General features: G+C 57.5%; 1 protein-coding gene across 1 annotated transcript; it reads left to right on the top strand.

Annotated features, from left to right (window-relative positions):
• Window positions 1-22488: 22488 nt before the first annotated feature.
• Window positions 22489-124311, top strand: CACNA1I (calcium voltage-gated channel subunit alpha1 I; the record flags this gene model as incomplete). Its single annotated transcript, XM_080811364.1, has 36 exons — window positions 22489-22724; window positions 42362-42473; window positions 44287-44420; window positions 59621-59718; window positions 73538-73697; window positions 81226-81541; window positions 83659-83751; window positions 87075-87387; window positions 89816-90237; window positions 97306-97457; window positions 98129-98314; window positions 98642-98759; window positions 99152-99307; window positions 99749-99842; window positions 101057-101259; window positions 101902-102372; window positions 102638-102738; window positions 103437-103560; window positions 103830-103898; window positions 104372-104556; window positions 105014-105140; window positions 106810-106935; window positions 109325-109414; window positions 109994-110186; window positions 110804-110955; window positions 112402-112511; window positions 113148-113281; window positions 114393-114463; window positions 117119-117197; window positions 117889-118010; window positions 118434-118772; window positions 118990-119136; window positions 119534-119656; window positions 121127-121292; window positions 122507-122706; window positions 123670-124311. 36 exons carry the CDS (start codon window positions 22489-22491, stop codon window positions 124309-124311), a joined length of 6564 nt encoding a protein of 2187 aa, XP_080667490.1.
• Between the last annotated feature and the right edge of the window lie 15407 nt (window positions 124312-139718).

Here is a 139718-nt window from a genome sequence, read left to right as displayed (position 1 = left end):
TTTGGTGCCCATGCATTTACAGAGCAGTTTTCCAGTTAACATCTGGTCCTCACACTTGATCTGTGACACAGGTGTCAGACCCATTTGAGAAATGTGGAGAATGAAATACCCACCGACTCAGTGCAGTAGAGAGGCTGGGACTTGGAGGTCAGACCTGGCTGTGAGTTCAAGCCTGGTCCTTTCCTATGTGTCTTGGAGGGGTGTGCCCTCCCCTTTTTGATCTGTTTCCTGATCTTTAGAATCAGGGTTATAAGCCTTACTTTGCAGGATTTTGAGAACCTACCACTTCCTAGCTGCAGGACCTTTAGCCAGGTTATTTGCCCCTCAGTGCTTCAGTCTCCCCATCAGGAAAATGGGTCTAAAGCTGTTGAGAAAGTTAAGTGAGTTAATATGTGAAAGTGCTTAGAATAGTGCCTAGCACATAATAAAGACTCTGTGTTTGCTACGATTATTATGATTATTATTCATTGAGGGAATCTGCACATGAGCACAAGATGAGCACAAGATTTCCTAAGCATTTCCAGGAGGTTTATCCTGGAGTGTCAGCATCTTGGATTAGACACCCCGTGGGATTCCTTGTCAGAGATGTGTGTGTGTGTGTGTGTGTGTGTGTACGCGCGTGTGTTAGAGACCCCTGTGGGAATGGGGCTTGTGGGCAGGTACTTCAAACCAGGAAGCCAGGAAGACCACTGTTGAGTCCTGGTTATGCCTTTTACCTACCTTGTGGCCTTGGGCAAGTTACTTCCTCTCCTTTGAGCCCTTGCTTCCTCTTTTGCAAAAAAAAAAAGCAGATGGTAAAACTGTGAGGTTAAAGTTAAGTCAGATAAAGTGTCTGACAAAACCCTCAAAAAGTGATCACAGTAATTATGGTGGTCCAGTGCATTGCATGGCAATCTACAACCAATTCCTTGTCTATGTGGATGAGGACTGACTTTTAAAATTCCAGGAGGGGGCTTTCCCCTCTGCACCTTGGTTCCTCCTCCAGCTGCCTCCCTGACCTCTGCTTAGCATCCTGCTTGTCCCAAAACCCAAGCCTGGTGGAGGGATTCCATGCAGGGGAAGTAAGAGGCACACTCAATTTCAAAGGAAAATGGGACTCTGGCTTCTCCTTCTTCCTTCTCCAAAACAGGAAAGGAAATCCTCTCTCCCTCTTGGGAACTACTGAGCATTTCCTCAGACTCCAGCTCAAAGCTCCTCAGAGACCCAAATGAATTAAAGATGTAATTAAATTAGGAGTCATTCATTATTTGAAGGCTGGGAGCCTCTGGCAGGTGGAGTGGTGGAGAAGGGGAGGTGGGGCCATCTTTCTGCCAGGGCCCAAAGATTCTCTCCTGAGGGATGTGTGTGGCCAAGCTGGGGCCTGAGGGCCTGGATGAGAGAGCTAGCCTCTTCCCCACCCGTTCCCACTCAGAATGAGCTCCCCACAGTCTCAGGCAACTTCAGGGTGCCCATGATATCTTCGGACAACCTAGCACAGATCCCTCCCCACATTGTCTCATTTTGCAGCCTCAATTTTCTCATCTGTACAGTGAGGCAAATGGGAAGGGAAGATGGTATTAAATTGTCTTTAAGGTTACCTTAGGTAGTAAGTTTCTACTTAAGAAATTGGAGACCTCTCCCTTTGAACACTTATGACACACTCCTTGCTCATGGATTAACTGAAGCATGGCGGGGGGCAGGTGTGTGCCAGGGAACTAGGCTCCTGAGTCTGGCATGTGATGGGGAAAGAGAGGGTTAGAGCTCTTCTACATTCCCAGAGGAAAACAAAGATTTTGAAATTGTCAGAAATGTGATGAAGCTGTGAGGAGTCCACGAAACAGCTACGTACCCTGGGAAACGAGTCACGGCTGTTTGTTCTGACAGTGTGAAAACTCACAGCCTTTTCACCAAGATGGGTCATAAAAACACAGGAAAACTAGAAGTGCTTGGGTTCAACTCTGCTGAGGATGTTACTCCCAGCCTGCCCAGTTTCCGCCCTCTGGCCTGGATTTGTTTGTGCGTGTCAACACTTGCCCAGCTTTGCAGACATCTCACTCTGCTTTGGTTCCTCGACTTGTCAGCCATCTTCACTCCCAGTGTTCTTGGTCACTGTGGCTATTTGAGAATGACGTCAAAGAAGAAATTGCGCGCTCTCTCTCTCTCTCTGAAAACCTCTGGCTGGGGCCACCTCCATCACAGTCCCTCTCCTTAGTCTCCTTGTCCCCCCTCCTATCCCCCACCACCTCCCCCTCCAACCCTACTGGACTGCTGGGAGAGGACTGGGTGGGAGCCTACACTATCCAGTCTGGGGAGAGGCGATGGGAGGTTCAGCACCGCGGACAGCGACACAGGATCTGCTCAGTAGGAGGTGACTCTTTAGGCTTAAGGGCTGGGCGGCCTCTAATGCTACTGACTCAGGAGGTGGGGTGCAGGGAGCTTGGTTTGGGGGCTGATGTTGTCAGAATAGCTCTCTCCAGGGCCAGAGATTATTTTTCCAATGGAGCTCTCTCCTTTGTTCCCAAGACTCTTGACTGTCCCATTCCCCATCTTTCCCCAGCACACACACCCAGTTCCATTTCTTCTTGCTCAGGAGGCCTTGGCTATGCTCTGTCTCCCTCCCAGCCTCACTCTCTCATCTCCAGTCCTCTGCCTGCCCCTGGGCACTCAGCCCCACCACCCCAGGCCCACACCCCTGGCTCCTGGGGGAGTTCCTGGCCTGGCAGTCCCAGGAGGGTCTGGTGTGGCTCATCCACTTGCCTGCTGTGTGACCTTGGGCAAGCATTCCCGCCCCTCCCACCTGACCTCCTGCCTTCAGAAAGGGGGTGTTGAGACCATGTCATTTCTGAGCTTGCAGCCAAACCCCATGGTCAGCTCTCGGCAGCCACTGCCCTGGTGGAGAGAGCTGTAGGCAAGGGCAGGAAATGTGCTGGCTGCTGCAGGAGGACACAGACAGGGCCCAGTGGGCTGGATAGAGGGAGAGGCAGGGGCTCCAAGGGTGTTTGTGTGTGTGCCGGGGAGGGGAGGCGAGGGTGGAGGGAGAATGCAGAGGAGCTGCTGGACTAGAACAGAAGAACCCCTTAGCCTGTATATTTAGCTCATCGAGGTATATAAACAGAAACCTGGAGCGGACTCAATGCTCCCCCCCAAGCGTGAGTCATCAGTGCTGCTGCAGCTAAAGTTAGGCTCCAATCACAGGCTCCCTCCCCTCTCCCCTCTCCCCCTTCCCCTCTCCTCTCCCCACTCCCCTCTCCCTCCCCTTCCTCACATCATCCCCTTACTGCCTCCTGATCTCCTTATCTCTTCTCCCCATCTCTCCCTTCCCACCCTTCTCCCTAAATCTCTCCTCCTGGATGCTTTCAACTCCATCCCTCCCTGATCTGCCCTTCCCCTTGCATGCTTTCTCTCTTTTCCTTGACCCCCCCCCCCATTTTTAGTCTTCCCTTTTTCTTTTTACTCTCTCTCATACTTCAATATGTCTTTCCCTCTTCCTGAATGCATTTGGGAAAGGGTATTTTTGCTCTTGCCTTTGTCTTTGTTTGAACCGAGTAATAATAACATGCATGTGTCTGTGTGTACTTGAGAGGGGGTGTGCATGTGTCTGTGTGAATTTGTGTCTTGGTGAGAGGGTGTATTTAACAAAAATTATATCTGTTTGGGTGTACGTGTGAGGGTGTCTGTGGTGTTTGTGAGTCTGTGTGAATGTGTCAGTGTGTGTGTGTTAGTGCACACATGGGAGTGTGAGAATTGTGTGTCAGTGTCTCTGTGTGTTTCTTCCCTTTTGAGGGAAGGGCAGCTCTGTGTCCCAGAAGTAAATGCTCGGGGTTAAGCAGTGGAGAACCCCTCCCCCAGTTTCCTCTGGGGGTTTGTGGTGCTGGAGGATCTCTGGCCCTTACAGACTGAGAGCAAGGCAGCCTCAGGCTGTAGGCTATCTATGGACCCAGGCTTGGCTTTGGGGCCCTGCCACTTTCTGCTGTGTGACCTTGGGCCAGTCTCTTGGCCTCTCTGTGTCTTGCTTCTGTGTCTGCCAGAGGAAAGTGATGAGCCTGCTTACCTCGCCAGGCTGGGGGCAGGGAGCAAGGGCATTCATGGGTGTAGAGGTGCAAGAGGATGATGGGGAGGACAGGCTGGTCCCTGGGATACCCAAGGCCTCTGTGGTAGGTGTATGCTTTTCTGCCTCAGAGAGGCTCATGCTGCCTCTCCAGACATTCATGCAGAACTGGAGGCTGGATGCCCCCATTGGAAGTGTTCCCCCATTTTAATCAGTGGATGTCCACTCCCACCTTCGAGACACATCTTCAAAGCTGCTCTCTGCAGGAAACCTCCCCAGGTATCTGTCGAGGTGTGCATCTGCCTCCTCCTTGGGCCTCTCTTATACCCTCACCATGGTCCCTGTTCCTGGGTGCAGCAGGGGATTCCTGGAAAGGATTTACAAAAGGGAACAGTGCATGTACGTGAGTGTGTGTGCTACAGGGACGGTGTAGGAGAGGAAGGATGAGGGACGGACAGCAGAGGTGTGCTAAGGGCTGAGAGGTTTGGTCGGGCTCTTAGCCCGGGCTCTGCTCACCCAGAATGGAGAAGTGTCTGGGCCTCCAGCTGGGTCGCTTCGCTCAGACTTTGCTTCAGGGAGCAAGGAGTAGGCTGAGAAAGCTTCACTCCTTTGGCCCCAGGATGGGTGGGGACTGAAGAATATTGGCCCTCCCAGGGCAGTCTCTACCAGGCAGCCAGGGTGATCTGTCACCGCCTCAGATGACCCCATCATCCTCATTCCCCACCAATCTCCCTTGCTTTACTTTTCTCTATAGGTTGATCATCAACTGATATCCTGTATAGTTCATGTATTTATCTTCTGTATTTTCTGACTCACCTTCTCCTATATAAGCTCCATGCGGGCAAGGACTTAATTTTTTTTTTTATAAATTTACTTATTTATTTGACAGAGAGAGATAGATCACAAGTATGCAGAGAGGCAGGCAGAGAGAGAGAGAGGGAAGCAGGCTCCCCGCCGAGCAGAGAGCCCGATGTGGAACTCGATCCCAGGACCCCGAGATCATGACCCGAGCCGAAGGCAGCGGCTCAAACCACTGAGCCACCCAGGTGCCCCAAGGACTTCATTTTATTCACAGCTGTGCCCCCAGACACACGGTTGGGGCTCAAAAGGAGCTGCTGAACGGGCGCCTGGGTGGCTCAGTCGGTTAAGCGTCCGACTATGGATTTTGGCTCAGGTCATGATCTCGGGGTGTGAGATGGAGCCCCGTGCCAGGCTCCCCACACTCAGAGCAGCATCTGTTTGGGATTCTCTCTCCCTATGCCCCTCCCCCAGCTCGCACACATATGCAGTCTCTCTCAGTCAATAAATAAATAAATAAAATCTTTTTTTTAAAAAAAGGAGCTGTTGAAAGACAGAGATGCCTTGCCACACCCTCCTGTGTGATAATCATACATTCATTCACTCATTCATTCATTTATTCATTTGTTCATTTGTTCGTTCTTTCCTTCATTCACTCAGCAGACCTCTGATACCTACACTGTGCCCCCACTCTTTCCAGGGCTCCAAGCCTGGCAAGGGCAGGGGGCTGGAGTGAGGGACCCCTGACTTGACCTGCTGTGATCCCAGAGGAGATGTCTCTGCCGGGCTGGAGGATTTGAGGCTCTCTCTCTAGGTGGAGACAATCGATTATGGCTCTACCCCACCTCCCCTCCCCCGCCCCAAGACCACTGCCAAACAGAGGGCCGCTAAGGATTATTCTTTAAAACTCAGACTTGGCATTGGCACAGAGCAGGCCTCACAGCTGGAGAACTAGCTCCATGATCCTTAGCTCTGTGATCCTTCCTGGGGGTACGGGGTGTTGGGGGGAACTTCAGTTTTAATAAAGATCAAAATCTGAAAAGGGCGGCAGCCCTGATGGTGGGATTTCCGGCACTCTGGGAGGCTGAGGGGCTGCTCACCTGCCTCTGGGCCCAGCCAGCCTGCTCCCTAAGATGGCCATCCTGAGCCACCAGGGGTCAGAAGGTTGCAGGGCAGGGGCCAAGGCCAACCTGGGCCAGCTCCTCCAGCCCCAGAGCCGGCTCATGCCCGCACAAACCCACACTCACCTCTCCTTGATGGTGACATTGAATGAAGGTGGCTCCCTGAGGCTGGGCTGCTGGGGTGCCAGCCTTTGTCCAGCCCAAGATAAAAGGAAGAGTTGCCTGTTCTATTATTCTTTGTCCAAGCAGCGGGAGCAGCCGAGAGAGAGAGGGTGTGAGAGCACGCGCACGTGCGTGAGAGACGCACACGCACAGAGCCTGAGGACAGAGATCCAGACAGACAGACGACAGGGAGTTGCAGAGAGGGGGAAGTGAGAGAGAGGAGGAGGATGGAGAAAGAAAGATGGAGAGAGTCAGAGAAAGGAGGAGAGAGAGAAAGAGCCTGGGAGGAAGGGAGCGGCCTGGGCGAACTGAAGAAGGAGAAAGACACCCACGGAGGCAGAGGGGAGAAAGCAGCGGGCAGGGATGCGGACGGTCTTCCCGTCTCTTGCCCCTTGGGCTCCACCACTCCACTGTGCCGAGCTGGGCTCCTTCACTTCTCCTGTCCCCTGTTCTGTCTCACGCTTCCACGCCTCCCTGATTCGCTGTCTCTCTGTGCCCGGTTCACCCCCACCACAGTGGCTGCCTTTCCAGGCTGGGGAATTTTCTGGGAGCCAGGCTCGGGGAGACATCAGACGCCACCATCCACCCCGGGAAGGACGGGAAACCAGGGCCTTCCCTCCCTCCTTGGGGTTCCGAGTCCTGTTCCTCTGCCCTCTGAAACATGCCTCAAACCAGTCTCCTCCCTCCCGTCAGCAATAGAGCCCAGGCTAGTGCAGGCCTCGGCTGGCGGTCTGCAGTCAGCTCAACAAACCTGACCTTGCCACTCCCCGCCCACACTTCCCTCATTCAGACACTTGGCCTGGCCACGTGGGACTTCCTCTGGTTCCCACAACAAGCCTTGCTCCTTCATGCCACCGGGCCTTTGCTCCTGCTGTCCCCCCCTGCCTGGAATGACCTTCCTGTGATGCTTTGGCAGAAAAACTCTTACCTGCCCACCCCCATCCTCCTCCCAAGCCTTCGCGCTGCTGTGTGAAGTCTTTTCCGACCCTCCCACACCAGAAACAATGGTTTCCTCCTCCACTCCACTTAACCTGGGTTGTCTAAACATGGCTGCTCCCCACTGGGCTGGGTTTTGTCATTGCTGCATATCCAACACCTTGCACATAGTACATGGTCAGTAAAAGTCACTGAGCAATCACCCGGGGTGACCGAAGGCGTGCCGCGGCACCTCTCAGGACCTCAAGTTCCTCATCAGTAGAATGGACCTGGGAATGACGGCTCAGAGCCCTGGCACTCAAGAAATGCATTCGGCAAATATTGAGCACCTACTGGATCTCAGGTCATGCATGTGGATGTTGTGGGGCACCAAGGAGACGATGTGCCCCACAAACACCAGTCAAATGTGACAGGGGCTTCTGGGGTCTCCGTCTGGGGTGGGGGTTTGGGCAGTTCCCCACTGTGGGTCTTCTCCCCACCCTGGCCGACTGTAGACCGCTGGGGTATCCGCAGCCCTTCCCAGATGCACCCTGACCGGATGCTTCAAGCCCCATCCAGAAGTTTCTAGGGCATCAGTGGCCTTCTCTGGCTGAGAGTCAGGGACCTCCCATCCGCCAAGAACCTGAGGATCCTGTGATCTGTCCCTTTTCCCTGTCTCCAGCCTCCTTCCTGGGCAGAGGGGAGAAGGATCTCATGTCTCTGTCTCTGTCTCTCTCTCACACACACTCGGGCATGGGATCCTGCATCTGCCACTCATTAGCTGAGCGACCCTGGATAATTTACTTAATTTCTTGGGATTCGGGTTCTCCCATCTCTAAAATGAGCTTCGCATTACCTCTCACCCAGAACTGTTGCCAAGAGTGAGTGGGCTAATGGAGTAAGTAGGCCCCTGTCTGTGGGGAGGGAGGCTCCCCCAGCTTCTTATCTGCATAAGACACCACGACCTCCCCTTTCCTGCCTGGGCAGGCTTCCTGGGACCACAGCCACCCTGCGGGGAGGCTAATGTCCTCCCGGGTCTCTCTGCCTTTGACTTTGCTCCAGGCAGCTTGGTCTAGTTGGAGAATGGACTGGTTAGTCCCCAGGGCTGGTCACCCACGTCGGCTCCAATCTCGACATCCGCGCTAGACACCCACTTGCACTGAACCTGTGTGTGTGTGTTGTTGACTTTTCAGGGGGGTGGCAGAGGGAGGGGAACCAGCCCTCGAGCCATGCAAGCTCCTCACCCCAGAGTCTGCCATCTCTTTCTGTCCCCTGCCCCACCATGACCCTGCCTCCTCCATTTTGCAGTCCCTCCTCCCTTCTCCCTTCACTCTCCCTTTCCCTCTGAAACTTCCCTTATTCTCCCTCCACCAATTCAGCTACCACTCCTCGACTGGGCTCTTGGGCTCCTGGAACCCATCCTTCTGCATCCAAATTCCCTCCCTGTTTCACCCACAGTCGGCGTTTTGGGATTTTTCATCACATAATTGTCCTCTGGTCCTGGCACAGGCCGGGGACCCAGTAGATGCTTAATAAAGGCTTTCAGAACGTTGAAGTTCATTTTCTGCCATGGGTTTTCTCCCCACATGGGGCTGCTCCCGGGGCCCGGTCCTTGGGTGTTTAGGTTGCCGCTGGGCATGGAGAGGAGTCCCTTCCCGTGGCCCAGGGGGAGTGTGCTCTGAGTGGATACAGGGTGACTCATGTGAGGTTATCACTGGCTGGGTCCCTTTCTACTCTGAGAGGTTGGGCCACTCTGGACACTTTCACTCTTAGAATTTTTGAGACTTAGAATTCAGAATTCAAGTTTGGAGCACAGATTCTGGAGCCAGATGCCCTCACTTCAAATACCAGTTCTGCCATTGAAAAGCTGTGTGATCCTGAGCAAGTTACCTGACTTCTCTGTGCCAAACCCTCACCAATAAAAGAGGAGTGATGATTTACAAGATTTTGGAAAGGATTAAATGTGTTCATATTTGTTGAGGGCTTAAACCAGGGCCTGGCACAGATAAATGCTTTGTGTTTGAGAAATAAATCAGTGTGGGTTTCGAGGATATCGGCATCTTTGTCTCTGTGCATTTAAGACATTTGCTCCTGGAAGGGACCTCATCTCATGTCCCGAAACAGGAATTCTTCCCCAGTTTTCTTACACCCCAGCTTGTTTATCTCCCTTCATAGATTCTTCCGACCCTTTTAGCCACTTCAGTCGCTGGAAAGTTCTCCTGGAGACCGAAGTGAGCCTGTGCTGCTCTGGGAGTAGGGAGGGAGGCCCTGGTTGGCCTTTAGTCCCTGGGGGAGGGGACAGGGCGCCTGGCCCAGCTGTTAGCTCAGGTGGGTGCATGAAGGGACTCCAGGCTGTGGTCCACCTGCTGTCCTGGCAGGCCCCCCGCTCCCAGGGCAAGGCAGGGGTAATGAGTGTGTGCACTGCTGCAGTCTTCTGCAAATACCAGACACAGTATAAATAGCAATAATGAATAAATGAAGCTCCTGTCTCCAGTCGGGCCTCTGGGAGGGACTGTTGCAGCCTTGCCTATGGCCGAGACCTGGAGTGGCAATGCTGTCCTCTCATCCCCACTTCTTCTATGACCTTTGGTCCGTCTGTAGCTTCCCTGTGCCCAGCCCTATGCTGTGGGCAGAAGAACGGAGGAATGGACAATGAAGGCGTCAAATATTGTGGGTGGACATAAAGCAGAACTTCTTGCCCGAATGGAAGCCCGAATGGCTGCAGGGTATGGGGGGGTGTTGTTCCCTCCAGGACAGAGGAACGCACTAGAATCATGGAGGGAAGCAAATTTCTCCTTCAATATGAAAGAGAACTCTGAACGATCGGGGTGCTCAGGGAGCAAAGCGGCTGCCGGGGGCAGTGGGAAGCTCAGTGTCACCCCAGGTAGGCAGGCAGGGGCTGGGTGGTCGCTTTGGAAGGTTGGAGCTAAAGAGACCCAGTCCTGAGAATTCACTGTCTGGCAGCTTCTCAAGGTCCTGTCCAGTCTTTTGAGCTTTATGAAAATGTTGCCAGAGGACAATGGAGAGAAAGTGAGCAATGTTTGTTAGCTTCTCCCTGACTTGCTGTCCAATTGCTGTCTGCTGTCACTCTCCCGGGCCTGGAGCTTTCCACTGGGCACTCAGTGGGTCAGGGCCTGGCGTGTCTGCCCCTGCCACCTTATTTCTTACCTCCGTGCCTTTGCTTCTGTCCTTTCTTCCTCCTGGAATCCATTTCTCCACCCACCACCTCTCCTCTTATCTCAGTCAAAGGAGTGTCCCAGGCTCCGTGTGAGCCTTGTGCCTTTGGGGAGGTTGTCCCTTGAAGACTCCCCATCTGAAGCCCACTCCATTCTGAAATAAGTCCGCCCCACAAATGGACACCCTCTGGCCTGTTTACTCCGTATTATGAGACACCTCCTAGCCTAGGTGTGCCTACAACACCTTTCATTGTGGTCTGGTGGCACAGGTTTGTCTTGTCTCCCTGGACAGATTAAAGGGTAGGAAGGGTTGAATATTTGCTGAGCACCTACCAGGTGCCAGGAATAGTGCCAAGCCCTTTATAGACTGTTCTCATTCTGCAAAGTGTGAACTTTTCTCTCCATTTCACAAATGAGGAAACTGAGGCTCAGACACTTGAAGGGGCTTCCTCAGTCAGGAAGCCATGAGCTGGGATCAAAGCTGAGTGCTCCTTCCTCCACAACTCTGCCCATCTGCCAGGTGAAGTGGCCCCAAGGCAGGCCTCAGTATCATCAGTATCAACCCCCGCCCAGCACCAGCTCCATGCAGGACCCCCTTCCCCCCCAATTTTCCAAGGAGATGAGGTGGGAATGGAGAGAGTGCTGAGTGTCTCTTATATGCTTCAGGCTCCTATGGCCCAGGCTGCCCAGGGGAGGTGGAGGGGCTATGGACATTTGTAGCTGGAGAAAAAAAGCCTCTGTTCTACTTGGGAGACCTCTTGGAAGGCTTCCTGGAGGAGGTGACCTTTTAGCCAAGCCCCGAAGGTTGGGAAGAAGCACGGATGCAGATTAGGAGGAAGGAAGCTGCCTGGGCCGGTGAGTCGATTTGGAGACCAGTCGCAGCCTACTCCACCATTTACGAGCTGTGGCCTCAGCTGGGCAGCGCCTCTCTCGGGCAGTGTGGGACCCCTTCCCCCAATCTCACAGTACCTCAGTGAGAATCCAAAGTGTTACGTGGCCAAGGAGGGACCTGGGACACGAGGGTGGTCGGTCAGTAATGGGGGGGTCCCCTCCCTTTTTACGCATGACGCAGCCTCCTCGATAGGACCCTCCCCCGGGCACGACCCTCAATGATAAGGGGGTGGCCGCCAGGCTTGGGGCTTCTTGCCCTCTGGGGAGAAGTGGGGGCTCACCAGCCGCCGCCGTGAGTCTGTCTGTCGCCTCCACGCCTCCCCCCCCTCCAGCGTCCCGCGCCTGCAGCTTTCCCCGAAGACATTTGGTGTCAGTATAAGGACGGCTTTGCCTCGCACGCGGCGCGGCTCGGTCTCGCCGCCGCCGCACGTCCCCGCACCGCCGGGCGCTCCGGCTCCTCCGCAGCCCCCGCCGCGCGCAGACCCCGCGCCTCGAGCCCGCGGCCGGAGGCGCCAGCCGAGCCGAACCCGGCGAGGGACCAGCCCCGACCCCGCGCCGCCGCCGCGCAGTCCTCCCCGGCCACTTGCCGGCCGCTCGGTACCCGCAGCGCCCCCGCCCCCGGCCCCGGCCCCGGCCCCGGAGCGCCGCGCTCCCGCCCGCCCGCCGACCGCCGCCTGCCGCCCGCCGCGCGCTCCAACTCCGGCGCGGTCCGCCGCTCGTCCGCGCCGCCGGCTCCTCGCCGCCCGCCCCAGCCTTGCCGACCCTCCGGCCGCCCGCCGTCTCCTCCCGCCATGGCCCGGGCCCCGGGGCCCGCCGCCCACCGCCCGCCGCCCCGCGCGCCCCAGGGGCTCAGCTGATCCTGAATTGGCGGGGGGTGGGGGTGCGGCTAGCGGGGCCGGGGGTCCCCTCGATTTCCGGCTTCGGGGGGCACGCGGCGTCCCCGCGGCTCTGACCCGGACGACCCCCTGCTGCCCTGCCAAGTCCATGCCAAGGTAGGTGGGGGTGGGGGGGAGAGGAAGGGAGGGCTCCGCTCCGAGGCCAGTTTCTTAGCGCGTCGGGTGCTTTCTTTACCGAGGCGTTTATTTGTTTATTTCTGGGGACCGGTCCCCCCCCCGCCACCCCCACACGCGTGCCCATCGTGTTGGGCCCCCATCCCGTGCTTTTGGGCAGGTGCCTTGGGGGGAAGGACGGGAAACTTTGACCGGTCCCTTCTCCAAGGCCACGAAAGTTCTCTCGGTGCCAATGCTGAAGCCGGCTGAGCCAGCGCTGCAGAAATTTATTCAACAAGTCGGGCTGCCGGCCGGGGGGGCCCGGTGTGTGTCTGTCTGTCCCGCGGCCCCTCCATTGCTGCGGCTTTGTGGCCGGCTGGACCGGCGCTGGTGTCAGTGGCCAGAGGGCTGAGCTGGGAGTACTTGCACAGGGAGAGGAGCGGTAGGGGGATAGAATGGGGGAATCCCAGGCAGCGGTAACTTTGCGGGAGGCAGAGGTGGTAGTGGGCCCCCTCCTGGGCCGGTCCCCCCCCCACCCCCGGGGTACTCAAGGCTTCGCTGTATGAAGCCAGGCCAGGGGCTGGAGCTGGGACTCTGGGGGGTAAAAGGAATCCTCAGCAGGTTGGGCTGGTTATATAATGAGTGTTTATGATGATTGGGTTTTAATTGTCTGCTAGGTGGTGTGGGGGGGGGATGTGGGGGGCAAAAGGCCTTGGCAGGCAGTCGGAAGGCCTGGGGGGGGGCATGGTGCTGGGGGAGGGGGCTTTTTGGATGGGTTCAGGCTGAGGCAGCAGTCAGTCCGTCTGCTTGTGTCTTTCTCCTTTCTGGGGTCCTGGGGGCTCTGAGCCGGGGATGAGACTGGCATGTGGGGAGACCCCCGAGCTACACTGTGGCCGTGCGAGTCTGTGTTCTGGGTCCAGGGATGTATGTGTGTATGTGTGTGTGTGAGAGAGAGAGAGAGAGAAAGAGAGAGAGAGACAGAGAGGAAGCTTGCTTGCGTCTGTGCCCGTATGGTGTGATGGGGTCTGACACGCCATGTCAGGAACCCCCGAGGACTGGAGGGCTCAGGGTGGCCTGAGCCGGGAGCCCACCCATCCTTCTGTCTCTCACGCCCTGAGGATTCACCCAGCAGATCCCGGCACCACCCAGGAACTGGGGTGCTGGCCCATAGGGATGTGGGTCCATGGGCTGGGCCCGTGGGAAAGGGTCTGGCCGAGCACTTGGGGCCTGTTTCCCGAGGCTGCGATCCTCAGGCCCGGTCCACACCGTCAGGTCGCCTCTTGGATCAATATTTCCCCCTCGGCCCCACCGATTGGCTTTGGAAACTCTTGTCCACCCTTCAGGGCAAACTTTTTGTTCAGACTGTAGGACCTGGGCTGGCCTGGAGACAGGGTGGGGAGTCTAGCTACCTCCCTGTCCCCTTCCCGCCTCCACCATTAGGGCTGAGCCAGAGGGAGGGGACGCCAGTGGGTGACAGGGTAGGGCGACACAGAGTGGGGACCAATTCTGAGGCTGCGGTTGGGGGAGGAAGAGGAAGAGGGAGGAGCACATCCTGGGGCTTGGTGCTGAGCCAGTCTGGCACCGAATTCTCAAGCTCCAGGCACACACGCCCCAGAGGGCCTGGGCACCACACCGAGTCCCTGCGCGCTCTTCCTGGCCGCTCACAGCAGCCCGGCCTGCCCCTGGCACCCTGAGGGGCAGCCCTGGGGAAGGGCTACAGGCTTGGCAGAAGGCTCCTCCCGGTCCCTCCCCCCAACCCCCATTCCAGGTGCTTCTGAGAGGGCATCTTCTAGGCCCACCAGAGGGCACCAGGCAGCATTTCCCGAGTCCCTGAGCCCTGACTCCCCTTGACCTTGGGTGGGGAGGTAGGGACGGAGGTGGCTGTGAGAAGGGCTTCTCTCTCACCCTCTGTCACCAGCTTCAGACAGACTCCTCCGGAGAGCCCACAGCCAAGCTGGGAGCAGTTTGGAGGATGGCTGTGATTATAGCTCCTCTGTGCCCCGATGCAGAGCCACACGGAGTACAGGGCATCGCCACCTGTGACTCTCCCAGTCCCCTTCATCATGCCACCCCGCCCCCACTGCTGTCTCCACCACCCACACCCCATGTGGGACTCCCCTAGGCTTCAGCCCTCCCAGGAAAGGCGGTTTCTGGACGCCACTCGGTTCTCCCCCACCCTGGAAGAGCTCCCGCCCCCAGGCAGCTTCTGAGTTCTTTCCAAGGTAACAAAGAAGGCTCTCGTGGGGCTCCCGGATTCCTGTCTGTCTCCCTCTCCTCCAGCTTGTTCTCTGAGTTCCCCAGCTCCCAGCTCAGGGTGCTCAAACACTACGTCTAGAAAGATGGGGTGCCAGGCTGGGGGTGGGACATCCAGGGAGCCCCCCACCCCCACCCCCGCTGCAGGGAGAGCAGGGTCCTCCTTCCTTCTTCTCCATCCCTTTCTCTCCTCCCTGCTTCCTTTCTCGTCCCTTTCCCACTGCTCCTTTCTGACCCCTTCTCTCCCCCCAGCTCTTTTCTGCAGAATGTTTCCTTCAAATACATTCCCAGGATCTGCTCTTGCCTCGTGCCCTCCACCCCTGTGCCCACAGTGGAGGGAGCTATGGGTGTACAGGTGGTGTGTCTGTGCTCCATGCTGCGCGGTCTGTGGCTCTCCGGAACTGTGCGTGTGTGGGTCTGTGGGTCTGCAGGCGCGTGGGTCTGAGGATCTATAGGTCTGTGGCCGTACGTGTCTGTGGATCTGTGGACGTGTGGATATTGAGATCCACGGGCCAGTAGGTCCGTGGGCCCGTGGATCCTGATACCCAGGAAGATGTGGGCTGAGTCGCTCCCCCTCATGACTGCCAGCCTGGGGAAGGGAGGAAAACACATCTGATTTCCTTTTCTCTCTCTTATATTTATTAAGCACCTACTATGTGCCAAGCTCTATTCTGGTTACTGGGGGACACAGCGGTGAACAAAAGGGAGCAGACCAGTTCTGCCCTGTTGGGGCTTCTGTGCCCCTGAGAGGGGGCCTGGGGCTCCCTCCCCCCTGCCGGGGGCTGCGTGGGCTGCGTGGGCTGCGTGGGCATACGGCTACAAGGCCTTGTTTTTCCCTGTGCCCTTGCCGGGGAGAATGGAGCTCTGTTGGGTATGTGGGCGGTGCAGATTGTGGAGGGCTTAAAAGCACCAGGTGTTTGGATGTCCTTGAACAAGTGTGAGGGGTTTGGGGGCTCGTTGAGCAGGAGAGGATAAGAGGGAAGTGGTTTCTTCAGGATGGAGGCCATGGTCTTTCGGGGCTGGAAGTCAGCACAGACCCAGTCCTGCCTTCATCTCAGGGGCCCTGCCTCTGCCAGTTCCCGCTCTCCCTGGACTCTGGCCACGGTGGTCTCACTGGTCATGCATTTTGAGAACAGTGTCAGGCTTTTCTCTGTCCTCCTTACTGACCGCTGGCCCTGATGAACAGTGAGGGTCCCGGGCAGCTCTCTGCTGGTCCAGGGACTTACGCCTTCTCCCTGGACCACTCAACTCTTGTCCCCAGGTGGGAAAGACATGATCACGTTCACTATCATGGGCATGGGAGGGAGGGAGGACACTTATCCTCATGGGGGGACTCAGCTTCTTAAAGGATTTTTGTGAGGCTTAGACGTGTCTCTGCAGTGCCCAGCACGGGGCCTGGTACAGTGAATGGAAGCTGTTTCTCTTTCATGAAGGTACTTTCCAGTTCTTTCCCCCTGTCTGCTATCCCTTTGGTGAGGTAGCGAAGGGGTCCCATTCTGCATTTTATACAAGAGGACACGAAGCTTGGGGAGACTGTATGTTGCGGTGAGTGCGGGCTGGGACCTGAACCTGGGTCCCGAGACTCCCAATCCAGTGCTCTCCCTTCCTTGCACAACTTTTCTTCCTCTAGGGACCGCATCCACTCTCATTTTTTAGCTGAAGTAAGACCGAGGGCCCTCATTACTGCAGAATGAGCAAAAAATGATCACCAGCGTCGCCTGCTGGGAAATGTTCAAACACACTGATGGAGATTCAGATACAGTCTTGCTGGCTGGCACTAGTCATGAGGCTGAGAGCTGGCAAACAGCGACAATGTCTAGTGACAGGTATGTGGACAGGTACCGGGGCGCAGGTGGGCGGGCTGTAGTGTCCTGTCCACCGCCTGGATGGCCCTTCATATGGTAGCATGGATCAGGGCCTTCCAGAGCTGACCAGAAGCTCTTTCACCAAGCAGCTCTTGACCCTGGAAAAATCCCTTAGCCTCCCTGGGCCTCAGTTTCCTTACCTGTAAAGTGGAGAGAGCAAAAACACTTACGTTGCTGGGTTATAAGGAGGTGCCTGGCCCACAAGAAGCACTCCCCTATTAATGTTGGCTGTGACTCTTGGTAGCCATCGTGGGAAGGGGTTCTGATCCCCTTCATTGAACGCTGCAATGCTGGGAGGGCTGGCTGTTGGTTTTGGTGACAGAATCAAGATGCCTGCGGTGTATGCAGACCCGGCTGGGCAGACCCGAGCAAGCTTTGCCTCAGGTCATGCATCTGGGGCCATCCTTGAGCCACTCATCTTTAGGTTAGAGGAGACTTGCTTGGCTGCAGTTTCTCTGAAGAGGATCTGAGGGCACTAGTGGACCACATACACCCTAGATGCTGCAGTCTGACTGAGTTGCCAGCCAGGCGCTGGGGCTCCCAGGCTGCCTCAAGAGACGGCCCCACTGCAGAATTAGGCACGTGACCTCCTGCTCTACTCTGGGTTATTCGGTGCCATTCAGGTCCTATAGGCAAACTTGAGTATGACTGGGGACAGGTCCCAAGGAGTAGATGATCTGGAAATGTCACCCTGGGAGGGGTTGAGGGAGCTGGCAACAAGAGGCCCGGGGCAGACGAGGCTCCGGGGCGGGCGGGCTGTCGTCATGCGTCTGCAGGGCTGTCGTGCGGAAGAGGGAGCAGACAGAGGGTTCCAGGGGTTCTGGGATGCTGGCTGGAGGATTCTGGGAGGCACGTGTCCCCCAGCCTCACAAAGACTTTCCTGCAGTCTACCAGATGCAGGCTCTGCCTTGGCGTTGTGTGTTTGTGAGTGTGTGTCTATGCGAATCTGACGAGTATGTGAAGGGTGTGTTTGGGTTTGTGTGAGCAGACGTTGTGTGTGTGTGTGTGTGTGTGTGTGTGTGTGTGTGAGCAAACGCTGTGTGTGTCTGTGTGTGAGGGTCCATGCCCGGCTGTTTACATCTGTGAGTGTGTGAGTGTGTTGGTGTGGGTGGATGGGTGTGTGTGAGCGTGAGTATGCATGTGAGTGCATGATCTCTGGGCTGACGAGCGCATGGTGACCCACTATGCCCCTTTGGGGACCCCGTTCTCTTCAGAGACTCCCCGTGTGGAAATCTGGGGCCCATAGGAGTCGAAAACCAGGCACTGTGTCTCTGGGTCTCCAAAGTGGCGGGATTCTGGAATTCCACAGCCAATGGCACTCACGGGTGTGGGGGACAGTCACAGGCCCACTGTGCATTGGCCTGGTGTCTGGTGGTGTGGCTGGGGGCTGGTGGGTGTCACCCCACTCCATCCTCCCGGCAGTCCTGCCACAGCGCAGTCGTCACCCTCCCTTTATAGTCAGAGTCGCCGCGGGCCACCGCCGGGCTGCGTGGGGCGCCGGGGGTAGTGATGCAGAGCTGGGACGGCACCTCAGGGCTTGGCTCGCAGCCTGGGCTCTGAAATGCCATATTATGGAAGCCCGAGGTTATTGTAGCTAATATGTTGGGCCTCTAAAGTTCTGGGTGATTCTAAGATGCTCTGATTCTGAGATTCCTAGATTCTAGTATTCCCAGAATGAATTTGTTGCTTATTCTCCTAGCTGTGATGTTAGTGGATGTGTGGTTGTTGGTAAAGGAATAAGCAGGTTGTCTGCTTGTGTGTGCTGGTGAATACACGAATACACACATGTATGCATATGTGCACGTGCACACACACACACACACTCACGCACTCATGCAGGGCCTGGGATGACCAGGAGAGGCCTCATGTCTTTCTCCATCAACAAGGTTCTGAGCTCTGCAGACACAAGGCCTCTCCGCACCATACTCCAAGGGCTCTGGAAGATTCTGGGATGCAGATTTCCCCACAGACTCGCGGGGTCTTTGTCTACACTGGGGGTCTTGGCTGTACCAGCAGCTATGTCGGCACTGACTGGGGACCCAGCTTGGGAGGGAAGGCCCGGTTCCAGGGCACCTTTCCCTGTTCCAAGCTGGTGTCTGTGAAGGTTCAGTGCTTAGGCTCAGGAGTGGCAGGCCTGAACTGGGACCTTGGCTCTGTCCTATAACAGCAGAGTGACAATGGGCACTGCTGGACTTCTCTGGGCCCCAGTTTCTTTCTTCATAAAGTAGAAATAAGGATGGTTTGTACTTTAGGAGGCGGTGGTAGAAATTGACACAAGTGATGCCTAGAAAGCCCTTTGCTTGTTACCTGGCACAGTCAGACTCAGTCAGAGCCTCTGTGATGCTGTGATGATGATGATGATGGTGGTGGTGATGATGGTGGTGATGATGGTGATGATGGTGATGGTGGTAGTGATGATGGTCTTGATGGTGGTGGTGGTGATGATGGTGTTGACGGTGATGATGGTGGTGATGGTGGTAGTGGTGATCGTGATGATGGTGTTGATGGTGGTGATGGTGGTAGTGTTGATGGTGGTGATGGTGGTGATGGTGGTGATGATGGTGGTGGTGGTGATAATGGTGGTGATGGTGATGATGGTGGTGGTGGTGATAATGGTGTTGATGGTGATGATGGTGTTGATGGGGTTGATGGTAGTGATGGTGGCAGTGGTGATGGTGGTCATGGTGGTGATGATGGTGGTGATGATGATGATGATATTGGTGGTGGTGATGGTGGTGGTGGTAGTTATGGCAGAGAGAGGGCTGGGGTTCAGCCCCTGGGGTTGGCACAGCTGGCCTCATGCCTGCTTAGACATCTACCTTCATGAGTTTTAGAGAGCTTTCCCATCCACATCATGTGGGGCCTGCTGACACAGGCAGGAGGAAGCCTGAGCTTTATGGAGGGAAAGGCCGAGGCTCCAAGAGGCTGGTGGAGTCAGGAATGGGGGTGTGTGTTCCCAACACAGTGGAGTTCTGCTCCTGCCCCTGCACCTGCTCACAGAGGCCAGTCCAGTCACCACACCACTGCCTGGTGGCCCCATCCTGGGAGTACTTAGAGGGAGGAGGCTCCAGGACGTGGAGGCAGCTCAGAGTCTGGGGCCAGATGGACCTGAGTTTGAATCCATCAGTGCTATCACCTAAAGCAGACCTCTCATCTCTGTGAGGCTCCATTTGGAGACAGGTTGGAGCCCAAGGGGCCCAGCTGCCAACCCCTCAAGAGCTTCTAGCCCTAAGCAGCGGGGCAGCTGGGGACAGGAGCAGAGTTTTGGGCACTGGGCAGAGGGAATTTGGACTATGGGGAGCAGGTGAGAGGGTGGCATCCTGAGTGGGCACTGGGGAGCAAGTGAGAGGGTGGAGGCAGGGTGGGCACCAGAGAGCAGGTCGGAAGGTGGAGGCTGGGTGGGTACTGAGGAACAGGTCAGAGGGTGGAGGCTGGGTGGGAATGGGGAGTGGGTTGGGGGCGGTGGCCTTGGCAGTTGTGGTATCCAGGAGTCCCACAGTGAGGCAGGAAAGCTGTGAGGACAAAGGACTACAACCTTTTGACAGCCTTAAATGGGGCCAAGTGAGGCAAAAAGCAAGTTAGGACGGAGTGGGCAGAGCTGAGAGGGAGGAGATGGGTGGTCTCATGTGGCTCCAGGGGCCGTGTGGCAGCTCTTCGCACCCAGGCAGTTGCAGGAAGGGTTTTGGTGGCACCTGGCTGGGGTGCCATCGGGGCCAAGGCAGGGCCAGGCTTTTCCGCCCCTAAAACCTGTCTCAAGTCTACCCCACTCTTCCCGCCTCCACCGGTATCCCAGGCCAGGCCAGCCCATGCTTCCCACCTCCTTTTGGCCTTCCCAGCCCCAATCCTGCCCCACGACTCCCTCTCCCTTTAGTCCTTAGAGGACTGGCTTAAAAGCACAGACCAGAGCACACCACTTCCTGCCTAAAACCCTCCGGCGGATTCCTGTTGCACTTGGAATAAAAAGCAAACTCCCTCCCGGGCTCTCAGTGGGGCCTGCCAAGCACTCCACTCATCCCCTCCCTGCCCTCGGCTCGGCACACTGGCCTGGTTTCTCTTCCTTAAATGCACCGAGCTCGTTCCAGCCCCCCAGTCTCTACACATGCTGTTCCTTCTACCTGGAGAGCTCGTCCTACAGATCACGCATGGCTGGTGCCTTCTGCTTCCTATTTTTATCTTTGGTGTCTCTTTCCTTCCACTAGGTGCCTTTCCGCCTTTCTCCCTTGTTTGTTTACTTCCCAGCACATTTTATTAATTTATCCAATGTGGATTTGTTGAGCCCCTAGAATGTTGCAGGCGCTGTTCTAGGCACTGGTGGGGGGGGGGGATGCAGCGGTGAAAGGAGCGGACCACAGTCCCTGCTCTCCTGCAGCCTCCTTCCAGGTTGGGCAGACAGGCGCTAAATCATAAAGATATAAATACATAAATTATACGGTATGTGTGTTGGTGATAAGGGCTCTGGAACCCAGAGGGAGAGAAATTAATTGACTCGTGTGTCTCCCTCCCTTGCTGGAGCATCAGTCGAAATGAGGGCCAGTGCTAGGCCTGCCTTCTTCACTGGAGGAGCCGCCGTGCCAGCCCCGTGCCTGCACATAGTAGGTGCTCAGGAAGTAGTTCCTGGACAAATGAACGCATCATCAGGCCTGGGGACCAGGGTGTGCGGCTGGAGGAGAGGATGTTCCGGGGAGAGAGGAGGGTGTGAGCGCAGGTCTGGAGAAGGCAGCTGGAGCTCTAGGACTGAGGGAGGTCCAGAATGCCAGAAGCAAGGGGCTGGCAGAGGGACGGTGGGCTCAGAGGCTGGCCCTGTGGTGGGCAGGCCCGGAGCCACCCCAGGGAGGGTGTTTTCCAGCCCAGGGGTTGACACGTGGCAGGCTGAGGCACCTACAAGCTTATGTAAAGCCCATGGCTGTTTTTCTGGAACCAAGAGCGAAGCCTGGAGCTTGGGAGAAAACTCTGCCTCCCTGACCAGCCAGGTAAAGTGGCAGGAGGTGCCAACTCCCGCCTGTTGCCCCCGGGAGCCAGAGAAATGTCCAAATGCATCAGCTCCGGGCAGCTCGGCAGCGGCGGGCAGCAGTCCGCGGAGCCCCGGGAGCTCGGGTTATGCCTCCAACTCTCATTGCCCAGCCCAGCCCTGTCGGGGTCCTAAGCCCTGGGAGACCCCAGTGCGTGGCGATTCGGGGGCGGTGGCCTCTTGGATGAGGTGGGGAGGGGGCAAGGCCCTGACAAGTGGCTGTCCTTCCTCCTTCACCGTTGGCCATCTGTGCAGAGGGGGCCGGGCAAGGTCATGGCCAGCCATCGCTGAATCTGGAGGGCCGGGCCTGGGACTCTGGCATCGAAGTGTGCCCTAGCCTTGGTGCGCCACTTCCTTCGCTGGCTCTGTTTTTCCATGTGCATGGGAGCGCTCCTGGGGTTGCTGGAATCATCAGAGGAGACCGGAATGTGGACGTGCCCCCTGTGCTGAAGCCGGGAGCGGCAATGCAATTTTCAGAGCTTGCTGCCGAACGGAAACGTGGGGCCCCAGATCACAAATGATGAAGAATTTCAAGTGGGTGACAGCCGAGCATTAAACCCAGAGCAGGGCCCTTCTGAGTGTGGAGCCCTGGGTGGCCACGCTGGTCACACTCCCAAGAAGCCAGCCCTGGTGGCGTTCTCCCTCTGCTGTTGCTGGACTGTGTGTCTGTCCTGTCTGTTCTCTGGGCCTCAGTTTCTCCAGCTGCAAAGCAATGAGGTTGGTGTGTAAGGTCCCTGAGTTCTTACCTTTGTGAGGTGGTGGGGGAGGTCCCTGGGCTCACTGCCTCAGGGAAACCTGCCCGATTCCCTCCTGGCTTGCCCAGCTCCCTTGGTGTCCGGCTCCACAGTCCTCCAACGTCTCCTCTGTTAACGCCTGTCATCCTGGTGATGTCTGACTTGACAGCAACTTCCCTGTTTTCTCGCAAATTTTCTTGTCTTTGATGATGTAGTAAATATACAACCACAGTCTCATAAAAACAAAACAGAATCCAACTAATGTCACAGCTACATTCTAGGTAGGTCTTATTCTTCTCACTCTTCATGTCCCCAAACTGAACCTGTGTGGAATTGACCAGACTTGCCCCAGGACCCCTCCCTGGAAGTGGATTCTGACTCGGATGCATGGGGGGGCCCTCCGCTTGCTCCTAACCGTTGTGGCAGAGTGAGGGCGAGGGGCTATGGGCTGTCTGGGCTGTGTCCCCTTGTGGGGGCAGGTGGGCGCCAGGCAGTCCCAGCCACGTGCCACCCTTCTTCCTCCCCCAGAGCTCCTTGCTCGGCGCCGACATGGCTGAGAGCTCCCCGCCGCCCTCCTCCTCTGCCGCTGCCGCCCCAGCAGCCGAGCCCGGAGTCACAGAGCAGCCTGGGCCCCAGAGCCCACCTCCCTCCCCTCCAGGCCTGGAGGAGCCCCTGGATGGAGCTGATCCTGAAGTCCCTCACCCGGACCTGGCGCCCGTTGCCTTCTTCTGTCTGCGACAGACCACCAGCCCCCGGAACTGGTGCATCAAGATGGTGTGTAACCCATATCCTTTGCGTGGGGGGCAGGGGGCAAGCTGTTCCCTGAGTGAGCCCTGCCTGCCACACCGTCCTCTGGTTTGGAGGCCGTGGTGAGAGAGGTGGTGGCGGTCGAGCTCTGATGTGGGGTCTGGGGGAACATGGGGGCACGGAGAGCCGACTGATGAGGACCTGGTGTCCTGCTGATGTGAGTGTTCTGGAAGTTGTTGACGACTGTGGGGGTTGCCTCCTGCAGGATCCCGTCACGTGAGCAGGACATGGGCCGAGCCTGTCTCTGCTGCCGGACCCCAGCCACCCAGCACAAAGTCTGGCCATCCACGCATGCTCCCTCAGTGCTCGCTGGGCACATATTGGCCATGTCAGAGCTGAGCCTCCAGTAATGAGCGGTGTTGGGGAGGGGGTACATCAGGAGCAAAGGCCTGGGGAAGAGAGGAACCGAGGGCAGTTTGTTGTGGTTGGAGTGGAAGAGGGAGGGCCGGTGTGGGGCTGGAGGGGGAGAGGGAGGCTTGCGGGGCCACGTGAGGAGCTGGCCTGTGTTCTCAGGGAAGGCGACCAGGAGAAGTTTGCAGCTGGGATGTGATGTGCAGCCATCGGTGTTTTAGAAGGACCGACAGCTCAGTGCAGTGTGGAAATGGATCGTGGGCTGAGCTGAGGGCTGGGGGCTGGTGAGGAGGTGGCTTTGGGACCCAGACATGGTGGCCTCTGGGTTTGGGGGCTTTCCCAGAAGCACAGAGTCTCTGCCAGTGCTCAAGGCTACACAGGGTAGTGCCTGAGCCCGGCTCTGGACACCTGGGCTACCCGGGATGCTGGCTGGGGTGGCGAGGTGGCCCCCAGGAAGGCTGGGGGAGGCAACCATGTGGAGCCCAGGGTGCTGGTCTCCCTGCTGGGAAGGGGGCTGGGTGACGACCTTGGAAACCGGAGGGTCTCTGCTGGAATGGGTGGAGTGTGGGTCTGGGTGCCCTTAGCTGGGTGGAGGGCCAAAAGCCAGGTGTTCCTTCTGTAGGACGGCTGGTTAGAGGGTCTGTTCAATAACTCTGTTCACCCAGGTCTCCCCGGCATCAGTCCTGGAATTGTGGAGGACAGAGAAACGTAGCTAGCTGCCCCTCCCTGAGAAGCTGCCAGGAGTGGGGGGGCGCAGACACCATCCATGGGGACGGTTTTAGTACAGTATATTGGGGAAACCTTGGGAGACTGTAGCATGTGAGCTGGGAGGTGGGCAGGCCAGGAAAAGGGGGACCACAGGAGGTTTGAGGGAGAGAAAGGCTCACTGGAAGACCAGGGACTCAGTGGAACCACGTCATGGGTACCTTGCCTGCACGGGACTAGGATTGATTCTGGCTCCGACGTTTGGGGGCTGTGTGACCTTGGCAAAGTTACTTTACCTCTCTGAGCCTCATATGTCCAGACTGACAAGATCTGGGCTGGGCTGGAGCCTGAAGCATGGCTCAGATGGCCTTGGTCTGGGAGTGTGACTCAGCTTACTCTCTGACAGGCTCTGGCGTGTCTGGCTGGGCAGAAGCAGCCCTAGGCTGGTCCTGATGTCTTGGAAGCCCTTGGATAGAGAGCCGTCTAGGGTAGACTCCTGTCTACGGTAGAGTCCCATCTACCATAAACTAGATGTGTGACTTTGGGCAGCTCCTTCTCTCTGAGTCTCAGAGCCTCTACCTAAAAACAAGGGCCTGGATAAGGTGCCCTCACCCCTGACCTCAGGCACTGGGCCCTGGTCACTGAGCAGCCCATAGAGACCCTTCCAGTTTGCCACATTTCTGGTGTGTTGGGGAAACTGAGTCCCTGGGGTCCTCTGGCCTTAGTTCTCACCATCCCTCTGGGCTCCCCCCTCCAGCGCATGTGGGAGCCTGGGCTTGGGAGCAACCGTGGGGCTGGCCCCTGGAGGGGAGGGAAAGGGTTCTGCTCCTGGGCAGAGCTGGGCTTGGTCCTCCTCTGTCTCAGGGGGAGTCCTGCGTCCAAGCGTGTGGAAGCCGCCCAGGGGAGGAGGGCTGCCAAATTCAGCCCCAACACCGGGAGCCGCTCAGAGTGTGTTGGGCTCCCCGGACCCCGTGACAGAGGCTGGGGCGCAGGTCTCTGCCTGAACTGGCTGCCTCGCTTCCAAGATCCCTTCTAGACCAGAGATCCAGTGACTCCGGAGTGGAGCGGCTTCGAAAGTCAGGTCTGGGTTTCTCAGCCTAGAAGCTTTTGGGATTGAGTCTCAGGGTTCAGAGTTTTGATGTAAGGCTAACTGACAATCAAATTCCAAGTCTCTGTGATTCACAGCCTGTAAAGCTCGGTGTTTCAAAGAGGGCGTGAATCCAGGATCTGGCGGCCGCGATGGTATGTGTGTGGAAGTCCAGGGACCCGAGATTCTAGGATCTGTGAATAAAATGGTTCAGCGTTCGAATTCCATAGCCTGAGTCGGGCCCGTGGGAGAGAGGCCAAGGCAGGTTTCTGCAAATGCAGGCCCAGGTGACCTTGGCTGGTGTCAGCAGGGGCCCCGGATCAGAGACTTGACTGTGGGTACGCTCAGGCCCAGCTTTAGAGTCTTGCTGTGTGTGTGTGTGTGGGGGGGTGTCTTTGATCAGGTGCCGAGGGCTCTAGAATTCTTCCCTGGCCAGAAACCTCCCTTCCCCAACCTCCTCCATGGGAGGGAGGTCTGGGAAGGGGCAGTGCTCAAGCGAGTGCTCCTCCGTGGGGACACGGCTGGCATGTGGGGTGTGACAGTATGACAGTGTGGTCCAAACTGTGTTACATATTACATATTTGGTGTTCTCGGTCCCTAAATCTTAGAAGGTAGTGGCCCCTGATCTCTGTGGCAACCACAAATGACCTTTCTCATCTCTAGACTCTGCACCATTCCGCTTCCCATCAAGAGCCCAAAGGCATGGTGGACGTGTTGGCATCTGAGTCAGACTTGTGGGAGCAACTCTCAGGCCCAGCAGGCCCAGGGCTGGGGCTGGGCAGGATGGCAGGGTCTGCTCAGAAGGACTGTCCCGAGTGCTCGACTTCCTGGGGCATGAGGAGCCCTGGCTCGGAGCCACTTGTCCTTTGAAACCTGGTGCTCCCTGACTCGGCTCCTCACCCAGCCCGGAGCTCAACCCCGTGTCACCACCCGACTCCCCAACTCACCAGAGAGCTAGAAGAGGCTGCCCAGAACAAGCGGGGCTGGGGAGCTGGGAGGGAGGTCCGCACCACCTCCGGCCGGGCCTGGGCCTTGAGCAACGCACCGCCAGCCAAGGCTTCAGCTGGCAAGTCTCCGGGTCTGAAATGTCAGGGGACCGGTCGTGCAGTTTGACTCATGGGTAGGTGGCAAGTGGAAAATGCTGGGGCCCTGAGTCAGGCAGACCCAGGGGCTCATTCTGCTTTGTATTTGCTGTGTGATCATGGGCCAAGTTTTTTTTTTTTTTTTTAAGATTTTATTTATCTATTTGAGAAGAAAACAGAGAGGAGAAAAAGCGTATGAGAAGCGGGGAGGATCAGAGGGAGAGGGAGAGGGAGAAGCAGACTCCCCGATGAGCAGGGAACCCGATGTAGGGCTTGATCCCAGGATCCCAAGATCATGACCTGAGCCGAAGGCGGACACTTCCCCGTCTGAGCCACCAAGGCGCCCCCACGGGCCAGTTGTTTAAATCTCTCAGAGTCCCGTTCTCTTTGCTGTCAAATGGAGGTGGTAGTACCCCCCTCTCAGGAGGGCAGTGAAGACCAAGCAGCACACAGGGCGAGTGTGGACATGGGGTTCTGTAGATAGAGACCCCTGCGGTTCTCACACCTGCGCTCATGGGTGAACGGGGCCTCACGGATAACCGAGCCAACGCTCTGCTCTGGGAGATGCAATGAGACGGTAGGCATCAGGCCTTTAGAGAGTACATAACGCCCCCAGAGGACATTGTTTCCAGGGAAAATCAGATTCGATCTCCGTTACTTAGGGAAACCTGCGCCAGTTACGCTGCCGGTCGTCACGCCCCCATCCATGCGCACGTTGTTGCCAGGCGGCCGCAGCACGACCCATCGGCCGGAAACCTACCTATTTTCTCCCCTGGCTTCGATGCGGGAGCCTTTCTGGGGAGCCAGTGCGGCTGCGTGGGGGAGAAGGGCCCATGCTGGGCTGTCTGTGCCCTGGTTTTCCCGGCTCTGTAATGGACAATTACAGGTGATTGGAGATAACGACTTGGAAGCAGCCCGCAGTGCATCGGGCCCAGGGGAGGGGCTCGGGGTGACGATAAGGGCTGACACTCCTGGTGCTCAGCGCTCTGCTACCTTGACACCTGTAGCCCCCCCCTCCCCTGGGGCTGTCCCAGCCCCATTGCACCCACAGGAAAGCTGAGGCTCCGAGAGGCTGACTGATTTGTACCCCCGCGTCGCACAGCCAGGGTGTAGTAGAGCTGGGATGAAAGCCTCGATTCCTCTGAATCCCCAGCTTCAGCTTGTATCCAGGACACTGCGGACACCTGCCGAGTCTGGAGAAGTGCCACGCTCCACCCAGGGCGGGGAGATTTGCTCCACTGTTCCAGGAGGCCGTGGGGAGGGTCTCCCTGGGTTTCAGCATCTACATCGGACAGCCACCTCTGCGGCCCGCCTGGGGCCATCCCCCGAGGGGCGTGCAGCCCCTTCCCTTTGGGCTTGCTCCTCCAGGGCTGCTGCCTCCCCCGCGCCAGCCAGTGGGGAGCCAGCACTTATGCGGCGGGGAGAAGCAGCCACGCATGGAGGGAAGCCAGTGGGCTGTGAAGGCGGCCTCTCTGCTGGGCATGGCTGGGAGGAAGGAGACGCCAGCTGCCAGCGACCTTGGATAGGTCACTACCACCCCACCCCCTGACCCTCGGTCTCCCCGTCTGCTGGATGGGAGAGTTGGCCAATGAGGTTGGGAAGGGGCTGGTGGGGGACCCACTTCTGGCCCTCCTCGGAGTCATGTCAGTGGTGTCTTCGGGAAAGTCCCCCGGGCGCCGTGTTCCTTGTGGGTGGGCTCCCTTGCTCCATGCTTGTGGCTGTGGTCCTTGCTCTCATTTGTCCCTCTGGGCCCCTTCTGTCTGCTTCTGGTCCCCTACCTGGCTCCGGCCCTCTGCTTCCTCTTGCTCTGAGGTCCAGCTGGCCAATACCCCAGCCGTGCAGACCCTCTGACCTTGCCGGTCACCGGGGCCCACGGTCTCATCATAGCTCAAGCCTTGTGCTATTCAGTCTGGGGGATCAGCATGTTTGTTGGAGGTGAATGGGCCCTCGTTCATCTCTCAGCCATTCATGAGATCATTTGACCTGATCATTCGACAGCTATGACCATTTTGTGCAAGGGAAGGTGACTCTGACTCCCCGGGAGAGACATCCGTCGGAAGCCCCTCCAGAGAAGGCTCCTGTCGGGTGGTGATGAGGACTGATGAAGGCCCGGGGCACTGGCGGGGCCTGGAGATGGGGGTCCAGGTGCTGGTGTTGGTGCCTTGGGGGTGGTGTTGGGAGAGCGCTTTGGTGACCGCAGGGACTGTGGCTTGTGTGAGTGTGAGCGCAGACCTGCTCCTGGCTTCTCGGCCAAGAGGCCTTTGCCATTGCTGAGCCTCTGTTTGCTCATCTGAGAGGTGGGGACACAGCAACGACTGGTGGAAAGTGTCAGGGGTCAAGTGACAATTCCCTGGGCCAGCGCTGGCTGGGCTCCTAGGAGGGTTAAGTGGCGAGTGGCAGCTGTGGGCACACTGGGGCCAATGGGGGAGCTGTGGGGAGCCACCAAGGGTCCTGAAGGTGGCAGCAGCAGGGCCCCCAGTCTTTGATGATGGTTTGAGAAGCCCGTGGGCCAGGCTGCTTCTGGGGGAGGGAGGGCATGAAGGGTGGGCAGTGGGAGGAGAAGAAATCCTGGGGAGCCCCAGATGGATTGGAGGAGAAAAGGGGGTGTCGACTGCAGGAAGAAGACCCCCTCCCATCACCCTGTTATGCCCGATGCAATCACTTGGGCCACCCCACATCTCTAGACCTGCTCCCTCTCAGTCTTACCGCACCAGACAGGGCATCTGGCCCCCCAGATCAAGGCCTCTAGGACCTTTCCGAGGGTCTTTATCAGGAAGCCCTGCCTTAATCTAACCTCCACCCTTCCTGGGCTGAGCCCATCCCTGTGGCTGGGCTGTTTGGAACATCTGAGTTTTTCCATCTCCTTCTGTCTAAATGCACGGCTCCTGGATCTCACCTCAAATGCCTACTGACGAGGTGGGGTGCCCTCCCTCCCCAGCACAGTGAAGAGAGCACCCGGGAGCCTGGAGCTGTGCAACATGGGCGGTCTCCTCTGCCTTGGACCCCGTCTCCCCCCGCCTCCACCCTCCCCCGCAGGGGCTCCTGGGGCCCCCTTCGTGGAAGGAGTTTGTCACCCACAGAGTGCTGCGTGCCCAGGAGGGGCTGTTGTCTCCCTCCCTGCCTGCCTCCTTTCATTTGTTTACTCATTCTTTCCTCACTCAGAAACCTCCCATGGCTCCTTGTCACCCCCAGAATAGTCTCACTTGGCCTGGATTTGGGTCCCTCTATGGTTCCCGCAAACCGCACCCCCCCCCCCGGCTGTCCTCCAGCCACCTTCCTGCACTTTCCCTTCATGCTTTCTGTTCTGAAGCCCAAACAAGTGCTGATGTTTCTGGACATGCCCTCCTCCCCTGCCTTGGCTTCTGCTGGGTCTGCCCCCGCCCCCCGGAAGCCCTCTCCCCGCCTCCATGGCTACAAATCACCCCCCCCCCCCCGGTCCCCCAGGCCCAGCTGCCTGACCCCCACCTTCAGGGAGTGATCCTGGATCCCAGCTTCTTCCTCTCTTGACCCTGTGGCTCTTTATCTTACAACTTTCTTCCTGCTTCAGGGGACTTGTCCGTGGTTGGCTTTGTCTCCTCTATCCAGCTGACGCCCCAGAGGGCGCGGCGCTGCGGCTCTCGCTGGACTGTGTGGCCCAACCTGGGCCCGGCACTGAGGGGTTCCTGCCTGGCTTTCCAGTTCATTCAGTACTTCCCCGCCTGCCTTGGCCTCTCAGGTTCTCTCAGCACCTCCTGTGAGCTGGCAGGGCTGGGACTTTGGTAACCCCCATTCTACAGCTGGGGAGACTGAGGCCCAGGAAGGGGGCATGCGTTGCCCAGGGGCCCACGTTGAGTCATCAGAAAGCCAGGGCAGACTGGAGCCTAGCATTCTAGACTCCGAGGGCTGTGCTGATGGCCTGCCTGTGGCTGGGGAAGGGCTTGGCTCCTTAGGGAAGAGAGTATCCCCTCCTCCTTCGGCCCGGGGCTAATGGGAATGCCCAGATGGGTGGCCAGTGTTGCTGGAAGAAACGACACATGTCGGGGAAATTGTCTGTTTCCCTCCATCTGGTGGAGAGATTTGTTTTTCTCAGAAGTCAAAGTCAGCATTGAGCCGTGCCCTAGGGAGGCTTCTCGGGGCCAGAGTGGCTGTTGCACTCTCAACAGGTCAGCAGGGTGGGCTGGACAGCCAGTTGGAGGAGTCTGGCTGGGCCAGAGAGGGCCTGATCCTTAGGGCAACCTCTGGTACCATCACATGGAGATTCCTGTGTAAAGAGAGCTGTAGGTGAAGAAGCTGCCTCTGATCCAGCCTGGGAAAATTGGCGAATCCTGCCTGGAGGAGGAGGCATTTGGCTTGGGTCTTGCTGCGTGAGTAGGTGTTTTGCAGAAGCACAGTGGCAGGATAGTGTTCCAGGCAGAGAGACTCGTAGAGAGAACAGTGAGTTTAGTGTGTCTGGAACAGGGTGAGGCACATGCCGGATAGCAGGTGTCGAATGCCAGTTGAGGGCTTGTTCTTGACCTTGGGGGCTGTGGGGAGCCATTGAAGGGTGTCCAGCAGAGATGGGATATGAGTAAATTCCTTTGTTAGAAATGGTCACTCCTGGAGCAGAATGGAGGATGCTTGAGGGAGAGAGAGGCCTGGAGACCAAGCTGTGGACTTCTGAAGCAAATATTGATTGGCGATTATTGACTGATTGATGGATTGAACAAGTGTTAACTGAAGGGCAGCTTCGGAAGCGTTTTGGCCACTATTCCACACTGGAGTGCAGGTGCCCACCGGCTGTTTAGCTGTGGTGGGTGGAGCCTTGGAATACCAGGCCTGGATCCTCAGTCGTGACCCTGAGGAGGCCCTAGCCTGGTGGGCGAGGCAAGGCCAGACCCACATCACACACCTGTGAAGCAAAGTCAGGTACAGGCTGGGTGGAGCGACCCTAATGGGGGGGGCGTGGCCACCAGGAGGATGGAGGGGTCAGTCTGTCCTGACTGGGGATGCCGCAGGAGCCTTCCGATGAAGAAGGAGGCCTCCAAGCCAGGGCAGCAGAGTGTCTGATGGGTGAGAGGTGGGGGGAGAGGGGACGGCATCCCCATTGAGGTAAGTGCCTTTTCAAGGGCCCTGGGGTCACCCAGGATGCTGGTAATAGTCTGGCGTGGGGGCTGGGAGAGGAGCGGGGTGGGAGCTGAGTAGGGAAGGACAGTTGGGGTCTGGATTTAGAGGACAAAGCCGGAGACTGCACCGGAAGGGCACTGGTGTTCGCTAAGCACCACCTGTGCGCGGGGAGCGTTCCATCATCCCGCAGCTCCGACAGCTCTAGGGAGGCCCAGAGTAGTGGAGCGCTTGTCCAGGGCCGCAGTGGCCGAGCGGGTCTTGGGCAGGAGCCCAGGGCGTGCGCAGCCCCGGGAGAGCTGACCGCAGGGCTGGTTGTAATTGATAGTGAGCCGGAGAGTTAGGAAGAGGGCCGTCTGGCTAATGAAGTGTCAGCCCCCTCCTGGGGCGTTTAAAACATGATTGGATTTTTATTCGTCCATCCTGCCCGGGCTTCGGCGTCTGTGTCAGAAGTCAGCTTTGACCTGCCAACCTCCCTCGGACCTCCTCGCCATCCTGTTGGGAGACAAACCGCCCTATTTGTTTCTCTCCGAGAGAAATCGATCCGTCTTTTTAATCAGCCAGAATGTCTCCCTGCTAATCTCTCTCCAGCTCTCCTGTGGGGCTGCCTTCCGCACTTCTGGCCCCGTCTACCCTGTAGAGCTGTGCTCTGGTCTCCTTCTTCTCTCCCCAAGTTCAGATCCTGATGTGGGTACTTCCTGCTGTGTGGTGCTGAGCACACAGCTCAACCTCTCTGGACGACAGTTTCTGTCCGACTGAGAAAGCAGCAGGAGAAGGCTTGGCTAACTGTGAGGGGCTGTAGGAATTCGAGGGTTTGGGCCAGGGCGGAGGTGAGGAGAGCGGGTGCCCAAGGTCTGCACCTGGATTCCCCCTAGAGAGTGGCAAGAGAGGCTCTCCACCGCACCCCTCCTTTGAATGAGGAGGTGATTGGGGATTGACTGTCCCCCAGGGTCTGGTCTGCGCTCCGCTAAGTGCAAGCTCGTGAGCTCAGGCAGATCACTCCTCCTCTCTGGGTGTCAGCTGTCTCATCTATAAAATTGTGGCGTGGGGGAAGTTAGGCTGTATCAGTGATTTTCACTTGGGATGATTTTGCCCCTAGATTTGGCCATGTCTGGAGGCATTCTTGGTTGTCACGACTTGGGGAGGGTGTTCTATTGGTTTCTAGTGGATAAAGCCCAAATATCCTACAATGCAGGGGACAGGGTCCCGTGACAAAGAATTATCACGTCCTAAATGTCAATAGTGTTGAGGCCCAAAACCCCTGGCCTAGGTGGTTTCTGGGATCTCTTGAAGTTCTGAAAGTGTGAGCACAGCATGGAGCCCATTGGGGCGAGGAGGGTGGGGACCAAGAGGGGGGATCTCGGAGGCAGGAAGAGGAGACAGTGCTTAGTCCCAACCTGAAGGTTTCCTGTGGTCAAATAAATTTGGGTTTGAACGCTGGAGCCGCCATTTATAAGAGCATCACGTTTTCAGCGCCTTCCCGTACACCTACGCGTCCATCTCCCCATTCGCCTGTCCGTCTCTCCGTCCGTCCGTCCATCCATCCATCCTTCCATCCATCTTTCCGTCTCTTCATCCATTCATATGCCCATCAGCCCATCATCCATCTACCTAATCTTTACATTCATGCATTCATTCCCCTCTCCCTGACCATGAACCCATTCATTCGTCCATAGACCCAAGGCCCCACCCCCACACTCCTATCTATCCATCTATCAACCCATCCACTCATCCGTCCATTCACTTGTGTGGCAGATACTGGTTGATCAACACACCTGCCCCAGTCTCCCCTCCACCCTGCCACCCACCTGTTCAATGTCCACTCAAACCCTCTTCTTATACATTGTCGACAAGGCTTTTTGTACCTGACTTGTTCTCCTCCCCTTCTAGACTGTGGGCTCCATGTTCCATTCATGCCTGTCTCATCTTTAGGCCATGGCCCTCAGCCCTGCACATAGTAGGTGTGCAGCGAAGCTTTCAGTGAAGTGCACCCTAGCAAGCGAGGTGGGAGGTGGAGGGTGTGTGGACAGTGGTGAGGCTGACCGAGAGAACTTACACAAGGGGCCTTCAGTGTCAAGCCAAGGAGTTTGGAAACTCTCCGGAGGGCAGTGGGGAGCCACGGAAGGCTTTTGGTTCTGGAGGAACTCTCTGGCTGTGATTCAGATCAGGGGTGAGGGAGAACAGCCTGCCTGGGGCCGTGGAGGTGCAGAATTGCATCTGGAGGGGAGAGATTTAGGTAGTGAAATGGCCAGGTTTCTGAGAGGCACAAGGGGATGAGGGGGAGGGAGCCTTTGGAGGGTTCTCCTCTGGACAACGTCCGGCATTGGTGGTGGTTGGGGGACATCATTCATTGGGGTTGGGAGAGCAGAAAACTTGGTGATCTGGGGACAATAGGACCTACTCCATTATGATGAATTTGAGGGTCTCAGAGACATCCTAGAGGTGTCTGTGTTGCTTGGCAGTGAGTGGGCCCGGGGCTGGAACGGATTTTTGAACCCGGTCAGCTTGCCAACCCTCATACTGGCAGAGTTGGGGCTGAGGGAGTAGGTGTGTGGTCAAGGAGAGGAGAGGGGAGACCAGAGGGTGGGGAGCATTTGAGGGACACAGCCAAGAAGTAGGAGGAAGACCTGCTTAGGTCCTTGTAGTGTCCTTGGGGCCCAAGAGGGAGAGTTTCTAGAATAAGGATCTTCACCCGGGGTTCTTGAACTTGGATGGGGACAGGTTGCACGTTTGTTTTCATGGGTGTCTGAGTGAAATCGAGCCTTTCTGTTGTGACGGAGGTAAGAGACTGTGGGGTGACTATGGGCAGTTCCTGGGACTCACTAGTGGCGACCGCCTGTCCCGCTGGGGTGGTTGTGGACTTCCTTGGGGCTCTAAGCTCGCACATATCAGACCAGCTGCTGGCTCTGGCTCTTTGTGTCGATAATGGATCTCGTGTGGTGCTCCATCACCAGTTTTGTTTTGTTTTTTTAATGTTTTGACAACGATTTTAACATAACTGGCTTCCTTCCTTTCTAATTCTAGGCATTAAAAAAATGTATGCATTGAAAACGTGATTGTGAGTAGGGGCTCGTGAACTTCCCTGGGGGTCTGGAAAAGCCTCAGAACTGCTTTTGCAGGAGAGTGGGCTGGTCGTGCCCAGGACTGCTGGCCAGATGGATGAAGAGGAGGGTGCCCGAAGGGCTGTGGCGTTCCGTGGGAGTGCCTATGTGGGGCGTGCCCGTGTATGGTCACTGGCAGGCAGGGGAGACGTGTGGTGGAGGACAGGCCCTCAGGAGACCGAGCAAGAATGTCCGTGTCTCCACCAAGTGTCTGCTTGTGTTTCTGGAGGGCAGGGACTGTGTCTTCTTCATGTGGGGTTCCCAGAGCCACGGTGGGCCAGACTGGGGGGGCGTGGTCTCGGTGGGGGGATGCAGAGTAAAGGGACAGGGAGTGATGGATGTTAAAAGGGAGAAGAGGGGGGCACAGGGTGGGAAAGGAGGCTGCAAATCCCTCCAGCACAGAAACCCCTCCTCAGGCTCCTTGATACCTCCAGGTGATGGGGACCTCACTCCTTTCTGAGGCTGCTGTGCTCATGGGCAGCTGTTCCAGGTAGAGCTCTGGGCACAGAGAGGGATGGATACCCTCTGCCCTGAGACAGCACAGCCTGGTTGGTGATGAGAAACCAGGACAGACCACATTCAGTTCGATAGCTGATATAATGGGGAGGGTGACATCCGACACATTGTGAGGGCTCGGGGGAGGCATCTGTACGCCCTGCCCAGGGCTCCAGGAGGGTTTCTGGTGGCACGCCTTCTTTGCAGGTGGGCTCTTGAGGCCGGGTCAGCCCCCAGACTGTGGGACCCTGGGCCCCAGCGGTCTGCCCCGCCCTCCCCTTTTCATCAGCGGGGGCTGAAGCCTCCTTGGCTGGAGTTCCCATCCCATGGACCGTCCGCCCTGGGTTTTCTTCCAAACTGGCAGCCCCTGTTCCCTCGCCTCCCCCACTCCGGCTGTCTGCACTGGGCACCGAGGCCCGCTGGGCATCTGGGAATCAGAGACTTTGGCCAAATTCAATGCGTTCTCAAATTAAGGGGCCTCTAAGAAGTGGGCTTGGGGGCAGGGAAGGAAGGGAGTTCTCAGTCCCTCATCTCAACCCTGTAAGTGTTCTCAGCCCACCAAGACTCTAGCATATAAGCAGAACCAGTCCAGCCCAGGCAGGGCTGTGTGTCACGTGGGGAGCTCCCCACTGCTGGAGGCATGTAAGTAGAGAGGTCTAGGACCATCTGCCCAGCAAGCCTGTCCACTTCATGCAGAAGCTTTTTGTCCCAGCTCAACCAGTGTGTGACCTTGGTCAAACATCTGGACCTTCATTTTTGTGTCTGTGAAGTGGGTGTAACAATGTTTGCCATGCCGAGCTCTCGAGGTTGCTATGGGCATGGGAGGAATGAATTTTCTTTCTTTTTTTTTTTTTTTTGGAGAGGTAGAGAGAGAGTCCCAAGCAGGCTCCATGCCCAATAAGGAGCCTGAAGTGGGGCTCAATCTCGCAACTTTGATATCATGACCCGAGCCGAAATCAAAGTTGGACGCTCGGCGACCCAACTACCCAGGCGCCCCAGGAGGAACGAATCCTTAAAGGAGATAGGACGGTGGAAGGTTCAAATCCGTCACTAGCTTTGGCCTCGGCAAATCAGTCGCTCTCTCCCGTGCAGGGTTGTGATGAAGGTTGACATGGCGATGGGGGTGCGGTCTGTGACAGCGACCACCCCGGCAGGTGCTTGTGTGGTTTTCATTGTTGCATTTTATTTTTCCTTATAGCAATTGCCTTTCATCATGTTTTGTTGTCCCTACTCCCCTTCTTTTTTTTTTTTTAAAAAAGGATTTTATTTATTCATTTGACAGGATCACAAATAGGCAGAGAGGCAGGCAGAGAGAGAGAGAGGAGGAAGCAGGCTCCCTGCTGAGCAGAGAGCCCCATGCGGGGCTCGATCCCAGGACCTTGGGATCATGACTGGAGCCGAAGGCAGAGGCTTTAACCCACTGAGCCTCCAAGGCGACCCCCCCACTCCCCTTTTTAAGTAGGCTCCACACCCAGCCTGGAGCCCCACTTGGGGCTCAAACTCATGCCCCTGAGATCAAGACCTGAACTGAGATCAAGGTTGGAAGCTTAGCTGTTGAGCCACCCAGGCACCCCTTTGTTGCTCTTTTTAATCTTCGTGTCCAGCTCAGGGCATTTTCCTAGAGCAATATACTCCAGTGACCGCACTCAGGCCAACGAGAACTTCTCCAAAAGATGGAGAGCGCCCCGGAAGCTCCCTCACGCCCCACCCTGGAAGGGCGCTCCCCCGACATCACCACTGCTCTGAGCTCCATCACTGCCGGGTTTGCTTTGCCTGATTTTCCACATGCTCTTTGCCCTTGTCCAGCTTCGGCTCCCCAGCATTAGGCCTGTGAGCTCCGTCTCTGCCGTTGTGCCTGTCGGTGGTTTGCTCTTTGTCATTGCTGGGGGATGTTCGTGGAACAGCCTCGGCACTGCTGACCCGTGGGGCTGCAGAATTTTTCCTGTGCATCGTAGGATGTCCTTCAACGTCTCTGGTCTCCACCCATTAGATGCCAGTGCCCTGCCTCCCCCTACTGGGGTGATCAAAAATGTCTCTAGACGTGGCCACCTGTCCCCCAGGGGTCAGAATCATCCCTGGTTGAAATTTGCTGCCCGACTCATTCTCCCGATGACGCATACTTGGGCCATTACGGATGCTGGGAGCATTCTGCCACAGGCCTTTGTGTGGACTTCTGTCAGAATTTCTCTGGGCTGCGCACCCAGGAGTGGCCCGGCTGGCTCCTAACAGGGGCCTCTGCATCACTTCAGTAGATGCCGGACAGCTTTCCAGAGTGGTTTTTGCTCATAAGACAGGTTAAATGAATCAATTCACGAATCTAGAGCATAGTTGTCATTCAGAATGGTAGCCACACACCGCAGCCGGGCCCTAGGACAAGGACGTGCTCCGGGGACCTGGAGGGCGGGTGTCAGCCTGGTTCATCTCAGAGCCTGGACGCACAGGCCAGGATACAGCAGGTGCTCCATGGAGGCCTGTGGACCCGGCCTTGGAGAAGCCGTCCTAAGAACTGGGATCTGGAACCTCAGGCCCCAGACTTTGAGGACCGGACACCTGAGCTCCTATCCTGGGACACGCTGAGGACCAGTAAGTGTAGGACCCCCATGTCAGCGCTGGCTCACCTTCCCTTTCTCTCTGGTCCAGGATGATGCCACTTCCAGCCTTTCCTTCCACTTGATTTATTTAGACAACTGAGGTGCACCCTGGGAAATGGATTAGATTTCAGATTTGACAAAAATAAAAACAAATTTGGCTGTCTCAGCCAAACCCAGCGCTCATGCCCCCACCCCCCCTCCCAGAGCCCTCCGAATTACAGAAACTGTGACTGTCATCTGGGCCTACGGGATGGAGGGTGGTGGTCACCATGGTAACCGTGCTGGCCTCCGGCTCTGGCTCCTGGAGAGGACACTGCCCCGAGGGGCCTGCTGGGGCATCAGGCACTGTCCCTCCAGCCGGTCACTCTTCTCCCCAGGAAGTGGCAGGTTTGAGGAGGCCTTTGGCCTGGTGGGCTTCCCAGGTGACCCTGTCTCTCCAGTTTTCAAGACAGCGGCTTGGACGTGGAGTGGAGTGATGTCTCTGGTCCAGCTGGACTTCTCACTGACTGGGGACCCTGAGACCAGCACCCTCCCCTTACAGGCTTGCCCTCCCAGTAGCCCTGCCTCCCAGCCATACATGTCATCCTTCCTGACTCCCAGCTCACCTGTGACCCTGGTCCAATCGGGAGGAGACGATGTGGGTGAGAATTAAAAAGCAAATATTCCACTGAGCACATGCCAGTCGAGGGCCTCTCGTGTTCCAGGCTCCGTGTCTGGGGGGGGAGCAGGGCAAAGGGCTGGGATTAGGATTAGGAGTCAGCGCGGTGGGGGGGGGGGCGGGGGAGCAGATTCAAATCCCGCCGCTGTCACATGACAGCTATGTGAGCTTCAATGGCTGTGGCAGGAGCCCTTGGAGCCACAGCTCCTTCTCAACTTCCTCCTCTGTAAGATGGGGATAATGGTAGCACTTGCCAGTTCTAGGGGACTTTGCTGAAGTTTCGGGGGGCAGCTCAGTGTTGCCTGGCCTGGACTGATTGATTCTTTTTAGAAGGCTGTTAGTGAAGATTCGGCCCTTGGGCGGCAGACACGGGTCCGAAAGGCTGTGATAGCCTCTCTTCTTCTTCACTCAAGGTCATACTAGGTAGTCAGCAGGCAGGGAGAGCAGGGGATTTCAGTCCTCTGATGGTGACTTGGCTTCCCCCCCACCGCCAAACCAAAGGATGGGAGACCCTGGCCCCTGTTATGGGAGAGTCTGACAAAGAGACGGCTTTCCCTGCCGCCCATCGCGTGACGAGCCCTGGGCCCGAGCCCACGGCTGCACAGGCTCTCTGTTCTGCGTCATGTGCTTGTTGGAGGGTTTAAATGAGATAGTGCGAGCTGTTTGATTGGAAGGTGCTTTGGCAAACAGACATTGCAGCGCACTTGAGAAATGTTTCATCATCACTGCTGACCCGGGGCCAGCACGCAGCAGACGCTCAGTATGTGCTCATTGATTCGCTGCTGGGCTCTGAGGGCCAGGGGAGGCGTGGCCAGCAGAGCAGGGGGAACAGGGTGGGGGCTGGCTGTAGGGGGGGCTGAGGCTTCTGTCAGGGCCGGGGGTGGGATGGTGGTGCCTCTGCAGCCCCCAAGAACCCTTCATTTCTTTCGAAGGGCTGCGAAGGATGAGTAGGAGTTTGCCCCCAGCCCGGGGGTGGGGGTCTGGGAAGGTTTTGTCCACCAAGGAAGCTTCGTTGGGTGGCCATTGATCTGTCCCCCCATCCCTGTTCCTCTGAGGTGCCTGCGGCTGTCCGTCTTGGGTCAAATTCCCTGGCTGAGCTGAGCAGGTGTGACACCTGCGAGCCTGGACCTTTGGGGAAAACATGGGGTTTTGGTGTCTGTCTGAAATCCAGCCCTGGCTCAGGAACCCCTGTGGGCAGGGGGTCTGTTGTCTGAGGGTCCCATTTGCTCCTGGCTCGCTGTGTTGCAAGGAAGGCTCTCTGTCCCTCAGTTTCCCATCTGCGCAGTCGGAGATTGGAGCAGTTCCTTCCTGCAGACCTTGGTGGGACTGTTCTGTGACGAGGTACTCTGGCAGGGGTGAGGGCCTGGCCAACGAAGCAGAGCAGGTGATGGGGTCCCCGCTGCACGGTCTCAGGCGCTAGGTGGTGGCTTTGAGCCTCTCTGTGAGAGGCAGCGGGAGCCATGGAAGGCTCTTGGCCCTCGTGGAGCCAGCACTCAAGTCTTGGCCTGCCCTGTTACCTAGAAATCCTGACTGCCCTCTTGGGTCCTCCGTCCTCCCTCAGATGGCCCCGGAACCTCGGAGTTGTGCCAGTGTTATGTTCCTCACTGCTTATGACTAATGGTGGAAACATGAGGCATGGGGCCAGGCCACGGACTTCCGTAGCCTGGAGACCTTGACTCCCTTTGACAGTCCTCCTTCCCCACGCTGCGGGGTCTGGTTCGGCTGCAAGGAGGGCTGGTGCCTTTGATCCCTGAGCCAGTGGGGAGCATGTCAGGAACCGTGGGCACTAATGCCAGCTCTGACCTGACTTCTGAACCTCCCAGGCTCTTGGAAAGGGCCCAGGCTCCGCCATCTGGGATTTCCCCGAGTGCCTCGGGGCAGGGCTGGGACTGTCCACTTCTGAATGTCTGAGCTGAGCAAGCTAGAGGTGAAACCACTCTGTCTGCCTCCTCGAGGGACTCTGTGCAGTGGGCGGCAATAGAGGCAGCACCACACAGTAGCTCTGGGCACCACTGACTCAGGTCCTTTGGGCCACTTACTGGCTGTGTGACCTTGGGCAGGTCACTCCACCTCTCCAGGCCTGTTTCCCCATCTGCCCCCAGTGAGAAGTGATGAGAGCCGGGGCCATGTCCCTAGGGACTTGGCACACAGTAGTCGTGGTTACTGCCAAGTTCATTACTGTGGTACAGCTAGACCATGTGGATAGGGAGCACTTCCAGAGAGGAGGCTGAGCCACCACTTTGTGAATGGGGAAAAGGGTGCTTCAAGGGAAGTTTCAAGAAGAAGGGACAAATGAACAGGGCTGTGAAGGATGAGTAGGAGTTTGCCTGGTAGTGACAGTAGAAGGAAGTGCATGCAAAGGGTATGTTTGGGGACAGCAAGAAGTTCAGTGCATGCCAAGGCCAGTGGGTGGGAGGTAAGGCCAGAGGAACTCACTGAGTTCAGGGCGTAGGCAGCCTTGGGTGTCAGGCTAAGGAGAGCTCAGGAACCATGGAAGGTTTCGGAACCTCGGAAAGGCATAATCAGAGCTGGGCTTCAGGCAGATTAATCTGGCGGTGGCCCAATGGCCCGGGGACAAGCAAAGCAGGCCCTGGTTCTGAATCTCAGCTCTGTTCTTTTCCAGCGGGTGACCTTGGGCAAATCAGGTTCCCCTTTGTGTCTCAGTCTCCTCATTTCTCAGTGGGACTTCCAACAGCACTCTGAAAATTAACTGAGATGATGCTTGCAAAGTGCTCGGACAGTACTGGACACACAGCACTCGCCTGGTGACCGTGTGGGGCAGATTGGAGGGGCAGAGATCAGAGCTGGAGGCTGGGAGGTGCGGGGCAGGGTCCAGGCGAGAGACACTGGGGATGGTCTGAGACCTCAGGGGAGGGAGGGGGAAGTCACAGGCAGAGACAGACCATGAATCACAGAGGAGAGCCCTGCTTGGAGTCCAGCAGGTCTGGGGTGAATCTCAGCTCTGGTACTCCCCAGCTGTGAGACCTAGGTGAGGCCCTTAGTTTGTCTGAGCCTCATTTTCCTCATCTGTACAATGGGCCTGCTGACCTCCATTACTCAGGGCCCCGGTGAGTAAGAAGTGGGGGTTCTGGGCTCCTGGGAGATACCTGCTAAGAGTCCTTTGAACTTGAAGCTGGCAGGGAGGGCAGAGGGAGTCGAGGAGGCAGCTGGGAGGACAGAAAGTGTGGCAGGCAAGGGGAAAAGCAAGGGGGATGGCGTATGTTCACTGGTAATTAGAACGCTTGAACTTCAAAAAGTTAATTAATGACGAAGCTGCTGCTCAGAGCAGTCTCAGGCTAGAAGGGGGCCCTGGCAGGGACTGCGCTTAATTACAGGCTATGGCAGGAGAGTGGCGGTGGGGTGGGGGGTGGGGGTAGGAAGGAGCAGGGCTGGGCCGGGAAGGTCTGAAGGAGAGGTAGGAAGGAAGGCAACATCCCAAGGTGAGCGAGGGCCCAGGAGTGAGAGGGAGGCCGTTGCCATGGAAACCATGTCCACCTCCAGTGGGTGGGGTCTGGCTAGTGTGGCTACATCCCAGCTTAGAGCAAGGGGCCAGGGTTTTCACACAGAGACACACAAGAATCACAGGATATCAGAATGGGCAGGGCCCGTAGAGATTTACTTATTCATGCAACAGACGTTTACGGAGCTCCTACTAGATGCCTGTCGCTGTTAGAGGGATGAATGCAAAACCCTTGTCCCCTTGTAAGGGAGTTTCTGGTTGGAGTAAAGGCCACAAGCATGCCAACAAGACCACTTTAGACATTAAAGTGCCTTAGAGTCCCTGCCTAAAGCTGGTGGCTGCATGAGACTTTCTGCGTGGCCGGGCCTCTGGAGACGGAGTTCCATTCCTCTTGGTGCAGAAGCCGGTGAGGGCCTAGGCTCAGATATTCCAGAATCTAGTGATGAGTTCTAACCCCGGTCGTGGAAGAAGAGGGAAGGACAGGGGTGTCCAGCGCATCCCAGCCACACTGCACAGGCCATCTGTAGGCGCCAGCCCCGGCCCTGGGGCAGACACGGAGGAGGCATAGGTCAGGGGAGGGGAGAGGTGGTCAGAGAAGGGAGGCAATGATGGTCAGAAGGAGGTGGTCAGAGATGGACAGGCAGGGATAGCCCAGAGATGGCCTGCCAACTGGGCCTCTCTGGATTTCGCATTTCCTGGCCCCAAAGGGAACACTTAGGCTGGGGCAAGGACATGGGGGAGGGGTCCTCGAGAGCGGGGGCTTGGTAGGATTTGGGTCCTCTGGTGGGTCCCACGCCGGCAGCCATGTCTGTTGAGGGGTGGCTAGGCTGGGCTTGTCTCCAAGGGCTTTGAAAACTTGGGCATTGACCCATTCAGGGGAGGCATCTGGAGGGCACCGGGGTATATGCCTGCATTTGTGGTGGGCGGGGTATTATACTCCAGGGAGCATTCAGCCCTCCCTTGGCTACCGTCTTCCCGACTGTTTTGTCCTTGACTCGGTGTGTACATGGTTTGAATGTGTCAGCATGCTGGTGATCCTGCTGAACTGCGTGACACTTGGCATGTACCAGCCCTGCGACGACATGGACTGCCTGTCGGACCGCTGCAAGATCCTGCAGGTGAGGCGGCCCACTCGGCCGGGCTTGCTACGCCCCGCCCACGAGGCCCCGCCCCCCACCAGCCTTGCCCCGCCCGCCTGTCATACCTCGCGCATTAGCCCTGTGCACCACACCTCGCCTTACCTTCCATACCCCGCCCACCCGCCCCGCTCCGCTCCGCCCCGCCCCGCTCCGCTCCGCCCCGTGTGCCATACTCCGCCCCTTCTGCCAAACCCTGCCTACTTGCCCCTGCCCCGCCCTGCCTGCCGCGCTCCTGCCCACCACGCGGCCTGCTCTCGCTCAACTGGCAGTCCTCTTCATCGTTCCCAACTGGTCTTATCCATTCCCCTTCTTGATCCTTTCTCGCCTTCATCCCCTCTATATTTTGGAGCCTCTGCCCTAGTCTAGGCCCCCATCTTCCCAACCTATATGCCTCCCCAAGCCTTCTCCTGGTCTCCCCAATCCCAGACTAACCATACTGCCCCATGCCACCAGAGTGCCAGTGACCCTGACACTCCTCTGCTCAAAGCCTGCCCTTAGCTCCTGGTGCTCTTGGAATGAAGGCTAAGCTCTGTAATTTGCTGTCAGTTCCCGTCAGGAGCCAGCTTCCTGTATCTCTCATGTTCTCATCTCCCAGGTCCAGGTGGGGTCCTAAACCTGGGTACCTGCCATGACCCCATGCAGCACTCGTCTACCCATAGTGCAAGGTGTTAGGGTTATACCCATTTTACAGATGTGTATAAACATCCTCATCCCATGTCCTGTCCCTGGGAAAGCCAGATTCCTCCTGGGAGGAGTTGCCTTCTGCGTCTTGTGTGTCCATGGGACTCAGCAGTTCTGAGCAGCCTCCGAGCAGCCCAGGGTCTCAGAATCCCCCCGGGGCACTTGTTAAAGATGCAGACTTGGCCCATCTCAAATCTGCAGAATCAGAATCTCTGGGGTGGTAGTTCCTGGGTCTGAGAGGGTGACAAGCTCCTCGTCCAGCCCCAGGCCCCTGGGGGTAGTTAGAACCGATTAGCCTCAGTGGGTACCAGGCTGGCTTCCTAACCAGCTGGTGAATTCATCAAGGACTCCTTTCTATGTCAGTGACACCCAGCCTCCCTCCCGGCACACAGGAAGTGGGCCCGTTTGTCGAATTGAATTGACCACAGCCCTCGATGATCTGGAAAGAGGAATTCCACCCAGACCCTGTGCTCAGGAAATACCTACTCCCTTGAGCCCATACTTAGGGATGCTTTTGGGGCCTTCTTTCTAAACAGAGGAAGGCAGCCCTGAAACCTGCCCACAGGGGCGTCAGGTCTGTTTTGAGAAAGCTCCTTCCACGTGGGCTTTGGAATCAGATAGACCTGAGTGTCAGTTCTGATTCTGCCACTTGTGTTCTGCAATATGTTCTTATGTTCTGGGGCAAGTTGCTTGACCTCTCTGAGTCTGTTTCTGCCCCTAAAATGGGGCTATCCATGGGGTTGCTGTGGGAATTAGGAAAGAGAATGCAGGTCAGATATCTAGCCCAGTGCTTGGCCGCTGTTATCAGGGAGAGCCCTTTGCCCTGCCCCTATCAGGGGCCCTTGTCAGTAGGCCTGACTTTCGGGAACAAAAGAGTGAGCTGTATGACCTTAGGCCTGTTCATTCCCCTGTCTCTTCATTTGTGAAATGACTCCACTGGACCAGGGTCTCTGAGGTTCTCTTCCTGCCTGACAGGGGATGTTTCCAGGTCTTTTCCAGGCCTCTCATGTCCGTGCCTTTGTCCCCACCCCACACTGTGGCTCCAACCCTGTCCTTCTGCTCCAGAGCCTCATACTGTCCCTTGCTTCTTGCCTCCCTCCCGTCCCTGCAGGTCTTTGATGACTTCATCTTCGTCTTCTTTGCCATGGAGATGGTGCTCAAGATGGTGGCCCTGGGCATTTTTGGCAAGAAGTGCTACCTTGGGGACACATGGAATCGACTGGATTTCTTCATTGTCATGGCAGGGTAGGTAGTGTATATCCCACAGGTCTTAGCGTCTGGTGTACACCAGACATAATGTAATTAATCTGTGGGGCTTCTTGGTGTTTATGAGGAGGCTTCATTGGGTAGGGCCTTCCTGGACTCCTGGGGTGGGAGAAATGATGGCCCTTTGCTGAATGGCCTGGACAGACAGACCTTCCTCCCCTCTCTGGTAAGACATGTGTCCTCCTGCACTGTCTGCTGAAACTGGGTCTGTTTCACACTAACTGTAGGACCTTGAGAAAGAAACTTAACCGAGCCTCAGTTTCCTCATCTGTAAAATGGGGGTAAGTATGGCTCTATCAAAATGAGCACCCAATCAATGTTAACTATTATTTTATCACCCTAAATCGCTCAGCAGGTCAGAGACAGCCCAGACTCAGGCACTGTGTGACTCCAAACTGTGGTTATGTCTGTCAAGACACAAACTACAGTCAGAGAGAAGCCAGGTTGCAGGTTAGCCCATTTGGAGCCTCTTGGACCCTGCTTTGTGCCTTGTTCCTGCTTTCCTGGGTCAGACTGGGCTGGTGGCTACTCCTGCATTCATCTAACAGCCAGGGGTCGAATGAGCTCCTTCAAAGCACTGTCCTAGGTGTGGGGTAGGAAGAGCAGCAAACGCAGGCTTGTCCTTCCCAACTACTGTGCAGGGAGAGGCATCCACCAGCTATGGAGGTGAACGTGCTGCACACACAGAGACAAGGGCTCTGGGAGAAGCTCTGTGGTTTTCTGAGAGCATCTCTGAGACAACGTGGTGGCTTGGGGGTTTGAGGACTTTCCTGAGGAGTTGACACATGAGAGGGGGAGGACAAGCAGGTGTTCATTGTGTCCGGTAACGGGTCAACAGGGCAGAACCGAGAGAGGCGAGAGACAAAGGGGGAGAGGGAAAGGCTGGAGGCCTGCGGGTGTGTGCGTGAGTGTGCACGTGTGGGTGTCTGTGACAGTGTGAGTACTCACGTATGTGTGTCAGTGTGAGTGCGTGTGTGCATGTGTGCGTGCTTGTGTGCGAGGTGCCCCTGAGACGGGGCGAGGAGGGAGGACAGGCACCCAGCCGAGATGGGAAATCAGTACCACTAAGTGTATGCTGAAATCCACAGGGATGTTCTGAAATGAAAGGACTGGTCCACCAGCGTTTAAAAAAAAAAAAGTTAAACCTCTGCTAAGCGGGCTTTCCTGAGAACAGAGTTCAACTTCACCGCCACCCTGTCAATTACGTGGACCTTGCTGGAAGCTGTGCTGGGTTCATATGGTTTCTTGTGAACTGTGCCCCTCGCGTGGTCAACTCTTTCATTCTCCTTCTCATTTTGCTTTGGCTGGAGGCCATCCCTAAGTCGTTTGTTGTTGTTTTAGAGACAAGGTGTTTGGATAGTGTCATTTTTCAGTCTTGTCTCTCCAAACCTACATTCCTTTGATCTTCTTGTGCGAAGGACAGTTTTTGTCTGCCTCGCTCTGGAATCATAATTTCTCTCCTCAGAGCCCTGCATGTGGTCCCGTTGAAATCCACAAGCTCGAATTGCGGGTGAGTCCAGGACAGGTCTGACTCCTTTTCCTGACTGTTTCCCTGCCCGATGCTTGTAGGGTTTTCTCCTCACCTTCAGAATTCAGACGGTTCACTAGGGCAAGTTTAGGTATAGAACTGCTCCCCATGGAGCCTTTTAGAACTGGTATTTTCCTTCTCGTCAAAAAAAAATATATATATATTTCTTTTATTGGTTTTTTGGGTTTTGTCCATTCTTCTCTGCTGCCTCCTGGCAGTCCCGTGGAGTGGATGTTTCCCTCCTGTATCTGTTTTCTGCATTTACCCTCTTTTCCCTCAAAGGTTTCGTCTGTACTAGAGGAGAATTTGTTGACTTGTCTTCTGAATCGCCAACGATGTCCTTTCCTCTAGTTACTGCCCCTCCTGGAATCATTCGTCTTCCCTGTGTCTTGTTAATTCCCAAGATCATTTCTTGTTCCTGGGTTTCTCAGACCCGTTCTTGTTTTATGGGTGTGATATTCATTCGACTCTCATCTTATGGATACGAAGTAGGCTTCTTAACAGTCCTTTCCTGACCTTGAAGTCAAAGTATAATCTCCGAAGAGTTTAAAAAAAAAAAAAAGACTGCACACAAATCTTAAAAGGCACATGATTTAGCCCCCTTCTTGATGAGGAACTGGCAGGTTGGTAGTCGGCAGAGTTAGGAAAACAGGCATTGGAGAGAAAATGTGGGGATGAGAGAATTAGGTTGGAATCAAAACTGGTTAACGACCTACAGGGTCATAAAACGATAACTTGGGTTATCTTTTCTGTTGTGCAGAAATCACTTAGAAAACTGCAGGTTAATGTCATTCCGCAGCAGCCAGACTTTTAATTAACAGTCAATAGTGAACGAAACCAAGGGATATTCCCCCAGATAGTGAAATAATCTTTAGCTGGGTCTGTTAAGTAATGCTCCGGAATGACACGGTGAGAAATACTGCCCTCCCTGTGCCTTACTTCCAGGTTTTAGGATAATTGTTCTTGACTCCTGCTTGGGGGAAGGCATTTGCTTTGCCGGTTCCACTCAGTGCCTCCTACGAGCACCCCCACCTTGCCCTTTTGACTTGAAGAGTCTCTGTTGCTTACTGAGTTCCCCCTCTGCTCAATTAAGACACTGAAAAATCCAAGCTGAGCAGGGTGAGGACTGGCGAAGTCTCTGGTATCTTCTCTCGGTCCTTGGGTGGGGTCCAGAGGCCAGCATCCCGCTGGGCAGGTGCTGGGTCGGGGTTGGGGGCGGTGGGGGAGCAAGGGCTGCACGCATGCGCAGTCACGGGGCGGGGGGCGTGCCGGGTTTAATGCTCGGCTATGTTACCGTTTTGAAATTTCCAGGTTTTGAACGGGGGCCCTGCATTTACATTTAGCACTGGGCCCCACAAATTATGTAGCTGGTCCTGGTTGGGGGGAGGTTCAGTGGAGACTTTTTCACTAGAGTCATGAACACATTTGGGTGACCCAGACCTGTCTTATTCTCAAGGTCCTCCTTGTCCTTTGTGCCTAGGGATGGTGTGGGTGCCGAGGGCAGGATGGGAATCCACAACCCGAGGCTCCACAGCCCAGCTCCCCAGTCCCAGCCCTGCTTGGTGCTATAAATGTTAGGTTTCCTGAGTAACGGGCCTCACATCCCAAGGACGTTTTCTTCCTTCCTGCTCCTCCCCTTCCCCAAATTACTGGCTCCTTTTTCAAGCTGCGGAGGAGACAGTCTCCACGCTGGAAGGTTCCTTGGAGGTCAGAGCCTTCACCTCCACATCCAGTCAGCCCCTGCTCGCATGCTGTCGCTGTGGGGAGCTCACCGAGCAGCCGATACCAAATGGGGACAGCCCGATGGGCTAGAAAATTCTTTCTTTCGCTGAGCCAAAACGTCTTCCTGTAGCTCCCATCTGCTGGGAACATTCATTCACTCGTTTGTTTACAAAATCAGTATTTATTGAGCACCTACTACATGGCAGGCCTCGGGTTGAACAAGACAGATGCCGTTATGATCTCATGGTTTAGAAAACGGGTATAAAACAGAGAATATGATGCTAAGTAAATTCTACATTGGGATCGGTGCTATTGCAAGGAAGTGTCGAGGACCACGATGTTGTGGAACAGGCACCTGATTTACACAGGGCGGTGGTGCATAATCCCCTGAAGAAGGGAGGCCCGGCCGGGGAGTAAGAGCTGACTGGCCAGAGGTTGAGGGCAGAGTGTCTAAAGGGGAGGGGACGGCCTGCAGAGGGCCCCCAGGGCTGCTTGGGGAAGGTGTCTGAGGAGATTTGGGGGCCTAAGGATCCCTGGGGGTGGGCGGGTGCTCAAAGATGAGGACAGAGAGGGAGGCGGGGCCTGATGACAGAGGGGGCCCAGAACCCGCAGGGGAGGTCATCTCTGACAGACTCAGGACAGTCCTTCAGAATTTGGAAGGCGGGTCCTTTCCTCCTTGAGGCTCCCTCTCCTTTTCCTTTCCTTTCCTTTTTTTTAAAAGATTTTATTTATCTGAGAGAGAATGAGAGAAAGAGAGAGAGCACAAGTAGGGGGAGGGGGAGAAGGGGAGAGAGCGAGAGGAGCAGACACCCTTCTGGGCAAGGAGCCCAACGCAGGGCTCGATCCCAGGACCCTGAGATCATGACCTGAGCCGAAGGCAGAGGCTTAACTGACTGAGCCACCCAGGCGCCCTCCCTTTCTTCACATGAAATGTCCCCAACACCTGCCACCATTGGTCAGAGGACAGCCGAGGCCACCTCATCTGCTGGCCTCACTTGAGGCTGTCACGGTGCCTGGCCTGGGGTAGGTCCCCAAACTCCCAATGACAGCTCACGGGGCAGAGAGAATGGGCTGTCCTTGTCCCCGTGCCACGTGGTGACCTGTTGAGTGGCTGTGCTCCCTGCCATGCCCCTTGTGCTCACTTTCCAAGCCGGGTCTCTCCCACCCTGGAACTAGACACAATTGACCTTTTCTTAACCCGAGTACCAAACTTTGCATGTTTTGCCATTAATTTTCTCTTACAGTGATCCCCTGGAGTCCTGATTCAGTCACTCACCACACTTACTTCCTGTACTTGATCTGCTCAGGAGAGCGAGCCTTGGGGCACCTCGCTAGAGACTCTCTTTCAGTGTGGGACAAACCTCCAGTAAGCACGGGTTACGCTGGAACCCACCTCACTGTCTTCTCTGAACTACGCTTTTCTGCTCTTTTCTATTAGGAAGTCGTGAAATAGTCAATGGCATTACTGTTGAACTTGAGATATTCTTCGTGTCCGTATCTCTCTCCCTCCGTGCATTGTGCTGGTAATTCTACCTCCTCCCCCAACTTAACACCTGAATGGCCATTGCCATCTGTGGGGAGGGGCCTGGGCACTTCTGTTAAAAGCTTCCCCAGGAATTCCAGTGATGATTTTTTTAGGTGAACCAGTCCCCAGGGGGACTGGGCTGCAGGGACCTCTCCAGAATGAGGCTGAGGCAGAGTCTTGCCAAGGGCACGGCTGGTGAGGACTCCGCCTTGGATGAATGCAGGAAACAGGAGCTGCCTCGAGTCAGAAAACCCTGAAAACCTCCAACTGTGATGGCGTCCCAGAGAGGGCCTCCGTGTAGGAAAGTGACGAAGCTAAGGGATGAGCACGGGCAGACCAGGAATGGGCAACCAACCTCTCCGTTCCTCAGACACATGCTCAGCCTTGTCCCCCTTCTCAGTGCTCCTCAAAGTTCAAGGAGCCACAGGCTCTCCGGGGGGTCCGTGTTAAAATGCAGGTTCCCAGGCCTCCCACCCCAAGGATTCAGACCCAGCGATCTGGGTAGGGAGGGCCTAGGAATTTGCATTTTAACCAAGCGCCCGGGTGGCCCCAGTGCAGGTGCTGTCACTCATTTGACCCTCAAGATGCCCTTGACTGGGAGAGCTTCAAGTGGAGATGACGATTCCCAGTTCTGGGGAAGAAGCACGAGGAGGGCCCCGTCTCTGATCTGGGGCCGGGATCTGAGTATTATGACAGATCATGACAGGCAGACGTACCTTGTGAACAGAACTGTGGGGACTCCCCCTAAGAATTTCTTATCATCATTAAAAATATTAACACAGATAGCAGTAATGTCAGTAACTCAGCCCCTCAGCCGGGGAGCGAGAAGGAGGGGCTGGTCTGTGTCCATCAGACCCTGGGAACCTCTTTTCGGGCGCGAGTGAGCACACACAGGGAACAGCTTGCCCATCCTGACTTTTACGGGCTCTGGGGAAACAAAATGTCAATAAGAATTGTTCCTCAACCCCAGACTGGAGCTTTCTAAAAAGAGCAGGCAGGCACGTCCCCTCTGCAGTTGCTTGCTGGGAGGTCCTTTTGTCCGAAGTGCCCGTCCGTGGTTCTTTAGAAAGCAAAGGGAATTGAATCTTCCTCGGCTCCATCTGGGGTGTGATAAAAAGTAAGAACATCTACTGTTTGCTGAGTGCTCACTGCAGGCCCAAGCTGGGCATTTGCTGGTTTCTTCTTTAGACTGGCTCTGCGAGGGACGGACCGTGGTGAGTTGCATTTCACAGATGAGGCACGGTAGCAGGCAGAGACCTGCCCACGGTCATGGGCTGGTAAGGGAAAGGGCCAGGAGGTGAACCCAGGGAGCGAGGCTCCAGAGGCTGGGGTTGAGTCCTGGTTTTGTTTAACTTGCTGGGAAGCATTTGGCTGCAAGTAACAGAAGACTCAACCAGCGGTGGCTCGAGCAAATCCTGGGGTATTTTTTTCCAACATAACATCAAGTTCTGAAGTCGATGAGTGCTGATGATGGCTCTGTGATCTGGGGGCTAATGTCCGTGATTTTCCAGGCCTTCCTTTCATGGTCACAAGGTAGCTGCTGAAGCTGTGGGCTTCGTGCCTGCATTGAAGGAGGGAAGGACGAAAGGAAACAGGGCTATGCCAGTCGTGCCTGTCCACTTGGATCAGGAAGACATTTTCTTTCCTAGATCTTTCCTCCGTGCTAGCACACTTGGCCGGAACTGGGTCTTGTGGCCATGTTTAGCTTCAGGGATAGCCAGCAAAATAGAAAACATCATTGGATTTGGCTCCATCAGCCAAGAATTGTTCCCTGGGGCCAGGCAGGATTGAAAGAAGAGAGAGTGCACATTACGTGGGCAACTCTCAGCGTGTGCCACATTCCGTTCCTAGGGCCTGAGTTTCTCTGTCTGCTCTTGGCTAAAGCTGTGGCCCTGACATGTTACCAAGCCTCGTTGGAGCCTCTGGAGCTCTGCCTGGGCTGACAGGGCAAGGTGTGTGATCTGTTGAGAAGTCTAAAGTCGAATTCAACCCGTGCAGGCTGTGCAGAGGCCTGTCCCTGCTCACAGACTGGGCTGCGGTTATGGGAGTCAGAGTGTCATCATTGTGGCTGTTTCCAGGAGCCTTTGGAGCTGGCCTCCCTCCGGCATGACTCTGTATGCATCATCTGTGAGTCAGGGAAGCACTCCTTATGTCAACAAGACCTGGGCACCCTCCTGGTCTTCCCGTCTTTACATCCTGATTTATCCTGGACTCTACAGGTCTGTCTGCTCCAAGCACTGGGGCTCTGAGGGCAGGGCTGAGGCTGACTCATCATCCCAGAGTCCCCAGAGCTTGGCTCTGGGCCATGGAGGGGGCGTCTCCATGACTTGTTTGTTTGGAATCTGTTGTGACCAGGCACTGTGGAGCTGCAGGAGGGGGTATCTGGAGCCATTTTCTTCCTTTCCTTTCTTCTCTTCCCTCCCTCCCTTTCCTTCCCACCCTTTTCTCCCTCCCTCTCTCCATTCCTCCTGCCTTCCCTTCCTTCCTTCCTTCCAAGATTTTTTTTTTTTTTAATTCATTTGAGAGTGAGAGAGAGCATGGGAGTGAGAGTGTGAGCAGGGGGGAGGGTCAGAGGGAGAGGGAGAAGCAGACTTCCTGCTGAGCAGGGAGCCCAGCGCCGGGCTCAGTTCCAGGACCCCGGGCTCATGAGCTGAGCCCAAGGCAGGTGCTTAACCGACTGAGCCACCCATGTGTGGAGCCACTTTCTTTAAGCTGAACTGGCGCTGGGTGGGTGTGGACCTGGGAAGATTCCAGTGGGAACCTTGGGATGGATGTTTTTCTCATTTGCTGTGGAGTAGAGTGGATGAGAGCAATGATAACCACTCAGGTTTGTTTCCATGGAAACAAGATGCTACACGCTATGAGGGCTAAGGGGTAAGTCGCCGGAGATTCTCAGGCCACAGGCTGACAAGCCGGACACCAGTCAATCATGAATCAGGAAGGCCTCTCTCAGTTACACGGGATAGGAACCTGCCGATCCTGGTTTAGGGGAGTTTATCATTTCCTTTCCTGAAAGCCACGGGGTCTCTGGCTTCGGGGCCCATTTGATCCAGAATCCTGGAAGAGATCACTAGACACTGTGTCCTTCCATCTTACAGCTCTGCTCCTTGCTCTGTGCTGACATACATCCCGGCAGCTTTCCTGCCGGGGTGCGGGTGGCAGAGGGCAGCCCCGGCCTCAGAGCCCTCTCTTGGAGTCACTGGAAGGGGACCTTCCCTTTCACAGTCATTCCAAGGAGAGTGGGACGTAGCTTCCTTGACTTGGATTGGCCGGCGTGGGTCATGTGCTCATTCCTGAACCAATCACTGCGGCTGGGATGAGGCTGTGCTCTGATTGGCGATCGCGAGTCGGGGCCCCACCCATGCCACGTGGCCTGAGAGTGGGAAGCGTAGACTTTGCAAAATGCCAGGATTGTTCGCCCAAGACCTGGGAAGGGAGCTCTGGGTAGGCAGAAATCAGCAGGTTTATCAGAAGTGGTGTTTACTAACGGCGTTGCGCTCCCTTACGTCCTCACAATCCCGAGAACTTGGGAGAAGGGGTGCTTAAGGCCATGTTGCACATTTGGAAATGGAGGTTCAGAGAGAGAAGCAGCCTGCCCCAGGTCACACAGCTTATAGGGGCCAGATCTGGGATGTGCTCACATACGGCTGGCCCAGAGCCCATGCTGACTCACAGTACTAGGGGTTTTATCTTTTCAGAGGCCAAAATATTCCAGTCCACCTGCCCCGATCTTTCCTTGACTCTGAACTTGGCCCGAGTTGGTTTCAGATGGGCTTAAGAATCCCTGTTTTCTGGTTTCATAGGATTTGTGGGAGGGTATTTGGGTGGAAGTGACCGGCAAACCGGAAAGTGCTGGCCAAGGTCAAGGGTTAATGTGATTGCTCCCTAATTCTCTCTTTCCATTATTTCCTCTCTCCTTAACCTCCCTCAGCTGCACACCTACTATGCGCTAAGTGCGGGGTAGCAGTGTGCCTGGTGGTCTAGTCACCCGCTAGAGCATGCCTGAGTCATCACAGGGCTGCCTCCTGACAGATGATCTGCCATTTCCAGCATCTCAGCTTCCTTTCCATTAGCTACATCTTAAATTACATTTTAAGAAAGCCCCCGTGGGCCCCTTGCAAAGATTGAGGAAACACCCTATTTTTATCAGCAACACACAGAAATCATCTCCTGGGAGGGGTATTTCCTGGAAAGATGTTAAATCTCAGTCATTTTATGTTGCTTCTTGTCAGCTCCAGGCTTTTTTTTTTTTTTTTCCTGATCTTGTCCCTCAAGTTCTGTGTTTGACAAGTTGGCATGGAGAGCCCGCCCTGGGCTGGGGCACCGGGGACCTAGCTGGGACTCTGAGCCAGGCCCTGCCCTGAGAAACTGGGACATGACAGAGCACATGTCAGAGCCAGAGGTGCCCTCGTAGAGGACAGTGGGACACGGGGCAGGCGAGCTTAGTTCAGGGGTGGGCCCTGGGCCTTTCTGGGGTCCCTGGGTAGGTCTGGCAGATGCAAAGGCAGGTAGCCTGGAAAAAGCCCAGGGCACTGTGGGAATGTGGGGTGTGCGCGCGCTCCTGCAAGGCAGGGCACGTGGCAGACGGTGCTGGGGTCACGTCAGAGCTTCCGGAGGCCCTTCCTGCTGGGCTTTCTCAGGTAGGAGGTGGGACTCGGAGGGGTGTAGGCAGGCACGTGCGATTCGTGGGCAGGTGTGAGCTGAGGTGGGGAACGAGGCTGCAACAAAGGAAGGAACTGTGAGCGCTTCTTTGACTCCTCCTTGGGCCAGGCCCTGTTCTTTTTTTTCTTTTTTAAAAAGATTTATTTATTTGAGAGAGAGAGAGAGTGAGAGCGAGAGTGTGCGCAAGCAGGTGGAGGGGCAGAGAGTGAGGGAGAGAAACTCAAGCAGACACCCCGCTGAGCAGGAGCCCAATGCGGGACTTGATCTCAGGACCCTGAGATCATGACCTGAGCCGATATCAAGAGTCTGACGCTCAACCGACTGAGCCACCCAGGAACGTTGGGGCCAAGTCCTGTTCTAAGCACTGACTCCATATAGGAGCCCATATCATTTTCCCCACAGCCCTGGGAGGTCAATTCAGTGACTTGCCCAGGGTCACATGGTACTCTGGGGTTGGGATCCGGGCTCTATGCTCTAACCACTGGGGAAAGCTGCCCCCAGGGGTGCTTGCCCGATTCTAGGCATTGCCATGTGTGGGGGGCTTCCTGGCCACCTGACCAGCTGAGGCTTGGGAGCCAGAAGGCGGCTGGCCTGATGCCTGATGAAGGGGAGGGCGGGCCGCGCAGGGCTCTCGAATCCCACGCTCCCTGGCTGTGTGATCTGGCCTCTTTCTGAGTCTCCGCTTCCAAATCTGGCAGTGGGGGCCAGAGATCCCTCTACGGGAAGGTGTGTCAAGTGCCCGGCACATAGTGCTCAGGAAACCCTTGTGAACCAGCCAGGACCCTTGAGTCGTCAGTGGGAGAAACCAAAGGCAAGTGGGGCCCAAGCCTCAGAGGGAGTGTATTGGCTCACAACTGGAGAAAGCAGAGGGCAGATCTGGGATTTGGATGGAGGGAGTGCTCGAACCATATGGCCAGGCTCCTGCTTCTCTCCAGCTCTGGACTCAGCCTTCTTTTGAGTTGGCAGAATTCTTAGGCCACCATGGAGGCAAGATGGCTGTTAGCGCCTAAGGGTTTCCAGGCGGTAGCTTAGCCAGGGAAAGCCCCTCTTCCCTGTCACCCCAGCTCAGCGGCCGGGCTGCCTCTCACGGCCCACCTGGGGTCCCGTGCCCATCCTGAACTAGTCACGGTGGCTGGGGGTTGGTATCTGCCACGTGACCCGGCCTGGGCCTCTAGGGCTCTCTTGGGAGCCAGGGGATCTGGGGGTGGGGGAGGAAGGCCCCTCAGCAGGAACAGGTAGGGCTGTGCCCTGAAGACCCGGGGTCTCCTCCCCCAGCCCACTCCTGCACCTGAGCCCCTCTCCTCAAGGACAGCCCCGGAACTGGGTTCAGCTACTCTCCTCCTGGGGTGATGTCAGGACAGAAGTGTTCGCTTTAAAGCAAAATTACTTACCTAATTAGGTGCTTGGGAGCTGGCAGGAGGGAGCTGGTAGTGGGGGTTTTTGTTGATTTTTTTTTTAGACTTTTAGCACCGAAAGCTGTGTGATAAAGTAACTGTGTAATTAGGAATTAATTTCTCACTCCCCTAAGTGATGTCTGTCTTGGGGCCCGAGGGAAGTCAGCCCAGTGGTTATTTACCCATAGAGTGACCCCTCTTCACCCTCTCTTTTTTGGAAGGGGGGGTGTCTCCCATAGCTGTCATCCAGGGTGTGGAAGGAAGTAGCTTCTTTCATCACAGTGTTATTCATGCTAAGCAGATCCCTGAGTGCCTACTGAACGCTGTGTGGGGTTGGTGGGGGGGTATGTCTCAGAAGGAGGGGGTGACTGGCCAGCCCTGCCCCCCTCTGGTCCCATTCTGAGGCCCACTCCGCACAGTTTCTCAGGGGGTCCCGATTGTGCCCCCATTGTCCACATCAGTGACCTGCTCATGAACAGCCCCTCATTGGCTTTTCTCTGTTTCCTCATCCCCCTTGCCACACTCCTTGGGATCGCCTCCGGAGCTCTTGGCTCAGGGTGTGCTGTGGGGGAACCCACGCTAGACAGGAGGTATGAACAGAGCGTGGAATAAGCCAGAGCAGAGAGGGGCTTGGACTTTGTTTTGAGAACAATGGGGAGCCATTGAGAGTTTAAGTCAGGGAGCAATATAGCTAGATTGGAATTTTAGGAGGTTTTAGCTGACTAAAGAAGGGATTGGGGGGAGAAAGGAAGAGACAGGAGAATAGTCAGGAGGCTGCTGTGGCTGCCAGAAGAGAGGGATGGTGACCAGACTAGGGCAGGGGTCAGAGAGCTGTGAGTAGACTGTCCCAAGTTGGTGCACAGAGTCACCATCAAGACATCCTGGTTCCTGTGGGATAGACTTAAACCCGCATTTCCACCTTTCTAGCTACATGATCTGCCCATCTCTCCCCATCCTTGTCCAGTATCCCCCTTTCTGTCCTCTTCCCCTCAGAGAAGAATGAGAACTCCGGGATTCTTCACTGTTCACTTACTAGATGTTCTTTATCACTGAATGCATTTATACCCTGTCTGGGTATAAATAGGTGCAATGTAGGTGCAATGTAACACCCCCAAGTAGAAACATAGAAGAGAGGTATAGAACCTGGGAGAAATGTTTAGGCAAGTGGATTTCCTGGAAGGATCTTTCTTGCTGCTAAGAACTCAGTAACTCATCACCTTTGCTCTTTGACTGGACTGCCAGGAAACTCAGAGCTAAGATTCCTAACACTAAATTCTCCAAGAAATTTCTCATGGGAGCTCTTCAGTGGACCTCCTGAGGGCTGCAAGTGATGAGGTCTCAGGGACATTTCTGTAGTAGACTGTGAAGGTGTGTTCCCACACTGAAGCCCCGGAGGGCTGGGTCAGGGGGAAGGGCAGAGGCTGGGCTAGTGCCTCTCTCTGGGCCTGCCAGGCAGTGTGGCTGCTTCAGTCCACCTCAGAGACGGGCGTGAGTCTGATCAGCTTCCCACGAGCTGCTTGGGATCTGAGAGGTGCTCAGATCCTAAAACTTCCTGACACCGACTAATCACGGGCCTTGGTGACATTCACCTATACCCTGTGGCTCACTCAGAACCCAGGGGCCGGTCCCCTCCCTTTTTCAGAGAAACACAGAGGGAAACTTGAGCCTGATTTCTCACCCTGGGGCCGGGCCGGAATAGGCCAGGTATCTGTAGATGTTTCCAGTTCTTGGTCCCGGCCTGTCCCAGGGCGGGGCCGGGGGCGTGGTCTCAGTGGGCAGCCTTGCTTAATGAAGAACCAAGGGGGGGGGGACATGGAGCCCCTGGAGCAGTGCGAGGCAGGGCCAGGGGTCAGGCAGGGTTGGCCTGAGGGTGCCTGCCCTGGGGAGCCCCCAGTGGAGCGTGGGGAATGGTGTGGTGGGTTCCGAGGAATGGGGGGGCTCAAACGGGTTAACGCAGGTAAGGAATGAGAACTGGCGGCAGGCAGCAGGCCCTCTGACACCGTGTGCTGTTTCTGTCTAGCCCTCAGTCTGGGAAGCATCTATTTATTTTTGTTGCGAGACTTCGTGGGGATGGGAACAAATCCTGGGCTGTCACCTGCCAGAGCTCAGCAGGTGTGCCCTGGGGCTCCCGAAACAAAGGACCCTGGTGGGCTCAGTCTGGCAGAGGCTGGGCACCCCCACCCCGGCACCCCCAGCAAAGCCTACATGGAGCCTGGGGAGCCCAGCTGTGTCCAGGGCGTGGTGCTGCCCCTGCTGACAGGATGGAGGGAGCCAGGGCAGGAGGAAGAGGACAGGTGGGGGAGGGGCGTGGGGGAGGGGCGGGCTGGAGCTGGGGCAGCTCTCCCGGGCTGGCCCGGGTGTGTGTGTGTGTGTGTGTGCCTGTGTGTGTGCCCGAACCGGTGTGAGCGCCTGTTTGTGTGCCTGCGTGTGCCGCCCCCACAGTGCCTTCATCACACACGTCTCCCTGGCTGCCTGGAGAGCTCTTTCTACAAAATATGAAAATGACAGTTGGCTCACCCACGCACGGAATCCTCAGAGAGCTCCACTCCCTCCGTGCCCCGTCACACATCACCCTCTCTCCCCACCCACTGCCCCTGGGCCGGCCTCAGCCTGCAGCACCCTTTCTGCCTGGCAGCTGCCCCTACCGCCCCTCTCTCCTCCGCCTCCCCCCTTTCTCCTCCCCCTTCTGCCTCTTCCTCCCCTCCCCCTCCCCCTTCAGCCTCCTTCTCCTCCCCCTGCCTCCCTCCCTCCTCCTCCTCTACCTCCCCTCTTTGGTCCTCCAGGTCTCCATCTCTCCTTCTAATTCTCTGTCACTTTTTGGGTCACGCCCCCTCTTCTGAATTGGGGCTCTGGTAGGAGTGTGTGTGGATGAGGGTGTCCAAGGAGTGAGTGTGTGTGCGTGCACGGACGGTTGTGTGCAGGTGTGTGACTCTGCGTGCGAGAGAGGGCATGGGAGCCGGAGCCTGTGCCCCAGAAAGCTGGGGGATGGATGGAGGCATTTCAGGCAAAGAAGCTTTCACTCAATTATTCTTCAAGCAGCGGGAGGGGGCGGTGGCTTCCCAACAGTTGGACAGGTTTGCCTGGTGTGTGGGAAAAGCCTTCACTTCCCTGCTGATGGTAGTGATAGGTGGAGCTGGCGGCCGTGCTGGAGCCCCAGGGTGGAGGATGGGGTGGGGGGGAGAGGGTGGGAGGGTCTGCTGAGCCGCACCCCGGGTCAGGCTGAGGCTGTAGGCCTAGTAGGGGGAGAGCAGAGGCAGGTAGGAACTGAGCAGGCAGGATCTGATGGAAGCTGGGAAACCACAGAGGGGATCCCAGAGAGCTGCCTCCAGTGGAGATCTGGGAAGACTTCCTGGAGGAGACAAAATTCCTCCAAGGTGTTTCAGGGCCGGTTGCACATGGTGTGGAAGGGTGGACCTCTTGGCTGAGGTCCTGGAGGAGCGGCGAGGGCTCCAGTGTCATCTCTGCCTTTGGGTCTTTCCCTGGCTTGAGTGGCTACTCCTGAGGGCGGGGGCCAGCTCTGAGTCCTTCTTGGGCCTGTAGCACCCATACTGGCTTGGTTCATTGCAGACTCTGGTGTGGAAAAACTTCCAGGACTCTAGGGGGCATCACCGGATCCTTAAAGCATGGGAAAGGTTTCAGTGGACAGATGAGAGAGAGCATCGCAGGCAGAAGGGACAGAGGGCGCAGAGGCCTGGCATGACGGATGCAGTGAGCCCATGAGGCTGGAGCCTGGGCGCCTTGCAGGGAGCGTGCCTGGGAGAGCGTGGATTTTTCCTGCAAGCCAAGCACAGCGTGCCTGTTGCATCCCTGGAGATGACACCTGGACTGCTGGGAGCCCGTGGTTGGGCTCAGAGGACTGGAGAGCAGACAGGGAGGGGTGGTTGTGGTGTGACCCTGGCTGGGTGACCTGGGACATGCGATGTCACCTCTGGCTCCTCTCCTCGTCTGTGACTTTGGGCATCGAAGCCAGGCTTACTGGGGACCTGGGGGCTGGGGGAGATGTAAGGACTGGGGGCCTGGCTCTAGGCCTCTGCCGGCAGCCAGGACCTGACACTGCAGCTGTGATTTTGCCTTCTGGTCACTGCCTGGGGTCAGCCGCCCCCCCCCCCGCCCCCACCTTGGTTCTCCCCTGCTAGCCTTCCCTGCTTCGGAGGCTGCCGGGGAAGCATGGACAAGAGCCACCCAGCAAGTGCTGGGCCCCAGCCGGGATCCTGACCCCGTTCCTTCCTCTCCGCTCCAGGCAGCTATGGGCACGGATGGATGTGCGTGGGTGGCTTGATGGCTGTGGCTTGGTCCGTGGCCCTGTGTCCCTCCTGCTCCATCCCTCACTGTCCCCCTTTCTCTGCAGGATGGTCGAGTACTCCCTGGACCTCCAGAACATCAACCTGTCGGCCATCCGCACCGTGCGCGTCCTGAGGCCCCTCAAAGCCATCAACCGTGTGCCCAGTGAGTTGGCTCCCCCCGTTGCCCCCCCCCCCAGCAGCCATTCCTGCACTAAGACAAGACTGACCAGCACCTTCCAGCGCCTGTGCTGGGCATGGGGATCCCTCAGTGACTGGACAGATGTGGGTCCTGCTCCCATCAGGCTCCTGGGCCCGTTTTGGGGCCCAAAGACGCGGCAGGGCGGTCCTGGTAGCTCTGAGTCCTGTAAGAACTGGAGCAACAGGATTCTGGGGAGTCTAGTTTTTCGGGGACAAGGCTCCTTGTGGCGGGCGGCTGTCAAGCAGGACACGCGTGTGAAAAGAAGCTGATTAGTTTAAGGGAGAGCAGCCCCGGCTTTCGCAGGGGAGGGGATCCCCAGAGCCCTCACTGGTCTGTCCCCCAACCATGTGCCTGCGCACCCGCCCACATCAGGACCCAACCATCCGTCTGTCCACCCGCCCAGTGTTGAGAGGTTATGTTATGACAGGCCCTGGCGTCTGCCCATATTCATAATCGTCAGAGCGTTTCCATCTCCATGATTTTCGTGAGCTTATGATCCCTCCCTGAGGGAAGTGGGCTCTTCTCATGGAAAACCGAGGCGAAAAGACCGAGACTCAGAGACGCTAAGTAACTTGCTCAAGAGGCCTCCTGACTTCCCGAGCAGTGTTCTTTCCAGGACCCTGAGTTTAGAGTTTAGAGTAGGATGGGGGATGGGGAAGGAGAGAAGGAGGGAGCGCCCAGCTGGCTCCTGCCTGGGATTTAGCCCTGTCAGCAAAGGGCAGGAAGTTTCGTGAGCACCTACTCACCTCCTGTGTGGCATTTGACGTCCTGACGGCTGACTGAATCCTCTGACAACCCGGGTGAGGCTCAGGTTGGTGGCAAGTGCCCGTGGGGCTGGCCTGACTCTGGGCCGGTGGGGTAGGGCAGCGGAGGCCACACTTAAGGGTATTTGTGGAGCAAGCTGGGTGGCCCAACCGCAACTTCATTCTGAGATGGGCAGACAGGGCCAGGTACGGAGGGGGTCCCGGGGGTGCACGTACAGGGTCACGTCCCCACATGTGAATGTTGACATGGTAGGAACCCCCAGGGATCCCCGAGTGCTACTCTGAAGGTTCTGAGGGAAGGATGGGGAGGCTGGGGCGGGGTAGGGGTGAGTGATGAGGAGCAAAGCTGTGAGGGGAGTGGGGAGGAGAAGTTCATCACTGTGCCCTTGGTCCCCTCCCGCTGCTCTGGGGAGACTCCACTGGGGGTAGGGCGGGGGGGAGTTCCCAGCTTCTCTCTGTGCTTCCCACCCCCACCACCCCCACCAATCCTACAAGACTCCTTCTAGATCACCTAGTTGAAAACCGTCTTTAGCCCATTGAACAAATGAAGACAGTGAGGCGGGGAGAGGGCTGTGAGTCGTCCAAGGTCACAGAGCCGGCACCTTGGCACCCAGGCGTCCAACCAGTACCCTCGCCACAGTGCGCGCCCCCTCCCTGATGCCCCTCCGCCCTTTCCTGGGGTGCCGGCCACGGGATGGGCTTCCTTCATGGAGCGCCCGCAGCTGCCCTGGTACACGGAAGCCGCGTGAGAACTACGCATCAGGGACACAGAGCAAGTGTGTTGAGCAGCTGTCTGGTGCCAGGGCCACGGGGCCATCGGTGGTCAGACACACAGGTGTCCCGGCATCATGGAGCACGTGGGGCACAACGTGGGGAAGGCGGGGGCCTGGCGGTCCAAGACGGTGTCTGAATGGAGACCCTGTGCAGTCCAGGGACCAACCAGGCCACACGGAGTGTTTCAGAAATGCCTGGCAGGAGTGGGGAGCATGGGTGGGGCAAGCCGGCCTCAGGGTGGCTCCGGGTCTGCAGGTCAGTGATGGCCGTGACCGTGACCGGGTGGGGCGGGACTGAGGAAGCAGATGCCCGGAAGACCCAGGTCTCACCTTGGGGAGTGAGGGGGGAAGCCCAGTGTCTTGTCTGAGCCTCCTCAGAGGGAGGACATGGGAGGGGCCCCGTTTCTCCTGCCCACCCACCCCCCCGGCCCTGGCCTTCCCCATTCTTGTCCCAGGGCAAACAGGGTCTCAAGAGGCAGCTCTGAGGAGGCAGCCCCCCATGGCCACTGAGCCCATGGGCCGGGACCCCTTCCCAGTGGTGTGTGTGTCTCTGCCAGGGGTCACACGCAGGCGTTTGTGCATTGTCCTGCATTCTGAGCCTCCAGGTCTTGGGAACAGTGACATAAGGGGACGTTTGAGAAGAGAAGGTGTGGGGGGAGGGGACAGGGTGTGGGTCTCTCTCTCTGGGGGGTTTCTGTACATCTCTGTGTGGGTGCACGTGGGTCTGAGAGTCTACATGACCCCAGGAGACCACGTGTGTGTACATGCGTGTGCATGTGGCATGTGTGGCGCCTGTGTCTCTCCCTGCGCCCCCCCCTCCCCCAAGGACTGAATGAGGAGCTCATTAGGCGGCTCCTGGCTGTGGAGGTCACTTCAGTCCCCAGTGCCAGCCTGCCTGGTTCTCCAGAGAAGGGCAGCGATGGGCCCCGCGCTCCCGAAGCTTCCAATTTTGGAGGCCGCATGGCCCGGAGCGCCCGGGGAGGAGTCCGGGTCCTTCCTCAGGGGCCTCCCGCCTGCTAATAGGCGTGACTGGGAGGCCCAGGCAGCCAGAGCTGGGGGATGGATGCCTGCTCGGAGGGAGCTGACTGCCCCACTCCGCCGACAGAAAGAATCTCGCTGCCTCAGAACCTGGCTTGGGGGCGTGTTGGGAGCACAGACCCTCTGGGAGCCAAAATAGACCCAGGGCGTCCCCTCCCTCAACTGCGAAACCACCCTGTGCTCCCCTTGGAAAGAGACCGTAAGATCAACTCGTATTCATGAGGAATTCAGTTAATGGGAGCCTCAGGCTGTTAGAGCAGGTTGGTTGGTCCGACCCGGCCTTTGTGGGAGGGGCCGCTTTGGTCCCAGCCGCCACCTCCTCTGCCCAGAGTCACCGAGGAATGGTGGCATGGCGGGGGGCGGGGCACGAGTTCTTACAAGCGCCTCCTAGAGAGATTTGGTTGGTTCCCTCCTTTTTTTCTAGATGTTTCCCTAAAACATTCCAAGCCCTCCTGTTCGTCTTCAGAGTTCCTTCTGCCCTGGGACTCCCCCTCTCTTCAACAATAGCCTGTAGCTCTCAGTGTTGCCACTAGATGGCAGGCTAGAGACCCCGGAATGGTGAAAGGATGGGCTGTTAATTGCAAGACCTTGGAGAGTGGGCAGTTCTTGCACTGGAAAAATATAGCGATGGCTGCAAAGCCTTAGCACGATCAGTCCGGAAGACTTAGTTGGGTTGGCAGGGGACGCAAGGTCTGGTTGTTGGCTCTGCCAGGACCCCGATCTGTGATCCGGGAAGTCCCTTGGTGTCACTGGACCTCACTTTCTCTACTTGCACAAATCAAGAGGAGGACTGGATTCGATGTGTAGTTCTCAACTTTGTGCATGATGGATGGGGCACCTGGGAGTCACAGTGTTGTTTACAAACCTTATAAAATATGTCCCTCCACGCTACCACGCCGGGCTCTATCCTGGCCATTCAGCCTTTGATGGATAAAGGTAGCACAGCATGGAGGAGGAGGTTGGGGAGGGAGAGAGGAAGGCACCAGATTGTGAGTCAGGAGGCGGGGTTCTGGCTCCTTGCTGTGGCTTTCATAAGTCACTGTCCGTTTCTGGGCCTTGTTAAGATGAGGCCGATTACCTCTAAAAGTGCCCCATCCTGGCACCGGGCAACTATAGGCCTGCACCCCCAGTAAGCCCGTGGCAGTGCCTTCCAAAGCCCACTGGCCCCGTCATTTAAATGTGGAAAGTGCCCTTTGTTTCTCCAGTAAGAAACTAGGGAAGTCACCGCTAGGCTCTGAGCCAGCTGAGTCTGACCTGCGGGCCCACATCTCTAGCTCACTGACCATGACGCCCCTCAGCCCAGGCTGTGGAGGGGGGAGGGAGGGAGGTCTGGGGAGCTCAGGGGCAGCTGCTGGGGATGCTGGGCCTGGCCTGGGTCACTGCCCGCCCGCAGAGTCCTGTCCAGCTCACGGTCCCCTGTGCAGCGATCACCCGCTGCTGTGCAGGGGCGTTTGGGCTGGGCCTGGGGTGGGGGCGAGGCAGAGAGGTGGAGGCCATGCTCCCAGGGCAGGGAGGCAAAGCCGACAGAACTGTGGAGGAAGCCACTGTCAGGTCCCAGCTGTGGGACCCGGAACTGAGACTTCGCTCTACACAGACAGGCCCAGGTTCGAGTCCCAGGGCTCTACTTGCCTGCTGTGGGATCTTGGGCCTCCATGCTCTCCTCCCGGCCCCCATTTCCCCAACAATAAGATGGGGCTGATAAGACCAGTTTCTCTACGGTTTTGTAAGAACTAAATGCTATAACGTGCATAAAGGGCTTAGCACCGAGGTCGATGTGCTGTAGATGGTCGGTAGGTGTTACTGTTGTGAGGAAGGTGCTGGAATATTGAGGACAGAGGGCAGGGGCCTCGGGGCATCCTGGCAGAGGCTGAGGTGGGGAGACAGTCCCCAAGCTGGGGACTGGGCAGGGGGGCTGCGCGGCAGAGCAGGGCGGGAGCTGAACTCCGCTTATGCTCTGTGGACTGACCCAGAGTGATAAATAGCCAAAATCCATCAAGGGCTTTACGTGGCTGCTTTCTTTGGTTTCCTAACAGCCGCAGGATGGTGGAGCTGCTATGATGTCCACTTTACAGATGGGGAAACTGAGGCACAGAGTGGTTGAATAAACTGCCCCAGGCTGCCCTGCTGGCTAGGGGCAGAGGCAGGATTTGAACCTGCCCTCCCAAGACCCCAGGGCTTTGGGCTCCTTTCTACCACCTCTTCTTCTCCCCGGAACTTATAGGTGCCCCAGCCGGCCACCCCATCTGCAGGGCATCAGGAAAGCCCCTGCCCACATCCAGGGTCAAAGCAGAAGTGATGTTGTCAGGACCCTTCCTGAACACCTTTCACTGGCAAAGCACAGAGCTCCTGGGGTACCGGGTGCTGTGTGACCTGACAGGTACAAGTCAGGGCGGGAGGCAGGGAGGCACAGTCATTCCACACAGAGCATTGTTGCCAGGATTCAAAGCTTGGTCCTATGTTGATTAGCTTTGCAACCCCAGGAAAGGTTCCTCTCTTGCTCGGTCCCCTGCCTGCACAGTGAGGATGGCATGTAGCATCTCCCGTGGGTTTGTCTGCACCCCAGGCACAGAACAGGTGCCCAGTGACCAGCCCCTGCCCTGTCTCTCTCACGGAGGGAGGGCCCTGGTGTTGGGGCCTCAGAGGGTGGTGTCCAGAGCAGTGAGACTGGGGTTTGGACCTGGGATCATGGCCAGTGGCTCCACCTCTCAGGCCTCAGTTTCCCCATCCCTGAAATGGGGCTCCAGCCCTCCCTTGCTAGACTATGAGGCCGCAGATGTACGCACAGCATCCTCTCCTGACAGGTGCCGGTACCATACGTCGATTGCATGGGATGCTTATACTCTTGGGATCTTGGAATGAGCCTTGGGGAAAGTCACGGAGAATCTTAGACTCATCGAGCTTCAGAATCCCAGACTTTTGGTTTCAGGGGTTCTGAGGGGTTCTGGTCTCAGAAGAAGAAGTCTTCGAATGACCCGGTTTTGCAGGCACGTCTCCGATTGCCCATCAGGACGAGGGGCTCTGGGCTCATGGCCCTTATCCCAGACCTGCGCTGGCCCTTTCTGCCCAGGTTCATGCCCATCTGGGTCGTGGTTAGGCCAGCCATGCTGAGGATAGATGAAGAAGGCTCCAGGATTCCTTCTTGGATCCTGCCTTGCGAGGCATCTGTCGGACAGGAAGCTGGGAGACTCACCTTGAAACAGGAAGGCAAGTTTACTTGGGCTTTGGGGGCCGCTGCAGGAGGGTCCCACCCCAGGCCATAAATTGGACCTCGGGGCTGACAGTCTTCGGCGCCCACAGGGCCTCCCAGAGAAAGGACTGGCAGAGAGAGAGGAGGGGCTCAGTTTCCCCGGGGCTGCTGCCTTCTCAGAAGAGATGGTGGTGGGTGGGAAAACATCTGGGCCAGACATCTAGTGAGACCCTGACTTGGGAACAAGAGGAGAAGCCAAGTGTGTGGAAGGAGAAATGCCTGGGGGTGGGGCAGGGTGAAGGTGTTCTTCCCCTCCCCCACCACCAAGCTCAGGATGTCCTCTACAGATCCGGAGGGAGCAATTCCTGGAGGGGATACCAGGTCAAGGGAGGGCACTATGTATTCATTCATTCATTCATTCATTCGTTCTTCCGCAGTCGCGTCCACTAAGGGGCCATGGAGATTTGGACGCAGCCCCTTCTCAGGCAGATCCTCAAGCCAGGATCTGTGGGCCGGCGGGACCCGTGCTCTAATGGAGGCAGCAGGGGGGCTGAGCGGAAGGACACTAACATGTCCTTTGAGGAGGTTTTACAAAGAAGGGGTGCCAAGAATGAGTGGGAGTTCTTGGGGCCCTAGTGGGTTCAGGGACCTTCTGTGGGACTGGAGCTAGGACCGGCCTCTCGTGCGTGAACTCTCCTGGGATGGAGGGTATCGGGGTGCACACTTGTTGGCTGGCATTCGTTTCCCGGAGGCCCCCTCATCAGCCCGCAGGCCCCTCCCCCGCTGGGCTGCGGCCAGCAGCTGTGTCCCCGGCAGCACTGCCGTATGCCGCCTGGCCCGGCCTCCCGGGCGCCCACTGTGCCCCTGATTAGCTGGCGTTGGCAGCGGCAGGCATGGCAGACGGCTTCTCCCGCTTGCTCAGCACCCTCTGCTGACCTAGCCAGACCGCAGAGAGGAGGGGAGCCCCTGGGTCGGCCACAGCCTCGGCCCCTCCTGTCCGCAGCCCCGCACCCTTTCTCCCGGCTGTGGGCTGTGCGGTGGTCCGGCTCCTTCTGCTTGAGCTGGGCTGGCGGGGTGGCTGCCTAATCGGGGCTGACAGCTGCTGTCTGCAGACAGCTCCCCGGACCTCCAGGGGAGATGCCCATCAGGAAGCGTGGCCCTGTCCCTCCCTCTCCAGCTCCCCCCCTGCCACCAAGGTCCTCCGGTCCCACTGCCGCCCAGCTTCCTTAGAGCAGGGGGGCTGGTCGAGGGGTCCCTGGTGAAAGAGGGTGATTGGGTTGAACAGCTCCGACAGTTTGCCCCTCTGCCCTCTGTCTCCTGCCGGCACCCGAGTTTAAGTGCCATCTAGAGACTATCTGTACTACCTGACACTTCTAGGCCACACTCCTCTCCCCTAACTCCAGACCCCATGAGCTTATGAAATGCCTTCACATCGACTCCTCCTTCCTCCACCCCCCACCCCTCCCTCCCACCAATCACTTGACCTTCAGAAAGCTCCAGAATTTAGCCATGTCCCCAGCCTCCGCTGTCACTGTCATCTGGACCCAGCCAGATGTGGATTATCATCATGGCAGGTGAGCGATGGCCGGGTAGGTCGGGCTGGGGAGGAACAGACGGACGGGACTCTCTGTCCCCCTGAGAGTCACGCAGAAGCGTGGCGTCTGGCAGGGAGGACATGGGGAGGGCGAGAGCAGGGCCGCATCTCTCGTGGGCTCCCCTCAGCGCTCCCCGTTTCTGTCCCAGGGGAAGGCAGGGCTGGCCTCAGGAGGCAGCAACCACATGGCCACTGTCATGGCCCTGGCCTCGGAGCCTGCGGGCTAGGGCCCCTGTCCCAAGATGTGTGTGAGTGCCGGGGGCGACACACGGGCGATGGTACACTGTCCCGCAGGCTGAACGCTTCTACCTTGGCCCCCCAGAGTGCATGCTGCCCCCACAGCTGACGTGATCTTTCCAACCATCGTAGGACCGCATCTCCCTTCTGCCCATGACCCGCAGGGGAACAGAGGCCAGAGTCCTCGCCCCTGCGGGGCAGCCCGGTCTCCACACCCCCTCCTCCCCCCCACTTCCCTGCAGCCACACTGGCCTCCTGGCTGTTCCCGGCGCGGGCCTGCCTCACCCCCGCACCCCCCCCCCCCGGGTCCTGCTCTGTCTGCTCCATCTGCGGGGGGAAATCTTCCCCAGGTGTGCGCGCCTCAGACGCCCTCAGCTCCCGTGAGCCTGTGACCTGCGTCATCGTGCCGGCGAGGCCTTTCCTGGCCCCCGTTCATACCTTCATACCGACCATGTCCCTGGCCCAGCCTGGCGCTCCCCATCCCTTTCGCCTTATGAAAACTTATGAAAGTTTTCGTAACACTTTCATAACACTTGCACCCAATAAATAAGGAAACGGATTATTTATTATGTTTGTGGTTTTCTGTTTCCCCTTCCCCCATCTAGAATGTCCCACCTCCGGAGGGCAGGGGACTTGGTCTGCTTATCCATTTGTTTGTTTTAACTGATGCACCCCCTAGAGCCTGGAACGGTGCCGGGCACATAGTAGGTCCTCACTAAATATTGTTGAATGGCTCCATCCACCCATTCATCACTCCTTCCCGGCCATCCTTCGGGGGACCGCTCTGTGCCAGACCCTGGGCTGGATTGGAGGATGCAGAACACCCACTGGGGTCCTCGTGCTCAGGACACTGTCCATTTTGGGGGGCATGGGTGGAGCCAGGAGCTGATGAAGGCCAAGAGTGTGCAAAGTGCTGTGACAGAGGGAGGGCGGGGCAGCGGTGCTCACATGAGGGGGACCAGCCTGGCCTGGGGACCAGAAGAGACACCCACCCAGCTGTGGTCTAAGAAAGGAGGAGAGATGGCCTTGTGAGTGTGCGTGAGGGCTTTCCAGGAGCCGGCAGGGGATCGGCCTGGCTGTGTCACAACAGCCTGGAGCCCTGCGGCCCTGGGGAGGGGACCCCGCACGACTGACTGCCCAATGGTGGAGGAGGGCCACAGAGGTGGGGCAGAGTGTGCGCAAAGGTAAGGAGTAGGGATGCTGGGGGGGCGGGCATCTCCATTCTGGCTGGAACAGCAGGTGTATAGGTGTGGCCTGGGGGACACAGGGAGGTGTGGCTGGGGGAAAAGGCTGGGGGCCGTGAGTAGGAGCTGGCGGGTACTTTCCCTGTGGGGATGGAGGCACTGCTAGCAGCTTCTGCTTTTGTCCGCCTCAGAGGTATCCTGACCCTGTGTTTTTCTTGAGCAGCTGGCTGGACTGTCTTCTGTAGACGAGGCCTCTGGGACCCAAAGGGGGCAAGCTCTGTGTCAAGGCTGCCCGACCAGAACAGGCACCCGCATATCCTGTCCTGGGTTGGCGCTCTAGGCAAAGGAGAGACTGCACTGGATGTCCTGGGGACTCTGGGATCCTCGTTCCCTTCTTGGCTGGGGAAGCGGGGCCTTCAGCCACACTCATGGGTTGCCGGGAGCCTATTTCTGGACTCGACCCCAGGCCGAAGGCCTGAGAAGTCACACTAGAAGGCAGAATGAGATAAGCTCATCCAGAGAGATGGCGAGTGAGAGCCTGCGGGAAGTGGAGGCAGGATGCTTCATGACTAACTGGGGGTGGAAACCAGAGAAGACTGCCTGGATGCGGAGGGCTGGGTGGGGGATGGGTGTGGAGGAACAGGAGTAGGAAGGATGGTCTGAGGCAGGTGTCTCTGTCTCCATGTCTCTTGCTCCCCATCTCTGTCCTCTGTCCCCATTTCTTGTTCTCCCTCCCCTCCTTGCCTCCGCCTCCCTTGGCCAGTGCCAGGGGAACTGAGGGCAGAGAGGACCCGGCTGACTTGCCTTAGCTAATTACTTGACTGCGGGCATAAAAGGAGGATTAGCTGGGGTCTCTCGGGGTCCTCCCTGACTCCCTAATCCTGTGGCCCCTTTTCCCTGGCACGGAAACGATGGATTCGTTCTGAGTCCCTAATTAGCTAATTATGCCTTGGCTCAGTGGCCCTGGGACTCCCTGGGCCCAAGGGAGGGCAGTGGAGTGAGCTGGGGCCTGGCTTTGCAGAGGGAAGAGAGGAGGGGGGATTGGGCTGCCATTCAGGGAAGCCAGCCGAGCAGGTTCTGAGGAGCCTTTCAGAATTTCAATATCCTGGAGAACAAGGGAAATGTAATTAATTGAGCAACAAAGGCTGGGCCCCGGGGAGCAGCCAGGCTGGGATTGAGCAGAGCCACCTGCCTCCTCGCCCTCTTTCTGACCCAGCCTCTTCTCCCGTGGCCGCTGGCCGCCAGCGCTTGCCTCCTGCCTCTGTCCCTGCCCCCTCCAAGGGCTCAGCCTGCTTGGAATCTGCCCATGGGCCTCCCAGATCTGTCACCTAGCATAAAGCCCCACGCTCCTTGGACTCCGCTTTGCAGCCTTCCCCAAGCGTGGCCTCTCTGAATGGTCACATACCTTTGTGCCTTTGCCTTGGCTTTGCCTGGCTCAAGTCAGTCCCTCCAGGAAGGTTCCCAGAGCTGACACCACTCTCTAGGCTTGGTTGTGTTTCCCAACACTGTGTCCTCCCCAACCCCCACTAGACGGCAAGCTCTGAAGGGCTGAGATGTGGAATGTTCGCGTTTGGCTTCCTCCGTGCCCAGCACTGTGCCGGGCAGACAAGAGCATCTGGAAGTGTTTGATAGGCGAATGAATGATGGGGCCCCAGAAAGGCCTGCAACTGGCTAAGGTCACATTTGTGTGGTTTTGGATGGATGGCGTGGGTGCTTGACCTGTTTCCTTGCTTCCCTCCCCTGCACACCCTTGATTACCCTGTTGGGGGTGGGGTGGGGTATTGAGTCCTCACTCGCCCTGTCCTGCTCTTAGCTGGAGGTCCGCAGCCTACAAGGGAGCTCCCTGCCTTTCCCCGGAGGAGGCTGACCTAGTTTTGTGGGGAGGGAGGGTGGGGTAGGCATTAATTATTGATTGGAAATCACACCACATAGAGCTCATGATGCAAATCCCAAATTACCCTTGTTAACAACTACCTTACCATCACCCCTGGAATAAGCAAAAATCCGGATAGGGCCCTGCTGTCCTTGTCTCCAGCTTTTCATCCTCCCCTCTCCAATCTTCCATTCTTTCCTCATGACCTATCACATCATTCAGCAAATGTTGGCCAAATCTTTGTTCTGGGCTAGGGCCCGCTGGGTTCTGAGAATGCTGACGCAGACACAGGCCTTGCTCCCAGGAGCTAACAGTCCAATGGAAGAGGCAGGAGGGTAAACCTAATTATACAGTAGGGTTAGAAGATTGCCTAGTGAATGGGGCCTCCAAGGTTGTGCAGTATGCAACCTATACAACTGTCCAAGGCAGCTTAGGCCAGGTCAGAGGTGCTGAGATTGCTCAGAGCAGAAGAGAGAGGGATGAACTCCACCTGGGAAGGAGTGAGAAAGAGTAGGGGAAAGCTTTACAGACAGAAAGTAGAGCTTCAACTGGGCGGTGGTGGCTGAATAGGGATTTGCCAGGCATAAGAGACATGGAAGGCTGTTCCAGGAAGAATAGCAAGAGTAAAAGCGCGGAGGTGTGAAATCTTATAGTATATTTAGGAAACTTCAAATAACTTGGTATTGAGAGAGAAACAGGCAAAGGTAAAGGAGAGAGAGAGAGAGAGAGAAAGCTAGAGAGGTACATAGAGTCAGACCTCACAGGATCTTGGAAGGTATGCACTCAAGAATGATCTACCAGCTCCTGACCCATGTTGGGGCCACAGACATTTGTGTGGACCTTCCCCCAAGAAAAATTCATGTTGTCATACTCGCACATTTTGTAGCAATTTCATAAGGTTCATGGACCTCCCATGGCCCTTCCAGGCTATTATCAGGAATTGCCCCTGTTCTGTCCTGGGCTCTGTTTTCCCTCGGCTGGCTTCAGTCACAGGCAGGCGCTGCCCTGCTAAGGCAAGAGGGTCCCAGCAGCAGTCCCAGTAGTTCCAGGTGTAACTCTTCCCAGCTTCCAAGCTCTGCAGAAAGCGAGCATTTCCCTCCCCGGGTAGTTCCAGCACAAGTCTCAGGGCTGGCACTCATTGGTCCTGGATGGGGTCACATGCCCATCCTGGACCAACCCCTGGGGCTAGGGGAACAGAATGTGCCAATCTGCCCCTGGTTGGTCAGGCCCAGGTCATGTGATCTCATGTGATCTCCATGGCAGCCCAGCCAAACCACAGGGACTGGAGTGGGGGAATGGGGCTGTTTTTGTTTTGTTTTGTTTTTGTTTTGTTTTGTTTGTTTGTTTGTTTGTTTTAAGATTTATGTATTTATGTATTTATGTATTCATACATAAATAAAGATATATTGAGAGAGAGAGAGAGTGTGTGTGTGCACCAAACAGGGGGGAGAAGAGGGAGGGGGAGAAGCAGACTGCCCGCTGAGCAGGGAGCCTGATGTGGGACTCGATCCCAGGACCCGGAGATCATGACCTGAGCCAAAGATAGGTGCTTAATGGATTGAACCACCCCAGTGCCCCATGGGGCTGGGTTCACAGGGCTGGGAAAGGAGTCTGGGTCAAACCGAAGGCAGAGATGACCCATCTGCCTGGGGTTTGTACTCCTGTGGATTCTCCAATTACTGGGGTGGCTGGATCTTCCTTCGTAGAGTCAAGGGGGAGTGGGTGGCATACAGATGGGTAATGAGGTCGTAATGATGGATGACATCACCCAGACTTGGGAGAGCAGGTCAGTTTCACAGGCGGGGACTGGGGGGTGGGACGGAGCCTGTGGAAAGGAAGAGGGCATGGAGGGTGTGGACAGTGGTGTGGATCAGCCCAGGGCAGGAGGGGCAGAAGGGAAGGATAGGGATATAGATGGGCAGGGTGGTAAGTATGTGGGGGGTGGGGCTGCAAGCTGTGGGGTGGGAGCACCAGGGTTTGCTGTGATAGGGATGTGATCCTGGAGCTGGGGAACTTTTGCAGGCTGCTGTCTTCTTGGGCCCCTTTGCTGAAAGGCCTCATCTTCCAAGAGGGGAAGGGACTGGCTTGAGTTCCTATAGGAAGTAGGGCAGCATTTGAACCCGGATCTCTCTAAATCAGAGGTTGCATGCTTTCCACAGGCTTTCTTTTCCTACCTGCCGGGTTTCCGGATGTCAGGCCCCTCCAGGATGTAACCAACACATTCTGCTCCCCTTCCCATACTTGCCTGAAACCCCCCTCGTTCACCCTGATTCCCACCCTGCCTCCAGCACTCACACAAAGGGGCTTCTGTCTCCATTCCTCTTCTTTCCTCTGGGTTGGCTAGTTCTTTGTAGCTATTCCTTGGGAAGGAAAGTCCTCTTCTGCACTCCGGCCAGATCTGAGTCTGCTGCTGCTGGTATGGCTCTCCTGTAGGTTATCTGAGAGCTCTGCCTGGTTCTACCCTGCGGTGGGGTGGGTCAGCAGAGTGGTTCTGGCTGGAACCAGTGGCTGCCCCAGTGATGAAGGACATTTGGGACACATTCATTAGACACCTACTGTGTTCATCTGGGTGGGTTCTGCGCAGAGTGAGATGAGCCAGCCTCGGTCTCGGGCTGCCAGGTGATGGGGGGTTGTGGAGGGAAGGCCAGACTTGGTGTCAGGACCCCTGATTTAAATCCAGACCCTGCTGCTTCCCAGCTGTGTGACTTCAGGCAAGTAGCTTTAGTTTTATGGACCTCTAGATGCCCCTTCTATAAAATAAGGATAATATCACCAGCCTCACAGATTTGTCATGAAGGCTGAAGGAGATCATATTTGTGCATTACCCAGAAGAGAGTTTGGCACATAAATCGTGCTCCATAAATAAATAGCTGCTTATTCGTCCGGAATCTGGTGGAAGTGCGGAGGGGCCCAGAGCCATTTCCATGGCCTATGGGCGGAAGGGCAGACACCAAGGGGAACGTCTGTTTAATGGCTACTGAGCGGGCTGGGAGCAGTTAGGAGCCCCTGCCCATGTGTCCCCACCTCTCCTCCCTGGGCCCCTCTCACTGTTTCTCTGAGCCTGCTCTCCCTTTCTCCTCTGGGGCCCTCTGCTGCCAAGTCTGACGGTCTCTCCCCGCTTCCCCACTCACAGGTATGCGGATCCTGGTGAACCTGCTCCTGGACACGCTGCCCATGCTGGGAAATGTCCTCCTGCTCTGCTTCTTTGTCTTCTTCATCTTTGGCATCATCGGCGTACAGCTCTGGGCGGGCCTGCTGCGTAACCGTTGCTTCCTGGAGGAGAACTTCACCATGTGAGTCTAGCCCCCACCACCCTGATGGCCGCCAGCCATCTTTGCCTGGGGCGGCCGTGGTGCTGATGTTTGAGGGGTTGGTCTCCCCACTGAGCCCCTGGTCCCCATCCTTATTCCCAGTGGGGCAGAGAAGTCAAGAAATGTGCTTAGGTGAGTTGGTGGTGGGTCTCCTGTGAATGGCTGGGCCCTAAAAGGGGCACGAAAGGCGAGTGAGGCCTCAAAATGGGCATCACAAAGTCCTGGTCTAAAATAGGTCCTTAGATGCTAATTCAGCTCCCAGTGACTCTTACTTGACACACAGTTTGAACTTACTCGGTAACTGGGAATGGGGCCGAGTGGAAGGATGGACAGAGTGAAAGCTGCCTACCAGGAGGTCGAATAAGAGGGGAATGGACAATTAAGACCCAAGCAGACGTGATGCCAACAGGGAAAAGGGAGACAGAAAACCTCAAAAGCAGACACAGAACTTGGCCCAATGACAGACATTCCTCTCCATGACTCTGAGTCATCAAGGAAAGGTCATCTCTCAGTCGGCCAATGCCCTGATGAGCAGGTGGGCGGGCTACCCCTCAGGGAGGCGATTGTCAAAGCCAGCCAAACACAAGTCGAGCTTCGGCTCTTCCAGAAGCTGTGTTGAGTTGTCCGAGAGATCTGATATCTATGGAATGCCCGTGGTGAGGGGTGAGCCGTGTCTTGGAGTGTGTGTACCTACACAGATGCGTTTGGACAGGAGCCTACTACCACTTTACTGTGTGTTAGCGCGCTCCTGCCTGGTGCCAGGCCCCGGGGAGACAGAAATAGGGGAGTGTGTTCATTCAGCCTCTCACTCGACAAAAGCACTCAAGTGGCTGCTCTTGCCAAGCCCGTGCTTAGTGCAGAGGACCCAGCCGAAGATGGACTTCCTGCCCTAGGGGAGCCGGTCACAGATGTGTCTACTGAGTGACTCTTGTGGACCGAGGACGCTGCAGGAGGCATGGGGACACTGCCTGGAGTGGGCTGAGCTTTCTCCCTCGCAGTCTGTCAGTCGTGGAGATGAGGTTAAACCAGAGAGCCGGCCTGAGGACTGGGGAAGGGCCTGGCTCACCTGCCCATTGCTGGGGGGACCAGTGGGACACCTGGTAGACCAGAGAAGGGGCACCCTTGTGGGAAGGGCCCTGTGGGAGGGGTGGGGGTGTCTACTCTTGTGTCAATCACTCGGAAGAGGTGGGCCCTGAGGCAGCAGGAGAGGGGGGCACCTCCTTCTCCTGGTCTGGGCTTCAAAGATGGAGCTGTATAGGCATGAGCTCTCAGCTTTAGGCATTCAGGACATGTCCAGACCCCTCTGTCCCACGTGGATCTTCCCCTAGGTCATTCTGCGGCCACCCCATTCTCATTATCCCACTGCAGCCCCAGTGTCACACCCTGCTGGAGGCTTTCCCTCACCGTCCCCCACCGTCCCCCACTCCCAGACACCCTATTGCATTATCTGGTTTGATTTCCTCTTGGCACCATCTCTGTGTGAAGTCACACTTGTGAGTTTATTTAATTTGGTCATCGAGTGTCTCTAGACTGGTTTATTTACTTGGTTAAGGGTGATGAAGTGCCCCAGCGTAACAGGTGTGACTGAGGTGACGCTGAAATTTGACCCCATGTGGAGGCCCGGCGGTGGAGACTGAGCATGGTATTGAGCTCTAGGGCATGCCTGACAAAGCCAGAGCTGGAATTCGAACTCAGGTCCCCCCACCTGCAGAGCCCGCTGTGACTGCCCCCGGTGAGCGTGCTCCCAGCACGCAGAAGCCCCTGCGGAGACCCTAAATGGTCGGTCTGTGGGTTCTTGAGCACAGAATCAAGACAGTATCGCCCAGCTAGGAAGTGGCAGAGGCCAGAATGTGGAGCCCAGGACTGGTGTCCTCTGCAAAGCGTCTGGTCCCTTCTTCCAGATTCTGTCTAAGCATTAGCGTGCACGCACACGCCCGTTTCCGTCCCAGGCAGGTTTTCAAAACGTGGATCGCTCTGACAGGGTTGCTTGAGGGTGTTTTCACACCAGTGTTTCTTACTCTGAGGAGAAATGACGGTTCATCCAGCCAGTCCCTGTGGATGGACCTTGCATGGTTTCCAAGGTGTTGCTCTTACATACAAAAGTGCATCGTGCACACGCGTGATCCGTATGCACACAGTGATCGATGGCTAGGCTCATAATTACGAACAAAACGTATGTCTGTTTTTTAGATTTTATTTATTTGTTTATTTGACAGAGATCACAAGTAGGCAGAGAGGCAGGCAGAGAGAGAGAGAGAGAGAGGAGGAAGCAGGCTCCCCGCCAAGCAGAGAGCCCAACGCAGGGCTCGATCCCAGGACCCTGGGATCATGACCTGAGCCAAAGGCAGAGGCTTTAACCCACTGAGCCACCCAGGCGCCCCAAAGTATGTCTGTTATTATACTTTATTGGTTAAGATACAAATTGCATTCAGTCGTGGGCACGACGACTCAATATAAAGCTTAATGAAGTTTTCCCTGTAAGGAGGCTCCCTCCTGCCCCTGGCCGGTTCCTATCCCCGTCACCCCAAAGTAGCCGCTATTCTGACCTCTATCGCCATAGATTTGTGTTGCCTGTTTTTGAGGTTTCTCTCAGTGGAATCATACAGGAAGCCACCTTTTGTGTCTGCCTCTTCGGCGTAATGTGTCTTTGAGATTCACCCACGTGCTTGTGGGCGGCAGTCGCTTTCTTGTTTCTCGTTGCTGTGGGTAGATATTGAGCAAATATACAAGTATTTATCTTTTTCATGCCGCTGTTGATTTGGGCTGTTTCTGGGGGTTTTTTTTTGCTCTTACGACTCATGCATATTCTTGGACATATCTTCGGTGGATAGAGCCATCCTGTCTTTGGGGTAGATACCCAAGAGTGGAATCGTGAAGGGCGCACGTGCGTTCAGCTTGCGTAGATTTTGTTGCATGGGTTTCTGGATTGATTGCATTAAATGTCTGCTGGCAAAGTCGGAGAGTTCCAGGGGCCCGGCATCCTTGGCAACGTTTGGTATTGTCCTTCTTTTAATTTTGACTTTTCCAGTGAGAGGGCGGTGGTATCTTATTGTGGTTTTAATTTGTACGGTCCATATGTCTAGTGATTAGCACTTTTCATGTACTTATGGGCCATTCATGCGTCTTCTTCCACGGTGTCTGTTATGGTCTTTAGCTATTTTTAGATTGGGTTGTCCTTTTGTTATAAATTTGTAGCGGCCGGTTCTTTGTATGCAGGATTGTGTCTCCTTTGGTGGCAGATATATATATGTATATATTATGCATACAATCATACATATAATTGCAGATAATTTATGTGTATATATGATATATATAGAAATTATATATTTGGTATTTATATGTGTGTGTCTATATATATGTTACATATCTATCTATATATGTATATATAATATGTGTATTTATATATATATATTGCACATATTTTATTCTAGCCTGTTCCATTTTCACTCTCTCTTTTTTTTTTTTTTAAAGATTTTATTTATTTATTTGACAGAGAGAGATCACAAGTAGGCAGAGAGGCAGGCAGAGAGAGAGAGAGAGGGAAGCAGGCTCCCTGCTGAGCAGAGAGCCCGATGCGGGACTCGATCCCAGGACCCTGAGATCATAACCTGAGCTGAAGGCAGAAGCTTAACCCACTGAGCCACCCAGGCCCCCCCATTTTCACTCTCTTAATGGTGTTATTTGATTTGAAAAGAAGCTCTTAGTTGTAATGATCTGGATTACCACATTTTTTAAAAAGATTTTATTTATTTATTTGAAAGACAGAGATCACAAGTAGATAGAGAGGCAGGCAGGGGCGGGGTGGGAAGCAGGCTCCCTGCTGAGCAGACAGCTTGATGCGGGGCTCAATCCCAGGACCCTGAGATCATGACTTGAGCTGAAGGCAGAGGCTTAACCCACTGAGCCCCCCAATCATTTTTTAAGTATTGCTTTCGTGTCCAGTTTAATCTTTTCTTAAGCCAAGGTGATGAAAATATTCTCCGATGTCTTTTCTTAGAAGCTTCCCATTTTATCTTTCACATTTAGGTCTGTATTCCATCTCAGATAATTTTCAATAAGCTGTATGGTTGGGGTCAAGATTTCCGCTCTGTAGGGCATTTGATCATCCCAGCACCGTTGACTAAGAAGTCCATCCCCGCTCTGCGGAGTCGCAGTGCTGTCTCTCTGAACTGTCAGGTGGCCATTTGATGTGGGGTGGGTGTGTACATGTTAATTGTTGTTGGATGTTGCCAACTTGCCTTCTAAAAAGTTTGTATCAGCACACACTCCCACCCTCAGCCTGTGCGCATGTCTGTTTGTACTCACTCTTTTCCAAACTTAGTACTGTTAACACCGATACATTTCCATTTGGATGGGTATAAAGTGATCTCGATGTTATTTTTGTTTGCATTTTCCTATTATTAGCCAAGTGAGCATCTCTTCCTATATATTGATATATTGGTCCCCCCTCTTTTTTTCAAGTACATTGGCCATTTTTATTTCTTCTGTGAATTTTTTTTTAAAGATTTTATTTATTTATTGTCAGAGAGAGAGAGAGAGAGAGCACAGGCAGAGTGGCAGAGGGAGAAGCAGGCTCCCTGCGGAGCAAGGAGCCCGATGTGGGACTCGATCCCAGGACGCTGGGATCATGACCTGAGCTGAAGGCAGCTGCTTAACCAACTGAGCCACCCAGGCGTCCCGTTCTGTGAATTTTTTTTTAAAGATTTTATTTATTTATTTGACACAGAGAGAGAGATCACAAGTAGGCAGAGAGGCAGGCAGAGAGGAGGGGGGGAAGCAGGCTCCCTGCTGAGCAGAGAACCCGATGCGGGTCTCGATCCCAGGACCCTGGGATCACGACCTGAGCTGAAGGCAGAGGCCTAACCCACTGAGCCACCCAAGTGCCCCTCTTCTGTGAATTTTTTTCTTTGCATTTTTATGTCCTTCCTCCCCTAGTGGTTATTTTTCTTTTTCTTACTGAGTTATAGGTGATTTTAATATGCTGTAGTTATTTTTTAAGTTTATTTACCTATTATTATTATTATTATTATTATTATTATTATTATTTTTAGTAATTTCTACACCCAGTGTAGGGCTTGAACTCAAACTCCCGGAATCAAGAATCACCTACTCTTCCAACTGAGCCAGCCAGGCGCCCCTCTTTTATTTGTGTTGTATGTTGCCAGGATTCATCCCAGGGGAATGGCAATCGCTGGTTTGTTTTTGTAAATAAAGTTTTATTCGAACACAGTCATGCCACTTGTTTACCTATTTCCTATGACTGTTTCTCATTACAACGGTGCAGTTGAGTAATTGGCACAGAGACTATATGGTCTGCAAAAAATATTCTCTATCTGGCCCTTTACACAAAAAGCTTGCCTACCTCTGCTTTATCCCAGTTTGTTCCTTTTTACTTAGTATGCTCTCTCTTTGTCTCATAGAAATTTTACATTTGGGGGTGTTGTTGTGCCCGAGTTTTCGCGTCCAAGAGACCACCAAGGAGCCAAGGCCAATGCAATCACACGAGGGTTTATTTAACAAGCTTAAGCTTGGGCCCAAGAATACCCGACACAGCGGAGTAGGGACTTGGACCCCGAGCTTAGTTAAGGCAGGGGTATTTATGGGTGGGGGTCTCTGGAACCAAAGCAGGGTGGGGGTTCTTGTCGCTAAAGCAGGGTGGGGGTCCTTAGAACTAAAGTAAAGTAGGGGAAAGTTCAGCCCTTGGGCACAGGGGTCTGAGATGGCTGTCGGAGCTAAGACGGCTGTACTTATGCTAAGGCTAAACCTGAGGTGGGGTGGCCTTGATTTTTCTCGGCCTCCGCAGGTGCCTGGGTGGCTTAGTCACTTAAATGTCTGACACTTGCTTTTGGCTCAGGTTATGACCTCAGGGTTGTGAGATCGAGCCCTGTGTCAGATTCCATGTTGTGCATGGAGCCTGCTGAAGATTCTCTCTCTCCCTCTCTCTCTGTCTCTGCCCTACTGCCTCCTCTCCCTCTCTCTCTTAAAAAAAAAAGAAGAAGAAGAAGAAGAAAGAAAGAAATTTTACATTTGTATATAGGACCTTTTGACTTTTTCCTTTGTAGCATTTGGATTTTGTGTATTTTATCCAGAAGGCCTCATATATCTTGAGTTAACAAAAATGTTCCCTGTTCTCTTGTAATACTTCTGTGGTTATGTTTGTTACATTTATGATTTTTAATCCACCAGAAGTTTATTATTTTAAATTCTGTAATATATTTTACTTAACCTAATATATCCAAGAGATTATTATTATTATTATTTTAAGATTGATTTATTTATTTTAAACAGAGAGAGCAAGAGGTGCAAAGGGAGAAGGACAGAGAATCTCAAGCAGACTCCACACTCAGTAGAGTCTGACATGGGGCTTGATCCCAGGACCCTGAGATCATGGCCTGAGCCAAAATCAACAATCACACGTTTAACTGACTGCACCACCCAGGTGCCCAAAAGATGATTATTTTCAATGTGCAATCGAGATAAATAATTAATGACATTATTTACATTCTTTTTTTCTTTTGATACGAAGTCTTTAAGAAGTCTGTTTTTGTATATGGAGTGAGGTAGGGATCTAGCTTTATTATTTTCCAAACAGACAATGATTATCTCAACACCATTTATTGTGTAGTTCTTCCATCCCCCATGGACCCGAAAAGGTGTTTCTTTAATAGATTAAGTTCTGTTTTATGTATGGGTTTGTCCCTGTGCCCGGTGGTGTTCCCTGAATCTTTCTGTTCCTGTTGCAATATCACACTCTAGTAATAATTGTAGTTGTATTTTGCTCTCTTGTCGGGTTGGACTTCTCCTCCTCCTTTTAAAAAAGTGTTTTGACTCTTCTCCCGTCCAGATAAATCCTAGAACCATCGAGCCAGGTTCCACGGGAAAAAACAAGTTGGGATTTTGATTGGATTGCAATGGATCATTGTTTTGCCCCACGGGATGGGTAGGGCAGTGATTGTCGTCTCTGTCTTACAGATGAGGAAACTGAGGTCTGCGGAGAGAGGAAGTTAACAGTCCAAGGTCACATAGATGGGAAGGGGTGGGGCAGGCAGAGGATCAGCTTCTCAACTCTTGGATCAGTAAAAGTCGGCATCTGTGGATTAAACATGTCCCCTGAGCTGACCAAACAGTGTGTGGGGACTGGGGAGGCTGAGACCCTGTCCTTGCCCCAGCAGAGCTGCAGGCCCCCAGAGAAGTTGGGTGCTTATGGCCCAGGAGCAATATGGGGGTATATGCAGGGCACAGTCTGGCCACAGGGGACCAAGGACTAGCCCTTAGGGAAGGCTCCCGGGGGGAGGTACCCTGGTGCTGACCACAGTGGCTCAGTGGGAGATTTTTCAACCCTGGGGAAGGAAGGGTGTCCCAGGTGGGGGAACAACGTGGGCAAAGACCTGAAGGTAACGATAGGACCTGTTGGGACAGTTCCGACACACTGCATTGCCTCTCCCCTTTCTGCTACTCCTGGCGGTGACCCCATCCCTTCTCTCTTTTCCCCACCATCCCCTGTGCACAGACAAGGGGATGTGGCCCTGCCCCCCTACTACCAGCCGGAGGAGGACGACGAGATGCCTTTCATCTGCTCCCTTTCGGGGGACAATGGCATCATGGGCTGCCACGAGATCCCCCCGCTCAAGGAGCAGGGCCGCGAGTGCTGCCTGTCCAAGGATGATGTCTACGACTTTGGGGGAGGGCGCCAGGACCTCAACGCCAGCGGGCTCTGTGTCAACTGGAACCGCTACTACAACGTGTGCCGCACGGGCAGCGCCAACCCCCACAAGGGCGCCATCAATTTTGACAACATCGGCTACGCCTGGATCGTCATCTTCCAGGTGAGGCCGCTCAGGCCTGGCGCCTGCCCGCCTGCTGGGGGTCCAGGAGACCAGAGTGGGACCGAGGGGTGGAGTGAACAGCTTCCTCAGGCAGGTGGGGCTTGGCACTGGGGTTTAGTTGAAATCTGCCCATCTCGCTGGCACAGGGGGCATTATCAAGCCCGATCACAGACAGAGCAGCTGAGGTTGGAAAGAAAGGAAGCGAGCTATATGAGGGTCATGTGCTCTTTCGTGGAGACTCGGGACTTTAGTCCAGGTCTGGGTGACCCCAAAGCCTATGCTCTTTGTGGAATCCCAGGTGGCCCAGGGGTAGATGGACCCCAGCAGGGAGGTCTGTTCAGAGAGGGGAGAGGCCAGACTCGAGCCTTGTTTGAGGGGCTGACCAGGCAAGGCCCACACGTAGGACGTGGGAGCAGACACACTCCTGGTGGAGGTGAGCGCTGGAGCGAAGGCCGGGGTGCAGGAAAGCCCCGGGGTTGTACAGAGAGCACCGAGGAGCTGTTTGTGGGGTTGGGCAAGGTCTCTTGGACAGTTCTCTTGACCAGTCACTAAGAAATACATTTTACGGGACGCCTGGGTGGCTCAGTTGGTTGGGCGGCTGCCTTCGGCTCAGGTCATGATCCCAGCGTCCTGGGATCGAGTCCCACATCGGGCTCCTTGCTCTGCAGGGAGCCTGCTTCTCCCTCTGCCACTCTGTCTGCCTGTGCTCACTCTCTCTCTCTCTCTGACAGATGAATAAATAAAATCTTTAAAAAAAAAAAAAAAAGAAATACATTTTACTCAGCATATGCATATACACATATATACACACAAAGCAACCTTTTTTTTTTCTTTGTTTAAGAATTTATTTATCGGGGGCGGGGGAGGGAGAGAGTACAAGCAGGGGGACCGGCAGGCAGAGGGAGAAGCAGGCTCCCTGCTGAGCAAGGAGGCCGATGTGGAACTGGATCCCAGAACCCCGGGATCATGACCTGAGCCAAAGGCAGATGCTTAACAATTGAGCCACCCAGGCGCCCCTGCACGAAGCAGTGTTAATGTTACTGTGTGCAAAGGCTTGATGGCCTTGCGTGGCCCCCGTGCATTGCAGAGGACAGGGATGGGGTATGTTGAGGGAACTAGGGCTGTGGGGCCTTGGGTGTACTTCTTGATGTCTCTGAGCCTCAGATTCCCACCCCCCCACCCCGATGTCGGGGTAATAACAGCTCTCTTACCGTGAATGACTGGGAAGAAGAAACCAGATGATGTGAGCAGAGCAGTCAGCCTAGCGTGGAGCGAGGGCTCGGTCAGGGTCACCTGAGTGCTGCGGTCAGAGGGAAGAACAGGGCTAGAGCAGAGAAAGGGTGGTGGCTGAGAGGCCCCGAGGAGAAGGGAGGGCCCTACTGAGGTGGCTGCTTTGTGGCTTCGGTCTGGGGAGCAGTGAGATCACGGGATTCAGAGCTGCAAGCTATGATGTGATGTGATCACAGCCCAGCGGCTGCGTTTGGAGACCCTTGGCCCCGAGAGGGTGAGTGGGCTGCCCCGGGGCTCCCGCTCCAGAAGTGAACAGGAGGGCGACGCTGGGGAGGGCCCAGCATTTGTTGTGCCCAAGGCTGCTCTGCCTCGCTCTCTGGGAAGGAGAACGGGGACAACAGTCATACCGGCCTCATCACAGCCACGCTTCCGGGTTCAGCCGAACCGCACCCTAGCCCTGCCTACCAGGTGGCCTGCTAGCCCGTGTCCTAGAAGCAGCAGCAGCAGCTGAGGTTCAGAGAATGGCCCAGTTGGTGAGCTGGGGCCGGAGTCCAGGGCCCCCTGCTTCCAGCCCACCTGCCTTCATGTGGGAGACTGGAGGGGGCGCTCTGGAGCAGGTTTAAGTCTGGTTTCTCCCGCCTACTGGGCTGTGTGACAGCGGGCGAATACCGTAACCTCTCTGAGCTTCTGTTTCCTCACGTGTGTGCCGGGGGTGAGGATGGCTGGCCCGTCGAGACTTGTGAGGAGTCCGAGGGAGAATGTGTATAAAGCGGTCGGGTGCGCCGTAGGGCCTCTGCCTGGGACGCTGCATTTGCTGTGTGCCTTCCCCGGGGGTCCTGCCTGCCCTGTCTCAGGCTCGCTCCCACCCCACTCTGCTCTGGCTGCAGGTGATCACTCTGGAAGGCTGGGTGGAGATCATGTACTATGTCATGGACGCTCATTCCTTCTACAACTTCATCTATTTTATCCTGCTTATCATAGTAAGTGTCAGGGGAGCTGGGGCTTTCTGGGCCAGCTCAAGGACCCCTGGACGAGGGATGGGGTTGGGGGGGGTCCCCCGGGAACCCCGCAGAGCCAGGGGACCTGAGTGGGAGGGAGCAGGAGGGGCAATTTTTTAAGATGTCATAGTTGAGTAATCTCTACCCCCAGCGTGGGGCTCAAACTCACAACCCGGAGATCAGGAGTCTCGGGCTCTGATGCCTGAGCCAGCCGGGCTCCCCAGGAGGGGCGATTTTTAAATGCCTCCGAGCCGCGGGTGATGGAAGGGACTCGTCAAGGCGGCAGCGGGAAGCATTCATCATTTTCTATTGCTTTCATTTCTCATTTCTGGGCATTTAAGTCCATCTAGTCGCTTCTGCTCATGTTTCTCTGCCTCGTGGTCACGGGGAACGCATTCTCCTGACCTTAACCGGGGGCAGCCCCTGGACGGAAGCTTCTCTAGGGCTCTGGCTTACTCCTGTCTTCCTGGCGTGGGAAGAGGAGATGCCCTGAGATGAAAGCCCCCCCCCAGCTGCTTCTCCACGGGGCTCCCTGAATTTTCGGAGGGACCCCCACCTCTCAGGTGGCTCTGCCTTGTGGGGGTTGCTTTGGGGTGGAGGCGGGGCTCTGTCTCACAGAGCAGGGCCCTTCCCCAGCCAGCCGCCCCTCCTGCCTTCCCCCACAGCCTGCCCAATGTGAGCTCATCCACCTTGTCATGCCTGACTGCAGCCCCAGCCCCGGTACAATCCCCCAAATGTCAAGGTGATTCACTCCCGGGAGAGTCAGCGCTGGTGGCTCCCTGCTGCTTTGAGGCCGAGTTCTCTGGCGTGCTGGTGGTGGGAGAGAGCACGCTTGGCTCTCTGGGGGCAGCACCCCGTTCTGAGCTGGGGGGACCTTGACCTAAGGGTTCAGGACAAGCTGGCAAGTGACCTGAGACATCCCTGCTGTCAGCTTTGCTCTGATGCCTTCCTGGGGAGGCCTGGGCCGTGGACCCCTAAGGAGACAGCGGATAAAAGGAGAGGGGTCCGGGCTTTGATGAGCATTGTCGTTCACCCACTGGTCTGCCCCCTTCCCCAGCATAGCCAGGGAAGCCTGCACTGTTCGGGGGCCTGAGCCCGAGCACTGGGAACTGAGCAGTGAGGGGGACCCCCGCTCTGCTTTCCAGGAGCTTAGTCTGGGGGCCGGGGGCGGGGTGGGGGGCGGAGATGGGCTGTAGCTGACAGCGACCGGGCAGCGTGTTAGGACCCATGACAGAAGGAAGCCTGAGAGGCTAAGGGAACCCAAAGGATCTTTCGAATCTAGCTTGGAGGAGGGATGGGGGAGTGGGAAGCTTCCAGGAGGAGGTGATCGCAGAATTGAGCCTTAAAGGCTCAGGGCCGGCAGCTGCGGGGAGAGCCTTCTGGGCAGGGGGCTGAGCACAGAGACCTTGAAATGGGCAGAGTCCTGAGGGCGGGACCTCAAACACTGGGGTTGCTTAGAGGAGCCTTGAATTTCAGGGAGGGGCTGGAGAATGTGGTCTGCCCCTCCGGATGGAGTCAGGGGTGGGAATGTGGGACCGGCGACTCCCAGCGTGACCCAAGGCAGGCCCCTCAGCTCCCCCGACCCGCAGTAAAGTAGGGGACAGTGATGGCACCCAGGCTTCTGGGCTGGCATACCCCGTCAGTGTGCCCGCTGCTGTTACTGGGTCCCAGGTGGCCCTGTCTTAAGAGAAGGGGCACTGGCAGGGGGCGGACAGTGCTGAGTTTTTCCAGGCGCTGGGAAGGGCCCAGAGAGCAAAGTCTGAGTGACCTTGTTGTCATTTTGCCCTGTCAACCCTGGCCCCGCTGGGCCACCTGGCCACTCTGTTCCTCAGGTGAGGACCCAGCAAGGCGAGAGGTCCTCAGGGTTCCCCACGACTGGAAAAGTCTTAAGCTTGTCTCTCCTGAGCCTTCAGCCTTACAGATGGGGAAACGGAGGTCCAGAGGGATGGGGTGGGGGGGCCCCTGGGTAGAAGGCCCCCCCCTTCTACCCAGCAGCTGTGGAGGCAGACTGGGTAGAAGCCTGACAGCTGTGAGCTCCCAGAGGGAAGGGGCTGTGCCCTCTCCTTCCCGGTGACCCCTCCCACGGGCCTGGTGCTGGGCAGGGCCCTAGGAGATGCTCCTGGAAGACATGACCAAGAGAGCCAATGAAGGGCATCTTCTTACTGGGGAATTTTTCCAGAGTCTTCCAGCCAGAAAGCCCTCCCTCTGCCCCCCATAACCCCAGAAGCCCAAGGTCCCTATTTTTGGCCTGGGGGACAGGAGGGAAGGGTGAATCAGTGGCTGGGTCTGGGGTCTACAGGAAGGCAGCCTGGAGGAGGAGGCAAAGCCACTCCCCTTGCTGACGGGGCCTGCAGATCCCCTTCAAAGGCTTAGCTAAGACTAGGGTAGCAGCCTGCCCTCTGGAAACCAGGGCAGGAAGGGCTCTGCTCCCTGTGGTGGCCGCTGGAACTGGGCCCTGAGTCGGGAGGTGGCAGGATTCCTAGGACTAACCGGGCAGCCTCTCCCTGCCTCCTCCACCCAAGCAGGGGTAAAGCCACACAAGTAAACGCTTTCTGAAGGAACCTTCTCTTTTGTCTGGGTGCCCAACCAAGGCCAAAGTCAAGCCAGAGAGAGGGAAGGGCTGGAATGGGACTCAGGACCTGGATGGCCTGAGTGGGGCTGGGCCGCCCTCCCCGGTCTCCCTGCCCGGCCTCTGTGCTGGTGTCCCAGGTGGGAGGACAGCCGTGGCCCTGGGCCTGAGGGCCTGTGGGAGCGGGTTTGGAAGCAGGTCCCAGTGGGGCCTAGGGAGCTGCCCGGGCCACCGCTGTCCTGGGGCCCTGGCCTCCTGTCGGAGCAAGGCCTCAGCAATCTTTTCCTGTCCCTATCTGTGCCCGTGCCTCTCCGTCTCTCTGGGCCCTCCACTCTCCGCCCCTCTCTCTCCCTGCCTCCCCGTGTCCCGTCGCTCTGCATCTGCTGTGCCCTCTGCCCCTGTACTCTCTGAGCCTGTGTCACTCTCTCTCGGTGTTTCTCCTGTCGCCTCTCTGTCCTCCTGGCCATCTCTGGCTGTCTGCCTCCTGGCTCTGTCCCGTCCCCGTCTGGTGCCTCCGATCTGTCCCTTCTCCCCTTCCTGCCCTCCTTACTGCCTGTGGGTCCCTCTGCTTCTCCCCTGCCACTGTCACTCCGGCTCCATCTCTGCCCCCCCCCGCCCCCGCCCCCGTTTCTCTTTCTCTTTCTCTCCGTTTTCCCCTCCCCCATCTCTGCCTACCCCCCTCCACCAATCTGTCCCCTCTATTCCTGTCCCTGTCCTCTCCTCCCGTTGGTCACAGGTGGGCTCCTTCTTCATGATCAACCTGTGCCTCGTTGTCATAGCGACCCAGTTCTCGGAGACCAAGCAGCGGGAGCACCGGCTGATGCTGGAGCAGCGGCAGCGCTACCTGTCCTCCAGCACGGTGGCCAGCTACGCGGAGCCCGGCGACTGCTACGAGGAGATCTTTCAGTACGTCTGCCACATCCTGCGCAAGGCCAGGCGCCGAGCCCTGGGCCTCTACCAGGCCCTGCAGAGCCGGCGCCAGGCCCCGGGCCCGGGCGCGCCCACCAGCATCAAGCCCGGGGCCCACGCCAAGGAGCCCAGGCACTATAGTAAGTGGCCCACCCCCGCGGCCTCAGGGGGTGCCCCAGGGCCCCCTCCCACCCCCACGGCCTCCGGGGCACCCCACAGCCCCCCAGCTCCTCAGTGCCAGCAAAGCTGTCCGGCAGGGGGAGCCCAGGCGGAGCTCCAGTCCGTGCCCCTTGTTCCCTCCCTGCTTTCCTTTTCCTGACCTCCTGCTGGGGCCTGGCCTGGGCTGGCCTTGGGCTAGGGTGGTGGGAGCAGCACCCTGCCACCTGGAGGGGTTCCCTTGGGGTCCGGTGTGTGGTCTTGTGCACTCAAACTCCACCCTGGGCTTTACACTTGAGAGAAATGAACACTTGTCCGTCCTGTCTGGTAAAACCCTGAAGCTCCCGTCCGCTCAGCCCGCCTCACCCCCCGCACGGGTTCCTGCTGCCCCCATGTGCTTGCTAGCACACCAGAGCAGTGACGACCAGCCACCTGGAATAAAGGGGGTGTGCCCCCCCTGCAAAGGCATGGTGTGTAAGGGACACCTGTGCCATTTTGTGATCTCCTGTTTCCTGGCTATTAGGCTCAGAAAGGGCTCTCCATTCATTTTCTCATCTGTTCTAGAAAGTAGTCCTAAGAAGGGGGCCCAGCGAGTGACATGATCCCATTTTTGGGTGGGAAAACTAAGGTCCAGATAGATGAAGGGGGTCACTTAAGGTCACACGATGTGTCAGGGACAAAAACAGCATCAGAGACATCTAAGTTGGGTTTGCTGAGCCCGCCTCCAGGGGGTAATGAAAAATGAATGCTCCTGTTCCCACAGAAGGCAAATGCACCCTGGCAGATGGCCCCCCCAGCCAATCCAACACCCCCCCCCCCCTGCTTAGCCGCTGGTGTTATGGAAGTCCGCAGGGACTGGACCCCAGAGCAGCTGCACAGTGTGTGACCTTGGAGAGCCTGGGCCCCTCAGTGGGCCTCAGGCTCCTGCTCTGCAAAGTTGGGGGGGAGGCTCGATGAGCAGTGGGAGTCAGCCACCCCCAGGCCCTGCTCCCGCGGCTCTGACATCCTGGGAATCTGAGATTCTTGGGAAGCAAGCCGGAGAGCTGGTGCTCAGAGCTGCCGCCCACCCATCCCCGGGTGCCAGCCGTCCAGGCATGGTCTTGGAGGAGGCTCCAGGTGGCCCGTGGGCTGGCCCAGCACGTGGACGGGGGAGCTGGGGTCTGGAGAGGCCGGGAGATGTGGGGAGGGCTTCCTGCTGCTGTCCCGCTCCCCCAGGGAACCTGTGTGGACGAAGTTCAGGGGGCCATCTGGAGGGAGAACGTGCCCCCTGTCCTGGGGCTTCCGTGCCTTCCCCCTTCCCTTCCCCCTTCCCTGGAAAGCAAGTTTCAGGGGCCCAGCCCCACGTACAAGTGGGGCCGAGCAGGGCTTGGCTGAGATGGGACCGACCCCTGGGATTCTGGCTGTCCCCCTCCGGCTCCAGGGGATGAATGTGTCCGAGGGCCTCGTCCAGGCCGTTGGGAGATATTTGGAGGCAAAGTCTGGAAAGGAAGGGTAGGCATTACATGTTTTTCTTTCCCTTTAATGTTATTTATTTATTTATGGCTCACATAAGCAAAACACGTTTATTCTAGGAAAATATAGGAGGCAAACATGAAGAAACCAAACCACCCAGAAAGAAACTCCCTGACACCCGTTTGAAAGGGTTCACAGGTCACAGGGCTCTGGCCCACGACTGGCCCACGACTGGCCCAGGCTTCTGAAACTCTCCCTGGGGCGGCAAAGGGGATGGAAACTTCTGCGCCCCACTCCCTGCTGTGTCTTCTCCCCCAGGAGCCAGCCTGACTCTCAGCTTGTGAGGAGGGAGTTTGTCAGGCAGTTTCTAGAGCGAGGGTCTGTCCCTGCCCAGGGCTCCGGCCTCCTTCTCTCCCCAGGACACAAGCCCCACATAAGGGTGGGACAACGGACAATGGACAGGCCACCAGGGCTCCCCCTGAGGGGCGTCCATCTTCCATACCAGCTTGACTCTTCTAGAAGCTGTTCCTCAGCCATTTCCCTAGCTCCGATGTCAGCAAGCAGGAGGGTGGGAGGGCTGGGCCTCGGGCCAGAGAATGATGGAACAAGGCTGGGTAACAGGCACGTGCGCCCCAGGCGCGGTTCCAGACACACCACACGCAGCACTGTTGAACCCGCCCCACAGCCCTGCAAGGAGGCGCTCCGGGTCCTGGCTTTACACAGGGGCAGACAAATCCCAGAGAGCTGAAGCTGATCCCCCAGGAGCCACAGGCCCCTTGGTCTCCTGCTGGGCCCCGCGAGTCCCAGGCAGGGCCTGGAGCCCAGGAGCCTGAGGCGCACACACAGGGCTGTGTCCCGGGGTCAGGCTGGGGCCTGGTGTGGGCAGGGACTGTGCCTCTGAGACCCTCCGACTCGCGTGACCTGAGGCAACAACACCCCTGCCTTGTGTTTGCCTTGCAGAGCTGTGCCCTCAACACAGTCCGCTGGACCCGACGCCCCACGCGCTGGTGCAGCCCATCTCCGCCATGCTGGCCTCCGACCCCGCCAGCTGCCCCCGCTGCCAGCACGAGGCGAGCCGCCGGCCCTCGGGCCTGGGCAGCACCGACTCGGGCCAGGAGGGCTCGGGCTCTGGTGGCTCTGCTGGTGGCTCGGAGGAGGCCGATGGGGACGGAGCCCGGAGCAGTGAGGATGGGGCATCCTCAGGGCTGGGGAAGGAGGACGTGGAGGAACGGGCGGCCGGGGCCACCCGGCTGTGTGGGGATGTGTGGCGGGAGACTCGAGCCAAGCTCCGAGGCATCGTGGACAGCAAGTACTTCAACCGGGGCATCATGATGGCCATCCTGGTCAACACCGTCAGCATGGGCATCGAGCACCACGAGCAGGCCAGTGGGCGCCGGGTGCAGGGCTGGGCGCGGGTGGGGAGGGAGGGCCGGGGTGCCTGCGCCCAAGCTGGACCCATGCAGCCCGGGGTATGGAACATCCCCTGTGTGTCTGTCTCCCATCCTACAGGGACTAGGTCCAGGTCATCCCTGTGGCCTCAGTGCCGAGCCCCGGGCCCAGCCCAGAGGGAGGGAGAAGCTCTGGGGGTCTGCACAGTGGGTGAGCGAGTGAGCGAGGGGAGCCACGCGAGTCCCGGGACTGCGGGGCTCAGATCCAGCTCCTTTCTCCTGAGCAGCTCAGCCTGGACACCAGGCACCCACAGCCCTTCCTGTCAGTCTCTGCCAAACCTGACTTCCGGTTGTCAATTTCCTCGTGAGCCCTCCTGTCCATTCTCCACCAGACAGTTGGCATGATCTTTCCCAAGTCTGGGCTCTCCTCTGCCCCGAACTGCCATAGCTCCCCATTGCCCTTGGCACAAAATCCAGACCTTTCCTCTGACAGCCACGGCTCCTCTGTGGGCAGTGTCTTCGGCCGGTGGGGCATCCTCCTGTCCCCGATACCCCCTACTTAGTCCGCCGTCCACACCACCCCAAGGCACTGAGTGTGACCCCGATGTTGCCCTGCAAAGACTGTCCCCTGTCTCCCTCCTCTGCCAGCCCCCTGGTTTCTTCCGTCCTCAGCGCTGGGTGCAGAGAGGGCAGAGCGAGTGTTGGCCGAGTCAAATGGTGTGTCCCAGGCCCCTTGGGCCCTCGGGGATACTCCTGGGGCTTTGGGGGTGAGAGGAATTTGGAGACAGGATCCTAAGGGGGTAAAACACATGGAAGAGGTGGCAGGAGCTCAGGGAGGGTACGTTAAGAGGTAAGAGGCTACTTGTAGGGACACAGGATGGAAGGCTTAGCACATGTCTCCAGGACATAGGTCACACCCTGGGGTGACAGCCTTCATGACAAGTCCGGTCCTGGCCCTATTTGACAAAAAAAAAAAACCACCCAAAACCAACACCATTTTCTGGCTCCCCCAGCCCCTGGGTGGGTACCCTCCCTTGACCCGTGCGCTAGGCCTGTGAGGGCACCCCATGTATTAGCTAGTGACCCTGAGGCCTAGGGAGGGAATGTCACTGACCTGAGGTCCCACAGCCAGTGAGGGGTCATATCTGCACCCACATCTTTCTGTGGCAAGAACGACCCCCCCGCGGGCTTAGAACGAAGTCCCCCTTGGCTTCCGTGCCGCCCTCTTTCCGTGGCAGCCCCCCCCCCCCCCCCGCCCTCCATGCCCCGTGGTAGGCCACACTCTCATTTCCCTCTTCATTAGCTCGACAAGCCTTGGCTCCATTCAATTTACTGAAATGCGGCCCCTGGGGCTGCAGCGACACTCTGTTCGGAGCTGCCGGCTTGCCAGCCATTCTGGCTTAATTAAAAAGGTCTCTGGGGGGGGACTGGGCGGGGACGGCTCTCTGCAGGGTGAAGCTGGGTAGACAGGCGGCCCAGAGCACCCTTGCCTAGGGCTCAGACTTCTGGCCTTTCCTGACCTTGGCCTGCCAGGGGGGCGCAGGAGCCTGGCTGGGCCAGCGGTCCTAGAGGGGGGGCCCCGCGGGGGACCAGGTGACGTTGGGGCGCTGCCTCTCCTTTCTGAGCCGGTGGCACCGAGAGGGCTTGTCACGGCGCTGCTGCCGCAGGGGAGCCTGGGCCCCGTTCCCGCTGGGGCTTGGGAGAAGCAGCTTGCCAGAGCCAATTTTCTAACACTTAGGAATGTCGGAAGCTTGTTTTTAAACAGTCGGTAGCTTAAACTTGGCCGTGGTGAGAGTATTTACACCATAGAGATCGGCATGCGCTGCGGATCAGGGCACTTTGTCAGAGGCCCGTTGTCGGGTTCTCTGGGTCACAGCCTCGCCCCTACCCAGAGGCCTGGCTTCTACCCCACACCCCTCCCCTGCCACCTGCCCCTACTCCCCACCCCACCCGGCTCCTTCCCTGGTTCTGTGACTGGCCAGCTGGGGCCCTCAGGCAAGTCCCTTGGCCTCCCCCAGCCGGTGGCTCCATCTGGAAATGGGCACACGGACCCTTGTCACAGAGGGGCCGGGCGGGTTGACTAGGAAGCCCGGCACACAGTAGGTTCTCACTGATTTGCAATCATTTAGGAATCTTCTGTCTGAGCCTCCCATCAGTGCCCTTGGGGTGAGGTTACCTTCTGCTGTCTGGAGCCTGGAAAAGTTAATTAATTAATTAAATAAGAAGTGAGGGGGAGGGAGAATTTTTTAAAATGTTCTTTTTAAAGCTGCCCTGAGTGGCAGGCATTGTTTCCCCCAGCTCCGCGCGGGGTCTGCTGCAGGCCCGCTGGCGGGTTCGCTCCGCTCCCCTCGGCTCCCAGACGCCGCTTGGCGGGAAATGGTCCGCCCCCGTGTTTATTCTGAGCAACCCTGTCTGAGGTGGTGTCTGCAGAGAGAGGTGGCCCAGGGCCACTGGGAGGCGGGGAGCGCGGGCAGGAGCTGGAGAAAGCAGGCGAAGGCGCACAGCCCCTTTCCTGCAGGGGTGGTGACTGCGGCGGGGAGGCATCGCGGGGGCCTGGCAGGGAGGCTGGCAGGGTCGTGGGGGGTGCTGGGGAGTGAGAATGGGGCGAAGCCTGTGCGCCGCTCTCCTGCTCCGTCTGCCACCCCTGCCTCTGCAGTCACAGGTGCTCCCACGAGAGGTAAGATTGTGGGTGCCCCTGGCCTTTAGGTGGCCGTGTCTGCCCTAATCACAAGGGACACCGACATCCCCAGGTTCCTCATGGGCAAAGATGCTGTTCTTTGCAGGGACTGGCTTGGGAGGAGGTGACAGTTAAAAGGGGGTCATCCAGGGAGGGGCCTGCTTGTGACCCATGAGGTGGTCAGATAGAGCTCAAGTCTGCTCTCCCGAGTAGCCCAAGGGAAGAGAGGGGAGACCCCGAGTGGTCTATGACAGAGGTTACACGACGAGCAGGTGGGTGGGGTTAGCTGGGGGGCCCAGATCTCTCCATCATCACCTGCTGTCTTGTGTTGTCACATTCCTTGTGAGCCTCACGGCAGCCAAATGACAGGCAAGGCCAGTGTCTTAGATCCACTGGGCAGGTGGCGAAACTGAGGCTTGCCCGCTGACCTGGTAAGCAGCTGTCAGAGCAAGGCTCCAGGGTGCTCAGGCAGAGGCGGAGGCTCCGTGAAGAGGACGGGAGGTGCTAGGAGGCCTGGGTGGGGAGGCTGAGCTCTGGTGGCAACTTCTCCCTCTCCCGGCACTCACCTGCCCCGGTGCACGACTCTTCCCAAGCTGGGCAAGGCTGCTCTCAGCCCCATCCTGTCCGGGAACTGAAGGATAGTCATCGAGTTGGACAAGAAGAAACAGAGGGTTGCCCTGACCAGGCAGCAGGGCCGGGGTGCAGGCAACCTCCCGGGGCAGGTTAGGGTAGGTCCACTGACCCGTGCTCCCAGGGGATGCCATTCAAGGCCTCCAGATCAGTGGATGGCTCAAAGCAATCTTTATTTTCCCTCTTGCAGCCAATCTGGCATGACTCTGGGAAGAGGAGGACGGGCTGGCTTGGTGCCCAATATTCCAGCTCTGTGGGGACTTAAGGGAGAGAGCCTACATGGGCTGCAGTCATGGAAGGCTTCCCAGAGGCAGTGGCCCTGGAGATGGATCCTGAAGGTTGATGAGGAGTTCATCAGTGAGACAGAGGAGGGACAGGTACAGGGACCAGGAGCACAGGCATTCCCCCAAAGGGCCCTGAGCCCTCAAGGAGGATGTGCATGAAGGGCAGGAGACAGCCCAGGAGGCTGGGGTTTCTGTCCATTCATAAAGTGTCTTAAGGCAGGGTTTGTCCTCAAGGCAGTGGGGAGTCACAGAAGACTTGTGAGGAGGGCAGTGACATGTCTGTATACTGAGCTGGAGCCTCAAGTCAGAGAAGTGGGGGAGTTGAAGCTGTCAGGGCCAGGGGAGGGGACAGGCCAGAGGGAGAATTCCTCTGATTCAGATTAAGATCTGATTCCACCACTTCCTGGCCCTGGCCCTGAGTCGTCACTTCCCTCTGAGCCTTGGTGTTCCCGTCTATGAGATGGGGATACCATGGGGTAACGTTTGAGATCTAGATAATTTGAGGGAAGTGCTCGGCGCCAGCTGGGGGAGGGGAAACCCTTCATACCAGCTGCCATCATTACCATGGGGCGGCACCGGGCTCCAGGCTGCCTGTAGAGGGGCCCCTGCCCAGCAGGACCTTATTGACCCCTGCAGAAACGGCCAGAGGCTGGGTGGCCTCATGCCTCCATGGCGTTGGGCCAGGAGGAGTGAGGCCCCGGTCCCTCTCCCTCCAGTCTGCAGCTCCTCCTAACCTGCCCTCCACCCTCCTGCCTCCTGCCTAACATGGTTTCCGCCCTTTCTCGCCTCCCCCTTCCACTGGGTGGGTCTCTGCCGCCCCTGCCCCGCGGTCTGTCTGCGTCCTGTCGCTCCTGTTTCTGGCCCCCTCACCCACACCCACAAGGTCCTAATCTTGGGCCTTCCTTATGTTTTCACACGTGTTTTTCTTCCTGTCTCCACACCCCACCTTTGCCTCTCACTCCCCGTGTCCCTATTTGTCTGTCTGTCCATCTCCCTCACGGTTGCCCCCGTCCCCGTCCCCACGCCCTCCCCCCTCATCTCACCATACAGAAGAGTCCGTGTTCATCCATCTGTCTTCGCTCCCTGTCTCTCTCCCAGAAAAATGCTTGCGGGAGTGATGGATGGTCCATTAGGGAAAGATTAACAGGTGTGCGCTGGACTAGAGAAACAGCTGCTGTGATTGGGGGGGCGGGGGGCGAGCAGGCGACCTTTCGCCGAGCGCGGCGGTCCCACATCAGTTACGGGGCGGGCGTGTGTGGGGGGGGCGTTGTGGGGCCCAGAGCGGGCCGACCCTCATTACCGACTGTCGGACTGTCAGCGGCCCCGTTTTCCATCTCTGCTGCCACCGTCGATCTGGCAGGCTGGGAAATTGGTGTCTCCGAGAAGCAGCATCTGGGCCCAGCCCCTCCCCACCCAGGGCCCCTCTCTGGGTCCCACTCCTCTTTTGGGGCCATTTTGCGAGTCAGATGTAATTACAGTTGGAAGTGGGGCTTTCGCTTTTTCTCCGGGCTTGAGAGGACCTGGCAGTTTTATTAGTTTTCCCAAGCACTGGTTGCAGGTGGGCGGTTGTATGCGTTTTTTTTTTCCCCCTCTTCTCCTTTTAACCCAAATGGAATATCAGCGTCAGGCTAGAGAAGCGCCCTGTCACCCTGTCGCCTGGTGGAGGGACTGGGCCGGGGGCTGGGGACGCCAGTGGACGGCGCTCGCTCTCACATCCCACTCTCGCTCTGACCTTTCTCTCGGCCTGGAGCCCGTCTCTTCTCCTCCCTGTCACTGGGCTCCCCCTCTCAGCTTTGGGGTCTCTGCAGAGAGGTCCCTTCCTCCAGGAAGCTGCCCCTGACTGCAGGATCGCCACTGCCTCAAGGCACCCTCAGCTTTTCTCTGTTTGTCAGCTTGGGTGTTGGGCTTTGCTTGCTGGCGACAGGGACAATGTCCCCATGCATTCACCCCCTGGCCGCCCCGGAGAGCGCGCGCGCCTGGCCCGTTAGTGACCGCTCAGCGGACCTGTGGAGGGTGTGAACCATGGGGGCGTGTGAAGGCGCGGCTGGATGGGTTCTGGGGGGGCTCTGTGTGTCCGGGGAGAACAGTTTGGGGTGTGATTCCGTGGCTGTGGCGCGTCCCTGCTGGGGGGCTCAGAGCAAGGCAACGCACTCCTTGGAGCTTCCGTGTCCTTCTCTGTGAACTGGAGACGCGAGCAGTGGCCTTGCACGTTGTCGGAGGCGTCAGTAATTGTGTTGGGTGTCGGGCTCAGTGTGGGCACGTGGTCAGGCCTACGTGGTGGCCCTTCCCTTCTTTGTGGTTCAGGCGGGAGCATCGTGGCTTGGTGATGAGAAGAAACCAGACACTTCATGGTACTAGAGGGCTCGTGGAAGAGGGGCCTGAGCCCTGTGTGGCACTTAGCGGAGAGGGCCGGAGTGAATGTCATCTTATTTCATGCCGTTTTATGGATGAAGAAACTGAGGTGGGGGTGGGGCGGCGGAAACCCCTGGGACCCTGCCTCCTCCTAGTCACGGCCCAGAGGGCGGCCTGTTTTCTACACCAGCATTGCTCGCACCATTCCATTTGTCAGGTGTCACCTGCTGCTAAAAACCAGGAGGTAATCACGTCTGGGCTCAGAGGGTGGCTGTCCGGCCAGGGGTAATAGTCGCCTTCTGACCAGCTAGTGACTCTCACCCCTGACCTCCCCGGGTTCTAGTGTCTTCCGCTGAGAAGTCGTGAAGTACAGGAAAGAGCCGTCGTGGGACCCAGTAGGTGCCCGGTCTCTGTCTCTTCTTCACAGGGGTCACAGTGCTCTCCAGCCACCCACAGTCCTGAGCTGACCATTGCCGGGGAAGGGAAGCATGGGGAGGGCTCAGGAGGGAGGTCTGCACAGGCAGGGGTGAAGGGTGGGAGCCTTGGAGCCGGGCTGCCTGAGTTCGCATCTTGGCTCCCCTCCTTACCTGCCCCACCGCCCAAGGCAGGGGGCTCGGCCTTCTCTGAACCTGCTTCCTCCTCTGAGAAATGGGCTCTTGTGTGGGATTAAGTGACACGAGGCCTGTAAAGTTCAAAGGACAGGTGCTGCACATGGTAAGTGCTTCCTAAGTGGGGTCACGGGCAAATAGGGACTCTCTAAGCAATGACTGGCCTGTCTTCTTGCCTTGCTCTGCATCAAGCCATGTGACCTTGAGTCAGCTTCTGGGCCTGTTTCCTGATCTGTAAAATGGGTGTCACGATAGCTCCCTCAGTGCACACGGTACCGGCGTCATTTCCGAATGTGTGGAAGGTCAGCCCGGCGGTGTCCCGCCCTCTCGGTGGACTCTCAGGGCGGCAGCAGAGGGCCAGCCCCTCTGTAAGATTCTCAAGGCCACTGTGCTCCAGCAAGGATTCTGCCTGACCACCCTGGGGGTCCTGGGCCCCCGGGCATCCAGAGAGGATCCGTGGCTGTGCTCTGGCCTCACGGGGTCCCTGTCCTCTGTCTCAACGCCTCTACAGCCCGAGGAGCTGACCAATATCCTGGAGATCTGCAACGTGGTCTTCACCAGCATGTTCGCCCTGGAGATGCTCCTGAAGCTGGCTGCCTTCGGGCTCTTCGACTACCTGCGCAACCCTTACAACATTTTTGACAGCATCATTGTGATCATCAGGTGCTGCCCCCCTCCCCCCCCCACCGCAGGCTGCAGGCCCACAGGCCCAGAGTGGGGAGGAAGGGGATCTAAGGCACCCACCCCTGGCCGGGAAACAAAGCGTGTGAGAACACAAAGGAAATAAATTACACCCAAACACAGTTATCAAATATTTAAACATCTGTCATTGACTAATCTACGCGCTTCTAGATTAATGCATGAAATAGTAAAATCTAGCGGTGGATCTCGTGACTACCGTTGTTCCCAAGAAAGGATGAGTATCAGTAATATTTGGAGATATGTACATCAACGGTTATAAGATAGAAAATTATCAGCGATTTTGACCGGCCAGAAAATCAAAGGGACTGCTGGTTCTCTGTGGCTTGTTTACATTCATAACCAAAAGAATGTTAAATCTCAAAAAGAGGTGGGTGGGTAGACCTCCTGACTTCTCGCCCTAGACTTCTCGTGGGGGGTGTCCACGGACTCCAGGTCAAGAGCCCCTGACTTAGAGCATACCCCGCAGCAGCAGTGACCCGTGAGACGTGTTACTTGTGGGATGGATGAATGAATGAATGGAAGCTCTCCGTCTCTCCGTCCTCCCTCTGCCTTCCTCCCCACCCCCACCCGCCCTCTGCTGAACCCTCCTGCCTCTCTCCCTCCTCCCCCCCACCCCGCTCACCCCCTCCCAGCATCTGGGAGATCGTGGGGCAGGCGGATGGCGGGCTGTCGGTGCTGCGGACCTTTCGGCTGCTGCGGGTGTTGAAGCTGGTGCGCTTCATGCCGGCGCTGCGGCGCCAGCTGGTGGTGCTCATGAAGACCATGGACAACGTGGCCACCTTCTGCATGCTGCTCATGCTCTTCATCTTCATCTTCAGGTAAGCCCCGCCCACCTGTGCAGGTGCAGGAGGCTCGGGGAGCACCTTCAGGTGAGCCCCGCCCACCCCAGACCCCTCACGCGCAGGAGGCTGCGGGAGCACGGCTGGCCGAGCTTCTCCGGGCAGCACCCTGGACCTGGGAGTGAATCCTGACACCATTGCTTCATCTCTGATGGCTTGGGGCGAGTCCTTGCCCTCTGAGGCTCAGTGTTCGCCTCTGTAAAATGGAGCCAGTGCTGCCCTCCCCGCCCCCGCCATCTTCCCCGGGGGTTCTGAGAAATAAACAAGGTGGATGGGTCCCTTGAGCCACCTCCGCTCCTCCCCCAGTATCCTCGGGATGCACATCTTTGGCTGCAAATTCAGTCTCCGCACAGACACGGGAGACACTGTCCCCGACAGGAAGAACTTTGACTCCCTGCTCTGGGCCATCGTCACGGTGTTCCAGGTGAGCGACCGCATGTCTTCCTGTGTGTGTTGGTGGAAGGGGTTTCTCCCAGGACCGCCGCTTGGGTGTTTTTTTCAGAGGTGGCCCCTCGGACAATCCAGAGACGAAGGGTGACCCGCCAGGGAGGCCCCTCAGTTCTGGCCTCCAGCAGACAGGTCCTGGTGCCAGGTCGGGCTGGCATTGCATGGGCTCTGGGAGCTGGAGTGACCCACCGCCTGGGTTCGTCCCTGCCCCTCCACTCCTGCCTAAGACTTGGGCACCTTGGGATTCTCCTCTGAGACTGTTTCCTCACCCATGCAGCTCTGCCACCTGCTGGATTCCATCTGCGCCCCCAGCTGGGTTGGGGCTTGGGGGTGCCCTCGGGCTGAGCTGTCTTCCCACTTCCCCCACAGATCCTCACCCAGGAGGACTGGAACGTTGTCCTCTACAATGGCATGGCCTCCACCTCCCCCTGGGCCTCCCTCTACTTTGTCGCCCTCATGACCTTCGGCAACTATGTGCTCTTCAACCTCCTGGTGGCCATCCTGGTGGAGGGCTTCCAGGCAGAGGTGACTGCAGCCCTGGCAGAGGCAGCACCCCCTGGGGCCCGCACTGGGTGTGTGTGGGGGGGTCTGGATGGGGGAGGGCTGCAACTCAAACATCTAGCAAGTAACAAGGTCCCAAGGAGGGGGTTGCCAGTTAGGTGGTGAGCTTCCTATCGCAGGAAGCATGCAAATGGAGGTTGCCTCTCAGATCCCTGCCTTTCCCCTAGGGGTGTAGGACTAGGTCTCTCCATTTCTGAAATTCGAAAGCCCCTAAGGTCTGGATCCTGCCTCCTCCCTTCTCTGAGGGTCAGGGGATACCTGCAGTCAGGCAGATGTGCGTTTATGGCCTCTCACTTTCCTTTTCTGGGCCTCAGTTTCCCCTATCTGTAAAATGGGGATGAAGAATTCAGGAGGGAGGGATGGGCTGAGGCAGCCTGCATTCCAACAAGAGGGATGGTCTCCCAGGGTGATGCCAATCGCTCCTACTCGGACGAGGACCAGAGCTCATCCAACATGGAGGAGTTTGACAAGCTTCAGGAAGGACTGGATGGCGGCGCAGGTAAGCAGGTCTCCACTGGCACCTAGGGGACCAGGACCCTTCCCCAGTGATACAGGTGGGCGAAGGGCATGGCGTCGGGTTTCCCCTCGAGCCCAGGCTCCTGGACTCTAATTCTCTGTGGTCTATTCACATTCACAATGGAAAGAAACACACAAATGCCTCAAAAGAGGTCAGTGACATTCACAGCCCTCCTGAATTCTAGCCACGGAGGAAACTGCAGTTCACCCAAACCCATCCACAGCGTGCCTGTTAGGAAGAGACTCGGACCTCAGAACACCTGGGTTCTGGTCCTGTTGGTACCACTGGGCAGCTTGGAAGGAAGCCTCCCCCACCCTGAGCCAGTGTCCTCCTTGGTAATTGGGCTGGACCGTCTTTGCCTTGCTTCGTGAAGTGGGCCCAGGAGTGAGGCTCCCAGGCTGGGTGAAGCTTGGGGCTGGTGCTGAACACAGGAGACAAAGGATCTGCTCATCCAGAAAGAAAGCTGACATGGGGCGCCTGGGTGGCGCAGTGGTTAAGTGTCTGCCTTCGGCTCAGGTCATGATCCCAGGGTCCCGAGGTCCAGCCCCACACCGGGCTCCCTGCTCAGCGGGAGGCCTGCTTCTCCCTCTCCCACTCCCCCTGATTCTGTTCCCTCTCTTGCTATGTCTTTCTCTGTCAAATAAATAAAATCTTGGAAAAAAAAAAAGAAAATACAACTTAATAGAAAACAGGACTTAGAGTCCATTCCTTTAAAAAAAAAAAAAAAAAAGAAAGCTAGGGGTGCCCGGGTGGCTCAGTGGGTTAAACCCTCTGCCTTCGGCTCAGCTCATGATCCCAGGGTCCTGGGATCGAGCCCCACATTCAGGCTTTCTGCCCAGCAGGGAGCCTGCTTCCTGCTCTATCTCTGCCTGCCTCTCTGCCTACTTGTGATCTCTGTCTGTCAAATAAATAAATAAAATCTTTAAAAAAAAAAATAAGAAAGCTGACATGACAAGCTCTGAGAACAATGTATAGAATTATTGAGTCCCTTATATTATACACCTCAAACTAAGAAACACTGTATGTTAACTATACTTAATTAAAGAAAAAAAAGCAAGCTGACCGCTCTCCAGGACGGGTGGAGGAGAGGGACATGACTTGTGGTCCAACCCAGAAGGTGGAGGAGGTCTCCTCAGGAAGACTGTTTGCTCTTGTTCTTTGTTTGTCCCCCTTCTGTCTCCATCTCAATCCTCCAGATCCTAAGCTCTGCCCGATCCCCATGACCCCCAATGGGCACCTGGACCCCAGTCTCCCGCTGGGTGGACATCTGGGCCCCGCCGGAGCTGCAGCACCCGCCCCCCGCCTCTCGCTGCAGCCAGACCCCGTCCTGGTGGCCCTGGGCTCCCGCAAGAGCAGTGTCATGTCACTGGGCAGAATGAGCTATGACCAGCGCTCCCTGGTGAGTCCTTGTGAGGTGCTCTGGATGGGTGCTCCCTGCTGGGGCATGTGGTGAGGGACCGTGGGGAGAAGTGCCCATCAGTCCAGCCTCAGGCTGGTACCCAGGTTTAGGGGATCAGACTCTCTAGCTTGAACCAGGCAGGGACCATGTCTGTTGCATTCCTGGGTGCCCAGTGCCAGAGTAGGACTTGGCAACAAAGAATGAATGAATGAATGAATGAATGAGTAGTGCCAGTAGGTCCCTTAGGGAGAATTTTCGTCTTGGCTGCAATGTGTAGGGTAAAGAGCTGGGCTTTGGGGTCAGGCACATCAGAATTCAAATCTGGCCTCTGCCATTTTCAAGCTGTGTGACCACGAGCAAGTTACAGCCCTCTCTGAACCTTTTTCCTTACCTGTGCAATTAGAAGACCACCCTGAGGTGCTGTAGCTTCCTCGGGGGAAATGAGGGGGCAGGAGGAGATGTAGCCACATCCTAGAGGTGCCCACATGTCCAAGAGTGAGAGCCAGGCAGGGAGAGGACCCCTGGGGCCTAGCCTGTTCTGTCACCCACTAGCCAGGCCGGTGGCCCTCTTAGGGCCTCAGCGGGTGTGCGGGCTGCCTTCAGTCACCGCAGTGGCTTGTGTGCGTGGTGGCTTCCTTCCAGTCCAGCTCCCGGAGCTCCTACTACGGGCCGTGGGGCCGCAGCGGGGCCTGGGCCAGCCGCCGCTCCAGCTGGAACAGCCTCAAGCACAAGCCGCTGTCGGCCGAGCACGAGTCGCTGCTCTCGGCCGAGCGCGGCGGCGGGCCCCGGGCCTGCGAGGGCGCCAGGGACGAGGGGCCGCCGCGCGCCGCGCCGCCGCATGCCCCGCACGCCCACCACGCGCACCACGGCCCCCACCCGGCGCACCGGCACCGCCACCACCGCCGGACGCTGTCCCTCGACACCAGAGACTCGATGGACCTGGCCGAGCTGGTGCCTGCCGTGGGCGCCCACCCCCGGGCGGCCTGGCGGGCGGTGGGCCCGGCCCCCGGGCACGAAGACTGCAATGGCAGGATGCCCAGCATCGCCAAGGACGTCTTCACCAAGATGGACGACCGCCGGGATCGCGGGGAGGATGAAGAGGAGATCGACTACGTGAGTGGGGGCGGGGCGGCGGGGTCCCCCCCCACCCCCGGAGCCGAGGGGCGGGGCTAGCAGGCACCGGACTGCAGGAGAGCGCGCAGGGGGTGGGCTGGCACTGCTCCCCCCTCCCCCCGGCTGGTAGTGAGGCCCCCCTTGCCTGGTCTGGGACAGTTCGCAGGTCATCCAGGGGCCCCAGTCTAGTTTTTGGCTGGGGTGAGCGGCGATGGGCAGCTCGGCGCAGCGCTGACCCGTCTGCGCTCCGTCCTCGCCTTGCCAGACCCTGTGTTTCCGCGTCCGCAAGATGATCGACGTCTATAAGCCGAACTGGTGCGAGGTCCGCGAGGACTGGTCGGTCTACCTCTTCTCTCCCGAGAACAGGTGCGCAAGGCCAGGCTTGCTGTGAGGTTAGAGTAGGGGATTGGCATGTCTGGGAGGGAGAGATTTCTGCCAAGCCAGGCCAAGCTAGTGGTGGAGGGTCTTCCATATCTTAGAGGACCGTTGTGGTCCAGTGTGGAGGGTCTGCAGGGAAGGGGGAGGATCTAGGTGTCCTAGATCCCTAGTCTAGGCCATTCCTGTGCTGGCACCAGGTTGGACAAATCCTCAAGTCACCTGGGGTGCTCCCCAGGTGGGGGCATCAGTAGGCCTCCTGGAGGAGGAGGCCCGTGTGCTGGGTGTTGGAGGCAGCTAGCATTCCAGTAGGTGAAGCAGGGGTTGTGAAGACGTGAAGACTGGTCCAGGGAAAGGGAGCAGCCCAAGGGAAAGCCTGGGGGCAGAAGGGGAGGGTATCAGGCCATGTGTATCCAAGTGGCTGGGAGTTTGGGCTCAGAGATTTGCATCCATCTTTGGAGGGCCTGAGTGCCAGGGCAAGGGGGATGCCCTTTGTCCTGTGGTGCCAGTGTGCTCGAGGGAGGCAGCTTCGAGCGGGCACCCTGAGCATACACGGAGACCAGAGAAGAGAGATGTCAGCTTCTCTAGGCTGTCCTAGTCCTTGTGTGTGCCTGGGCCCGCTGCCTTTTTTCCTGGCTGGGGCGTGGGGCAAACTGACACTCTCGTGATGCCCTGCCCACCCCACCCAGGTTCCGGGTCCTGTGTCAGACCATCATCGCCCACAAGCTCTTCGACTATGTTGTCTTAGCTTTCATCTTTCTCAACTGCATCACCATCGCCCTGGAGAGGCCCCAGATCGAGGCTGGCAGCACCGTGAGTGGCTACAGCCTTCGGGCAGGGAAAGGGACAAGGCAGAGGGACAGGCCACCAGGGCCTGCCCTGGGACGTTGTGCCGGGCTCAGGGGGCTAGGAGAGCTCAGCCGGGCCCAACACCAAGCCCCATGGAGGGACATGTGGTAGGAGCTCACCTCTGGGGAGGGGGATGTCTCCAAGACGGTGGCCCTTGGCTGAAGGGAAGAGGCTGACCAGGTGGCGGGGCGGTTCTGAGAGCCCCTGGGCCCATGAGAGCTCTCTTCTTTCAGGAACGTATCTTCCTCACTGTGTCGAACTACATCTTCACAGCCATCTTTGTAGGCGAGATGACACTGAAGGTAGCTCCGGGCTTCACCTGGGACCCTCTCCCACCCCCGGCTTTGGACCCCTGGCTCTGGGCCAGCCTCTCCGAAAGCTTGTCACTCACCTGCCCCTCAGCCACATTCCACCCGAGGCCCCGGAGACCGGTCCCTGCTAGGTGCCAGCCCCTAGGTTGGGCTCCAGGGACTCAGAGGGGGTCAGCCACGTCCTTAACTCTCCAGGAGCTCACATCCCGGCTGCTTCCCAGAGCGCTCGGCTTTGAGTTGGGTTAGCCAGATGTGCGGGGAGCAGGGAACGGGGTGGCCCGCTGGGCCTGTTTCGGGGGCGGTGGGGCACGTGTCCTCTGTCAGACCATCCACCCTGCCCTCTGCGGGACTGGTCCCCACATGTCCCACCTGACCTCGCCCCGCCCCCTCCCAGAGGCTGGCCACACCCCGCCCCCCGTCCCCAATCGCCATCCGGCTGACTCCGCCCATCGCCCCGCCCCCAGGTGGTCTCCCTGGGCCTGTACTTTGGTGAGCAGGCGTACCTGCGCAGTAGCTGGAACGTGCTGGACGGCTTTCTCGTCTTCGTGTCCATCATCGACATTGTGGTTTCCGTGGCTTCAGCCGGGGGAGCCAAGATCCTAGGGGTCCTTCGGGTCCTACGGCTCCTGCGCACCCTACGCCCCCTGCGGTGAGGACTCCTCCCCTGCGGATGGGGGAATCCCTGCATGGTCTAGTGAGCTCCTGGGGTCTAAGTGGACCCCTCCCTCTGGCCCTCCTTAAGCACTCAGCCCTCTGATAGCCAGATTTGTGCGGACAGGGACCAGGCTGTTGATGCTGCTCCTGGGGGAGGAGTCTGGAGACCCTGGCAGGAGGGGGGTGCTGGAAAGGCGGGGCTGAAGGTGGCCCCCAGGACTGCTACCCACTTTCTGTGTGTCCCTGGGTGGCTCGCTGTCATCTCTGGCCTTCAGTCTCCAGATGATGGTGTGGTGTGGACCCCAAGGGGACGGGCTTAGGGCATAGCACACTGCTGTGCATATAGATCTGGGGTTTGGGGTTCTCTCCCCTGGTGACTCTGGGAAAAAGTGGGTGCTTTCTCCAGACATGGCTGTGGGCTTATGGTGCCCCCGGCCCCTGTCTGCCTCCAGGGTCATCAGCCGAGCACCTGGTCTGAAGCTGGTAGTGGAGACGCTTATCTCTTCCCTCAAGCCCATTGGCAACATTGTCCTCATCTGCTGTGCCTTCTTCATCATTTTCGGCATCCTGGGAGTGCAGGTGAGGGGTGCTCAGGCTGGGCAGGCACTGCGGTGAGCTTTGGGGTTGGGGAAGGGGCTCCGCATTCCTGTTCAACTCTCCCGACGTGTGTTGACCAACCTAGGGGCTCAGGTGGCCCTGCCAGAGCACCGACGTCCCTGCCAGCCGCAAGCTCCCAGTCTAGAGAGAGAGGCGGACACAGACCTAATGTCTGAGTGCAAAGAAGTCTGGGTAAATGGGATCACAGAAGTCCAAGCTACACAGAAACACAGGGCTGGGCTGGAGGCAAGAGGCAAAGCATCCTGGAGGAAGTGGCCTGGGCACTGGGCCTTGAAGGGGAAGTGATTCCACGGGTCATGGCTGGTGGAAGGTGTTTCAGGGGAGGGTGGGCACGTGTGTGGAGGTGAGCTCAGGAGCTAGGGCTGGCACAGAGCCAGGAGCCAGACGGTAGGCTGGGCCAAGGTGGGAGAGACTTGGAATGGCAGCTAAGAAGTTGGGGCCAGTTGGGGTGCGTCGGTGGCTCAGTCAGTTAAGCGGCTGCCTTTGGCTCAGGTCATGATCCCAGGGTCCTGGGATTGTGCCCCACATTGGGCTCCCTGCTCAGCAGAGAGCCTGCTTCTCCCTCTCCCTCTGTCTGCTGCTCTGCCTACTTGTGCTCTCTATCTTTCTAATAAATAAATAAAATCTTAAAAGAAAATAAAAGAAGTTGGGGCCAGTTTCTGTGGAGGTAGAGACCATGGAGAGGCTCTGACACAGGGAGGGGCTTGAGCTAACTCGAATTTTGGCTTGGAGCCCAGGAATAGGATGGGGCCATAGGGCTGGACAGGGAGAAGGAATGAGGCACATCATAAAAGTGTGCGGCACGGTGATGGCTAGAATGACCTGGGCCCTCTGGGGTCTGAGCTGCAGCTGAGAACTTCCTCTTTCTTGTCTGAGTCCTGAGCTGAGACCTCCAGGCTCCTCACCTGGTCCCGGGTTTGGGGCTGGAGCTGCAGAGAGGAAGGGCTTGATGCAGCCTCCATGTGGACAGTGGCCCTGCACCTTCCAGGCAGGGTGCTTGGGTCCCTAGAGAGGGTCCCTTTACCTCTCTCTCCCCCTTGGGGATATGCAGGCAACTTTCTCCTGTGGAGTCCCTGCCCATATTCTCAGGACTGAGGTCTGCGGAAGAGCCCAGAATCAGACAGACATTGGATCTGCCTCATCATTATTTTTTTTTTAAGATTTTATTTATTTGATAGAGAGAGAGAGAGCAAGAGAGAGAGACAGCGAGAGAGGGAACACAAGCAGGGGTAGTGGGAGAGGGAGAAGCAGGCTTCCTGCCAAGCAAGGAGCCCGATGCGGGGCTCGATCCCAGGACCCCAGGATCATGACCTGAGCTGAAGGCAGATGCTTAACCAATTGAGCCACCCAGGTGCCCTGACTCTGCCCCTTCCTAAACCTCATATGACTTTGGGAAAATTACCTAACACCACTGCGCCTCAGTCTCCTCATCGGTGAGATGGGCTGAGAGCAGCCGAACCCCATGTTGGGGGACTTGGTGAGATGCTGTGTTGAGCGCTTTGTCCAGGTTGTGCACAGAGGAAGTGCCCCCTGTGGGGCAGGTCCCTTTCCCGATTTGTATGCCCCCAACCCCCAGCCTGGGTAGACTGGTCCGCTAACCCTGTGGTCCTTCTTCCCCCCCACCCCCCAGCTCTTCAAGGGCAAGTTCTACCACTGTCTGGGCGTGGACACCCGAAACATCACCAACCGCTCTGACTGTGTGGCTGCCAACTACCGCTGGGTCCACCACAAGTACAACTTCGACAACCTGGGCCAGGTGAGCCCTGCCTGTGTACCCCTGTCCTGACCCCCCGCTCCCCAGTGGATGGGGGTACGAGCTCTTCGGTGCCAACATCCTAGGATCACAGATCAGGCTCTGGTCCAGCTCTGCAGGGACTGACCCTGTGACTTCTTTCTAGGGTTCAGTTTTTCTCTCCGGCAAAATGGGTAGGGGGGAGCTCACGTCACAGGCAGTGCGAGGCTTAGAGATCCCGAGTGCTTCATGTCTTGGGAGTGCGAGGTGTTTGGAGGGGCTTCAGTGAACACTGGTTCCTGGCCTCCACCTCCCTACCCCGGGGACCCGGACAGGAGTTTTAGAGACAACCAGACCTGGGTGTGAATCCTGGCTCTGTGCCAGTTACTGTGGGCTTTCTGAGCCTCCGTTTTCTCATCTGTAAAATGGGAATGTGACGGCCTAGCAGGCAGGCAATGGTAACAGAAAGTAGCAAGCCCCTGGTCCAGAGTGGGTTTCCTCTCCCAGCACCCATCTACTCTGCTCTCCACCTCAGTGGGCAGGCAGGCCCCCTGCCTAGTTCCTGCCTTGCCCGTGGCCCCCTGTCCTGGGGGCCTGCCGGGCGTGGCCCATCTGGTCGTGCCCCAGATGAGAAGAGCTTGAGGGCAGCTAAGTGTAGTCAGATGGGGAGGTCACACGAGGTCACTCCCCAGGTGACCTGGTCCCTCCCCAGGTCACATGAGGAGGGAACGAGATCTGGGTCTGTGGGACCCTGGGCCTGTGCCCCGCTCCTCTGCCAGGGACGCCCTGGCTGGATGCCACTGAAGCTGTCCCCTCACGTGACCAGAGATCCCACTCGCCGTGCCCCCTGGGAGCGGAGCCATGGCCCCAGGGCAGCAGCGAGTGGGCAGGGAAAGGGAGTCTGGAACTGGGACACAGGAGCTCCCCTAGCCCTTCCAGATTTTCTAGAAGCAGTGCCTTTCAAGGTGTTAATGACTCAGTGGATGATAAAACAAGAGGTTTGAAAAAAAAAAAAAAATGTTCCGGGAAGCCGAGGGAAAGCCTGTTGGAGGCATTCTATGAACTTGTTCCCGACTCCCTGAGCTGAGCGCCAGGCCCAGGGCCCGTTTCCAGGGAGCATCCCCAGCCCTTTCCCATTCTGGGCCTGCCTGATGCCAGGCTAACATCCTAGTAAGGTGTTCTCGAAGTCAGGTGTTCTCAGTGCCCATACGGGGGAGTTAGAGCGCGGCCCAGAGCCTTTGGCTGCTTGCCAGGCCGCTCAGGAAGGTTCCAGTGTCTGTGCTCCGGTGCCCTCCCCTGTAAAGGGGGAAGTGACAGCAGCTGTGTGTTTCCCAGGGCCCAGGTTCTGCACTTCAGGCCTCTGTGACCCCAGGGCCCCCAGGAACATTTGCCTCTTGGCATGTGAGGGCTTCGTGCCCTGGCCTGGCCACGAGGGCTCCCTCTGTGTCCCTAGCTCTGTCGTCCTCCTGGGCCTGAGTCTTTTCCAGGCAGCCCTCAGCACCGTTCCCAGCTGGAGGGGAAGAGGTGGAGTCTGTGCCCCCCGGGGTGGGAAGGAGGGGCCGCACCTGCGGGGCAGGAGACCCATCCCAGAACACCATGTCCCTGCCCGGGGTCCCTGGGCCACAACAAAGGAGCCAGTGCGAGCTTGAACCGGGGAGCTTCTGGATTGGGTGTGTGACCTCTGGTCAGCTGCTGGGGATTGGGGCTCTGCAAGGATGGCGCTGCTGCTGTCCACCTCTGAAAACCTTTATTGAGTACCTACTGTGTGCAGGGCGCTGTGCTAGTGCTGCAGGACCAGCCCGTCGACCTGTTGAGGGGACATGTGTGTGTTTTGGCCTGCCATCTGTGTGGGAGCCTTGGCTCGTGTCTCCTGGGCATTCCTTCCATTTAAAAAGTCTCACACTAGTGAAGGCAATTATTGCCATTCACAGACAAGGAAGCTGGGGCCCAGAGAAGTTGAGGAAATTGCTCTGCGTCACAGCCAGTGAGTGGCAGAGCTTGGGCGGTGCCCAGGGCTCCTGACTTCTCTCATAAGCTCCTGCTTTCAGGTGCTAGAGGCAAGCTTGGGTGATGGTGGCAGGGCCTCTCATGCTTGTCAGGAACCTTCCAGTTTAAAGTCTCAGCAGACCCAGCTGGCAGGCACTTAAGCATTAGCTCCATTCTGTGGGCGAGGGGACAAGAGCTCATGAATCTTCTCGAATTAATTTTCAGAGTCAAGCCCGGGACTCCTGGTTTAGTGCTCACTCACCCGCAAGTGTCTGTAGGGTTTATGGCAGGCACTTAGTAGGTTCTCAGAAACGGTTTGTTATCGTCCTCAGGGAAGGCCTCTTTGTCTTTCTGCCTCGTGAGGGCAGAAAAACGGAGAGCTGTCTACACCTACCACCCCAGGTCCTCTCCCTCCTGTGTCTTCCAGGCCCTGATGTCCCTCTTTGTCCTGGCCTCTAAGGACGGCTGGGTGAACATCATGTACAACGGACTGGACGCTGTCGCTGTGGACCAACAGGTGGGGGTGGGCTGGGGCCAGTGAAGAGGGCAGTGAGGGAGGGACAAGGTATCTCTGGGGCCCGGTTGTCTAAAACTGGCATCAGCAGGGTCCCCAGCCCGGGGGTCTCCCCCTGTCAGCCATGGCCCACCCCTCCCCGTCCTAGCCTGAATCTTCCACCGTTAAGCTGCCCTTAGGTAGCATAAGTCATTGTGCCATTTGCTTCACAAACTCCCTGCTATGCAGGAAGAAGATGCTAGGCTGGCTTCTGCATGGAGGGTCAGAGCCTTGTGCCTCTAGAACCAAGTGCAGGCAGAGGAGAGAGGGTGAGCCAGTTGGCAGAGGGACAGCAGGGGCAGGCCCGAGGTGAGAGAGCACCACGTTCACGTTCACGGAGTCGTGAGGGTAGGAGGTGCTGGAGGGGCTGGGCGGGGCTGAAAGGTCAGGAGGCGTCTGTGTGTGCCAGGGCGTAGGGCTGGAGTTTAGCTGAGGGCAGTGGGAGTCAGGGAGGGTGTTACAGCCCCCCCGGAGCTCCCGGAGGCTCATTATCGCGGTGCCCCATGGCCGGCCTGCCTCAGCCCCGTCTGCTGCTTCCCGCAGCCCGTGCCCAACCACAACCCCTGGATGCTGCTCTACTTCATCTCCTTCCTGCTCATCGTCAGCTTCTTCGTGCTCAACATGTTTGTGGGTGTCGTGGTGGAGAACTTCCACAAGTGCCGGCAGCACCAGGAGGCCGAGGAGGCTCGGCGGCGCGAGGAGAAGCGGCTGCGGCGCCTGGAGAAGAAGCGCAGGAGTGAGTGGGTGGCTGCGGAGGGTGGGGCCTCCCCGGCCTGGGCTGCCCTGCCTGTGCGCCCCATCCTGTGTGCGCCCTGCCTGCGTGCGCCCCATCTCTTCCTGGTGCAGCAACTGATTTTCCCCGTGTATCCTCTGGGCCTCGGGGGCTGGAAGGGAACAGAGGGTCGACTCTGGACCACTGGCCCTGCCCCCTCCTTCAGAATCTGCCTGTCCAGGTGACCCGATCCCCTATTGCTGTCCACCAACTCCACTGGTGGCCCCCTGCTGGCTCAGTTCCTGATGGCAAAGGCCTGGACGCCTAGCTATGAGCTGCGGGACCTCTTCCTTACCCCCGGCAGATCTGGAGCCTCTGCCATGGGCGTATTTGGAGGAGACGGGGACAGTCATTGTCCTGCCCTCCGCCACCTCCTACCCCTTTTCCTTGTGTCCCCACCATCAGCTGGGCAGAGGAGACCTAACTGACTCTCAGGGCCTGGGGTGTTCTGATGTCTCTCCCCTTGCTTCCTCCCTCCCCTGTGCTGTTCCCTCCATGTGCTCTGTTCCCTACCTGGGCCCCAACCCTCTGTGGTTTGTGCCATTCCCCTACCCCCCCACCCCCACCCCCACATCTTGCAGAGGCCCAGCGGCTGCCCTACTATGCCACCTATTGTCCCACCCGGCTGCTCATCCACTCCATGTGTACCAGCCACTACCTGGACATCTTCATCACCTTCATCATCTGCCTCAATGTGGTTACCATGTCCCTGGAGCACTATAATCAGCCCACGGTGAGCCCTGGCCCCAGCCCCAACCTGAGGTCACATGGTAGGGTAGGGTCCTCAGCTGGACCCAGGGACAGGGTGAGGCAGGAGGGTCTGAGCAGCACCCCCATTTGGGGCCCTGGGCCCAGGAAGCTCATGGCCTGGTAGGACAAATGAGAGAAAGGGAAATGTCGCTTGCTCTTGGTGAGTGGGGAGGTGACATTCGGGCCCAGCCTTGAACATGGGTGCCAGTGGCAGTGGTGTGTGCAGCGTGACTCCGCAAGAGAGGCTACAGATATTAACTTTAATGCTCACAGCAACCAAAGGTGGGGGAGGAGCCTTTCTACAGATTTTGTAGAGGAAGAAACTGAGGCTCAGAGGACATATGCTACCCAGATTACTTAGCCTATAAGTAGCAGAGCCAGAACTGGGACTCAGATTTGCATTCAAGGCCTACCATGTGGCCTCCGCTACTGCCCAGGCATATAGAGCCTGGGGGAGGGGCATTCCTGTGGCAGGACCATTGGAGGCAAACACTGGCCTGGAGGGAAATGACCAGTTGCCAGCAGCACTGGTGAGGGGCATGCAAGGAGCATATAGGGACAAGTGCATTCTAAAAGCCTCAACATTTTGGAGCTGGGGGGAACAAAGGGTGAAGCTGAGCCTCTAGGTGAGGTTTTGGTATCTTGTTTTAAATGACAGGAGAGGTATATTATAAATGCAGGGAAAAGGAAGACAACCATTGGCAGAATGAACAATAATTGTAGAACTTCCAAATTAACATGAAGAAGTAGGGTAACGATGCTGACTATTTCTTGTGTGTCCAGCACTGGACTATTACCTCACTTAATTTGTATAGCAACTCTTTGAGGTAGGTACTGTTATCATCCCCCATGCATAGATTTGGGAACTAAATCCTAGAGAGGTCAAGTGACTTGCCTAAGGTCACATAGTGAATAGGGAGTGTGTGCTGGGCCAGGATTTATATCTAAGCAGCCTTGTTCTTAATTGTGATCTTTAACCATTGCCTCATACTGCCTCCAGAGGGGTAACTAGACCAAACCAGTAGAAATAAGGAAGAAGAAACAGCAATGTAAAACAAATAGTGCACGTTAATTAAATTGGAGGGGGAAAAAAATCTGATATAGAAACCATTGCACTAAATGTGAATGGACTAAATTCTCCCCTTAAAAGGCAGAGATTTTCGGGGCACCTGGGTGGCTCAGTGGATTAAGCCTCTGCCTTTGGCTCGGGTCATGGTTTCAGGGTCCTGGGATGGAGCCCTGCGTCGGGCTCTCTGCTCAGTGGGGAGCCTGCTCCACCCTCCCTGCCTGCCTCTCTGCCTACTTGTGATCTCTGTCTAATAAATAGGTAAAATCTTAAAAAAAAAAAAAAAGGCAGAGACTTTCTGAGTGGAGGAAGGTAGCGGGTAGCCCCTGGGGTCTGGATCATGCTTCTCTCTGCCCTCCATAGTCCCTGGAAACAGCCCTCAAGTACTGCAACTACATGTTCACCACTGTGTTTGTGCTGGAGGCTGTGCTGAAGCTGGTGGCATTTGGGTTGAGGCGCTTCTTCAAGGATCGGTGAGCAGCTTGGCTAGGCTGGGGCAGCATGGAGGGGGCTGCTTGATGGGGAAGGGGTCCTGACCCCTGGGGAAGCCGGAACAGCCAGAGGAGGAGAACCAATAAGTGGGCACTGATGGCCAGGGTCCCCCAGCTGCTGCCTGCAGCTCTGAACAGGGAGTGATTATGGTCCCACCCGACAGATACAGGGCACTCTCTTACGCCTCTTCAGTTCATCTTTCATGGGTCCTCCGTAACCCACAGGCAGAACGGGGCGTCCCTCACGCCAGTCCTTCTTTTCAGAGGGATCAAGTGAGGTTAAGAGAAGTTGATGGACTAGCCCAAGGTCGCATGGAGGGAGCAGGCTCAGGATTCCAATCTAGAAGTCATAGCTCATTCCTCCTCCTCTTCAGGAGGCCAGAGATGTTTATTTAACATGGTCAGCCTCTCGCTTGAGGGATTGGAGGCTGTGGGGGTCAAAGAGGGAGTCAGACTCAGTGGGGTCTGGTGGGGCTGGTAGGGAGGGTGACCACACATAGCCATGGGCCTCAGCAGGAGGGTGGGGATCTGTGACACTCCTCCCAACCTAGGCATTTCTAAGCCAGAGCACTTCTCGCCCTGCCTCCCACTCTTGCCTTCCTCTGCCCGGCTGAGCAGGTGGAACCAGCTGGACCTGGCCATTGTGCTGCTGTCAGTCATGGGCATCACGCTGGAGGAGATTGAGATCAACGCAGCATTGCCCATCAACCCCACCATCATCCGAATCATGCGGGTTTTGCGCATCGCCCGGGGTGAGGGGCAAGGGGCATGGGGTGGGACTGGACAGGGGTTGGATGGGACTCCCAGGAGCGGGGTGGGGCGAGGCATAATGGGCATAATGGGCTTCCCGCTGAGCAGTGAGAACAACAGCCAGGAGGAACACACACCAGACATACACACTTGGCCCCTGTGTGTACACACTCTTGTGCCCTTGTCCACAGATGGCTCTGTACAGCATACTGTACCTCCACCTCCTTATTTTTTTTTTAAGATTTTATTTATTTATTTGGGGGGTGGGGAGACAAGCCAGAGGAGAGGCAGAGAGAGAGGGAGAAGCAGACACCCTACTGAACAAGGAGCCCAATGTGGGACTTGATCCCAGGATCCTGGGATCATGACCTGAGCCAAAGGCAGAAACTTAACCGACAGAGCCACCCAGGCATCCCATCCCATCTCCCTATAACACCATGACCCATGTGGATCAGCCTCAGGTTGGGATGAAAGGAACTCAGGGCAGCTGGGAAGGTACTGGGAACTCTAGTTCCTCGTGGGTGTGAGTCCAACACTGGCTAAGACGTGCAGTCCTCGATGCTTCTTACAACCTTTGCTTCCTCCAGAAGTTCCTCTCTCACCCTGAGGCTGGGCCTACACTCCCTTTACAAACCTCCCGCCTCTGGCCTGGTGCCTCCCCGTCTTTTGCTTCTCCACCTGCAACAGCTTGTCGCCTCCAGGCTCCCAGGTGGGGAGGGTGCGGAGGAATTCAGCGCAGAAGTCTGGAGCTTTCCTTAGCCTGAGGGAAGGGAGAGATGTGGGCACCCTGGCACGTTGGCCTCATCTCGGTGAACTGTGCTCACGGACACACGGTCCCACTGTGTGTGTGCCCGCCTTCTCTTGGACACATTCCCACCAACACCTGCACCTCGTGCATGCACCGTTGTGCACACCCTTGTTCAGGGACACCCACTTACTAACAGTGCGGCATCCCGGAGCTGTCCCCTTCGCTCACATGCTCCTCTGGCTTCTCCCTTCTCCACCTCACTTTCGCACACACGCACACACGCCCGTGCCCCACCCCCACCCCCGCCCGGCACACACGCTCTGCCTGCCCCGGGCTGAGTGGGCCGGGCTGGGTCTCGCCCGCAGTGCTGAAGCTGTTGAAGATGGCTACGGGGATGCGGGCCCTGCTGGACACGGTGGTGCAGGCTCTGCCCCAGGTAAGAGCGCCCCTTTTTGGCGGCCTGCCTGGCTGTCACTGGCGTCTCCCAGGTCCTGGGTTCCCTTCTCCAGCCTGCCCAGAGCCAGGGCAGAATCCTGTCTCCAGGGTGGAGGTTTGAGCCCGGGGCTGTGACAGAGGGAAAGGGCCCCCTGTGCCTCTTTCTTCCTGACTTCAAGTGCTCACAGTGCCTGCTCCATTCCAGTCCCTGAGCTGGGTTCTGACAACCCTGATGGGGCCCTCAGGAGTGTCCAGGCTAGTGGGAAGACAGATGGCTCTGGACAGTGTGGGGAGGAGAAGGAGGGGGTCCTGACACTCCCTGGGGAAATCAGGGTGGACATCAGGGGACTGTGAACTTGACCTTGTGGGGTGGCTTGGCAGAAGGAGGTGGTGATGTGGATGGGAGGTTCAGATAGGACCTGTTTGGTGGGGACAGCATGAGACGCTGACCTGGGTGGAAACCCTAAGAAGTAGGAAAGCGCACATCGCCTCATCCCATTGGCCAGTGGAAGGGAGAGAGGATCAGGGCCACACAGGATGTGAGTTTCATCTTCCTGGGGAATCCGAAATCCCAGTCCTCCCCTCCCCCTCTGTCCTGACTCCTTAGGACTCCCCTTCTCCCTCACCTCAGGGTGGCCTCTGCTCTGGGGAGAGCCTCATACACATTCATTTATTCATGATGACTCATCTAGTCTTCAGGAATTTTAGGCATCTTAAAATAAAGGGCACGATCCAGCATGATAAAAATGAGGATAAAAAATTAACAGCCCTGGGAAGGTGGAAGCAAAGCTAATTCTCTCAGGCACATGGGCCAAGGATGCTCGCGAGTTTGCTGTGAGTGTCCCCGCAGCCTCCTTACAAAGGGAAAGCGACACGGCTCTCATCAGGTCTGGAGGGAAAGCAAGCAGGGATATTCATTCAAACGGATGTGGTTTTTCCTAACATGCAATCCCTTCGGGGGAATTTGTCACATGGAGATGCCCGGGAGGTCCCAGCTTCAAGTAGGAAACATGATAGTAATGACAGTCACATCAGCACTTTTAAGAGACGTGCACATCAAGTACCACGTAGGATGGGGGACTTATCCTCAAAATCTTTTAGCTGTCATATGGACATCGGACATTTTCTCCGTTCTGTGTAAAGTGCTATGAAAATGACACTTCCACTAGTCTCCGCCCCCTGCAGAGAGAGGAGGAAACAAGGAAGGCTTCTCAGAGGAGGTGCCTCTTGACCTGGGCTTTGAGGGGTCGAGCAGAGGCACTTACCCGGCAAAGACAGAGAAAGGGTCTTCCCTACATGGGGAACAGAATATGCGAATGGAGTCTGGTTTCTGTGCGGCTGGAGTCTGCGGTGGGAAGATCAGGCCGGGGTGGAGGGTTGTCCACGGGGCTAGGTCACAAGGGGCTTCGATGCCAGGACAGCAAACTCGGGCTTTATCTTGTGGGCAGTGGGCATCACAAGAGGTTCTGGACAGGGGAGGCCTCAAGCAGGACGGCCTTTAAGGAGTGGGTTAAAGGAGAGGCTGGAGGCAAGGAGGCCAACGAGGAGGCTGCTGGGGCTGTGCAGTCTCTAGGAGATGCCGTGGGTGGAAGGAGGGACGGGACCGGGAAGGTGAGGTCCACCCTGGTTAGGAAGCGCCGCTCACCTGGGCCTGCAGAGGGCGGGAAGCTGACCAGAGGTCCAGGGCCACGCTCACTCCCTGGCTTTGGAGGTGAGCAGTAAGTGCCTGCACCGTTAACGAGCAGAGTGTCTTCTAATGAGTCAGACGCTACTGGTGTGGTTGTACAACAGCTCGGAAGGAAATCCTCCTGCAGAGCAGAGAAACATTAGGGGGCTGTGGTTAACATGGTTTACTTTTCAACAATTAATGCAAACCCTCTTCTGATTCTGTGCATGCAGGCCTTCTGAGGGTTCCGGGAGGTAGTCTGTTTCTAGGGCAGGAATATTCTCGAGCCTTATCTCATCCATAACATGCGTTAGAGGCCGTCTCCCGTGTATGGCTGGATTTGAAATAGCTTTATAATCGGGGACGTTTTGTTCCCACAGGAGCCATGGGACCGGGGTGGCTGGGTTTGCGGGAAGCTTCTGGGGCTCACGACCCCGCTTGATTCCTCTGCTCGCTTCCCTCGACGGCCAGGCCCTGCGCGGGCTGGAGGAGGCAGACCCAACCTAACCCAGCCCCATCCCGGCTCTCAAGGACTTCTCGGCCCTGCCGAGGCCGGTGGTGGGGACACGGGCAGCAGCGCTGTTGCTGAGACACCCCCCCCCTGCCCCGCTCTCTGCATTTGTTCGCGGGATGTGGCCTAGCACACGCGTGTGTGGCGGAGTGATTGTGCCTGCCTGGTTTGAATCCTAGTCCTCCCGATTACTAGCTGTGTGACCTCGGCAAGCCGCTTCCCCACTCAGTGCCTGTCTTTCTCGTCTCCAGAATGGGGTAACATGTAGCTCATAGATGGCTGTGTGGGGTAAGCGAGCTTACGAATCGGAGGTGTTTGAAACCGGCGCCTCGGGGGAAGGGCTCTACCCGCATTTTGTTTTTCTGTGTCCTTGTCGGACCTGGCCTCCCCCGCCCTGGGGGGGGCGGCTGCAGGGTGACAGCCCCCGGCACAGAGTCCGACCCTCAGGCTGGCCCCACCCCGCCTGCTCTCCCCGACAGGTGGGCAACCTGGGCCTTCTCTTCATGCTGCTTTTCTTCATCTACGCCGCGCTGGGCGTGGAGCTGTTCGGGAAGCTGGGTGAGTGCCCCCCGAAGCAGGCCCGGGCTGGTGAGGGGGCAGAACGGGCCCGGAGGAGGGCATTAGCAGGGTGGGGAGGCCGCAGACATGGCCGAGTGTCCCATCAGGGTCTTTGTAGTGGGGGGTGTCCCCACAGCTGGCTCGTGGGGGGACGGAGGGGTGACCCTCGGCCATCGACGCCCACCCCCGGGATAGGTGGTACTTTTGAGAGACGCCAGCCTGGATGCAGTGGCATACACGAGGCCTGCGCAGCAGAGCCCTGACTGGGAGTCCCCCGCTGTCTGAGCTCCCGAGGATGACCCTTTTGGCCACGTGCACCAGTGCCCATCCCGAGCCAGCGTGGCCCCAGCGAGTGGAGCGGGCGGGGCACAGGCCGAGGGCAACCCAGCCCATGCTGAGCCGGCCCTGCACGGGGTTGGTTTCAGAAAGCAGGGCTCCCTTGGGGGCTGGCCCTCACCCCTGCTTCCCTTCTCTCAGGACCTGATACACCAGTGAGGGTGTATCGCCAGAGTCTGGGTGCCAGCTGGTGTGCCCCTCCCTGAGCCTCAGTTTCTCCATCTGTGGGCTGAGCATTGTCCACACGCACCTCCAAGGATTGGGGACCCTGAGATGAGGCTGGGAGGCCCTGGTGCGGGGCGGGCCGGGCAGGGACTCTGCAGTGGGACAGGGCTGACCTCTTCTCGCTTTTCAGTCTGCAATGATGAGAACCCCTGTGAGGGCATGAGCCGGCATGCCACCTTCGAGAACTTCGGCATGGCCTTCCTCACGCTCTTCCAGGTCTCCACCGGCGACAACTGGAATGGGATCATGAAGGTACCCGGGGGCAGGCTGGGGAGGGAGCCAGCGGATTGGGGTCTGGGGGCAAGGGTCCTGACAGCTAGGGCTCCCGCCCGGCGTCCACTGCACATGGGAGGGGAGAGCAGGGCAGCAGGAAGCAGAGGGACCCGCCTGGGGCTCTGAGGCCCAGCGAGGTGGAGATGAGCCCAGAAATCATTCTCTGCGGACCTCTGCCTGCTGCTCTGGGATCAGGGCTCTGTCCAGGGCCAGAGGGGACTTGGGGCCCACAGCCCAGGGTCAGGGGCTGCAGGCACCGCTCCTCCTCGCCTGTCCACCCCGGGGAGGCTCCCTGGCTGTGGCCCAAGGCCCGGCCTGGGCAGGACGGGGCTCAGGGAGCGCAGAGCGGAGGCGCCCGGGCCCTCGCCGGGCCCTCACAGAGCCTCGCCGCCCCCGGGGCAGGACACGCTGCGCGACTGCACCCACGACGAGCGCAGCTGCCTGAGCAGCCTGCAGTTCGTGTCGCCGCTGTACTTCGTCAGCTTCGTGCTCACGGCCCAGTTCGTGCTCATCAACGTGGTGGTGGCCGTGCTCATGAAGCACCTGGACGACAGCAACAAGGAGGCCCAGGAGGACGCCGAGATGGACGCCGAGCTGGAGCTCGAGATGGCCCATGGCCTGGGTCCCAGCCCGCGGCCGCCCGCCAGCTCCCCGGGGGCCCCCGGCCGGGGCCCGGGCGGGGCGGGCGGCGGGGGCGACGCCGAGGGCCGCCTGTGCCGGCGCTGCTACTCTCCGGCCCAGGTGGGCAAGGGTGCAGAGGGCGGCACCGCGGGGCTGGAGGGGGCAGTTGGGCGTCTGAGGCCTCAGGCAGAGACCTGGGTCATTTTGAGCCCCGCCCTGCCCGGCTCCGTTGAAGGGGTGACCCTGTGACGAGGGGGTTGGGTCCCGCCCGCCCCACAGTTCCCCCCGGAGCCGGCCGATAATCCCGCCTGTCCCCACCCCGTCCCCGTCCGCCTAGGAGAACCTGTGGCTGGACAGCGTCTCTTTAATCATCAAGGACTCCTTGGAGGGGGAGCTGACCATCATCGACAACCTGTCCGGCTCCATCTTCCACCACTACTCCTCGCCGGCCGGCTGTGAGAAGCGTCCCCACGACAAGCAAGAGGTAATGGCAGCCTCGGTGGGGAGCTGGTGCCTCGTGGTGGCGGCAACATGACGTCTGGCAGAGGACAGCCCAAGGGAAGAGCCTGGGCCCCCCTGGCCAGCGCCGTTCAGCTTCCAGGGGTGCTGAGTCCGGGGGCACGTGGACCAGCGTTGGCGTTCACAGTCCGTGACAATGAGGCTGCCCTCGGGCCTAGCCCCGGCCTAGCACTGTGCTGGCCGTGATGCCATCGTGTGTCCCTCACCCCCTGCTCAGACTGGGTCCCCAGTGCGTGGTGGCATAGCTTCTGTGCTCAGCAAATCTCTGCTCCCTCTGACCACCTGCCTGTGTCTTTCTGGAGGACCATGCCTGCCCCCTCCCAGCCCCCAGGGTGACCTGAGGCGGCCACCTCTCCCTGCAGGTACAGCTGGCCGAGACGGAGGCCTTCTCCCTGAACTCAGACAAGTCCTCCTCCATCCTGCTGGGTGATGACCTGAGTCTCGAGGATCCCACAGCATGCCCGCTCGGCCCCAAGGACAGCAGGGTGAGTGGTCCCAGCGGGCTTCGGGGGGCGTCCCTGCCGACCGGCCTCCACCCGGCCAGCCAGGACACTGCTTCTTCCTGGTGCCCCCAAATCGAAGCGGCACCTGCTGTGTGATGGGCCCTCCTCTTTTGTTGGTCTGTTGAAGGCAGTGGGGCTCAGAGAGGTGCAGTGATGGACCTGAAGTCACACAGCAACAGGCCCAGCTAGGCCCCCAGGCATGGCATTCAGTGGCCTCAGCCACTCCTTGTTTCTTTGGATATTTTTAATCCATTTAATGGGGGTTGTTCCAAGCAGGACAAACTCACGGGTGGGGGTGGGGGTGGGGAAGGGGGCTCAAGGCTGAAGAGAACGGACGCACGCGCCTACCGTGTGCCAGCCACTTGCGCTCCAGTTTGCCCGTCTCCCGCTCCGGGTAGTAGGGACGACTCAGCCCCATTGAGCACCTGAGTAAACCCGGGCTCTGAGGAGCGAAGCGACTTGCTCCCCTCACACAGGAATGCCACTGTGTCCCTGTGGCCGACTTAGACAGGAGAGGTCTGCCGCTGGGCTTGGGCCCAGGGCACTGCCTGGCCCGAGGTAGGGATGCGGCGGCCCTGCCTTGAGAGCCTCTTTCCCCTAGACTGCAGGGCAGCCTGGGCCTGGCCCCACTCTCCCTCGGGGCCATCCTCCATCAGTCCCCTCACCGCACTCTGCATCCCTCCCTAATAGCTGGCAGATCCTGTACCCCCACCCCCAGCCCCTTCGTGCCTCTCCCTGCACCCCTGCACTGCTCTCCCACACAGGATGTCGGGTGTGCTCCGCTTGTGGGGCCTGACTGGGCCTCAGCAGGTGTAGTTGGGTTTATTCTGGGCTTAGGGAGCAAGTCATGGGGGTCCATCTGCCTTGAAAGGGTGCCCTGAGGCAGCTCTCGAGTCGCTGCTGGGCAGGGGTCACCTTGGGCTGCAGGGCTGAGGGAAGCCTGGGCCCAGAGAGGGCCACCAGGACTGCCCGGCAGCGTGTGGGGGCCAGACCCAGGAGGGAGGGCTTTTTCTCTCATTTATGGATGTGGCTGCTGGGGCTCGGTGAAGGGAAGGGACCTGCCCACCACCCTGCTCACAGGGAGGCCCCTGGGCCGCTCCACCTGTCTTCTGATACTTTCACCAACTTGGACTTGACTTTTGCACTGGGCCTGGGTCTTTACCAGGCACTTGGCTACAGGGACAAGGAAGACCCTTGGGATCTCAGGGCCAAGCCTGGAGTGAGCAGGAAACTGCAACCTGCCTGGGACGCCAGAGAGGGCTTCCTGGAGGTGGGGCCCTTTCACCTGGGTTTTGGAAGATGACCGTTGTTGGCCAGGTGGAAGAGGCAAGGAGAAGGCCGTCTCAGGCAATGAGAGTGGCCCGAGCAAAGGCTGTGGAGCATAAAGGCAGCTGGGCCAGGGTCTTCCTCTGTCCCCCTGTCACCACCCTAACCCGCCTCCCTTTCCTGCAGGGTGAGCCGGACACACCTGAGCCCGTGCCCGCAGGAGAGGTGGGCGAATGCTTCTTCCCCTTGCCCAACACAGCTGTCTCATCGGATCCGGAGAACTTCCTGTGGGAGAGAGAGGCGGTCCCGTCCAATCCCGTCCGGTCCTGGCTGAAGCAGGAGAGCAGCCGAGGTGAGGAGGGGGAGCCCTCACCAGCTCCCCACGGCCCCGATCTCTGGCAGCTGCTGGCCGAATGCTTTTCTTAGTGTCTCTGCCCAGACAATTCTACTGAGTCCAGAAAGAACCAGATGCTTAATGGACAATGAAAGATGGGACTCTCTGGTCTGATGTAACAATGATAAAAAGATCAAGATAGTACAGGGAGGTGAGATAATTATCTAGCAACCTGGTCTGATGGGAGATTCATGCTGAGCTCCTAGGAGCTGTGGTGAAAAGGGAAACGGGTCACATAGAGTTCTCATTAAGCGGAAGGAAAGCTGCCAAATTATTGCGGTATTTTTCTAGAGCTGAATTTGAGACGTGTTTATCCACATCTTCACATGAGGTGATTTTGAACAGAAAGCCCGTTGTAAAATGTTGGGACATTGATCCTTCGGCCCCACACTCAGCATCCTTCGTCTGTGCTCTGGGGCTTGTGGCTGGGCTTGTGGGCGGAGGACAGAGGACCTAGATCCCTTGTTCGTCACTTGGGCTCACCTTCACCTCAAGTCCTCTTGGAGTGTGATGGGAATCTGGTTCCACGGCACTGGCTGGGGAAGAGGGCAGGGAGATGAGCTCAGCAGCAAAGAGACCTCTCCAGACCCTGAGCCCACCCCAGGTACTTTCTGGAAGGCCTGGCATCGAGCTCCTTCCAGGAGCTGGGGGTGGAGTGACTTTTCTGAGGACTCTCCCTAAAGCCAGTGACCTTGGTGGCTGAGGTGCCAAGACCCCAGGCTTCCTGGACCAGAGTCAGGGCGCAGGATCCAAGAGTCACTCTGATTGAGTAAAAGCCTGTCCCCTTTAGTTAACTCTTCATCTGTGTAGTCCTTAAATAATAAGACGACACAGAACAGGAACCTCCCCTCCGCCCCACAGCCCCCCGCTGGAGACATTCAAGTTATCCAGCCTGGGGTCCCTCTTTCGAAGAGGAAGGAGCTCAAGGGTCCTTGAGCCTGGGTCTACTGGCTCCAAAAGCTTGTCTTTGCCCAGTGGCCAGGAATCAGAGCGGCTGGCTCAGTATTTCTTTCTGGCTTGCTCAACGGAGACATCGGCTCTCAGAGGGGGAGATTTACCCACAGTCCCACAGCCAGTTTGGTAGGAAGCCTCCTGCCTGCTGGTCTAGAAGGCATCCTCCAGGGGCCCACCAGCCCGAGCCTGCTCCCCAGCCCCCTCTCCTCCTTCCCCAGCTGTACCCCCGAGGCCCTTCTCCCCGGATGCCTCCAGCCCTCTCCTGCCCATGCCCGCCGAGTTCTTCCACCCTGCTGTGTCTGCTAGCCAGAAAGGGCAGGAGAAGGGCCCTGGCACTGGGACCCTCCCCAAGATCGCCCTGCAGGGCTCCTGGGCATCCCTACGGTCGCCGAGTGTCAACTGCAGCCTCCTCCGGCAGGTATGGGCACCTCCCCGTCTCCGTGAGCTTTCCTGCTGGGGGGGGGCCTTGATGTCCAGGTGGAGAAGGAGGGGCATGTCTGGGGGAAGGGAGGTCTGGCCTTCGAGGCCAACAGTACTGCACTGGCTGGAGCTGCCTCCTGGGCATGCAGAGGGCACGAAGCACAGAGCAGTAAGGCCACTCAGAGCCCTCAGCCCCAGGGCTCGGAGAAGCAGGAGCTGCCCCAGCTCCCATGTATATGGTGAAAGAAGAGCTGGTCCAGCTCTAGCCCAACTGCTGGTCCCAGCTAGGTGCCTGGCTGTGTGTGAGGCTCGGGGGCAGCAGAATACAAAATCCCTGTCCTGTGGCTTACGCTGTACTGTTCAGTGTATGTGTTGCAGGGGTGCGAGAGGAGAGGGTAAGCCAAAGTAAATGCCTGAAAATCATCATGTATTTGAGAGTGATACCTGGCCGGGAGAACATTGCCCCAGGAAGGGGCTATGGGGGAGGGGGCAGTTCTAGGCGCTGGGAAGGCAGTGAGGGGTGAGGTACATGGATGTCTGGGGAAGAGATTTCCAGGCAGCCTGGGGCCATGGCTGAGGGGTCCTGGGGGGAGGGGGAGATCGAGGGGAGGATGGTGAGAAGAAAGGTCCCAGAGGGCTGGAATGGGGTTCTCGGGCCACCGCGTGAGTGTGTATAAGTAAGCTGAGGCGGGGGGGTGGGGGGCGCAGGGATTGCAGCAGGAGGCCCCTCCCAGTGACCACCGACAAAGGCCACCCGGAAGCTGGGATGGGTGGTGATGTAGCGGAGGGGAGAAGCGGTGCGGTCCTGGGTGCATTCTGAAGGGAGCTCCTGAGGGATGGGAGGGGCTGCTGTGCCCGCGTCTCTGGGAGGGACAGCCTGCCCCAGCGGCGGAATGGGGGACACCTGCTGCGAGCCCTCAGCTGCCCCCCCCTTGCCGACCCCTCCCCCACCGCCCCCCAGGCCACAGGGAGCGACACGTCGTTGGAGGCCAGCCGCAGCAGCTCGGCGGGCAGCCTGCAGACCACGCTGGAGGACAGCCTGACCCTGAGCGACAGTCCCCGGCGCGCCCTGGGGCCCCCCGCCCCCGCGCCGGGGCCCCGCGCCGCCCTGTCGCCCGCCGCCCGCCGCCGGCTCAGCCTGCGGGGCCGGGGCCTGTTCAGCCTGCGCGGGCTGCGGGCGCACCAGCGCAGCCACAGCAGCGGCGGCTCCACCAGCCCGGGCTGCACCCACCACGACTCCATGGACCCCTCGGACGAGGAGGGCGCGGGCGGCCGCGGCGGCGCGGGCGGCGGGGGCGCGGGCAGCGAGCACTCGGAGACGCTCAGCAGCCTGTCGCTCACGTCGCTGTTCGGGCCGCCGCCGCCGCCGCCGGGGCTCCCGCCGGCCCGCAGGTTCAGCAGCACCAGCAGCCTGGCCGCCGGCCCCGGCCCCGGCCCCGGCCGCCCGCGCAACCCCGCCCGGCCCCGCGGCCTGGCCCGGAGCCCCTCCTGGGCGGCGGACCGCAGCAAGGACGCGGGCGGGGCCCCCTCGGCGCCCCCCGAGCCGCAGCCGGGCCCCGCGGAGCTGCAGCCGGCCGACGCGGCCAGCAAGCGGAAGAGATGAGGGCCGCGGGGGGCCCCGCCGGACGCCCCGTCCCACCGTCTTTTACCTCAGGAGCCAGGGGGCAGGCAGCAATACTTTGGCCACACCTGGGCGTCGCGCAGGGGCCAGCCAGCCAGCGCCGGGCCGCCGAGAGGGTGGGCTTGAGCCGGGTCTGGGTTCACCGAGGCCCGGCCGTGGCCCTGGCCGTGGACCCCAGCCGTGGTCCTTCCCGTGCATATACATATACATATATATATGCATATATATAGAGAGAGACAGACATATATATTTATTTATTTTTTTTACTGAGAGCTTATGATTTCCAGAAAGTGCTACAGTTGGAGGTGGGGGGATGCGGGCTGGTGCCCAGATATAGGGCTTTTGCCAGATGCTTCGGACCCAGGCCAGACCTACCCCAGGGCGGATGGTCCAGCTGGGGGGTCAGCAGCAGAGCTCTTTGGTATCTCCCCCCGCCCGGGGCTGGGAGTAGCTTGGGAGAAGCTCTCAGGCCTCTGAAGTTACCGTGGCGGGGGAGACAGGCTCAGAAGAAGAGGTGAAATTCAGGGTGCGTTCTTCTTTTTCTTTTAAAGAAGAAACGCCGCTAAGATCCTCCCCCCACGTATTGGGGTGTCTGTCTTGTTCCTGACTGTCTAGTTGTCGTGAACAGTCTTTTGTAGATGCCCCAGAGCACACTCTTAGTCAACCAGTTAGATGTCTTTCTTTAGGAAAACCAGGGGTGAATAGTTGTACTTTCTTAGGGCAGGGGTGGGGGGTGGAGGGTAGCTCCAAGGCTGGGCAGGGGCCTCAGCCAGTGGGCAGGGCACTTCCAGGGGTGGGGGGGAGTCTGCCATGGCTTTGTCCCCCAGGGAGGCCAAGGGCAGGCATGGAGGCAGCAGGAGAGAGGAAGGGTAAAGGGTATTGAGCAGGGCGTGCAGAAGCTTGGAAGTCAAGGGTACCAGCCTGGTCTGTGCCGGCCAGTCCCCCCTGCGGGCGCCCTGGGCTAAAACAGTCAGTGGTGGCCATTACGTGCCACCCTTTATCTATCCGCCAGGTGGGCTCTGAGCCATGGTCATTCCGGGAGGTCACGCTCCCCCGGGCCCCTGGACAGGTCTGCCCCCCTCCAGTGGAGTTCAGAGGAAAGCAGATTCAACAGGATTCTAAGCCCGGATGGGGGCACCTGCCTAGCCCTGGGACCAGCCTGGCTCTCCTCCCCCCACCACTTTCCCAGGCTGCAGATCAGGTTTTACTCTAGCTGTGTTTCCCAAATGGGTTCACAGATGGGTATTTTTTCCTTCGAATAGTTACGCATTTATTTCAGTATTTATTAGGAAATAAACTGTACGTCGAACCCATGATTTCACAGATACTGCTTAGGTCAAGGGGAAGTCTTCAGAAGTGAGTGGGTTTAAGGTCACTTTAAAGAAGTTGATTGGGAAGGTGAAGGTAGAGGCCATTGGTCTGCACACCCACACGTCCTGGGGTGGGAAAGGCTGCCAGTTCAGGAAATGCTACACTTCGAGCAATAACCCGGGTCCTTTGCCTTGGTGAGTTCCCCTAAGATGGCTTCAGCGGGGCCCTGCGGAGGGGCCCCTGTCCTCGTTCCCAAACCCTGACCTTAAAGAAACTTGCCTTCGGGCCGGGCTGGTGAGTGGTACTGGAGGACTGGCAGCTTGCATGGGTTCCGGGGACCTTCTGGGTGCTTGGGGCCTGGGCACGAGGCAGTGAGTGACTCAGCCTTTGTGGCCTGCAGAGCCCCGCCCTTCAGAGCTGGTGCAGGGAGTGGGGAAGGGTGGGCAGGCCCACTTCCCGCATGAGGAAACTGAGGCCTGGAGAGTTTGAAGTGGCCAGCTGGGGATACCTCAGTGTCCTGGAGTTCTGTAGGGGGCCAGCACCTGGGTGTGTGGGGTATGAAAAAGTGTGCCCCGTGGTCAGAAGGAGTGGGTTCAGAAGGCGAAACCTGCATGTGGGTCTCCGCTGGCCCCGTGGGGTTGGGCCAGCGTGGAGGTCAGACCTGCGTCAGCCCTTCAGCCTCCGGAGTTTGGCTCTCCTCCCCCCGAAGTGTGGATGGTGGGCCGCTGTGCGGACAGCAAGGAGATGCCCGAGCACTGAACCCCCTCCCAGGATGGCAGCCTCCAGCGGGAGAGCTGTCTGAGCCCTCCCTCTCAGGGAGCAACTGGACCTGGGGTCCTGTCCTCTTCAGCTCCTGGCAGCTCCTCAGCGGGGTTGGGGGAGGCTGGGCCCAAGTTCCAAGCTCCCTGCTCCCGCGAGCCTTGTGCTGCGTCCCTTGCCGTGCTGTTTTGGGACGGGGGGAGCTCCTCCAGGGAAGAAGAGGCCCCGGGTAGCTCGGCCTCACCCTCCCTCCCAGCCTGGCACTGGGCCCAAGCCCTCGTGGCTGGAGGGGGGCCACACGCACATTAGGTGTGCAAGTCAGCACGTTCCCGGAGGGACGTGTGTGCTAGAACTGGAAGAGGGACATGGGACCTAGAAAGACTGAGTAGAGGACTGATTGGGGTTCAAGGGTTTGGCTTCTGACACATATCAGCAGCGTCCATTTTCCGGGCCTGGGTGTTGTCTTTTTTAATCTGCACGGCAGCCCCTAGCGGTGTGCATGGCTGTACTAGGTACAGTCCAGGGAAGTGATGTTCCTGGCGTCACCAGGTGAGAGGTGCCTGGGCAGGGAACATGCCCTGGTGTGTCCGACACGAAGCCATCCTTTTACCTTCAGCCTTGTGGCCCCAGAATGAGCAGACGCATGGGGAGGGCGGTCTAGGCAAAGGGACTGGCCCTAATGAAGCCAGGCCGGACAGAACGGAGTGAGTCTAGAAGTGGGATCAGCTGAAGGTAGAACCTTGCTCTGGGGTGGGAGGGGCGGTAATTGTGGGAGAAGGGGCTTATTCCCCGGGGGGTCCAGGTACTGTTCCCAGGCACTGGGCTTTGTTTCTGGGAGCTGCAGGAGTTAGGGGGTCCGGGAAGCCGTGATCGGCTGGCTAGGACAAGCCAGAATGAATGAGGGTTGCCTGAATGGCCCCTCCGCCCTCCTGACCCTGTGACCCGTTCATCACAAAAGCACAAACGTACCCTAAATCCCACAGATCTGGCCCCAGGGAGAGAGGGGAACTTGGTGTTGGACACCCCAAGCCATCTGCTTGCAGGGCTGTGCTGAGTGGTGGCTGGCAGGCATCTGCACAGGTGGACCCGAGACCCGATAGGGCCGTGGCCCACCCTGGCCAAATGCTCTTACTGTCCCCTGCCCAACCTTCTTTGCACCTGGTAGCTCCCCAAAGGATGAAGCGTGCACAGTACCAGCCCACTGGCCTGTCTTCCCCCCAGATTCTTCCCTTAGAGCCTTCTGTTTCTAGGGCCACCTCCGGCCCTCTTTGCTGCGCTGTGTAAGGGCTTGGGGTCTTAGAAGCCGCTCTTTAGCCCAGATACACATACTCTTTTTGTCTTTGTGCAATAATCAGTGTTCCTGGTGGAGCCTGGCTTGGCTAGGGCCTGGGGAGGAGGCAGAGGCTGCCACCTCCAGGAAGCCCTCAGCCCGGGCCCGCCACCGTGACTATCACACTCCGAGTGGCTGTACAGTTTCTACGGTGTGAATGAACTTCCCTCCTAGTTGCTGACGGCGCTGGTCCCTGCTGGCCCAGATGGCCCAGGCGTAGAGAAACCAAGTGGCAGCTGCCACCATGTTGTTTTGAATAAAAACCCAGAAGCCTATTTCAGAAACTTTCCGTGTGCCTGTGCTATTCTTTCTTTCGTGGGGTGGGTGCTGAGCTGGGGGTTTCCCGGGGTGGGGTGGTGAGAGGTTCTCCATCAGGCTCCAGCTGCCGGGCTTAGGGTGTCTAGGACCTAGAAAACTACCCCATGGGAGGGTCCTCTCACGGCTGGGGTCTGCTGGGCTGGGGAGGAGGCGGAGCCTGGCTCTCACGCTCTGGTCCTGTAGCTGCAATGCTGGGCTTGTGTGGGAGGGTCACACAGGAGTAATTCATAGTTGACTCACTCTTGGCACTGTTAATGAAATTCATATTCTAGGTATTATTAGGATTCTCTTGGCTGCAAAAGACAAAAGCCCAGCTTGAATGAGCTTAACAATAAAAGAAAAAAAAAGAGCCAGAGAGAGTGAGAAAGAGAAGGAAGAGAGAAAAAAAAAAAAAAACAAGAAGAAAACAACTTAGTGGTTTGAGAGATGGTGTGGGCTTCAGGTATAGTCGGATCAAGCGCTCCAACTATGTTACTAGGACACAGTCTCTCTTCGCCTCTTGGATCTGCTTCCCTTTACATTTACTGCCCTTCTCTTCTAGTGGCCACCGGCAACCCAGGCTTAGGGCCTGTCTACTCATCCCCCAATGGATGAAAGCTTCCCTCCCTGACAGTCCAGCCAAGTCCATGGACTCTCATCGGTTGGCTTGGGTATGTGCCACGGAGATGCCACGCTCTGATTGGCCAGGCCTGAGCACGGGGATCCAGGGATGGGGGTGACACCTCTGCCTAAGAGCAGGAAAGGGACAAAGTGCCCGAGGAAGGTTGCCTTGCACTTGCTGGGAGGAGGGAATACACCAGGGCTGGAGTTTTGTCCCTGGAAAAGGCCGTTGTCATTGCTGCCCTCCTAGGTGAGGCAAGAGACCCAGAGAGGCCCGGAGAGCGGGCATCAAAGGGCTGTGAGAGCAGAACATCTTAGCTGGTGGCTGGAGGGCCTGCCCGTCCCCACCACCTCGTCTGGGCCTCTTGTTCCCCCTTCCCCCTTATGTGCCCTTTCTCTCCTGGGCAGGGACATGGGAACCTCGGGATGGGGTATGACCTCCAGTGCCGCACCTCCATCTCTGGGGCCCCGTCCACTCTGGAGAGTGGGGTGAGCTAAAGCTACCCTTTGTCCTCTCGCCCCTGTGCTCCCTGTTTTTGCCTTGTGATCCCTTTCTGGTGGCGGCTGCTGCTCTTGGAGCTAATCGAGAAATCACCATCCAGGTTCCAGAGGGACCCGGTACTCCGCTCCAGGCGACTGCCAGCCTGCTCAGAGCCTTGGTCTTTCCTGACTTGGGTGTCTCGGGGGAGGCCGTAGAGGCCTTTCTACCAGGATAAGGGGGCATCTGTCTCCCTGGAGACAAAGCGGCGGGACGCCAGGAGGGAGGGCAGAGCGGGAGCCCCTGAGCGTGGGCCCCTCACCTGTCGGGATGCCTGGGTCTGCGACAGCAGGCCTGGCCCGAGCTGCTGGGCTGCCTGCCCTCACCCAGACAGGGATCGTACCCCCATTTTCCCAGGAGGAAGCTGGGCAGGGCAGGCCCTCTACAGAGCAGGCCAGGGCCCGAGTCCGAGTGTGGCCCAGGCCTGTCTGAACCACGCGGCCGGGGGCAGCCTGCGGCCCACCCTGAACCTCATTCCTCAGCTGTGAGGCCTGGTTTCGCTGCCCAGCTGGCGATCTCGGGCCTAGAGGTCCCCCTGGAGCCCTGGCTCCTGGGGGAGCCCCCTGGTTCCAGCCCCTCCTCTCCCAGACCTTTGAGACAGAGCTGCTGGCCTCCCCCGCCTGGCACCTCAGACTCCACGTATCCCAAACGCTGGCTGGCGGCCAGGCCTGTCCTCGGCTGTCCTTCCCCGGGCCTTCGCCTCCCTCCGAGGGCCCCCTGTGTGCCGCCCAGCCCGCAGCTCTACCCACAGCCCACGCCTCTCTCTGCCTGTCACTGCGCCCTGCTGCGTGCACGGGGAGGGCCCAGGTCCGGGTCAGGAGAGGCAGGCGTGCAGGGTCCCGCTCAGCTGACGGACCAGAGGCCTCAGGCACGCTCTGGCTTTTTCCTCTCCACCAATCCCTGTGAGGATGACAAAGTGACTAACGGCAGCTCGTGGGTCCTGAGCCAGCTGGGGGCTGGGGCCACAGAGGAGATTCCGGCGTGGCCCTGCCTGTGGTTCCGTCCACATGGGCCCCACTGAGGCGGCCCGGGCTCCGCTGCTGGTGGGACCAGTGTTGGGGGACACAGCCCTCGTGGTGGTCGCCCCTTGACTAAGTGGGCACCTGTTTACGCTCTCTCTCCCAGCTCTGCCTAAACACTGCCATGGCCCTGAACACCTGAGCCTGTATCCAGGGTTCTGTAGGACCAGGCCCACCCACTATCCTCTCCTGTTCCCTTTCTCCCCTGCCCCTGGCTAACTCTCGATATCCCTTCAGGCCTCATCTCAAATGTCACTTCTTCCAGGAAGCCTCCCCTGCTGCGCCATGGCTTTGTCTGCTTCCTGACTGAGTCCCAGCTGCCGGGCAGCGCCCACAGCCCCTCCTCCCAGCCCAGAGCTTGGTGCCAGGCCGAGCCTCAGCAAATGTCAGCTGCGTGCTTGTGTTTTGGGAGCAGAAGAGACTTTGAAACCCAGCTAAACCCTCCCCTCATTTCTCTACCTGAGGCAACTGAGGTGCGGAGAGACAGAATGGTGTGCTCTGGGTCACACGGGGAGGCAGTGCAGGGGTGACCGTCACCTCCAGGGCCCCCGGGGGGCAGAGCGCTGCTTTGCTTTCCTCTCCCTTACCCGTTAATAATGGGATTAAAAGCAAGTTGCTGCCAAGGAGAGAGAACGACTTAAAAAAACAACCGCCCCAGAACTCTGGAAGGGAAGGACAAACTTCAGCCATCAGCACTTTTTACTTTGACCTGAATTCATGAATTTTAACCAAATAAGCACCGGCATGTTAGGCAGTAATGCATGTACCATTATGCAAAGCCACTATTATGGCTGTAATGAGAATCAGATTCTGACTCGGTGGTGGCCTTCCAGGAGGGAGGCCTCCTCCGGTTGCCTGCGCTGTGACCTCGGATTGCCGTTGCCATGGGAACGCGGCTGCCTCGGGACTGCGTGGACGGGAGGCTGGTCCTGTGGGGAAGGGCGCAGCCGACAAGGCTGTTTCCTGGACAGAGGCACCCCGAGGCCCAGAGGACAGTGGACAAGCCGCCAACCGGAGGCGGCAGGGTGGGCAGACACGGCAAAGCCACAGTGCCCGCAGGCCCCCCACATTCTCCACTTCCCCTTCTCAACTGCCCCTCCAGGAGACACCCCTTCCCCTGCAGAAGGCATTGGTTGAGCATCTACGTGCAGGGCTACGTAGGAGGCCTGTGTCAGGTGCTGGGATGTAGTGGCAGGTCCCGGCCCCCATGAGCCGGCATCTCAGCATGGGGGGATGTTTAATAAAGAGTGAACAGACACATGAGCGATTTCGCAGCCTGGGAGGGACTGGGGGAGGGGGAGGGTCCTTCCACCCGGGGGGTCAGGGATAGCCCCCCAGGAAAGAGTCCTGTGAGCCAAGGCCTGAAGGAGGAGAGGGACATAGCCGTGCAGAGGCGTCAGCGAACCTTCAGACAGTAGGGAGGACAGAGAACGCAGGACTCACGGTTAAATTTGAATTTCACAGTTACATTTTATTTTATTTTTAAGATTTTATTTATTTATTTGACAGACAGAGATCACAAGTAGGCAGAGAGGCAGGCAGAGAGAGAGGAGAAGCAGGCTCCCTGCCGAGCAGGGAGCCTGATGCGGGGCTGGATCCCAGGACCCTGAGACCATGACATGAGCCGAAGGCAGAGGCTTAACCCACTGAGCCACCCAGGTGCCCCTTCACAGTTAAATTTTAAAAGGCAAATAATTTTTTAGTGGAAGTGTGCAATATTGGGGACACATGGACACCGAAAAGTAATCTGTTGTTTATCTGAAATTTGAATTTTTGTTGGCTGAATCTGGCAAGCCCATCAGAGAGGGGAAGGAACCCGCCAGGGTTGTGGGCAGTAGAGGTGGGCTGCACCTCACGCACACGTCTGCCCTCATTGCCCTGGGAGGCTGCTCATGGTCTCCCTGCCAGTTTTGACCCTAGGTCCCCTTTGACTCTGTGCCTGGAAACGCCCACTGACCCTGTCCCTGCCTGCCCGACCCAGGCGAGGCTCCCTCGTGGATGCTCTGGGCTTCCCCCACCGCCCCTAACCATCAGCGCGGCTTCCTCTCTGTCCCCCTGATTCCTGCCTCCTTCACTGGGCTCTGTGGTCCTCAGCCTGCAAGCCCCACCTTTGCCACGTCGGGAAACATCCTGCCCCTCCAGGATGTCCTCACGTTCTGCTGACTCTCACTCAGCTCCTTACTGGGTTTTTGAATGAGCCCTGTATATTTTTGTATTGGGGTAAAATACACCTCAAACTTACCATCGTAACCATTTTTGAGTTTACACGCAAGAGGCATTCGTGCTCACGCCCCTGTGCAATGGGCACCAGCATCCATCTCCAAAATTGTTCATTTCTCCCAAGCTGGAACTGTCCACAGCAAACAGCAACCCCCCGTCCCCTCCCCCGCCCCATCCCACTTTCTGTCTCTGTGACCTTGATTCCTGGAAGTGAAATCACCTGGGGTTCGTCCGTTTGCCACTGGCTTACTTCACTGAGCATCAGATCCTCAAGGTGCACGCGCGTCGGACCGCGGACCGCATGTCCATTGCGTTCGGTCTTTCGGCTGCATGATCACTGGCCGCGGCCGGACCAGGTTCTGGTTCTTTGTTGAGGGAAGTGCCCGGGGAGTTTCCGCCTTCGGCTGCGAGGAGTCAGGCTGTCATGCTCACGGTGCACAGATGTGGGCTTGAGTCCCTGTGGGCAGGGTTTTGGGTGCGCGGCCTCGAGTCGGATCGCTGTACCACACGGTCAGTCCCCGTCCAGTCCCCGTCCAGTCACTGGAGGAGCCGCCCCGCTCTTTCCGCAGCTGCTGCACCATCCTCCAGCCCACGCAGCCCCTCCCTTCGATGCGATGGTGGGCAAATACTAGGCAAGCTCGTGGGGAGCTCATCGATGGGATATTTGGCCTCCTCCCCTTTCCATTCCCCTCCCTGTGTTTTTGACACTCTTGTGCCTCAGGGGAGGTGTGTGTGGTTTTCCCTGATGGTGCTCAACACCTCCTGGCTTTTATTTCCAAAAGCCCAAAGCGGAGCTTGCTGAGTTTCCGGGGAGGGAGGAAGACAGGCGGGAAGGGTGAGATATGCCCAGCCCCTCCAGCAGATGAGCCCTGATCTCCTCGCGGGTGGGGACTGGGTTGTGGTCTGACCCCACGGGGAGCATCCTCCTGGCCAAGAACCAGCAGTCTAGAAGGATCGGGCCATGGAGTTCCGCAGGCTCAAGGGGCCAGTGATCCGCCCAAGGCAAACCCTGGGTGGTGGGGACAGCCGCAGGAGTGACTGGGTTGACTCTGGGAGAATAGAGAAGTGGTTCTTTATGCTCTGAGCTCCCGGGCCGAGATGCCTCCCTCCACACCTGTTGCGTGGACGTGGCCATCCTGAGGTGGGTGCCGTACCCGCCGGGTTGTGCCCTCTTCTCAGGCGATCAGGTCTCCTTTCCTCCGGCGCAGCTGCCACGGGACCCAAGCCAGCTCCTGCTGCCAGTGGCAGGGCAGGGGGCCAGCTAACAGCTTCTGGGGTCTCCTTATCTTCGGCCTGGAGGATGTGGCGGCAGGGGTCCAGTGCCGGAGGGAGGCCCCCCTGGTGCTGCTGATGACGTTCTCTGTCGGCTCTGTTTCAGTCTCTTCCTTCCCTTGTCCCTCGGGCTCTCTTATGCTCACTCCTCCCTCTCTGTCTGGGTCTCGCTGTCCATCTGTCTCTCTGTCCGGTCCTTTGGTCCTCTGCTGCCTTCCCTGGCCATTTCCCTCCTATTTACAATAACAGAAAGCACACCTCAGACCGAACACCCAGTCCAGGCTCTCCAAGCTCGCAGTCCCCGGGAGGGAGCCTGCTCTCCTACCCAGCGAGGCCGGGGGCAAGTCACAGACTGCATCTGGTTCTGTGCTCTGTCCTCACATGGTGATTTGTGTCCTGCCTCCTGTGTCTCTTGTGAAGGTACGGACACTTGGGACAAGAGTCATCAGCCCACTGCCATCAGCCCACTGAGTGACCAGGGCCCAGAGTCACCCTCCCGGGGCCAGTGAGGGAACAGCCCGCTGTGCTGGTCCTGACAATGACAAGCAGTCTCCTGGACAAACAGAGCCACCAGGACTTGGCAGCTAATAGCAGGAGGAGGTGAGCGCCTCACCCCTGCCCCAGGGCACCCCACTGGGGTGTTCCCCATAAGCACTTCTTCCCGGGAGGAAGGCAGAGGCAAAGGTCAGGACATCAAGGCCCTGGTCAGCTTTGGGCGAGGGAGGAGCAACTTCCTGCGAGGCCGGTGAGGGACACAGACCCAGCTCGGGCACTGTGGTCTTTTCCCAGAGCTGGATGTGCGTTTAGAGAGAGCTGTCACGAGGGTCAGTCTGGCAGGTGATGGGCAGGCCACGGTGTCCCTCCTGAGAGTGCTGTAGGCAGCTTCTCGGCTGGTTCACAGCGATCGCCCCTCCTGGTCCCCAGGCCCCAGTGTCGTGCCCTCCCGTTACATGTGGGCTGGACCTGGTGACTTCTTCCCAACCAATAGCAAATGCAATGGGGGTCACGTCTTCCGCCAAATGAGGATCACTTCTCCCACCCGAGCTAGTTCAGCTCCGGGGATGTCATTCTGAGAATAGGCCACAAAAAACTTCTGGCTTTCACCAGACCGGTCCTCTCTTGTCCTATGTCACTTCCTCTAATGAGAGTTGGCTGCCGTGTTGTGAGCGGCCCTATGGAGAGGCCGCCTGACAAAGAATTGAAAGGTGCCTTCCTCTGGCCACCACCCTGGGGGATGAGGCCCCCAACAAGCCTCGGGAAACTGAGCCTGCCAACAGCCATTTGAGTGACCTTGGAAGCAGGTCTCCCCCCGTCAAACCCGGAAGCGACCCTGCAGCCCCAGCCACGAGCCGGGTGCAGCTGTAGGAACCCGAAGAGGACCAAGTCAGGCCTTCAGAAACAGTGAAATCAGAAATGTGTTGTTTCAGGCGGCTGAACTTTGCAGTGATTCATCTTGTAGCTGTTGGTAACAGATCTAGGTACACACTGTACTGTGTTATGGGGTCACGTCTTCTAGTATGTGAAATTCTACCGCAGACAAATTAATGTGGGAAAAAATCAGAACAGTGGTGGCCTCCTGGGAGTAGAGGTGCGACTGATTGACAAGGGTCATGAGGAATCTTTCCGGGATGATGGTAACATCTTCTGTTCTGACGGGGGCTTCTGCGACACGGGTATATGCCTTTGTCAAAATTCAAATGACTTTCAAGATTTGTGAATTTCATTGTCTGTAAATTTCACATCCAAAACAGCAAATGATAAAGGATTTAGGGGAAACTAGACTGACGTCTTCAGTTTGTTTTGAAGTGCATCAAAAAATAAGATGGCTCAATGATAAAGCAAGGATCATTCGAAGGGAGAATTCTACCCTTATAGTATATGGACGTTCACTAAAAATCCTTCCAACGTTGCTGCGTGTGTGACATTTTCATAGTAAAATGTTGGGGGAAAATCATTTATTTAACAAATACAGAGTGCTTCTTGGGAGAAAATTCAAGTAATAGCATTGTGGTTGGAGAGTAATTGTAATCAAGGTCGATTTTGTGTGAAACACCCTGTGGGGCTCTTTCACAGGCTTGACATCATTCTTAGAGCTGGTGCACAAGAAAGCAATGATGCATCTGAACTTACAGATGGGGAAACTGAGGCATGGGGGAGCCACTCCATCAGGGTCACGCAGTGAGCAAGCGGCGGAGCTGGGATTTCCCCGGCTCTGAGTCCTCAGAAAGGTTGAGCTGTGTCAGCCTGGGGGTGTCCTTTCTCTCTGTGCCTCAGTTTCCCAGTCTCTGATATAGAGATACAAATGGCCGGGAGGCACTGTTTGGCTCCGCCTGCCCTCCCTGAAAGGCCGGACTCCTTTCTTCCAGGTCAGTGGCTCAGACACCTGCCTGGGACTCCTGGGTGCCTCACTCCCACGCAGTGGGGTCCCGCACGTGGAGGTGAAGTTGCCTCACCATCCACTGGGTTCCACAGGGCCTCCCCTCCATCTTTCCTTTCACAAGGAAAGATTCGCAGCCCTGGCCCCAGAGGAAACCCTTGGGGCGCCTCCTCCTGAAGTATCAGGGAGGCCCTGGAAACACTTCCCGGCATGCACCGGTCCCCACAAATATGCATTTTCAGCCCATGTTTCGTCCAGTTCAGAGAAGCAGGAGAGGATAATAGCATGACCCATGACTCTGATGTTTCCCTCCACCCCACCACACCCCCAATGAATGAATAACATTCATTGTTATGTGTCCCATGTCCCCACAAGCTTCTCCAGGCAGGGACAGAGGGACAAGAGGCCCACCTGCAGGGGCTGACCCAGGGACCGGAAGCGGGTCATGCACTTCCCGTGTACCTGGGGCTTCTCGACCCTTCGCCCTCACGTCAGTCTGGAGAAGTGGGTGTCACCGTTTCCTCTCCTGTGGTCAAGGAAGTGGGAGCTCAGAGCGGCAGAGCGACATGCCCAGAGCCCTCCGCCAGGACTCCAGCCCTGATGAGCCAGTGCGGAGGGCTGGGCTCCTTCTGGCTGGTTCTGCGGATCGTAAGTAGACACAGGGGGAAAGAAACTATCCTTCCCAGGTGTCTGTGGCCTTCTGAGTACTCTTGACAGTGAGTTCATGGGCTAACCTGTGTTCACAGCTTTCCCACTGCTCTTTAATCCTAAAAACCCAGAGGCTCTGCTCCAAACTTGGGTAACCAGAGGAGGAGGAGGAGAAGTTTCTTTCTGGAACATAGGGTGGTGACCAGAGTAGGTCCCCATGACGTCAGAGGCTGGTCCAGGCTGTACAGGGAATCGGGTGATGGCAAGGACTCTGTGCGCTGATGGGCTGATGGGGTCTCCACACCCTGTGCCCCGGGGCTCCATCGGCAGCCATGGATGGAGCTGGGTCCATGATGCCCTCAGCTCAGGCTCCCTTCCCCCTCCGGGATTTACGTCCTGCAGAGCATGGGGCGAGGAGAGGCGGGGAGGAGAACACGATGGGTTTTGAAGTGGCCCTTTGTTTCCCCAGAACCTGGACTTCCCAGTGGGTAGCCGTGGAGTGAATGTGGAGCGGGCACAACCCCCCAGTGTCCTGAGGCCGTTTGCGATGCCGGGGACAGACGTGCACAACCTCTCTGCCCCTCTCCGCGGGGCTCTTCCCGGACAGAGGTCGGGCGGGCTGCCTCTGCCTTCAACTACCTTCCATTCCTGCGGTTCCCAGGGCTGCAGGGGCTGCTCGGATATTTAATTTTGGGTGGGTGGGAGTCAAGCTCAGAGTGGGGCGGGTGAGACGTTCCAGAACACAGTGCAGAATTCTCAGCCTCTATCCTCAGCTCCACCCTCCCTTGCCCCCAACGCTGCCTGGTGGTCCTGTCCACTCCGCAGGCTCGCTGGGAACTGTCCCAGCTCCCTGCTGTCCTCCCCACCTGAGCAGGGTCTCCCGCCCTTCCTTTCTGTCCTCAAATGTGCAAACTCCCAGACCCAGCCCGCACATCACCTGCCCTGAACCTGTCCGTGGGATCAGACACACCCCTGTCCGGCTCCCACGGCTTTCCTCCTATTCCTCTTCTTCGGGACGCTCTGAGTCGCCGTCTTATAGGTGATGACGATGAGCTGAAGGACAGGGACAGCCCCTCCAACTCTCGAGACCGTGGTCAGCAAGTGAGAGAGGACAGTGTGCGTGTCAGCTCCCAGCAGGGACCCTTCCTTGTCCCTGTAGGTTGAACCATGCCGAGGGGAGAGGTCCCGACGCCTGTCCTTTGGCCAGCCACATCACTGTAGACCCTGGCCTGGGAATGTCGCCTGCTGCCAGGCGAAGACTCCAGAAGCTGCCGTGCCAGGTGCCGTGTGTGGAGATGAGGTTCTCCAGCATAGGGCAGGCCTCGATGCACTGCCAGCTGGGGCCCCCCTGACAGGTGGGCTGTGCTGCCCCGAGAGCCCCCTTGTTCTTTGCCCCCAGTTTGCTTGTTGGTACAACTGGTCCAGCCCGACAGGCTCTAGAAGCTCAGCCTGAATGGGCTGCTGCCCGAGTGGCCACAGCCCCTGCCCTCAGCCTCACTGCACCTGTCATCCCCTCGTCCTGGGATCCCCTGTGTCTGTCTCTGTGTCCTCAATACCTAGGGCTTCCTTGAAAGCCGGGCCACATCTAAGAGGTCTGGGGGATCGGGGGCCAGACCCAGGGCCAGACCCCAAGTGCTGAAAAGGCAGGGAAGGGAAGGAGGACCAGGCCATCATCCCCTTGACGATGCCGGTGAGCCCCTCTGCCTCTGTGACAGGCAGTCCTGCCTTCTGGGAGCCGGGCCAAATTAAACTCTGAAGTCCCTAAGCTCTGAGAAGATTATGTGTATAATGGCAAACTGTGGAACAATTATAAGTGGGACTTGAATTCTGACAACGTGGTGGCCTGGGATGTTAGTGATTCCTGCTGACAGCTACGGTGCCTAAACCCCCCAGTCCTGCTCATGTATCATCTGCAATGGTGGACGGTCCCTTCAGGGGCGACTCAGGATGCAGACGCATCCATTGTGGGGCTCTGCCGTCCTCACCCTGAGCATCGTGTGGGAGGTTTTCCGGGGCTTGCCCTGAAACGGTCACACTGGCTAGAACACAGTCATGTGACCATGCGCAGCTGCAAGGTGGGGGACCGGGGATAGGGTCTAGCTGGGAGCCCCAAAGGAAGAAGAAAGGGTCTGGTGAAGAGTTCTGCTCCAGTCAGATCTACTGGGGGCATGGGGATGGGGAGACAGGACACTCTCTGACTGGAAAACACCGAAAATGCAGGAATAGTTACCACAAACCTTATTCAATGCACAGCTAAGTTTGCAAGGAAGGAAGGAAGGGAAGCTCCTGGGAGCCAGAAAGGACCGGCGAGCCGACCCCAGAATAGGAAGCAAATGCTGACCTCTGGGGAACCCAAGGCATTTGCCCGGAACGGGAGCCTAGAACCTTGGATTTTAACTGCAACGCAGGGAACTGGTCTCGAGCTCATAAATGATTGAGAGTAGGAAGCGAGCCCCTTCTCTCCAGCTGAGACCATTAAAGTGATTTGCACAGTGTAAGGGACACCTCTAAAAACCAAACTACCAGCAAAGAAAGACAACGACACTCATGTGTCCTGGCGTCTGCAGTAAATAAAGATACATTCCTTCCTAAGAGTGTGTCAACGCAGGCTGACCTTCCCTGGGGACAGGGGTTCAAACTCATCCACTGAGTGGTCCAGAAAACCCCAAGCCAATGAATGACTCTGAAGTGGTGTTGGGTTGGCAGATTCCCTTGCACACGGCTGGGGCACCCTCTCTTCTGGGTCCCCCCGGGTCCCGTTAAGTGCAGCATCAGTCTCGCGGTCTCCAATTACAAAAACCCAGAGGCCGACCATCCGCGATGACTCACGGTCAGCGCACACCACACCTGCGAAACTAGATCAAAGACTTCAGATGTTCGAATGATCCCAACTAGAATAAAAGTCGGTGAGTTAAGAATGTTTAAAGAAAGAAGGATTGAGACCACGGACAAGGGTGGGGGAGGCTATAAAAGTTATCAGGGAGAGACGAGAAAGTC

This window comes from Martes martes, assembly GCF_963455335.1.
Source record: "Martes martes genome assembly, chromosome: 8".
Classification (NCBI taxonomy): domain Eukaryota; kingdom Metazoa; phylum Chordata; class Mammalia; order Carnivora; family Mustelidae; genus Martes; species Martes martes.
This window is presented reverse-complemented; position numbering and strand designations above follow the sequence as displayed.